Source organism: Saccoglossus kowalevskii, chromosome 19, assembly GCF_978046115.1.
Source record: "Saccoglossus kowalevskii chromosome 19, keSacKowa6.1, whole genome shotgun sequence".
Taxonomy (NCBI): domain Eukaryota; kingdom Metazoa; phylum Hemichordata; class Enteropneusta; family Harrimaniidae; genus Saccoglossus; species Saccoglossus kowalevskii.
In genome coordinates this window covers 6,284,610-6,428,788 of record NC_140659.1, presented here as the reverse complement: position 1 = coordinate 6,428,788, position 144,179 = coordinate 6,284,610, and the positions used below count along the sequence as shown (strand labels likewise).

The 144,179-nt window shown below is 35.5% G+C and overlaps 3 protein-coding genes and 1 long non-coding RNA gene across 5 annotated transcripts in view; 2 read left to right on the top strand and 2 right to left on the bottom strand.

Annotated features, from left to right (window-relative positions):
* Window positions 1-15,423, bottom strand: part of LOC102804433 (prolactin-releasing peptide receptor-like) — a 17,154-nt gene extending 1,731 nt beyond the window's left edge. The window contains exons 1-2 of the mRNA XM_006813466.1: window positions 14,962-15,423; window positions 12,287-12,691 (exon numbers count right to left, since the gene is read on the bottom strand). Coding sequence (XP_006813529.1) covers window positions 12,287-12,691; window positions 14,962-15,423 — 867 coding nt within the window. The remainder of the gene's footprint in view (window positions 1-12,286; window positions 12,692-14,961) is intronic.
* Window positions 15,424-53,313: 37,890 nt separating this feature from the next.
* Window positions 53,314-70,936, top strand: LOC100368461 (UBX domain-containing protein 8-like). Of its 2 annotated transcripts, none has more exons than XM_002732301.4 (9): window positions 53,314-53,472; window positions 54,846-54,992; window positions 55,560-55,633; window positions 57,847-57,966; window positions 58,352-58,480; window positions 66,286-66,384; window positions 66,608-66,649; window positions 66,989-67,063; window positions 67,937-68,895. In XM_002732301.4, the coding sequence occupies exons 1-9, from the start codon at window positions 53,403-53,405 to the stop codon at window positions 68,105-68,107; spliced, it is 927 nt and encodes a 308-aa protein (XP_002732347.1). In that variant the 5' UTR covers window positions 53,314-53,402; the 3' UTR covers window positions 68,108-68,895. The 2 variants fall into 2 exon arrangements, with proteins under 2 accessions (XP_002732347.1, XP_077863319.1); XM_078007193.2 differs by lacking the exon at window positions 53,314-53,472 and adding an exon at window positions 53,622-53,725 and having other exon boundaries at window positions 67,937-70,936.
* Window positions 70,937-76,657: 5,721 nt separating this feature from the next.
* On the bottom strand, window positions 76,658-126,711 carry LOC102804541 (synaptotagmin-15-like). Its single transcript, XM_078007192.2, has 7 exons — window positions 126,477-126,711; window positions 106,514-106,697; window positions 104,859-105,068; window positions 92,235-92,499; window positions 91,556-91,717; window positions 87,701-87,818; window positions 76,658-78,318 (listed from the first exon to the last, which is right to left on the bottom strand). The coding sequence occupies exons 1-7, from the start codon at window positions 126,607-126,609 to the stop codon at window positions 77,987-77,989; spliced, it is 1,404 nt and encodes a 467-aa protein (XP_077863318.1). The 5' UTR covers window positions 126,610-126,711; the 3' UTR covers window positions 76,658-77,986.
* Window positions 99,923-101,000, top strand: LOC146730247 (uncharacterized). Its single transcript, XR_014927406.1, has 2 exons — window positions 99,923-100,002; window positions 100,969-101,000. It is a non-coding gene; the product is annotated as an uncharacterized LOC146730247 (long non-coding RNA).
* Window positions 126,712-144,179: the final 17,468 nt, after the last annotated feature.

The window sequence follows — 144,179 nt, the reverse complement described above, 5'->3', positions numbered from 1 at the left end:
GCTACTAAAAGGCGACATAAGGACATAACAAAATTATTGCAACGTGGCTATCATTTTATGATTTCATATAATAAATTATAATATAAGAAATGATATTTAGATTTGATTTTTGGAATATATAAGTTGTGATATGTTAAATCGTGTATTGAAAGAAGCCACCAGAGAGTGATACGGTCACTTAAAAAGTCAGTTAAAAAGAATATTCTTCTTAGAACAGGAAACCATATTGTATGTATGTGTACATGTATGTACGACAACCAATTAATTTTTAATAATTTTTTTATTATTACTTTTACTTTTGATTCTCATGAAGCTTGTAGATAAATTCACACAGTCCGATTACACGGTTTCGTCTCCATTCACCCCTCTCTTCACGATAATATGTGGAAAACGTACGCTATTATACCTTGAAAATCTCAGATGGTGATTGCATATCAATTGCTTGTCAAGTTGATGTGTTTAGTCTAGATTTCTCCATTACACTTTACAGTGTACCAACTTGTAAGCGCCTCCAAAGAGCCAGCATGTTTGAATATACATTCAAAGTTGAACTAGTATACTACTTATAGCAGAATAAAACCACTGAACGGAAAAACACGAAAAGCTTCTTCTATACAACGATTGGAAACGGTTCGATTTACAATTGTTGATGGATGTGGGCAGGGAATAAACCGTCGATTGAAAAAAACCTCTGATGGTATAGTAGAATTTTTTTTTTCATTTGTGATTGATCACCGGCTGTAATAGAATTGAGCAACAAATATTTATGCAACGGAAAAATGTTTTTCCGTCACCTAGGCATACATGTTATTCGGTCTAGCAGTATAATTATGACATCCATGACTGCGATCGACACACCAGCGTTGCTCGAAAATAATACAGTTGGTTGCTGATTTTGATGTACTAACAGTCTAAGCATGAACACTCCGGGAAACTATTGATATTGAGCAATGAAATGTATTCGAGCTGAATATAACCATGTACACGGTACCGCGACTTACCCCTATGCCAGTTTAATAATAAAAACAGCAAAAATAATAATGTGTTATTTTTGTATGTATTAGTATATATTCAAAAAATCTTAATGTATAATTCCACAATAAATTTTCTGCTACGGGAATATAAAAGATGGCGTACTTTACTCACAACTTGTTTTTCATTCTAACCTTGCGCATTCACGCGGAACTGTAACGTTACTGACACCTCCCACGCGCGCGTTGGCGTAAATACGCGCTATTTATACTGAAAAAAATCTTGATGTCACAAATGTGTGCACCAAGAGACAAACAGCTTCAACTGACAATTTTTTTTTTAATTCAGTTGATATTTTTAATTTGGCAATATACTGTTTTGCAGACCAAATATCCTGATTGCAAATTGTCATATGAGAATCAAATATCTGATGTAGATAAATTAATTATAATGTTTTCCTGAAATTGTTGGATTTAGCGTTAGTTCAGTTTTATCAGATAGCGTTAGTCGCCATTTGCTGGCACATGACACAGTGTTTCATATGTGAATTGTTCATATCTGTATTTTCGAAAAACAAATATAATTTTGTGTCATCTGCGTACATGAGTTACTCTATGTTGTTATTATTGATGATGTCTCTAAACGATGGTGTATATATTAGGAAAAGAATAGGTTTTAGGACCTTTTAGTCTCCTTTTGGGTATCATAGAAAGATTTAAAGAACAGTCAATCATTACTGGAATACTGTTTTGGTCATGTTACTGCGGCTTTGGTATGTCCAGTATTTAGACGATTGAATTGCAGATTATGGCCAACACTAATTGGTCTATATTCCCGAATGGGCGACTGAAATCGCAGTGTAATCTTCCACTTTCGAAAAACATATATCATTCATTTCTTCTAATTTGCCAATTGTAAACACAATTTAGATATAATTGATAAAATTTAATTAATACGCTATTTCAATTTATTCCCTATATTGTTAACTATGTACAATTTGCTTTCCTTGAACAATGGTAATTTACTGACCAGAACAATTTAAATTAACCGATTACGAAATAAATAATTTACAGTGCTGTGTGTTTAAATACTTATCCATTTTGCTCTAAACTCTAAATTTAAATTTAATACTTTTACTTGGCTTTAGATCTTATTCGCGTAAAGTTTACATAAAGAAGAGGTAGCAAAATAAATAAATAAACTAGTTGATATGCTTGCAAATGTTTAGTTAATCTGAACAAAATGTGTCGAGATTAGAAAAACCATTATCGGGAACATAAGTGAGATTAAAGAAAATAAATATGACATATAGACAATATATTTACCCTATGAAAAGCGTTTCTCTAACAGAAAAAAATATGTTTTGTTGAACACATCTCGACCAGTTGCGTGTAAGAACACGGGTTACATTCTTGATTGCTATTCTATGTGATGTCTTTGAAATCCGAATTAACTCACACCTCAAGAACGGTTAATACGTCTACCCATCTGTGTCTAATAGTGTCTACATTGCACAAATCAACATATTCATTTCGCCATGCATGACTGCCACGCGGATATCAATGTATGTAATTTTATTCAAACGTCAGTGCTAGTCGTGCCGCGCATACTCGATATGTGGCTACACATCGCGTGCATTGGCGGCGGCAGTCGCCCCCTCAAAACAATGTTGGGGGGCGTCTTTGTGTAAGCAAAATTTGTCACTCACAATGCAGGGATTGGCGTTTCACAGGGTCTAGATTTTAAAATGTTTTAGAGGGAACACGCTGCAGACCTCCTTCGGCGCAAAGTTGGTCAGCAGATGTCGCCCCCTCATGCAAAAAGTAGTGCCGCCGCCTCTGGCGTGTAACATACGTTGTCTGTTCAGACGAATTTCGAACACGCGCTGCCACAAATTCTTTTCAGCCTTTTCCTGTACCAATATTTGAATAAACTTTGATTTTTGGCATGATAAGGTTTGCAATTTGGGGTTTAATCCATAGACAACAGGGACAAATTGCGTGAAAACAATCTCCCGGTGATGATTTGATTGTGTTGTAAAATAGCTAGTTCAAGTCCAATGTGTGTTCATACATGATACATGGTTGTGAAGTAGTTACGTATTGGGTACAGATATTGGTAATGGTTAACATAGGATAGTATGTAGATATTCTATGGCCAGACATGTTAGTTAAAAGTTGTGAAAAATTGTTTTGTGAATTTTAATTTTCTGTTGTTAACGTTTCATTTTCATCCATACTTCGTTTTATTTAAAGTTTTGTTTTTGATATATTTTTTGTGATTTTTAGGGGCTGATTTTGAATAGAACATGTCTTGACATTGCTATATATGAGAAAAGTAATATATTTTCTATCAGTCACGTGGTTTGGCCGCCATCTTGAAATTTATGCAAAATTGACCAAAAGTTTGAGCATTTGTTTCTCAAAGGTGCATCCACAGATCAACTAAATAAATATGTATATGACATGGGCGGTCATAGCATCATATGAAAAAAATAATGACATTTCGAACGTTCACTTGGTTTGGCCGCAATCTTTGATTTTGTGAAAACAGGGAATGAGAAATTACATGTGTTGTTTTGGCCCGATTGGTGTGCACATTTGTATGTGCTTGCTACTCCTGAGATACATTATTGCATCTGAACGGCACATGGCTAGGTCCTGTAACTGAGCGCCCATGGGGTGGGGTTTCTCTCCTCATTAATATGCATAACCTTTATATCTCAAACACTGCTGCAATTAGGAAGATGAAAACTACATTATTAAGATGATGCTAAACAAGAGCTCACACTAAAATACCATATATGGTCATGTGAACTCATTAATATGCATTAATGTCATATCTGAAACACTGTTGCAGAACGGGACAGACAACCAGTGCCATAATGAAGTAATCAAACAAAAGACTAATATAAAAGAATACCATATATGGCATTGTAACCTCATGGCTCCTTATATATTCTAAAAACCATATCTCATTACCAAACCAAGTAAATAGAAGGAACCCGTCAACCTCATTGTACAAATCATTCAAAGTACCTTAATAGCAATTCAGTGACCACTTAAATTACGGATTTCATCTGATAGCTTGGGCCCCTATGACGCTGCTTGCAGCTTTAATTTGTTTCCTTTGTTTCAACTTCATTTTTCTTATTGTTGTTCATAACTATTAAGAACGTTTCTTTTCTTTTTCTTTTTCATTTTTATTTTGGTCTTGCTATAAATGAGCATTAAATGTACTTAAAATTGTGATATACAAATGTTGGTTTTGTTCACATAACAAGTAGTGTTGAAACCTGTAATACAAATGTTTGTCAGTTTTCGGCTATAAATAGCATAGAAATCCGAACTCTATGTTTATTTTCCGCCGGGTTTCTGGACTAATTAACTGAATCACGGTATGCACGAAGTCATACACACATAAACATACATATATCTTATGCCCAAAACTGTAGGGCGTGTATTAAAACACAGTGACCATCTCGTAATAACATATATACATGTATATACATGCTAATTTGAAACACTACAAATGCATCCCATTTAATTACATGGCTGTATGTGTACGTACCATACTTTTAAACCTTTCTAGACATAAATATAAGATATAAATAAAGTTCTTAACAGTAATGCTACGGGTGCAAAAGTATAAGTAATTGCACAAGTTAGATTGTGGTCTTTATTATTCTGAAAAGTTGAAGTTAGTTGAACATGTGAATGCGGGTCTTCAAAATTTTCAACATAATTGAATAATTACTTGAAAACGTCGCATATAAATTCATTTATTTAACTTAAACAAGATAATGAGAGTATACAACATTATTTATTCCATCATAAATAAAATATTAAAACCTAATTAGGAAATATACTTCCACGGCCGCTCGAAAAACCAGTGTCATTTATCTAAATATCGATTAAAAACTATTATTACAACTGTTCTAATAACTTATGTTCTTATAGGGTAGTGGGTTTCTTTACCGTCTAGTCAACTGTATTTATGTATATAGAGTTCAATCTGGAAATGCGCAGGTATTTTGACATATTTCGTCTGCTGGAATTTGCAACCTGGATTGTTTATTTTTTCGCCACGGAAAACCAGACAAACATATGTTGATAACAAGCAGTTTGGTGAATGTGTTTTGATGTGAAACAACTGGTCTTAGTTCAGTGGTTGTTAATACACAATCAGAACAAGTAATAAAGGGGATGTCATTAATTAACATGGACGACGGAAAACGAAAGTTGTTCGATTTGGATGGAAGGTTGAACGTCAATTTCGCAGTACATTAGAATATCAAAAATATGCAAAAAGTGATTTAGTTCGGACGTAAAGTTAACTTAAAACATTTGACATATGATACCAAAACTAGTAACTACGAACGCCTTCGTTTCTTATGTACCAGTTTTAACGATCGACGGCCTCTAAGGAAAGGAATCTTTCTTTATTGTAGTTTTTGTAAGCCATGTCTTGAAGTTTCTTGATGAACATTGGTATTTTATTTCCCTATATATTACATTTATTTTCTAGTTGTAACCAGCATTATAATGTTATATAATGTATTTATCTTTTTATTTTTCTATTTTGCTTTTTGTTTAAACATTCTTTTATTCTTGACTTTTTTATGTATCACTTTGCTACTAATTTTTTTCAGTATTACTAATTACAACAGTGATTTAATATTTTGTTAGTATCTTTCATTCATATCATTTCGTATCTAATATGTTATCATTTATGATGTCATTCTATTACATGCATTGTTCAGACAGATCTTCTCAAGTATTGGCCGAAATCGGTTAAAAATTAAGGGGATTCGAAAAATTTATGAGAAAAAAATCTAACTAATCACACCAGAAATTTTGATATAACTGACAGATTTTCTACAAAATTGTTGTGTACATGTTTTATAACACCCTTTTGCATTATATCATACCTAGCAACCGTAACCATGTCAAAGGCAACCGTGCTTAAAGTGCCCTTTCCTGATGAAGCTAAGAATAGTATGGCACAAAATAACATATATGTGAGATCCAGATCGTACTGTTCCCTTGTACATACTCTGGATATGGTATGGTGGTCAACATATCTTATTGATATATGGATAAAAGTACACTAACCAAATATATTAAATATTGGTTATGGATTACCAAGCTTCTCTTGTTCTGCTATACAATAACTTGAGGAATATTATATATTTCCAAATATATTTTTTGTATGTTCGAATAGCTCATAAATCTGAAAACTTATAATTATGCAAATTTATTCATACACCAACCCACAATAAAGGAGTGCAAATGTTGTCAGTCAGTTACCTAGAACATGAGAAAATTCCTATAATGCGTCCAACGTTAAAGGTACAAACTGGGCTATGTGTTCATTTCGTTGTGACCATGAAAACATTAACTTCTAATTAGTGTTCACAATTTATAATGATATTGCAAACAATTTTGAACAATAGAAATGTAGCTGTCCCAAGGTCAAGTTAAATTTCACTATATTCTTAAAAGTTCTGCTAATAAAACATTTCATATTCTATACGTATAACTAATTAAAATTTGGTTTTCTAAAATTGGTTTATCAATAGAAATGTAGCTGTCCCAAGGTCAAGTGAAATGTCACTATATTCTTAAAAGTTCTGCTAATAAAACATATCATATTCTATACGTATAACTAATTAAAATTTGGTTTTCTAAAATTGGTTTATCAATAGAAATGTAGCTCTCCCAAGGTCAAGTGAAATGTACGTCACTATATTCTTAAAAGTTCTGCTAATAAAACATTTCATGTTCTATACGTATAACTAATTAAAATTTGGTTTTCTAAAATTGGTTTATCAATAGAAATGTAGCTGTGCCAAGGTCAAGTGAAATGTCACTATATTCTTAAAAGTTCTGCTAATAAAACATTTCATGTTCTATACGTATAACTAATTAAAATTTGGTTTTCTAAAATTAGTTTATCAATAGAAATGTAGCTGTCCCAAGGTCAAGTGAAATGTACGTCACTATATTCTTAAAAGTTCTGCTAATAAAACATTTCATATTCTATACGTATAACTAATTAAAATTTGGTTTTCTAAAATTGGTTTATCAATAGAAATGTAGCTCTCCCAAGGTCAAGTGAAATGTCACTATATTCTTAAAAGTTCTGCTAATAAAACATTTCATGTTCTATACGTATAACTAATTAAAATTTGGTTTTCTAAAATTGGTTTATCAATAGAAATGTAGCTGTCCCAAGGTCAAGTGAAATGTCACTATATTCTTAAACGTTCTGCTAATAAAACATTTCATGTTCTATACGTATAACCAATTAAATTTGGTTTTCTAAAATTGGTTTATCAATAGAAATGTTGCTGTCCCAAGGTCAAGTGAAATGTCACTATATTTTTAGAAGTTCTGCTAATAAAACATTTCATGTTCTATACGTATAACTAATTAAAATTTGGTTTTCTAAAATTAGTTTATCAATAGAAATGTAGCTATCCCAAGATCAAGTGAAATGTCACTATATTCTTAAAAGTTCTGCTAATAAAACATTTCATGTTCTATACTTATAACTAATTAAAATTTGGTTTTCTAAAATTGGTTTATCAATAGAAATGTAGCTCTCCCAAGGTCAAGTGAAATGTCACTATATTCTTAAAAGTTCTGCTAATAAAACATTTCATGTTCTATACGTATAACTAATTAAAATTTGGTTTTCTAAAATTGGTTTATCAATAGAAATGTAGCTGTCCCAAGGTCAAGTGAAATGTCACTATATTCTTAAACGTTCTGCTAATAAAACATTTCATGTTCTATACTTATAACTAATTAAAATTTGGTTTTCTAAAATTAGTTTATCAATAGAAATGTAGCTGTCCCAAGGTCAAGTGAAATGTACGTCACTATATTCTTAAAAGTTCTGCTAATAAAACATTTCTTGTTCTATTCGTATAACTAATTAAAATTTGGTTTTCTAAAATTGGTTTATCAATAGAAATGTAGCTATCCCAAGATTACATTTAAACGGTCTGCTGATCGATTTCTTCAGACGTGTCCAGCAAGTTAAAATGAATGAACAGATCAGAACACAATTAAAAAAAACAATGGATAGCCGCGCTAAGATTAATAGATTAAGTACAATAAAAAAAGTTTACCTTAAAATGTTTACCTTAAAATCTGAAAAAGTGGCTTAAATATTGCAATGTACGTTACATCAGTAACAGTCACATGAATCGGTAAGCGATACTTGTGATCGAGTCGCGGCATATATATTTTTGTTTGAAACAAGAGCAATAGATCTTTTCGGGTCGCTAAAACTGTATGTCCACCTCTGTTGGGGAGAACATTTGTGTAATGTTACCCTCTATGCTATGTAAATCAGTTTGCACCAATTGATGAAAGCCTCATGATAATGATAAACTCTTGCTTATTATGTGAGCATAGCAAATGCTTACTAATGTATAACTGAATGATGGGCTTGTTATTCACAACAAATGATGGGAACAAATTACGAAATGAAATGGGATACCTTCGTATACTCGTAATGCCTTGGGTACAAGATAAACACATTCTGTTTTTATCATTAATACATTGACATATATGAAACACGGAATAGCTACTGACATTATAAATAATGAGTAATGGCTTTCAGCGCTTGATGTAAACTAATTTACATAGCATGGAGTGTAACATTACACAAATGTTCACCCCGATGAGTTGGACATACAGTGTCAGTAACCGGAAGAGCTTTTTTCAACCGAGGCGTTCAGGTCAACCTCCTAGAACTGAATGCATGTGTGCATATATATCACAAGTTGAGAGAGTTCAATAGCAATAATTGAATTTTATCGAGTTGTATCATGGTGTATATACCTAATTTCATGGTCATGAGGTAAAACAATAGATAATGCCACAGATGGTACACTACGTACACTACGAAATATAGGAGAGTGATCATAACCTCACTGAATGTGTCGCGTTTCATTTGCAATTCGACAGGAACTTAATTTCATATTAGTAGCAGATTTAGACCTGATGCATAGACCTTAGACGGAAATGGGCGGCGAGATCTCATTGAGAGCATGAGAATTGGTTTTGTCTCCAAATAGTGTTATATTTTCCCGTCATCACTACCGCTGTTATAAATATAATTGGTACATAGAATAGAGCAACACTAGACTGTAAAAAATTAACACTATTTTTGTAGCAAAATAAGTCACGTGACGTTCTCGCTGTCGACGAGATATCGGCGGCCATGTTGAATATTAAATGAACAGGCACAATAGTAACTTTGAACTGAGTTGCTAATGCGAAATTGTTTTAATAATATTACAATTCAATATTAAAGAACAAAGTAAAGCAGTGTCATCGTCAAAAAGAGCTAATATTCTATGTCAATCTTCGTCAGAAAATAAAACACAAATCAACGTACCGTTCCGTATAAAATACAACTATGGGCAATGAGAGTCACTGGGAATGTACAGGGAACGGCATATTACATGTGCATGTCTAGTGTGCTTGCTTCAAACAAAATTATGTATGCCGATTATAAGTATCGCTTAACAAATGTCTATCCATTACTTGAAGTATTTGTATTTCTACCCAAAGAATCATCTAAGTGTGTGTATATTTCACTAGAAGATTTTGGCATTTACAATCACATAAAATCCGGGTAGCTAAATATTTGCAGACATGAAATGGATACTGCTCAAGCAGAAAGTGTAAACATTGTGTGATTCAGTTGTTTTCATCATTAGTCTGCTATGGCAGTAAAATATGGTGTTTGTGATCAATTATTTGTGCAATGTGCGATGCATCATATCTAATGGCGCATAATGACATTACGTATCAATTTCTCTGAACTATGACTTACGTTCATGGAGGTAACATATATCATCCTTATGACGTCGATACGGTAATATTGTGCCATGTGATAGGAGTTGATGGATTATGATAGTTTTGTTATTGTTATTATAACTTATCAGTGCGACATATTCAGGCATTCGCAAATATAAATTGATATCGGTCATTTCGAGCACTGTTTCCTTAGGAATTGTATAACTGATTATACCATTAATAACTGTGTCGTTGCCAACATTTGGAATTTAAGGCAAACCATATCAACTGACTCATTTAATTACATGATTGTACCAAATATCCCAGCATTAGTTTATTTAATAAGACAATTATCTTTCCAACTAGTATCTATATCATGACTTCAGTCGTCAATGCATTTAGGCAACACGGGAGTCTTCTATCCTTCTATCGTTCAGAACATAAAACCTAATACTCTCAGAGAAACAATTTCTGTATTTTGTGATTTTGTTCCTCTGGATATGTTGTATAACGCGATGAATTGGATTTCAGTAAACATTGGCGAGATGAGGGGGTGTACAATATACAATTGTCAGTGTGAACTATCGCCAAGTAACGCCTTAGACATAACGGCGCTTGACAAAAGAACCCCCTGCATTGTCCTTGTGTGTACCCTGTCCCACAAACAGTGCCAATGTATCAGTGATGACGCTTAGATGTTTTGTTTTTGTCCATACATAGTGTCATACCCAACGATACAGCAATGGAAGTCACTTCTCTTATTAGTGTTTGCATTTAAGCCTATGTATAAATATAATATAAGCGGGTCTTGTTTGGACATCGTCGGTAACAGTCAATTATAGTGAATCGATTACAGTTGTTCGGATTCACCATCAAAAATAATTCGGAAATTAAAGGACTTGCAACTGAAAAAAACCTACAAATGAAGCACTTTAATATTGCGTTTCTTATTGATATTAAAGGCACTCCAGGAGCGCAAACATTCGTCAGAAGTGCAAATTAAATGTCCTTACTAATACCCGTGCCCTATTAAGTATGCAATGGTGACGAATCTAATCGCTTGGGTGCTGATTAAATAACAAACCTTTATATTTTCGTTTACATGGCAACGAATTCCTACCTATTACCGATTGCAACAGCTAAAGAGAAAATCCATCTATAACTTTTGTAGGCATAAATAGTTAATCAGTCCGAAAATGTTGTCTTGCCAACCAGATCCAAATTTCTAGCACAATATAATCGATAGTTTCCAAAGAACCCCTATTCTGAAGGTTTACTGAAAATCAAATAATTATTTGTTGATTTATGATTATTAAAAAAAATACTGAAATTGCAGTTTCTGTGGTAAAAAAATAAACTTAACATTTAATGAATTGTAGTTTTCTTGGGCAAATGTTATAAAAACACGTTCAAAACTGTTTCAGTTATGAATGGAAGATACTTCCTGAAATTGTTTCTATGGCAACCATATCTGACTCTCTAATAAAGAGATCAATGGCAACAACTCGATAAACGATAATTTGTGGGAATCCATTCTTAAGTTTTTGAGTTATAGATTTACAAATTTTTTACATCATCTGTGCCAAAATCTAATTGTTTTTTTTTTCTCTCAAGTACACTCGCTCCTAGGAATTGTATAACTCGTTATAACTGTATGGATCATCTTCACTAAGCAACACTAAGAAAAAAAACGTTCTTTCTAGAGTGAATAAAAGTATGCTTGGCACGTTATCACTTCAATGATCTCAAGCGTGTGTTAGAATGTTTCTTGTATACAAGTCTCAAAATGAAGCCACGTAAGTCGAATGTAAAATGTAATTCTACACACAGTGAATAGTGTTTAAGATAGCAACAGGAAAAAAACTAGTTAAATTTTCAACTGTGATTCAGAACTAAGAATGCTACTATAACACTCAAGATAGATTTGTTGGTGCAATGGTCTGCTATGGGTAACCATTCAACTTTCTTCAATTTAACAATATACTTATGCTTAATAAGGATTATTTTATTCCGAAGAATTTATTCCTGGCATTGTTATTTTACTTGATATGTCCTATAATTTGTCTGGACATTATCTGCATTCCCACTACGTTCCTCAACAATTACAATGATGAGAGATACAGTCAAGAAACTGCCATAAGGTCACGGGGCACGATTGAATTTACTATCTACAAAAGTATGAATTTACAGAGATCACGCGATAATAGGTTGAGGTCAACGGCCGTTTTATTGAGGCGTGTACTTTATTCCTAGAAGAGCCCGAGTACAGCAGTTTTATTCGCCTTGAAACCTGCCTCTACAATCCACCTGGAGAATATATAAAGAATTTGTTTCTACCTGGTAATGAATTAGCGAGTTTAATTATTTTATTATGTTTCGTGGATGTTCTATTTTCGATAGTGTACTGAATTTTTTTTATAGACTATTATTTTTTATTAAGTTTTTAAGGTTTTAAAAGTTTTTAAATATATGATTAAAAAAGTGAACAGACTCACCTTAATTTTTGCCCGTGAGTGTAATGCATCACGTTTCCCATTTGCGTTACCAGGTAACTTTCGTTTCCATAATACATACGCCACTCGTTGATAACTATACCAGAGTACCCCGAGCGGCATGACATACGTTATGCCTAGAATACATATTTCATATACAGTCTCGTGAAGAGAAGAATTCCACCATTCGTCACACTCCCACATTATAGTGTTGTTTGAATTATCGGTTTTCTTGACGCGTGCAAGAACTAATTGCACAGTGGATAAAGATGCCGATATTGCCCATATCATTAGTAGAATGACGTTTGTGTGGGGCCTGGAAACGTGTCTTCCCATGGGTCTCACGACAGCCAGGTATCGTTCTATCCCAATAGCAGTCAACGTGAATATACTGACAAATGGGGAAAGCTGAAAGATAAAAATACAATATAATAAAGTAGTTCTGCTTCTCGTTAGTATATTTGTTTCTGATTACAAAATATGAGAATATCTCTGAAATAGAAGTGTTTGCTAGCAGTGCGTACAAACCCGGGATAATTTAAATACAAACACGTGTTTCAATTCACATGACAATTTCCATTAACCATGGTAAACTATTTTTAAACCAATACTTGGCTACTGTAGCCTCTAACCATTTGTAAATGTGAATCCATTTTGAAGCGAACAATCGTATCAACGTATTTAGGCAGTTTCTTAATTATTAATGAAACGAAAAAAAATACTAATTAAATATAGAACATTGCAGTGTCAGTTTGAGTCATGTAATTGCAACCGGTAATTGTCAAACAAAGAGGTATATTATCTTCGCTAATTGTCCGTTAATCAATCCGCTAAATTTACACATTTTACCATGATGAACAAATGCAAATGAGTGATAAAAATGCAATAAAAAGTTATAATTAAAATCATCTAAATAACCTGATATCAAAACATTCTCATTATAATATTCAGGTATATTATTGGACCACGTTATGTATGCGGGAAAAAGATCGGGTCGTTGAGTAGAGAAGAAACTAAAACGAGACGAGCAATTAAATACTGTTACAGTTAATATCTGTACAAGTAGAATTAGAAAGATAACATGTAACTTTTTATTATGTCACTATACTTATATCGCAAAAATCTACGTGTAGGATAGAAACCAGACGTAAAATAAACATGAAGCCTGATAACCGAATATATTTTTTTTTCTATTATATATTTAAGTTAGAAGAGAGTGGGTCTTATATTTAGGTAAGCAGTTGCAAAATTGAAAGGTTACATCATGTCTTATTACAGACGAGAACAAATGCGATTTTTCTGTTACACAATTCATAGTAGTAAAACATTAACAGTGGATTTACAACAAATCCAATGTGATATTAAAAAACACAAGAACAAAATTGGAAATATGAAAAGAAGGATGAAAATATTAAATTAAATTAAAATGATAATTTACAAGTACAAAATAAAAGTAATTGTAATGAAATATATAAAGAATATTTTAAAATCAAAATGGGCAAATGGCAATATAAATAGATAAATGAAAATATATGATTATGGGTGGAAATAAACCCTAAATTGCCTACTTTAGCGGTTCATACATCAAGGTTTATTCAGATATTATGACAGGAAAGGGCTCTATACATGGTCAGGTTTTTCCGACACTGCATTGACCATAGTTCGACTCCGTATTTTCAGTGATGAATCCGAACGTTGTACAGCAGGAACAAACATGGATAAGAACCATATTAAAAGGGTTTCTTTCATGTGACGATGAAATATGTAATTGGATGCTACGCCATATTTTTATTGCCTGGGCGTTTGTGTAAGTGTTTCCTTTTTGAAGCTTTATTCATTCAGTGGTCGGTATCACTCTGACTTTATGCACAAAGACAGCGTTGTTTGTTCGCCATTAAATCTTGTTATCGTTTTCTATTATATTATTGTCTAATTTATTGAGACTGTGGCTCGTCGGGCACTTGTTGTAAATCACGGTATTGATGGTATCTAACTCAATAACTCAACTTAATCTTTATCTCTCTCATTTTGTTTCCTCAATGTATATAAAACTAATCTTCAGTTGAACCCGTTTGGACGACCAATTATATTATAAATATTTCGTGGTATGAGAATTATTAGTGTGTAAAAATTATTGTTCAGTATACAAACAAGCACCCAATTAATACTTGTAAAACAACTAAATAATAAATTTGAAAAAAATGAGAACTCATTCTGTCAAATGGATCTGTGAGTGTAACTTGTTTATTTCAATGGGCCACATCTTATTATTTGTGGATTCAGCTCTAATATACTCTCAATTTCCAATTTTCCTGGCCGCTCTAGGCAAGACAAAGTTACAACATCAACATATTGTCTCTATTCAGGGGGAATTTCAAGATGAAATGAGACGACACATTTCATTCATATCACCAAAACTAAACTGGTGAATCCATGATAAAAGCAAAACATTATAGGGACAGCAGCATTATGTTGCCCATTATGGAAATGAAAAACCATGTGACTTTGCACGCTCAAATACACCATCAAGTGTCATATTGAATAATAGGTCATAAATATTTACGTATAATGCTCTCACAGACATATGAGAAATATATATATAACTGAGCGAACCTTCGTGCACGGTTAGCCGTGAAAACATGCTAGATGTCACACTGGCACTTGACGCAAATACTTACATGCTGTGTGAAAAATATAAGGGGACACAACACTTCTCCAAATATCCAACGTCTTAACAGGGCGTATACGAAGGTAAAAGGCATACAGAACACTGCCATCATGATATCGGAAATGGCCAGATTGATCAGGAACTTATTCATCTCTAATTTGGCTCTAGATCCAGCGGCTAGAACGCGAATAGTAACAATGTTGCCAACTAAGGCTAATGTAATTGTCAAAGTATACACGGCAATCAGAGCAGTTCTTCCAGTGGTGGTGATATCATTTTGGTCGCAGAAAGAACGGTCAAAATCTTCATATAGATAGGATGAGAATAGATGTTCCTCACTAGTAACATTAAGATGTATGTAATCGGGAATATCAACAGCACACGTCTGTGGATAGCAAATACATTCATAGTAATCCTTATAGTCGATGTAGAATATATCAAATTCTCGTGCTCCTTCAGTAGTTTGCTCCATATTCACTAAGATAAGGAAAGTGTCACGTAAGCCAATATACTTGGTTGGTGCAGCAATTGTTTTTTGTGCCACAATGTTGAACCAATTAAAGTACAATTTTAACTGTTCATATGTAGGTAATCAATACTTCGAAACCTTGCATGTTATCCCGAAGCAATAGAAACGCCCACGACGATATTTGAAATGTACTCTCTCAAACAACGGTGAAGGAACTGATCAGCGTACGATGACAACGAGGCTGTAAGATTCGTAGTCCCGGATGTATATTTCAATTTGCGTACCTAACGGCGTAAAGCTGGAGATACGAGACAAAATGCATTTTATAATCCTGGATCTTTGTCGGCAGCTAACGTTTTGAGAAATGTCTTCATTTCATGTGTTAAAATGTGATACATAATGTATATTCACGAGGCAGAGTGAATTAAAACAATAAATCTACCCCATATTATGCTTAAATTCACATATGAAATCGATATCCAATAACTCAACGTCTATATCATTTGTAAATGCAATTTCTTTTTTAAACTCAATATTTCATTTCAGAAATATATTCAATATAACTTTTCGTAAAATGTTGTTAGTAGCTTCGTATAATATTATAGTACACGCAATACTGTTTTGAAAATTGTATATTCTATTTTTATATTTTATATTCTGTATATTAATATTATTATTCATATTTTGTAATAATAATTAGACTATAATTCTACTTTGTATATTAAACGTTTCATTTACATTTTGAAAGTGTTTCAACTTTCATTATTATGACCTGACGTTTTTTGAACTTTTATTATCATGTCTTGAAATTTGTTGACCTTTCATTGTTATTTCTTGAAATGTTTTGAACTTTCATTTTATGTCTTACCATTTTTTGAACTTTGATTATTAAGTTTGTCATTTTTTGAACTTTTATTATTATGTTTTGACATTTTCTGAACTTTATAATTATTATGTTCTGGCGTTTTCTCTTTGAACTTTCATTATTATGTCTTGACATTTTTTGAATTTTCATTATTATATCTTGTGTTGCATTATCATAACTTATGCGGAATCAAATAGCCTAGCCCATGTATTATGATACCTGCATCACGCAAAGCCAGACAAGCTTCCGTCATAGCACGATCAGATCACATTTTGATGAAGCCGGACCCCATGAGACAGTTTCATCACATATAGTAATTGTGATTTTAACAACTATAATTTTGTCACATGCTCAGGAACACAATATAAAAAATGTCATAACAATGCCAAACTAATGCAAAGACAATATAAAAATATCAAGATAATGACAAGCTAATGCAAAGACAATATAAAAATATCGAGACAATGCCAACCTCATGCAAAGACAATATAAAAAAAGTAAAGACAATGCGAATCTAATGCAAAGACAATGTATAAATGTCAACACAATGCCTACCTAATGCAAAGACAATATAAAAATGTCAACACAATGCCAATCTAATGCAAAGACAATATAAGAATCTAATGCAAAGACACTATTAAAAATATCAAGACAATGCCAACCTCATACAAAGACAATATAAAAATATAAAGACAATGCGAATCTAATGCAAAGACAATATAAAAATGTCAACACAATGCCAACCTAATGCTAAGACAATATTAAAATCTAATGCAAAGACACTATAAAAATATCAAGACAATGCCAAGCTAATGCAAGGACAATATAAAAATATAGACAATGCTAACCCCATGCAAAAACAATATAAAAATATAAGGACAATGCGACTCTAATGCAAAGACAATATAAAAATGTCAAGACAATGCCAAGCTAATTCAATGACAATATAAAAATATAAGGACAATGCGAACATAATGCAAAGACAATATCAAAATGTCAACACAATGCCAAGCTAATGCAAAGACAATATAAAAATGTCAAGTCAATGCCAACCTAATGCAAACACAATATATAAATGTCAAGACCATGCCTACCTAATGCAAAAACAATATAAAAATGTCAACACAATGCCAACCTAGTGGAAAGACAATATAAGAATCTAATGCAAAGACACTATTAAAAATATAAAGACAGTGTCAACCTCATGCAAAGACAATATAAAAATATAAAGACAATGCCAACCTCGTGCAAAGACAATATAACAATATAAGAACAATGCGAATCTAATGCAAAGACAATATAAAAATATCAAGACAATGCCAAGCTAATGCAAAGACAATATAAAAATATAAAGACAATGCCAACCTCGTGCAAAGACAATATAACAATATAAGAACAATGCGAATCTAATGCAAAGACAATATAAAAATGTCAACACAATGCCAACCTAATGCAAAGACAATATTAAAATCTATTGCAAAGACACTATAAAAATATCAAGACAATGCCAAGCTAATGCAACGACAATATAAAAATATAGACAATGCCAACCTCATGCAAAGACAATATAAAAATATAAGGACAATGCGAATCTAATGCAAAGACAATATAAAAATGTCAAGACAATGCCAAGCTAATTCAATGACAATATAAAAATATAAGGACAATGCGAACATAATGCAAAGACAATATCAAAATGTCAACACAATGCCAAGCTAATGCAAAGACAATATAAAAATGTCAAGTCAATGCCAACCTAATGCAAACACAATATATCAATGTCAAGACCATGCCTACCTAATGCAAAAACAATATAAAAATGTCAACACAATGCCAACCTAGTGGAAAGACAATATAAGAATCTAATGCAAAGACACTATTAAAAATATAAAGACAGTGTCAACCTCATGCAAAGACAATATAAAAATATAAAGACAATGCCAACCTCGTGCAAAGATAATATAACAATATAAGAACAATGCGAATCTAATGCAAAGACAATATAAAAATATCAAGACAATGCCAAGCTAATGCAAAGACAATATAAAAATGTCAAGTCAATGCCAACCTAATGCAAACACAATATATAAATGTCAAGGCCATGCCTACCTAATGCAAAAACAATATAAAAATGTCAACACAATGCCAACCTATTGGAAAGACAATATAAGAATCTAATGCAAAGACACTATTAAAAATATAAAGACAGTGTCAACCTCATGCAAAGACAATATGAAAATATAAAGACAATGCCAACCTCATGCAAAGACAATATAACAATATAAGAACAATGCGAATCTAATGCAAAGACAATATAAAAATGTCAACACAATGCCAACCTAATGCAAAGACAATATTAAAATCTATTGCAAAGACACTATAAAAATATCAAGACAATGCCAAGCTAATGCAACGACAATATAAAAATATAGACAATGCCAACCTCATGCAAAGACAATATAAAAATATAAGGACAATGCGAATCTAATGAAAAGACAATATAAAAATATCAAGACAATGCCAAGCTAATGCAACGACAATATAAAAATGTTAAGACAATGCCAACCTAATGCAAAGAAAATATAAAAATGTCAATAAAAAGCCAATCTAATGCAAAGACAATATATAAATGTCAAGACAATGCCAACCTAATGCAAAGACATTATAAAAATGTCAAGACAATGCCAACCTAATGCAAAGACAATATAAAAATGTCAAGTCAATGCCAACCTAATGCAAACACAAAATATAAAGGTCAAGACAATGCCAACATAATGCAAAGACAATATAAAGATGTCAACACAATGCCAAGCTAATGCAAAGACAATTTAAAAATGTCACGCCAATGCTAACCTAATGCAAAGGAAATATATAAATGTCAACACAATACCTACCTAATGCAAAGACAATATAAAAATGTCAACGCAATGCCAGCCTAATGCAAAGACAATATAAAAATCTAATGTAAAGACAATATAAAAATATAAAAACAATGCCAACCTCATGCAAAGACAATATAAAAATGTCACGACAATGCCAACCTAATGCAAGGACAATATACAAATGTAAAGACAATGCAAAGACAATATAAAAATGTCATGCCAATGCCAACCTAATGCAAGGACAATATAAAAATATAAAGACAATGCCAACCTCATGCAAAGACAATATAAACATGTCACGACAATGCCAACCTAATGCAAGGACAATATACAAATGTAAAGACAATGCAAAGACAATATAAAAATGTCATGCCAATGCCAACCTAATGCAGGGACAATATAAAAATATAAAGACAATGCCAACCTCATGCAAAGACAATATAAAAATGTCAACACAATGCCAAGCTAATGCAAAGACAATTTAAAAATGTCAACACAGTGCCAAGCTAATGCAAAGACAATACAAAAATGTCACGCCAATGCCAACCTAGTGCAAGGACAATATAAAAATGTCAAGACAATGCCAAACTAATGCAAAGACAATATAAAAATGTCATGCCAATGCCAACCTAATGCAAGGATAATATAAAAATGTCAACAGAATGCCAAGCTAATGCAAAGACACTATTAAAATGTCAAGACAAAGCGAATCTAATGCAAAAACAATATAAAATTATCAAGACAAAGCCAAGCTCATGTAACGACAATATAAAAATATAAATACAATGCCAACTTCATGCAAAGACAATATAAAAATGTCAAGACAATGCGAATCTAATGCAAAGACAATATAAAATAATCAAGACAATGCCAAGCTAATGCAACGACAATATAAAAATATAAAGACAATGCCAACCTCATGCAAAGACAATATAAAAATTTCAAGACAAGGCGAATCTAATGCAAAGACAATATAAAATAATCAAGACAATGCCAAGCTAATGCAAAGACAATATAAAAATATAAAGACAATGCGAATCTAATGCACAGACAATATATAAATGTCAACACAATGCCAACCTAATGCAAAGACAATATAAAAATGTCAAGACAATGCCAAGCTAATGTAACAACAATATAAAAATACAAAGACAATGCCAACCTCATACAAAGATAATATAAAAATATAATGACAATGCGAATCTAGTGCAAAGACAATTTAAAAATGTCACGCCAATGCCAGCCTAATGCAAGGACAATATATAAATGTAAAGACAATGCAAAGACAATATAAAAATGACATGCCAATGCCAACCTAATGCAAGGACAATATAAAAATGTCAACACAATGACAAGCTAATGCAAAGACACTATAAAAATGTCAAGACAATGCGAATCTAATGCAAAAACAATATAAAAATATCAAGACAAAGCCAAGCAAATGAAAAGACACTATAAAAATGTTAAGACAATGCAAATCTAATGCAAAGACAATATAAAATAATCAAGACAATGCCAAGCTAATGCAACGACAATATAAAAATATAAAGACAATGCCAACCTCATGCAAAGACAATATAAAAATCTCAAGACAATGCGAATCTAATGCAAAGACAATATAAAATAATCAAGACAATGCCAAGCTAATTCAACGACAATATAAAAATATAAAGACAATGCGAATATAGTGCACAGACAATATATAAATGTCAACACAATGCCTAGCTAATGTAAAGACAATATAAAAATGCCAAGACAATGCCAATCTAATGCAACAACAATATAAAAATACAAAGACAATGCCAACCTCATACAAAGATAGTATAAAAATATAATGGCAATGCGAATTTAATGCAAAGACAATATAAAATAATCAAGACAATGCCAAGCTAATGCAAAGACTATATAAAAATATAAAGACAATGCCAACCTAATGCCAAGACAATATAAAAATGTCAAGACAATGCTAACATAATGCAAAGAAAATATATAAATGTCAACACAATACCTACCTAATGCAAAGACAATATAAAAATGTCAACACAATGCCAACCTAATGCAAAGACAATTAATATAAAAATGTCACGACAATGCCAAGCTAATACAACAACAAGATAAATATGCAAAGACAATGCCAACCTCATACAAAGATAGTATAAAAATATAATGACAATGCGAATTTAATGCAATGACAATATAAAAATATCAAGACAATGCGAATCTAATGCTGCGACAATATAAAAGTGTCACGCCAATGCCAACCTAATGCAAGGACAATATACAAATGTAAAGACAATGCAAAGACAATATAAAAATGTCATGCCAATGCCAACCTAATGCAAGACAATATAAAAATGTCAACACAATGCCAACCTAAGGCAAAGACAATATAAAAATGTCAATACAATGCCAAGCTAATGCAAATACAATATAAAAATGTCAACACAATGCGAATCTAATTCAAAACCGATATAAAAATATCAAGACAATGCCAAGCTAATGCAACGACAATATAAAAATATAAATACAATGCCAACTTCATGCAAAGACAATATAAAAATGTCAAGACAATGCGAATCTGATGCAAAGACAATATACAAATGTCAAGACAATGCGAATCTAATGCAAAGACAATATAAAAATATCAAGACAATGCCAAGCTAATGCAACGACTATATACAAATATATAGACAATGCCAACCTCATGCAAAGACAATATAAAAATGTCAAGACAATGCGAATCTAATGCAAAGACAATATAAATATGTCAAGACAATGCGAATATAATGCAAAGACAATATAAAAATGTCAACACAATGCCAAGCTAATGCAAAGACAATTTAAAAATGTAACGCCAATGCCAACCTAATGCAAGGACAATATAAAAATGTCAAGACAATGCCAACCTAATGCAAAGAAAATACAAAATAGTCATGACAATGCCAACCTAATGCAAACACAATACATAAATATCAAGACAATGCCAACATAATGCAAAGAAAATTTAAAAATGTCACGCCAATGCCAACCTAATGCAAGGACAATATACAAATGTAAAGACAATGCAAAGACAATATAAAAATGTCATGCCAATGCCAACCTAATGCAAGGACAATATAAAATACTCAAGACAATGCCAAAGTAATGCAAACACAATATATCAATGTCAAGACAATGCCAACCTAATGCAAAGACATTATATAAATGTCAACACAATGCCAACCTAATGCAAAAACAATATAAAAATGTCACGTCAATGCCAACCTAAACCAAAGAAAATACAAAATAGTCATGACAATGCCAACCTAATGCAAACACAATATATAAATGTCAAGACAATGCCAACATAATGCAAGGACATTATAAAGATGTCAAGACAATGCCAACCTAATGCAAACACAATATATAAATGTCAAGACAATGCCAACCTAATGCAAAGAAAATATATAAATGTCAAAACAATGCCAACCTAATGCAAACACAATATATAAATGTCAAGACAATGCCAACCTAATGCAAAGACATTATAAAAATGTCAAGACAATGCCAACCTAATGCAAAGACAATATAAAAATGTCAAGCCAATGTCAACCTAATGCAAACACAATATATAAATGTCAAGACAATGCCAACATAATGCAAAGACAATATAAAGATGTCAACACAATGCCAAGCTAATGCAAAGACAATTTAAAAATTCACGCCAATGCTAACCTAATGCAAAGAAAATATATAAATGTCAACACAATACCTACCTAATGCAAAGACAATATAAAAATGTCAACACAATGCCAGCCTAATGCAAAGACAATATAAAAATCTAATGTAAAGACAATATAAAATAATAAAGACAATGCCAACTTCATGCAACGACAATATAAAAATGTCACGACAATGCCAAGCTAATGTAAAGACAATATAAAAATATAAAGACAATGCCAACCTCATGCAAAGACAATATAAAAATGTCATGCCAATGCCAAGCTAATGTAAAGACAATATAAAAATATAAAGACAATGCCAACCTAATGCAAGGACAGTATAAAATAGTCAAGACAATGCCAAAGTAATGCAAACACAATATATAAATGTCAAGACAATGCCAACATAATGCAAAGACATTATAAAGAAGTCAAGACGATGCCAAGCTAATGCAAAGACAATATAAAAATGTCAATAAAAAACCAATCTAATGCAAATACAATATAAAAATGTCAAGACCATGCCAACCTAATGCAAAGACAATATATAAATGTCAAGACAATGCCAACCTAATGCAAAGACATTATAACAATGTCAACACAATGCCAACCTAGTGGAAAGACAATATAAGAATCTAATGCAAAGACAATATAAAAATGTCAACACGATGCCAATCTAATGCAAAGACAATATAAGAATCTAATGCAAAGACACTGTTAAAAATATAAAGACAATGTCAACCGCATGCAAAGACACTGTTAAAAATATAAAGACAATGCGAATCTAATGCAAAGACAATATAAAAATGTCAACACAATGCCAACCTAATGCAAAGACAATATTAAAATCTATTGCAAAGACACTATAAAAATATCAAGACAATGCCAAGCTAATGCAACGACAATATAAAAATATAGACAATGCCAACCTCATGCAAAGACAATATAAAAATATAAGGACAATGCGAATCTAATGCAAAGACAATATAAAAATGTCAAGACAATGCCAAGCTAATTCAATGACAATATAAAAATATAAGGACAATGCGAACATAATGCAAAGACAATATCAAAATGTCAACACAATGCCAAGCTAATGCAAAGACAATATAAAAATGTCAAGTCAATGCCAACCTAATGCAAACACAATATATAAATGTCAAGACCATGCCTACCTAATGCAAAAACAATATAAAAATGTCAACACAATGCCAACCTAGTGGAAAGACAATATAAGAATCTAATGCAAAGACACTATTAAAAATATAAAGACAGTGTCAACCTCATGCAAAGACAATATAAAAATATAAAGACAATGCCAACCTCGTGCAAAGACAATATAACAATATAAGAACAATGCGAATCTAATGCAAAGACAATATAAAAATGTCAACACAATGCCAACCTAATGCAAAGACAATATTAAAATCTATTGCAAAGACACTATAAAAATATCAAGACAATGCGAATCTAATGCAAAGACAATATAAAAATATCAAGACAATGCCAAGCTAATGCAAAGACAATATAAAAATGTCAAGTCAATGCCAACCTAATGCAAACACAATATATAAATGTCAAGACCATGCCTACCTAATGCAAAAACAATATAAAAATGTCAACACGATGCCAACCTAGTGAAAAGACAATATAAGAATCTAATGCAAAGACACTATTAAAAATATAAAGACAGTGTCAACCTCATGCAAAGACAATATGAAAATATAAAGACAATGCCAACCTCATGCAAAGACAATATAACAATATAAGAGCAATGCGAATCTAATGCAAAGACAATATAAAAATGTCAACACAATGCCAACCTAATGCAAAGACAATATTAAAATCTATTGCAAAGACACTATAAAAATATCAAGACAATGCCAAGCTAATGCAATGACAATATAAAAATATAGACAATGCCAACCTCATGCAAAGACAATATAAAAATATAAGGACAATGCGAATCTAATGAAAAGACAATATAAAAATATCAAGACAATGCCAAGCTAATGCAACGACAATATAAAAATGTCAACACAATGCCAAGCTAATGCAAAGACAATTTAAAAATGTCAACACTATGCCAAGCTAATGCAAAGACAATACAAAATTGTCTCGTCAATGCCAACCTAGCGCAAAGACATATAAAAATGTCAAGACAATGCCAAGCTAATGCAAAGACAATATAAAAATGTTAAGACAATGCCAACCTAATGCAAAGAAAATATAAAAATGTCAATAAAAAGCCAATCTAATGCAAATACAATATAAAAATGTCAAGACCATGCCAACCTAATGCAAAGACAATATATAAATGTCAAGACAATGCCAACCTAATGCAAAGACATTATAAAAATGTCAAGACAATGCCAACCTAATGCAAAGACAATATAAAAATGTCAAGTCAATGCCAACCTAATGCAAACACAAAATATAAATGTCAAGACAATGCCAACATAATGCAAAGACAATATAAAGATGTCAACACAATGCCAAGCTAATGCAAAGACAATTTAAAAATGTCACGCCAATGCTAACCTAATGCAAAGGAAATATATAAATGTCAACACAATACCTACCTAATGCAAAGAAAATATAAAAATGTCAACGCAATGCCAGCCTAATGCAAAGACAATATAAAAATCTAATGTAAAGACAATATAAAAATATAAAGACAATGCCAACCTCATGCAAAGACAATATAAAAATGTCACGACAATGCCAAGCTAATGTAAAGACAATATAAAAATATAAAGACAATGCCAACCTCATGCAAAGACAATATAAACATGTCACGACAATGCCAACCTAATGCAAGGACAATATACAAATGTAAAGACAATGCAAAGACAATATGAAAATGTCATGCCAATGCCAACCTAATGCAAGGACAATATAAAAATATAAAGACAATACCAACCTCATGCAAAGACAATATAAAAATGTCAACACAATGCCAAGCTAATGCAAAGACAATTTAAAAATGTCAACACAGTGCCAAGCTAATGCAAAGACAATACAAAAATGTCACGCCAATGCCAACCTAGTGCAAGGACAATATAAAAATGTCAAGACAATGCCAAACTAATGCAAAGACAATATAAAAATGTCATGCCAATGTGAACCTAATGCAAGGATAACATAAAAATGTCAACAGAATGCCAAGCTAATGCAAAGACAATATAAAAATGTCACGACAATGCCAAGCTAATGTAAAGACAATATAAAAATATAAAGACAATGCCAACCTTATGCAAAGACAATATAAACATGTCACGACAATGCCAACCTAATGCAAGGACAATATACAAATGTAAAGACAATGCAAAGACAATATAAAAATGTCATGCCAATGCCAACCTAATGCAAGGACAATATAAAAATATAAAGACAATGCCAACCTCATGCAAAGACAATATAAAAATGTCAACACAATGCCAAGCTAATGCAAAGACAATTTAAAAATGTCAACACAGTGCCAAGCTAATGCAAAGACAATACAAAAATGTCACGCCAATGCCAACCTAGTGCAAGGACAATATAAAAATGTCAAGACAATGCCAAACTAATGCAAAGACAATATAAAAATGTCATGCCAATGCCAACCTAATGCAAGGATAATATAAAAATGTCAACAGAATGCCAAGCTAATGCAAAGACACTATTAAAATGTCAAGACAAAGCGAATCTAATGCAAAAACAATATAAAATTATCAAGACAAAGCCAAGCTCATGTAACGACAATATAAAAATATAAATACAATGCCAACTTCATGCAAAGACAATATAAAAATGTCAAGACAATGCGAATCTAATGCAAAGACAATATAAAATAATCAAGACAATGCCAAGCTAATGCAACGACAATATAAAAATATAAAGACAATGCCAACCTCATGCAAAGACAATATATAAATTTCAAGACAATGCGAATCTAATGCAAAGACAATATAAAATAATCAAGACAATGCCAAGCTAATGCAAAGACAATATAAAAATATAAAGACAATGCGAATCTAATGCACAGACAATATATAAATGTCAACACAATGCCAACCTAATGCAAAGACAATATAAAAATGTCAAGACAATGCCAAGCTAATGTAACAACAATATAAAAATACAAAGACAATGCCAACCTCATACAAAGATAATATAAAAATATAATGACAATGCGAATCTAATGCAAAGACAATTTAAAAATGTCACGCCAATGCCAGCCTAATGCAAGGACAATATATAAATGTAAAGACAATGCAAAGACAATATAAAAATGACATGCCAATGCCAACCTAATGCAAGGACAATATAAAAATGTCAACACAATGACAAGCTAATGCAAAGACACTATAAAAATGTCAAGACAATGCGAATCTAATGCAAAAACAATATAAAAATATCAAGACAAAGCCAAGCAAATGAAAAGACACTATAAAAATGTCAAGACAATGCGAATCTAATGCAAAGACAATATAAAATAATCAAGACAATGCCAAGCTAATGCAACGACAATATAAAAATATAAAGACAATGCCAACCTCATGCAAAGACAATATAAAAATCTCAAGACAATGCGAATCTAATGCAAAGACAATATAAAATAATCAAGACAATGCCAAGCTAATTCAACGACAATATAAAAATATAAAGACAATGCGAATATAGTGCACAGACAATATATAAATGTCAACACAATGCCTAGCTAATGCAAAGACAATATAAAAATGTCAACACAATGCCAATCTAATGCAACAACAATATAAAAATACAAAGACAATGCCAACCTCATACAAAGATAGTATAAAAATATAATGGCAATGCGAATTTAATGCAATGACAATATAAAAATATAAAGACAATGCCAACCTCATGCAAAGACAATATAAAAATTTCAAGACAATGCGAATCTAATGCAAAGACAATATAAAATAATCAAGACAATGCCAAGCTAATGCAAAGACTATATAAAAATATAAAGACAATGCCAACCTAATGCCAAGACAATATAAAAATGCCAAGACAATGCTAACATAATGCAAAGAAAATATATAAATGTCAACACAATACCTACCTAATGCAAAGACAATATAAAAATGTCAACACAATGCCAACCTAATGCAAAGACAATATAAAAATGTCACGACAAAGCCAAGCTAATACAACAACAAGATAAATATGCAAAGACAATGCCAACCTCATACAAAGATAGTATAAAAATATAATGACAATGCGAATTTAATGCAATGACAATATAAAAATATCAAGACAATGCGAATCTAATGCTGCGACAATATAAAAGTGTCACGCCAATGCCAACCTAATGCAAGGACAATATACAAGTGTAAAGACAATGCAAAGACAATATAAAAATGTCATGCCAATGCCAACCTAATGCAAGACAATATAAAAATGTCAACACAATGCCAACCTAAGGCAAAGACAATATAAAAATGTCAATACAATGCCAAGCTAATGCAAATACAATATAAAAATGTCAACACAATGCGAATCTAATTCAAAACCGATATAAAAATATCAAGACAATGCCAAGCTAATGCAACGACAATATAAAAATATAAATACAATGCCAACTTCATGCAAAGACAATATAAAAATGTCAAGACAATGCGAATCTGATGCAAAGACAATAAACAAATGTCAAGACAATGCGAATCTAATGCAAAGACAATATAAAAATATCAAGACAATGCCAAGCTAATGCAACGACTATATACAAATATATAGACAATGCCAACCTCATGCAAAGACAATATAAAAATGTCAAGACAATGCGAATCTAATGCAAAGACAATATAAATATGTCAAGACAATGCGAATATAATGCAAAGACAATATAAAAATGTCAACACAATGCCAAGCTAATGCAAAGACAATTTAAAAATGTCACGCCAATGCCAACCTAATGCAAGGACAATATAAAAATGTCAAGACAATGCCAACCTAATGCAAAGAAAATACAAAATAGTCATGACAATGCCAACCTAATGCAAATACAATACATAAATATCAAGACAATGCCAACATAATGCAAAGAAAATTTAAAAATGTCACGCCAATGCCAACCTAATGCAAGGACAATATACAAATGTAAAGACAATGCAAAGACAATATAAAAATGTCATGCCAATGCCAACCTAATGCAAGGACAATATAAAATACTCAAGACAATGCCAAAGTAATGCAAACACAATATATCAATGTCAAGACAATGCCAACCTAATGCAAAGACATTATATAAATGTCAACACAATGCCAACCTAATGCAAAAACAATATAAAAATGTCACGTCAATGCCACCCTAAACCAAAGAAAATACAAAATAGTCATGACAATGCCAACCTAATGCAAACACAATATATAAATGTCAAGACAATGCCAACATAATGCAAGGACATTATAAAGATGTCAAGACAATGCCAACCTAATGCAAAGACAATATACAAATGTCAAGTCAATGCCAACCTAATGCAAAGAAAATATATAAATGTCAAAACAATGCCAACCTAATGCAAACACAATATATAAATGTCAAGACAATGCCAACCTAATGCAAAGAAAATATATAAATGTCAAAACAATGCCAACCTAATGCAAACACAATATATAAATGTCAAGACAATGCCAACCTAATGCAAAGACATTATAAAAATGTCAAGACAATGCCAACCTAATGCAAAGACAATATAAAAATGTCAAGACAATGCCAACCTAATGCAAAGACATTATAAAAATGTTAACACAATGCCAACCTAATGCAAAGACAATATTAAAATCTATTGCAAAGACACTATAAAAATATCAAGACAATGCCAAGCTAATGCAACGACAATATAAAAATATAGACAATGCCAACCTCATGCAAAGACAATATAAAAATATAAGGACAATGCGAATCTAATGCAAAGACAATATAAAAATGTCAAGACAATGCCAAGCTAATTCAATGACAATATAAAAATATAAGGACAATGCGAACATAATGCAAAGACAATATCAAAATGTCAACACAATGCCAAGCTAATGCAAAGACAATATAAAAATGTCAAGTCAATGCCAACCTAATGCAAACACAATATATAAATGTCAAGACCATGCCTACCTAATGCAAAAACAATATAAAAATGTCAACACAATGCCAACCTAGTGGAAAGACAATATAAGAATCTAATGCAAAGACACTATTAAAAATATAAAGACAGTGTCAACCTCATGCAAAGACAATATAAAAATATAAAGACAATGCCAACCTCGTGCAAAGACAATATAACAATATAAGAACAATGCGAATCTAATGCAAAGACAATATAAAAATATCAAGACAATGCCAAGCTAATGCAAAGACAATGTAAAAATGTCAAGTCAATGCCAACCGAATGCAAACACAATATATAAATGTCAAGACCATGCCTACCTAATGCAAAAACAATATAAAAATGTCAACACAATGCCAACCTATTGGAAAGACAATACAAAATTGTCTCGTCAATGCCAACCTAGCGCAAAGACATATAAAAATGTCAAGACAATGCCAAGCTAATGCAAAGACAATATAAAAATGTTAAGACAATGCCAACCTAATGCAAAGAAAATATAAAAATGTCAATAAAAAGCCAATCTAATGCAAATACAATATAAAAATGTCAAGACCATGCCAACCTAATGCAAAGACAATATATAAATGTCAAGACAATGCCAACCTAATGCAAAGACATTATAAAAATGTCAAGACAATGCCAACCTAATGCAAAAACAATATAAAAATGTCAAGTCAATGCCAACCTAATGCAAACACAAAATATAAATGTCAAGACAATGCCAACATAATGCAAAGACAATATAAAGATGTCAACACAATGCCAAGCTAATGCAAAGACAATTTAAAAATGTCACGCCAATGCTAACCTAATGCAAAGGAAATATATAAATGTCAACACAATACCTACCTAATGCAAAGACAATATAAAAATCTAATGTAAAGACAATATAAAAATATAAAGACAATGCCAACCTCATGCAAAGACAATATAAACATGTCACGACAATGCCAACCTAATGCAAGGACAATATACAAATGTAAAGACAATGCAAAGACAATATAAAAATGTCATGCCAATGCCAACCTAATGCAAGGACAATATAAAAATATAAAGACAATGCCAACCTCATGCAAAGACAATATAAAAATGTCAACACAATGCCAAGCTAATGCAAAGACAATTTAAAAATGTCAACACAGTGCCAAGCTAATGCAAAGACAATACAAAAATGTCACGCCAATGCCAACCTAGTGCAAGGACAATATAAAAATGTCAAGACAATGCCAAACTAATGCAAAGACAATATAAAAATGTCATGCCAATGCCAACCTAATGCAAGGATAATATAAAAATGTCAACAGAATGCCAAGCTAATGCAAAGACACTATTAAAATGTCAAGACAAAGCGAATCTAATGCAAAAACAATATAAAATTATCAAGACAAAGCCAAGCTCATGTAACGACAATATAAAAATATAAATACAATGCCAACTTCATGCAAAGACAATATAAAAATGTCAAGACAATGCGAATCTAATGCAAAGACAATATAAAATAATCAAGACAATGCCAAGCTAATGCAACGACAATATAAAAATATAAAGACAATGCCAACCTCATGCAAAGACAATATAAAAATTTCAAGACAATGCGAATCTAATGCAAAGACAATATAAAATAATCAAGACAATGCCAAGCTAATGCAAAGACAATATAAAAATATAAAGACAATGCGAATCTAATGCACAGACAATATATAAATGTCAACACAATGCCAACCTAATGCAAAGACAATATAAAAATGTCAAGACAATGCCAAGCTAATGTAACAACAATATAAAAATACAAAGACAATGCCAACCTCATACAAAGATAATATAAAAATATAATGACAATGCGAATCTAATGCAAAGACAATTTAAAAATGTCACGCCAATGCCAGCCTAATGCAAGGACAATATATAAATGTAAAGACAATGCAAAGACAATATAAAAATGACATGCCAATGCCAACCTAATGCAAGGACAATATAAAAATGTCAACACAATGACAAGCTAATGCAAAGACACTATAAAAATGTCAAGACAATGCGAATCTAATGCAAAAACAATATAAAAATATCAAGACAAAGCCAAGCAAATGAAAAGACAATATAAAAATATAAAGACAATGCCAACCTCATGCAAAGACAATATAAAAATGTCACGACAATGCCAAGCTAATGCAAAGACAATATAAAGATGTCAACACAATGCCAAGCTTATGCAAAGACAATTTAAAAATGTCACGCCAATGCCAACCTAATGCAAGGACAATATAAAAATGTCAAGACAATGCCAACCTAATGCAAAGAAAATACAAAATAGTCATGACAATGCCAACCTAATGCAAACACAATACATAAATGTCAAGACAATGCCAACATAATGCAAAGAAAATTGAAAAATGTTACGCCAATGCCAACCTAATGCAAGGACAATATACAAATGTAAAGACAATGCAAAGACAATATAAAAATGTCATGCCAATGCCAACCTAATGCAAGGACAATATAAAATACTCAAGACAATGCCAAAGTAATGCAAACACAATATATCAATGTCAAGACAATGCCAACCTAATGCAAAGACATTATATAAATGTCAACACAATGCCAACCTAATGCAAAGACAATATAAAAATGTCACGTCAATGCCAACCTAATGCAAAGAAAATACAAAATAGTCATGACAATGCCAACCTAATGCAAACACAATATATAAATGTCAAGACAATGCCAACATAATGCAAGGACATTATAAAGATGTCAAGACAATGCCAACCTAATGCAAAGACAATATAAAAATGTCAAGTCAATGCCAAACTAATGCAAAGAAAATATATAAATGTCAAAACACTGCCAACCTAATGCAAACACAATATATAAATGTCAAGACAATGCCAACCTAATGCAAAGAAAATATATAAATGTCAAAACAATGCCAACCTAATGCAAACACTATATATAAATATCAAGACAATGCCAACCTAATGCAAAGACATTATAAAAATGTCAAGACAATGCCAACCTAATGTAAAGACAATATAAAAATATAAAGACAATGCCAACCTCATGCAAAGACAATATAAAAATGTCATGCCAATGCCAACCTAATGCAAGGACAATATACAAATGTAAAGACAATGCAAAGACAATATAAAAATGTCATGCCAATGCCAACCTAATGCAAGGACAGTATAAAATAGTCAAGACAATGCCAAAGTAATGCAAACACAATATATAAATGTCAAGACAATGCCAACCTAATGCAAACACAATATATAAATGTCAAGACAATGCCAACATAATGCAAAGACATTATAAAGAAGTCAAGAAAATGCCAACCTAATGCAAAGACAATATAAAAATGTCAATTCAATGCTAACCTAATGCAAAGAAAATATATAAATGTCAACACAATACCTACCTAATGCAAAGACAATATAAAAATCTAATGTAAAGACAATATAAAAATATAAAGACAATGCCAACCTCATGCAAAGACAATATAAAAATGTCACGACAATGCCAAGCTAATGCAACGACAATATAAAAATATAAAGACAATGCCAACCTCATGCAATGACAATATAAAAATATCAAGACAATGCGAATCTAATGCTGCGACAATATAAAAGTGTCACGCCAATGCCAACCTAATGCAAGGACAATATACAAATGTAAAGACAATGCAAAGACAATATAAAAATGTCATGCCAATGCCAACCTAATGCAAGACAATATAAAAATGTCAACACAATGCCAACCTAATGCAAAGACAATATAAAAATGTCAATACAATGCCAAGCTAATGCAAATACAATATAAAAATGTCAACACAATGCGAATCTAATTCAAAACCGATATAAAAATATCAAGACAATGCCAAGCTAATGCAACGACAATATAAAAATATAAATACAATGCCAACTTCATGCAAAGACAATATAAAAATGTCAAGACAATGCGAATCTGATGCAAAGACAATATACAAATGTCAAGACAATGCGAATCTAATGCAAAGACAATATAAAAATATCAAGACAATGCCAAGCTAATGCAACGACTATATACAAATATATAGACAATGCCAACTTCATGCAAAGACAATATAAAAATGTCAAGACAATGCGAATCTGATGCAAAGACAATATAAAAATGTCAAGACAATGCGAATCTAATGCAAAGACAATATAAAAATATCAAGACAATGCCAAGCTAATGCAACGACTATATACAAATATATAGACAATGCCAACCTCATGCAAAGACAATATAAATATGTCAAGACAATGCGAATCTAATGCAAAGACAATATAAAAATGTCAATACAATGCCAAGCTAATGCAAAGACAATTTAAAAATGTCACGCGAATGCCAAGCTAATGCAAAGACAATATAAAAATGTCATGCCAATGCCAACCTAATGCAAGGACAATATAAAAATTTCACGCCAATGCCAAGCTAATGCAAAGGCAATATAAAAATGTCACGCCAATGCCAACCTAATGCAAGGACAATATAAAAATGTCACGTCAATGCCAAGCTAATGCAAAGACAATATAACAATGTCACGCCAATGCCAACCTAATGCAAGGACAATATAAAATTGTCACGCGAATGCCAAGCTAATGCAAAGACAATATAAAAATTTCGAGACAATACCATGCTAATGCAAAGATAATATGAAAATGTCAACTTAATGATAATATACAAAAAAATTAAGTAAAGCAATTTGTCAAAAATCGAAAACAACTTAGACGTATTTGTGGTGGCGCTCTCTGGGATAATATTCTTTTGATTTCAGTTCGTTATTAGAATGGTGATTGATCGAAAAATGCACTAGTCATGTTTAACTCCCGCGCTACTTGCCTTGTGTAGTACACACAATTCTCATACAACCCCTGCTCCCCGGGGACAGAGACACAAGTACATGGATGTCACAGTGGGGGCATAGCTACATCGTGATTTGCATAAGAAAAGCTCCATCCTATTTCTCGCTGCATAACTTCAGCTATAATGATTGACAGTGTAACCCCCAGAAAAACACTTGGGTAATGAACTGCAAAGATGTAGTACTATTGAACGAAGGAGCGCATACGAATAGCGCTGCTACAATGGACTGATGTTTAATGTGGTTGCCCGGTTAGTAAGACTAGAATTGTGTCATACTTTGCCCAAAAAAATTTTTCACAATTCGATATCGGCCACTCGCACGAGCTAGCATTGCTTTCGTATTGAAATCCTTCATTGTTTATTGAAATTGTTTGATTGAGCGAAAAAATGTGATCCTACTTGTCTCATGACGACGTTGCTGGTATCAGCCATACCAAAGACAGATGTAATTTGGGAGTACTGTACATTATAGTGACGTTTGATAGTTGATCACATGTTTTTTTAGACTAGCTTGCAGTCTGTTGCGATTCCGATGAAAAATTCTTCAAAAATAAATATTCGGGCTTGTAATAATTGACACGTCTAATATGTTTCAACCAACCAGAAGACCACGGAAACCATACGCACTTTCTTGGATAAACTTAGATCACGAAAACATTATCTATCTTCTCATATCCGAATCACATATGCCATTTTCTTTTGGATTGAATTTCACAAAAACATGCAATGTTATCAGGAGATGTCCGGTTTATTGTTATGATCCGTGGTTCGGTTACTCCACATACTGTATGACGTATATGCAAATTTACAAGCCCTAATCTGGCCGGTAATGTGAGGGTGCTTACACTGATGGCAAGTGTGTTGGGATTTCGCGGTCACATGACTTTCGCGTTCGACCCTACGTTTGCGCAATTTATAATTATTTTTCAAAAATTAGTCATCGGAATCGCAACAGACTGCAAGCAGTCTAATGTTTTTCTTATAATTCAAAAGTTAATCATTAAAAATGAATCCTAGTAATAATAAGTAAAAATGTGCGAACAGGAGTAAAGAGAGCGATGGGAAAATGTTGCCGGCATCTGGTAACTTCTAATGCTTGAATGGAGACTAAATATAGAAAACTGTTGCTATGTGATGCCATGTTAAAAGTCGATTATATTACGCATGTTTTAAGTCACTCGTGCTTTTCGCGTGAATTCAGTCGTTTTATTGGTTAACATGGGCTTCTCGCGTCGTGTCAGAAGCGTCCCATCACGATGTTTAATAACATTCTGTATAATGTTGCGAGATTACTAGGAAAGCTATTTTTAAAACAGATTGATTTATAGTCTTGTTCAAGAAATATGTCTGGGTTTCTATCAATATATTTTTACATACAAATCAACATTTCGATCGCCTGACCGAAAACTACTGAGCCGTGTATTTGCTAGTATTTCGCTCCTAATATTAATTGTTAAATCAACGAAAAGAGTAAACAAAATATTAAAATGGTTATTTTAACATTATTGAATATCAAAACAGTTCTGACTATTAAAAAGTGACCGATAACTAGCACAGCAAGTGTACAGGCAAGGTTGGGATTAGAATTAGGGAGCCCTAAGTAAGTCTTACCGTACGTCGGTTATGTGAACTATCCCCGCAATATCCCAGCAAAGGCGCTACGTATGCTATAAATTACAGACACATCACGGACACATACACACGACCACTGTTCCGATCACCATGGTTACGTAGATCGTGATTCGCCGAGATGAGATAAAACATTGTGAGGCAAATACAAGTGTTGTGTTTTTCTCGCTTTCAACAAAATGTCGGCGGCCATTCTTATCTAAGGTCTATTGTATACGGATAATAGTAAACGTAATTATTTGCTCAGCTCCATGTGGCCAGTGAATACGTTTACCCCTGTCAATGCATGTAATCGTGAGTCTATCACTCACGGGATCCAGGTACTACCTGTTGGTAACCGTTAATCTGTAAATTGCAAATGTCGAAATCACATAATAAACCATTTTCCGTTCACTGCGAGAATCACGCGTTATGCGTGAAATCGAACGTAAAAACGGGACAAACAAAGGTCATAGCGTCGTAGTCGCGTCAAACATCGCGTGGGATTCGACAAACGCGAAAGTATTTCGGGGACATTTCCATGCTTAATAATGTGCTGTCCACATTTGATGATAGGCAATTTCGATTAAGTAAGGGTATTCGGAAGCAATATTCCTCTGTCGAAGATCGGCCGGTCAATGTAATCTACGAAATAAAGAAATTCTAGTTCAAAATCAAATCGTTCGATTTTTGCGGCAGACGTTCGACGCGCGTCTTTCATGCATCTCGCGAGATCTCGCAATTGTACGGAAAATCATCTATTTGCTGGCATTTTAATGGATCCTCATATAGTTATGTAATCCAATGGAAAGTTAATAAGCAGGAATATAGTTTAGATTCAAACTTAACCTTGAAAGCCATGACATCATCAGGATATGCATATTAGTATGATTTCCGCTTTCCATAGTAAAAGGTCACCAAATATTAATCTGATACATAAGGTTTTCAGGATATGACGAGTTTAAACTTTCGCCCTAATTTGTCTATTCATAAGTTAAATACCAGTGGTTCGTGGTGTACACTTCTGATATCTACATTTTCGTGGCCTTGGTTTACAACTAAAAGCCAGCCTTTTGCCAAGCACACTATGAATGCATATTAATTAACACGTAAGAATGTAATTAACTCGAGTAAATCCTATTGAGTTGTGTCTTGTTTCTTTTTTTCTCATTAAAGGGAGTTTTTGACGCTTAGACTACGTGATTTAATATCACAACTATATAAGATAGTGCCTGCCCCTTTTGTAAATTTCTGTGATTTCGCCACTTACTTGACGGGAAGTCCGCATCATTCATGCGACAATCAACAAACATGTTTTGCCAACATTCTATGTACGAATGATCAGAAAATTAAAGTTAATTGTTTATTATTATTCGTCGCATGTTGGTAAGACATCCCGCATTGAGTATCAATAGCTGCGTGATTACACCGACTTTCTTTACTTATGACGAAATGTGCAAGGTGTGAATGTCAACCATTCCCACACATACAACCTTATGTATTACATTTTGTGAAAATGCTGCTTCAATAGCTGTCGAGTATGGCTGTTATATTACAATCATTGTGAACATAAATGATTCCATGGTCGTTAAGACAGGGGGTTTGTATGTGGGCGTGGCGTGGTTTGACAACGTGCTCGATATTGATAAAAAAACACGTATTGTTATTCCAGACTTACATTTAAAGAACCAATTTGTAGTTTGAATATTTTGTGATCGTAATACAAAAAGACATTATTCCGCATTTGCCAAATATCGTGAGTTTAATTTATTGTAGAATAAATTGATGTGTGTGTTTACTTTGTGTGTTTTTTATTGAAAGATTTACTATTTCTCCACATTTTCTATGGGTCTGCCTCCAAAATACAGTTATTGGAAGACGATTGTGAAAATGCGGATTTGTCGAGTCTCGTATCAGGACTCAGAGTGGTGGATTTAATGTAATTTGCATCCTAACAGTGCTTCCGCAAATGACAGCGAACTGTAATTGAAAAATGACATTTGGTATTTATAATGTTTTGTCACATATACAGTATTCATTTCCGGCATAGACCGACCACAGGATAATATTTGTTGATATATAGTCACTAATGGGATAATGGGTATATCATGGTTTGTACAGGTTCAATCAAAGATGTAACAGGTCAGTTAGATGTAACTCTCATTAGAATAGACCCGTTGTGAATGCCTTGAATCGTGATTATGAAAAGGTCATTATAAGGTTAGTATAATCCATTCTGGTATTCATCGACGCCATTATATGGCTGTGATTTGTGTAGAATTATCAACACACTGTATTCTGCCGTTCCTGAAAATAGTTCTGGGTGATATGGAGTTACTCAGTCACCAGGACAGCAAATTAACAGCATCAACTTACGTCGTTTGCCAGTGGATATTTCGATAGAATCGGATGAATGATATTCAGAAAAAATCAGAAAATCATTGGGGGTGGCTTTCGTAACAGAATAAATCTATTTTTACCTAAAATAGTGAGCACTATCGACTGTAGTGAGTGCAATAATTCAATAATTGCGCATGCGCAGAATTCTCTTGCTCAAATCAATCGACCGAAGCCACAAATGCACTTAAAATTGTACACTAAGACCGGACACTAAGACCGGACAGTCATGATTTAATCAAATACCAATGATATTAGAAAGTTGTACATTTCCTGATAAATTGATACATTAGAAGTTTTTAAAAAACAATCTTTGTTTTAATACTTTATTGATTAAGACTGGACTATTTAATATAGACTAAACTGACTTTGGAAACAACCAAATAACCAACGAACATCATACGAAGATCACGTTTTGATGATGCTTACCACATTTAATACATGTATATTGGTATAATGGTCGATACGCATACGTCGAGCTGTTATAGCATGTTAAAAGCAGAAACGCATTGGTAGTTTTGGTCCATTAAAACTCGCATTATCGTTTGATGGTGTGTTGCCGACTCTCTCGTCATAAACTATCACCGATATTACGACCAGTAGTACCGTCTTATTTCGTCTAGTGACGTAGACAAATTGTAAGCATTTTCACTTGTTTATTCAAGTACCATTTAACAGATTGTGATGACACTTGGTATATAGATGCCCTGAAATAATGCGTAGACCTTATTGAAACCTTGCATATTATTAACCTAATTTTCATTTTAAGCCTTCTCAAACAGATGTCAATGAAGTACTCTGGAATAATGTGCAAACCTGATTAGATTCTGCTTGCAATCTGCATATTAATTACCTATAAATGTATATTTATTATCCAATGATTAGCTTTTTCATCAATAACTCAACCACTCATCAGATTTCAATGAATTTCGGTACACAGGTGCTCTGTGGTAAGTCATATACACGATTAGTTTAAAGTACAATTTTGTGCTTACTAATTAGCTAATTTGCGTAAATTGACCTATTTATATGTGTTCCACAGATATCTTTGGTACCATTTATCAAATTTCATTAAAACTTGATATAAAGGTGGTTATTGATAATTTACAGATCTGATCAAATATATTATATATCTAACTTGTATTAAAGGGACTTTGTTAATATCTCTAAGTGTATTAACCCAATACAAGCATTGTTGTAGATAAGGACATGCAACCAATAATATAATGAAGACACGAGGCAAGAGATATAACTAATGTATAAGATGACTATATATGGTCACGTGATCTCAATAATATGTCATAGTCATATAGTACTTTTGGATGATGTTGAAATATAGTGGCAACCACAAGTTCAGTAATTGTGAGTGAACATCCTAGTTCAACGTTATTCGGATGTGTCTTCGCCACCTGCAAACTTCATGAAGACTGTTTTGATAAAAGAGCAGCAAGTGAAATCAAAGTTTTGTTAACGTGTATTTGATTGGATCAAATCATTTGTATCCCTTTATACTCATGGTTTGGACGAATCAGATACCTTCCTTTATAACAGTCTGAAATCATCTGTGATGTAGCATGGTAGCTTTTAGATACGTTGTCGGAAAAATGCAAATTTTGTGATGACTTTCTAAAGATTGGCCTGATGATCACTTAGTCAATTCTTGTGCTGATTTTCACTGAACAAAATGTGACATTAGTATTGATCGACATTATTTTTAATTTTTTTAACATTTTATGTGGAAAAGAACAATAAATATAAATTAGATAGAACTATTTTGTAGATTGTGCCGATGTTGTCTTTGGCGCCTTGGCGTCACAAAAGACATATACAAGCTTTTATCCACAATTTGCAAGTGACATTTTAATAATCTTCTCTGTTAACCGCCATGTTTGGCGATGAATTACGCAATTGTCTGAGACTATTTTTTTATGAAAAGCATATCATTGTTTTCGTGTTATTCAATATTAATTTATAGGTACAATACTATTTGGTACGAGTCATAGTAAGGTACTAAGGTCACAGGATTCCCGCAGCTTTATCAAATATAAATATATATTGAATTTAAAATGATAAACTTATTAGTAATTGAAAATTATCTCTTTGTATGAGATAAAAAAAAATATTGAATTATAGTCACAACCTGGATATCAGTCAAACTATTAATACTTTGAGGTTATTACGAGGACACCACAAAGTATGCACTAAGGCAGTACAGCTTGTGTATCGACCGACGCGCGGTGTCAAAAGGTTTAGAACAGATTTATCGAACTTGGGGGCTGCCATGTTTGTTTTTCTTATTAGAAGACGCTTACGCGCGTAATCGTTCCATATTTGGAATTCGCATTTCCTAATAGGGTAGGATGCAAATACCCAGCGCAATACCACTTGCATGGTGTTACGGTGACAGATGTATACTAATGTGTAACACACACACATATATATATATATGGCATTACGGTGCCCATGCAGACGTTTTATATCAAACTAGCTAGTTGATTTCCATTCCAAGTTGACAAATATGTGAGTAAATACATCATATGCAGGAGAAGGAAGGTTATTACTACACAAATGGAAAAATTGATGATGATGATGATGATGATGATGATGATGATGAAGATGTCAGTTTGCGAATCAAATTTTGATTAATGTTGTTCATTACTTTGCAATAGCGTACAATTGTGTAACCCCACGTGACATCAAATTGACCAATCACGTTATAAAGATGGTTTCTACTTGCTGTAATAACATCACTCAGAGTCTATTCTTCGTTAATCGCTTATAGATCACAGGCATTGGCGACGAAGTGAGCGTGACCTATAATTCAAAATCCTAACTCGGAACATAGCAGATCCCTCAGCGACGACCCTTTGTTCGACCTGTTGGTGACTGAGATGTACATTGTCTGTAAATGAATAATTAATTGCTGTACACGAATCGAAGTGGACTTTGAATGTACTGTTAAAATGGACGTTCTACGTTGTCAAGGCTTAGAATGTGATGTACTCATCGACAGATTACCTAAAACATACTTTGACGAGTCCGGTGAGCTGACGTTGTGTATTGTAGTATTTAGCATACACATGTGACATTCGACATACACGCTCTTTGTACGTTTGCGATTATAGACAGTTTAATTGTGTGTCAACACACTGGTTAGAGAAACATTGAACATCAATTAATTTTCATTGATTTACTTGCCACTGTGATATTCCCAGATTTCTAATAACGCGCAAGTAATATATATATATATATAATTGTATAGGTTATAAACCCACATAGGAATTTGATTCTGACGTTGTCCATGTGTAAATGCCATATGGTATGCAGATTAGTTTGGGAGTGTTACCTGAATGTGATGCAAGTGCTTGTAGCCGCTTTGAACTAGTGAATGAATTATTTACATGTGGATGGGGGTACTATTTATTACAAGTGCATTGAAGATCAACATGACATAGTAATGTCAACATAGTGAAGTAACTAAAATTACTAAAAACTAGTCTGTTATTTACAAAACAAAATGGTTGGGTATGGTGAGTTACTGAATTAATGTCAGCGCTTAGGAACTAGGATACGCATGCGCCGATTGGTACTAAGCTACCCATAATTTGATGCTGTGTTATACGTATAAGAAACAACAAACAAACAAACACATTTCTAAAATAAATTTTAAAGTAGCGTTATCTAACTCATAGTTAGACATACATATTGACGTAGTTTCGTATTCAGTTTCTATAAAAAGCCGGTGAATGTAATTATCAAAATATTTGAGTTACGAGTGCATACGATCACTTCAAATATTTCCACTCCTAATCTATTGTTATATGTTTTAACACACAGGTAAAATCATGATTTGGCAGATGTTCGATGTATTCGGTGAAACGTTCGAATATGTGACGTCATCACAATATAAGTTTTGTCGTCTGAATTATATATTAGAAAATCATTATTCCTTTCAAAGATCCGAAGTGTGTCATATTTTTCCTCAATTCTATGCCTTACTATCACCGACTTCATCGTGTATCATACATATTGCACTGACTCATGTCGGGAAGACTTCATACATTCTGACCAATTCCCTACGTGATGTCCGAAACGATGCTCTACTTGCAACGAGGACGATGCATTTTGTGAATGTGGGCAAAGAGACGCGAAGGCCGACAGACCTACCAGGCTGGTTTAGGAATAGATATAATCAACAACTCAAAGGTGTCACCAGACCCGATATGATGATGCCATTCGTTAACACGCCTGAAGAGTCATGTAGATATGTAATCAAAGTCTCGGTATCTGATATTGACATTTATAACCATACCACGCACCAAGCATACTGGAGGTTTTGCCACCAATGCGCAGTTAAAGCGTGTTGCGATCAGGTGTATTCCCTTCTCATTGGAGATTTAAACAACTATACACTGAAAACGATGAACGTACTCTTCATTAAAGAAACAATCTGTGGCGACATTTTAACTGTGAAAACGTGGAATGATATGGCACAACCTGAAAAACTGAATTTTATTGTAAGCAAAGATGATCGGGAGAGTGCCCATCTAACCATGGAATATCACGTGCCTTTCGAAAGCAAGTTGTGATTAGTTATCATCGATGAAGTATTATAATAAGTCTAATATGTATATAGGCATTGTTTGTGGCGTTTCAAGTGATTTTTATGGCAATCTGGTTATTATTATAATCCATGTGAAAGACTAATTTGCTATAAAGAGCATTCCCCTTACCAAAACTAAAATTATTAACAGTTAAGAATACAGAAATTTTGTTTGTAAATTTAATAAATTCAAACATTGCATTACATTCAAGTATTACAGTCAAACGCATTGTTATACACCACTTGAGGTCATTAAATGAACCAGACACGTATTATATGTCTGAATACTATAACACTTTAGGATATTCAACTGATGGGGCAAACAACATGTGTTATATTCTGCCTCAATTCCCACTCACTTTATTTGGATTCAAGTACATGAGTCAACACTTTACTTAGAGTGACTTGGTCTTTCCTATTAAACATAAAATTGACGGGTAGTAAGGCAACTAAAACTATGTGTTTCTTAACTGATTTTGCATATTTTAGTATATACAATTCTGTCTGTCTGTATTAATGGTACGCCTAATACTGTGTATTTCGAATGTGTTACTTCTTTATTAGACATGACAATGTGTACACAATGAATGTGACCCGTTCACTTGGCCAAAGTGGGTAGTATTACGCATTTGTAATTATCTCCATGTCCCAATCTGCAACTGTGTGCTTTATATAATAACTGTTTGTGTAATCATCATAGATATAGTCATCAGTTTCATTTCAACCCAATTCAGTTTTATCGTTGAAGTAAATAAAAATTGGTCGGAACCACGGCTTGAAATACTGGTAGTGGGTCATGTTCCCTGATTAATAATGAGCTGAGTTGCAGTTCAATGTATTCGAGAAACAATGCATGTGATCATTTATTTATAATCTTGGAACTCAATTTTGGAGATTTAACGTTTTAGTCTTCGGCTATCATAAGACCGTGAAATAATAAATCAATAACTCGTCATTCAGTTTGGGTAGATATGTTATTAATTGCTTAAACGGAATTGATGAGGATTCGATAAATGTTAAATACAGAATGATTAATTACATTGTGATTACTAAATGCGTCAAGTTATATCCGGTCGACGGATCATAGATGACTTGGTACTTGGTAGGCAAATATACTTCAGGAATATGAATTTACTGGATGAGCGTGTGCAACAGTATTTGACAATACTACTACATTCATCCTGCAGTTGCTAATATAGATGTGTGCGTGTGATATATAAGTTAAAACAAAAAAAACAAATTGGCTGTCGCATACAACTTATTTACCACTTCCGTGTCACTGAGAATGTTCTAGAACCGTAATGTGTCTGGGTGTAATATTCTATATTTTTTAGAAAATGGTTGAATAGGTAATAGAACACTGTAGGAGGCAATAGAAGGTAATGGACCATTCTAGAAATTGGTAGTAAGTTCAAGACTCATTATGTATGCTGATGTAATGGTCTATTTATAGACAATGCGGGTATATATAGGGGAGTTGTTCAGCACTGAGATCAGATCTCGTTGAATTGTACTGGAGTTTAAGTATCTAGTCATTGGAGTAGTGGAGTTTTACCGCGTTATTGTACTTGATGTTTGCAGAGTATAATAATACCAGTACCAGTTGAAACCTCATCTTTTGGCTTCGTGTTCGTATTTTATCATCGCCGCCAGGGAAGTCTTTCTGTTACTGTTGCCATTTTGGTATTTGAACCATCACACCTGTACTATACCAATTACGGTAATATTATGTTGCGTGTGACATTGGCAAAAAATGTCCTTTCAAAAAATGTCCTTTGAATAGCTACGAGACAGTAACACAATTGCTATAGGTTACTTTAAAATCTAATATTTGTCAACGTAATGGCGTTGTAATCAGAGATGACAGTATCAAAATATACTTTCTTGTTACTTGCGTTGAATCACAAAAAATACTTCCTAAATGACCCATTATCTGAATTATCTGATACCTTAATAGTGATTAATGAAGATCACATCTAATGACTCTCATATCTGGATTTGGTTGGTTTCATTTTAGATCCGTGTTTTTGTCGGTCAAAATACATGTTTAACGAATTTCGCAGTACCTATTCTATTATATACATACACTATTATATATAATAGTATTTTAATAGTATGATATATATATATATATGTTCTAATGTCTTGGTAATATATGATGGCAATACAATCTACAATTAATTGTAGTGACACGCCTTCAAAAGCACGGCTGCATTGAAGGTTGTGCGATACAAAGATAGTATGTTAAATATGCGTGCAATTTTATACACAATAACTGTGAGGGAACTCTAGATTGGCTGGCAGCAACATTATACAAACAGTATAGCCGTCACAGCGCTATCATTCAGACCCGAATACTGTCAAGCAGAATTCAAAAGAACTCTTGGTAAAATTTGTTCATGTGGTGATATTGATTAAACGCGTGGTCATCTCGATAATGATGAAGATCGGGTTATGCGTAGAAGATTTGTTTATTCCTGTGTATAGTACAGCGGTTATTAGTTTGACAGGAGAACTTCCCGTGGTATGAAAACTGTTATAGTGTAATCAATATGACCCGCAATAAAACGTCTTTTATCGCAAACTGTTACTAATGTCTTGTGAAGAATATAACTGCTGCAGATATCGTACAGAAAATCAATTCAGTACTTTGAAGACATCCTGGTGAAAATGCCTTAACCTGGAGTGAATAGTATTTCCAAACCAATACCTAATGGTAACCTGGTCTTATTTTCGAAATACCACTGGCACATATACTAACATATCCATTTCTACATATCTAATATTGATAATATCAAACGATATATGACATATTACTGCACTTGCGTTATGTGAGCTACAAATGTATAATTATGTATGCTTACCGCTTCGCATGGCGTGTGATAAAAGTAAAACTGCAATGTTAACGTGTTTGACTATGTTTAGGAATATAAGTGTGAACATAGAACATTACATTTCTTTTGTTTTATTATCACTGAAACCAGATTCGATACCGATATGTGTCCTATGTAACGATGCGTATCCATTGCGAGTATTTTAATTCAGCGATTAATCTTAGTCGCTTCAACATAAGGTTTCAATGAAGTACTACAAAAGCCAAGCCGAGATTACCCAGATTCTCCCTCATGCCGCCAATTCTATTAACCTTTCATCGCTCTCGGCAATGCATGGCATACAAGACAGAATGGTTAATCTTAATGGCACCAGGTGGCGAGTAATGCAAAGCAGGGGAAACTTCGTTAAATTATCATCTCAGTCGACGAGATGGCGTTGTAATCGGAGATGATAGTGTCATGCTATCATGATATCTCTTGTTAATGTCGGTAAATTACACAAATGCTTTCTCAATGATCCTTCATCTGAAATAATCAGTGTCTAACCAATACTGTAACAATGATCCTCATATTACGGTGGGTAGGACTGTGCCGCTCTCAGTGTTGCTTATACGTACATAGCCTTCATGAGTGGGGTCAACATCTTCCGCTAGTATCTATGCTGTATATCTTTATATATATACTATTATTATAACTATCAGTAAATGTCTGTATTATTGATATTTTTGTTATTATATTATGAAAGTACTCTCTTCCATAAATTGGTGAGACACGTTTTCAAAATTATGATATTATGTGCTGCGTAATACAAAATACCATGTCAGCGTATCCCGTTATATGAAGGATGGATAACGACGACGTAACAGGTCGGGAATGGTCTCTGTTTGGGTTGATATTGTCACTAAAGTTGTATTTCCACTTTGTATTATGTACAGAAAACTTCCTCACTGATCCCCGTTTATAGGCGTGATAAGGGATTTGAGTTCTTGTTATTAAATCTACTTTAAATTATATACCTTAGCTTTTTTTATCAAAATACATCCGAAGACATTGTAATGAGATGTTACAACAATAAACATTGTTTTTGACCTTGTTAGTAGACATGATACCTTGAGGGTTTTAAGATTTGTGGCAATATTAACTGATGTGTCAGTGGAACGTGTTCTGCATCTAATGGAAATTGAGAAGGCAACCTAAATTTGATATATTGGCCAGGACATGTTGTCCAAATGGTAGTTCAATTATTGATGAAGTAGCAACACGTGTATCGTATACGATGCACTACCCTTTCATATAAATTATTGGGGCTAAGGCCAAGATTATTATCATTTCGGTTACATTCCGTGTTAGAAAGATTCTAAAATTAACACAACAATAGTATCAAATCCGAGCTTTCGATTTTATATATTTCGATTAATATTTATCAGAATTAATGATCTGCAAAATGTTGTTAACATAATGAGATTAATTTAATTAAGGATAAATACATTATACAATTTTCCTAATCGCCATCATAAAAAATAGTCGAGAAGTTTTTTAAAGGAAAATATTAGGGAGGATATCAAAACGAAAGGTGAATCACGTTATTGTGATCAACAAATGAAATATCATTAATAATTCATTTAACCTCAATTTTGAAAGGCGCATTACTCAGTTCACCCTTGGCGGATTACATGTGATATTCGTAAAATTATGTTTCGGTCAAAATAAATACAATTCATGATATATTATCTACTAGAGTGGTTTCGACATCGTTGTAACAATTGAAAAAAAAACGCTTTAAAATCAAGAAACTGTTATTGTAAATATTGTTTGAATTAAAATTTTAGGAGAAAATTCTACTCGTATGAAAATTGATTACAACAATAATTATCACAACAATACATTTTATAAATGTATATTATAAAATTATAAAAATACATAAACAATTTGTTTTGAATCAGTTATAATTAAATATAACATACATACATTTATGACATTCAAACAAACCAATTTGCGCTTCACATAAATTATTTTTAAGCAACTTCAAAGCTGTTATCAGTATGTAATATCAAATCCGGACAACATTGTATCATTATAAATTCTTGACATAATTAATGTCTAATACATTCTCCAATATTGAAAAAAATAGGCAAGGCATGAAGGTGAAATATATTATATACTATGGGGAACCGTACTGATGACTAGGTAATAATTAAAATTCATTGCGGTAATAATTATTATTGAAATAAAAAAAACGAACGCAGTTCGAACAACAATAATAAACATAAAAAGCCGTAACACAGCAACATTCTCTTTTTTTATTTGCACACAGAAATAACATAATAGTTTACAGCAACAAAAGCGTACACAAACTGAAAAAAACTGAAAAGTCAGCAGCAGCGTTGACTGCTACCAGTGATACAGCTATATACACTATTACTGATATCCAGTGTCCAATATTTAGCAATCACGTGCAAGGAACACATGAAAAAGGCAACAACGGCTTTTGAAGAACGTGCCTAGATGGATACAGTACTTCGTAAGCTCATTTAATTAAAGACCCACATCACACCGCGACAGTATTATGAATTTGTAACCATGTTTAATGTTTAGCTTTTTTAATGACATCTCAAGAACTAATCGTGACATTTCAATGAAACATGGTACATAGATGCATGTGTTCAATGCGCAGACATGATTAGTTTTGAATTCCCTCATTATTGTAGATAACAGTATCATTACAATCACCTTTGCAGATAGGGACATGCAATCAATGAAATAATGATGACATCGGACACGAGATGTGACTAATGTATCAACCATGTTGTATTATCGTGTTAACAAAGCAATGCCCAACAACACATTCCATTCAGCTCGTAGACAGTTCTGCTATAATCAGTACTTTTTCTAAATAAATAACTCACAACTTATTAAAACTAGTATTGGGCGAAATTACAAAAGAGAAGATACTTTACTTGTACAATGCACTGTGACCACAGATTTAATTCTGCAACATGTATAGGGGACCTGGAGATTGAAAGTGGATGAAAGCATGTAATTACATTTTCATTGTGAGACACACATAAGAATGGATATATCAAGAAATGGCAACTCTCAATGGATCGACTATTTCGGCAAATCGGCAACAGATACATAATGGCAAAAACATCACATGTGAAGATCAAACTCGATGTTTTCCATGCATTACAAAGTGTTTGAATACTGGACAAGAAAAACAAAATAATATTATACTCCAGAGACTCTATCAAGAATTCCATCTCTGAACATTAAATATACGTGGATAAGCAGCCCTCAATGTTAAAGCAATTAAGCAAATTAATAACCAAAAAATACATAATGAGGTTGCTTATCTAAAATTCCGGTTAGTGCTTGAACAAATAGAAACGAAAAATTACATAGGAAGCTGGATAAAATTGTTAGATGGCGCATATTAGGTATACATGTAGTTTATTTGCTACTTTTCTCACTTTCTTATCGTCGTAATAGAAACATTCAAGACAAGATGACCGGCAGCATAAGTCGATTTTTTGAAAACATCACACAGAAATCGTTCCAACACATGATATATTTGGCATTAATTGGTGTTTCTCGGGGTTACATGAATGAACAATAATATGATGATAGTCATTTGCAAATTAGCGAACTATAGTATTAAGCACGTAGATGAATTGCAGATTCATTTACATGCCGAGATGAAAAATGATACTTGAAGTACAATACGGAGTGCTCCCTGACTATGGATTTACTCCTACTTCAATACGAATACAGAGCGTGTAGATATCCTCTATAAAGCATCGTCGTTATTGAAAGTAGTATTACTATTGAGAAGAGATTCTCAAAAGAGAACATACTCCACTTTCACTACGTGTCATTTATGAATTCAAAAAACGCAATTCAGCTCTCGTAAATGTTTGAAAAATCTACTGCGCTTGTCAGTAGATTGGGAAGCATGGCAAATGCATGGGACATGAAAATCAAACCCATTAATGGGGATTGTAACTGTCTATCCTTTAATGACGATTTCGCTTTCAAAAAGTCCGGTGTTCTAAGCTCTTCGTGAAATTAGGTGTTCGTATGCAAGAGATTTTCCACACAAACACGACAAATTTATTTATTTAGCGGTTGTCTTAATGTTGCCCGTTTGGCTATGAAAGTTTGGTATTTTTTCCTGATTTGTCACCGTAACGCCATAAGTTACAGCGTGCGGTAATTTTGTGGTATTTTACAGGGTATTTTCATCCTACCATATAAGAAAATGCGAATTCCAAATATGGAATGATTACGCGTGTAAGCGTCCTCTAGTAATAAAAACAAACATGGCTGCCACCAGGGTTTGATCGGAATCCACACAAAGAAGTTCGCTGATTCTGTTCTAAACTTTTTGGATTTCGGCATTCTCATGATGTATCCTTGGAAGGAAAGGATGTTTAATAATAAGATTATTACTAGGATACCTCAAAGTATACACTCAGACAGTACGCCGTCGCATCTACCTCTGCTGCGCGTCGGTCGATAATTCCGCTGTACTGTCTTCAAGCATACTTTGAGGTATCCTCGTAATGACCTCATAGTATCGACCATATCGTGAGTTGACTATGCCGGGTGATGTGGGCACGCATCTGATTGGATTTGAATTGCAATTCTAATATTTGATCGCGTGGGAGCTTGGCAAAGTCTTACAATTGAAAGGCTGTTGTTGTCATTTATATCAACTTCTATTAAATCATGTTTTGTTCATATAAACTTGCATCACTTGTACGCAGACTTTATCTAAAGCGAAATTTAACATTAAATTGTTATTTTCCATGTAATTTTGTCTTTTATTCAAAAAACTTGTAAATAACTAAAGAGACAACTAAACAAATCAATTGCTCTAGATTTAGAATATCATAATTACATGGCTTATAGAAATAGAAAAAAAGACCAATCACAACGACGCATTCTAAGCACCAATGTACTGGTGTATCATATATACGCTATATGTCAATGTCAATCACGTTAAAATCGAGATAATGTCGGTTCACCCCTATCTTGTCGACCTTTCCCGAACGTCGACCTTTCAGCGTATTTTCACGAATATTTGTTTGTATATCGGACTCAGGATATCAATGGAAATGAGTTTTAATTTTTAAAAAATAGAGGTGAATTCAAATATTTTAGAATAAAAATGTGTCGGTAGCGAAGATATTCTGAAAAAGATTGCAATTGAACGTACGAATAACCTCGTGGCTCGTAGAGAGGGCCGAAGCTGATTGTAGTTTATATTTAGTTTATTGATCTGTACAAATATATCTTTCTCAAGTGACTGGAATCGAAATTATTGTTAATACCGTCTATAATTGTGACAACGGTTGGATTCCAGGCTAAGTATTAAATACAATGTAGCTTGAAGCTAGAAAACAATTTCGTGAATAAACTATACATCCTTGGGGGAATAATAAAAATACCATATACAATCTTTTCAGATTATCCATTCATTTGGTTATATTTACTGTAAAGCTTTGCAAAAGTGAATTTAAATTCAAACACGAGGCTATAGTTTGTGATTGGGATGGTTCTCTAGAACATACATGCATTATACATTAAAACAATTCCGCATTCGTCTAAGATATTGTGGGCGCTTTTGAAGTGCAATAGAATATCCACCAGTTCTAGTCGGGGTAGTCTTTGTAAGTTTATAAATGCTTTCAGAAAAATGAAAATTAACTGTAATCCAAATCCATGGGTAATCTGAAACTATTATACAAGCATAGATTACGTCAATGATGTAAATAGTGATATTATAAATTTGAAAGGGTAGGAAAGAAAACATGCTCGGATGAATAAAACCAAACATAAAGAAATTATAGTTTCTTTCATTGTACATATAAAAAAAATTCAGAATGACGTAATCATGCACAAAAGACCCCTTAAGATTTGTTCATTTGTAGATTCATCGGTTTGCTATATTTATTAATATTTCATTTAATATGTAGAATTAATATACGTAGAGGAGAATGGTCGTACATATAGCATCAGACTATGTCAGTCAAATTATATTCCGTTTTCTTGACTTATCTCTCTAATAATCGGCCAATTCACCTTTTTTTCAACTGGTGGAGGGTCTTCCATGGTAAATGTTGTAAAGAATTCCATTAAAACAGGTCACACATTTCAGGCGTATGTATATGATTATTTATGAATAAATAAAATCGTGACAAAAATACAAGATTTTATATTATACCAAGATACAATTTCAGTTTAGTATTATTTAGATTAGAGCTATAATGGAGTTTCAGCTTTTCCATGCGTTCGTGATACAATTTTATTCCATATCTTGAAGGGTGGTGGCCACGGTCGTTGCGCCGAGCATGTGCGACCCATGTGTTAATTAACATTGATTTTTCCATAGTCCAGTACGCTCTTCGAGTGAAGATGTGCACTAATTTTCATTACCCCCGGGGACTCCTCCGATACCTTCCAATCACCAAAGAAATTACCTAATAAAGCTTGGTAACGTCTCGGTTTATGCTCGTTGGTCTGCGCAACAGTCAAAGTCGCCATCTTTGTCCATATGAGACCCATATCCCGCGCATGCGTGGTGCGACGACCACCGCTCTTTAACCAAAGAAAAAAAAACTTCGCAATGAGAATTTATTTCATACTGTATAAATATAGCTTTGCCTCGGATGAATGAAAACCACAATCCAGTGGCGGCGGCACGGGGCAGGGCGGGGAAATACTAGTAGAGTTAAAGAGGGTCTAGATTTCAAGCAAGCCCCTGGACCCCCTAGTAAGGTCGCGCATTTGGCGCGAAATTGGTGAGCAGATCTCGCCCCCCGCAAATTTTGCGGGGGGTGCCGTCGCCTATGCAATCCATCAATTAAACTGTGTATCAAGCACTATTGGTTAATCGCGCACTTTTAAATAAAATATTTCGTGATTGTATACTATTGAAAATACTCGTACATCAACCGGTTTGCTGCATACATCTACAATCCATTCAAAGAGCGCCACCTAGAGATGGTTTAGAGTTAGGACACGTCGATTTATTGGGTCAAAGTTGAAAGGTGAAAAAACAGTTACTGCGTGAGTGCAAATCCAGGTTAAGATGGGTACAGATTGGGTCTTATTCATGGTGTTTTCGTTATGCCTTGGATCACTAACGTTCTATCAGATAGGTAAGAATTTAGCAATCACTGTGTTGACGTTCGGCATAAAACAACATGATTGCCTTTGCCTTAAATTCGAATGATAACGTTGTGTAGTGAGTTGTGGTGTTTGGCCTTCTAGTTCTAGGGTAGGATTGTCTAGGTCGGTTAAAGTACACATTGGGTAGTGTTAGGTTATAGAAATTTACATATCAACGAATCCCCCATGACGCGAAGACCGGGAATTGTGAGCTACAGAACTGCAGCTAGGGTTTGTAGTAAGGTAGTCTCACGATACAAATTCAAAACAATATTTAAGATACAGAGCTTTTCGGAAATAAGGTACGGGTTGGGTATAGGCATGGTGTAGGTAAAAGGTCTATATGGTCAAATGTTTCAACATGCTTTGGAGTTTGAATCCTACTCAAAATAGTAATTATATACTAAAATTTTGTATCCAAAATGGCTGCATACGTAACACGAATGATGATAAATATCTAATACCAGAGGTACATTACTTGGGGTTTGCAACTACGGTGACATGATACCAAGATCCCGTTTCAATCTCGCTCTCGCATAAGTGTTCCAACTCAGAAAAAAGCGAATGCGCATGCCCGAGGTAACTAGGATACTGAGATGTCCAGGTGGATCAAAATAGCTGCTCATGTTATGACGGATTACAATAACTATATTGTTTTATTACAAACCGCCTATGTCAGGTCAGAAGGTCGTAGCATCAGTCTCACTATCTTCTACGAGATGAGACTTGAATGGGATCTTGGCATGATGTCACCATACAGTACTATGCACGTTGCAAACCCCAAGTAATGTACCTCTGCTAATAGTTATTGCAGAATTTATGATCTACGTTTCGTCCTGGAATATTTGAATCATAGTTCATTGACTTGTGAATTACCCTAATTTTGTAATGACTAAAATGAAGACTGATTCAACTTATAATCACTTTAAAAAGTTTTTAGCTTAGGAGTTAAGTTACACTTGAACTGTGATAGTGTACTAGAGAAAATTCAGTAATATGTCATATTTTCTGAAATTTGTGAAGATAAAATTTGTCTTGTAATTGGTTCTAGCATTCTGAATAATGAAATCTATATAACTTCGGATGCCATAATTTCATTTCCCCAGAAACTGAAATTAACCTAAAAAAAACATTGATGTCAACACAAGTAAATTGAGGCATGTATTGAATCTAGTGTGCCATTCTTGTTGGCATTCAGTCGTCTATATCTGTGATGTGAAAATGATTGAATTGAGTTAATCATCTTTTGTGCAAGTGGCCGAATGCCATAGCGTGTCAGTGTTTACAAACAAGCCTTAATTTCTGCGTATGCATGGTGACAATCGCCGCCTGCTTTAAAAACTTGTATATTGTGTATTTTTAGATCTGCAAGGACTACTTGGCATATTTGTTATTTCTTTGCTATGTCTGGGATTGATGACAATGCTAATATTTCTCCTTGGTAACCATGTGGAGTACCTACTACAGAATTTTCACAGTAGAAGGAGAAAAAAGGTTGTCATACAACAAGGTAAGTACAGTTAGTCTTATTTTCACTTTTGTAAATTATAGCATTTAGCACAGTTTGATCACTGCATGGAATGAGCTTGGGCTATACTTAAATTCAGAAAGTTAGGTGGCCTTAATTTTTAATGCAATTTGTGCATTCTAAATTATGTCTATATTAGGGAAGCCAATTTTTTTTTTATGAAAATACTATTTTTATTTATTTTTTGGAAATAATGGTACAGTTTGAATTCATACCTGCCAAGTTATGGTTTTCGCCTATTAACTGGAACATAATTTTTCAGGGTTTTTTTGAAGCAACAAGTATTTGAGTTATGTGACTTTATAAATGTAATAGTAACTGTAATATTAGTTTATGGTTTCAATTAATTTAAAAAAAACTATCACCAATAAACTAATACCGAGTATGAAAAGTTCTCAATCAAAACATGTTTTCCTAAAGTCTGTCTTGTACTGTACATATTGTGGCAAATAAAGTTGAAAGGTTTAAACTGACACAAGATAAGTGTGGGGCTGGGCTTATTGTTCTCATAGGTCTAATTATTTATTAATTTATATTTGATGATATCAGGTCTTAGTGAAGATGAGTTGAATACCAAAAAAGAAGCATCAAGGCAGAAACTACAAGGGGAGCATACAGTGAAGGTATTATTTTTTATTTATTTTGCATCTCTACACTATTTGCTTTGGATGTTCTAACTCGCGGTCATGAGATTTGGCTTGTTAATTAGCATTCAACACATGTACGATTAATAGTGTAAAGTAGCCTGTACAGACCTGTAGCCTTAGAACATGTATATGCATGCTACGTAGTGAGACATGTGTCAATCAATCACTTTATGAAACCTCGGTAACATAGTAGCAGCAAGGGTGCTAATACAGCCAAGCAAAAATTACTCTATATACATAAAGCTGCAACAGAATACATCATGAAATGAATTAGACAGGAAATAGGTAGAAGCTCATCATTCACGCTGGACAAAGTTGATACATGTAATTGCAACATATTTTAAAATAGATTTGATGCCGCATCCACAGTCAGCTGGCGCACACGTGATAACAAAATAAATGCGATATTTACTATATTTGGGCTGCCATCTTGAATGCGGCATAAAACTAAGTAAGAGACGAGTTGTGAAACGTGTTTTTCAGATTCCTACAAATCAGGACAAAAATGCCAATCTTTCACAGAAATATAACAAAATTCGATTGAATTCGTTGTTTTTGTGTGAAAAAATCCCTTAAATACGAACACCTAATTACACGAAGAACATAGAACACTTTCCCTGGGGTATTTGAAACCGAAATTGTCATCTAACTGTAAGGCTGTCGCTGATTGGCTGCTGAGCTGGAATGACAATTTTTGGTTTCAAATACTCCAGGAAAGTGTTCTATGTATAATATAATAATATATAATATAATATTTTTATTCACCATAGATTGTAAGTATTACAGGGAAATCAATAAAAAAATAACTAAAGTAAATAAATACAAGAAAATTATGAAAATATGTAAGATAATAATAATAATAATTAAAGCTGCAAGCAGCGTCACTGGGGCCCAAGCTATCAGACGAATTTCGTAATTAAATTGGTCACTGAATTGCCATTAAGGTACTTTGAATGATGTGTACAATAAGATTGACGTGCCGATGGTTCCTGCTATATTTACCTGGTTTGGTTATCGAGATATGATTTTTAGAATATACAAGGAGCCATGTGCTTATGCATATTAATGAGGTTACATAATCATAAATGGTATTCTCTTATGTCAGTTACATTTTTTGTTTGATGCCTTCATTATGGCACTGGTTGTATGTCTCGTACTGCAACAGTGTTTCAGATATGACAATTATGCATATTAATGAGTTCACATGACCATATATGGTCATCTGTTATTTTAGTCTAATCTCTTGTTTAACATCATTGTAATAACACAGGTTTCATCTTCCTACCTGCAACAGTGCTTGAGATATAACAGTTATGTATATTAATGAGTTCACCTGACCATATACATGTATGGTCATCTGTTATTTTATTCCAATCTCTTGTTTAACGTCATCATAATTCAACAGGTTTCATCTTCCTAACTACAACAGTGCTTAAGATATAGCAGTTATGCATATTAATGAGGTTAGAAGCCCCCACCCCATGGGCGCATAGCTAAGGGACCTAGCCATGTGACATTCATGGGAAACATTGCGACTCTGGAGGAGAATTTACATACACAATTTTAGCCAAATCGGACCAATACAACACATGTAATTGCACAAGTTCGATTTTGACAAAATCCAAGATGGCGGCCAAACCATATGACACATCAAATTTATATTATTTCTCTCATATGAAGCTATGGCCAGGCACGTTATATATAAAAACATCCAGTAGATCGTTTGAAGAACCTTTGAGAAACAAATGCCTAAACTTTTGATCATTTTTACATATAATCCAAGATGGCAGTCAAACCATGTGACTGATCGAAAATATATTATTTTTCACATATGCAGCTATGATCAGAGATGTCACACACATATTTATTTAGTTGATCTGTGGATGCACCTTAGAGAAACAAATGCCATAATTACTGTCTTTGGTTTGAATAAACATTTATAAAAAATTCACATCCATCGATAATCTGAAATGATTGTAAGATGTATTTATATTATGAACTCAAAACAAACTTGGACTCAATAAAATTTGTTTCATTGTTGCATATTGTGTCATACATACTGCAATAAGTAAGTAACGTTTAATTTACTGGCAGTGCATAGCATAATAAATTATAAACTGATTTTGTCATTTCGCCGTGAAGTTCAATGCAATGTACATGTAAACAAATCATCACTGGTGAATTTGTAGGCAACTGACTTTAATGACCGAATACTGAAGCCACGGCGCGAAGCAAAGGAAAAAGAAAAAGAAGAAAAGTTTTATAGATTTGCTGGACCAGCCTGGAAAGGGAAAGGAGAGGCACTTGGGGTAAGAATACGTCATAGGTTCCAGACATCTATTTTTCATCTAAATGATATAGGTATGTCAGCAACTATTATAGGGGCTTGCCAATTGGATAATGTTGAAGTCATTATATTAATTAGAACTAATGAGAATGTCACAATACCATTTCTGGATTGGTCAATTGGAATTCTAACATCCTTTTTGATTTTTAAAACTTTACAACAATGAAGTTTAAGTAATCTGGCATTATTTGTTTATTTATATTGTTTTTCTTTTGTTTTGGTTTGAAAGTAGATGATGGTTATTCATTATTTGTCTAGCTTTAGTTAGTAAAAAAAATAATGAAAACTTTCTTAGAAATACAAAAAGATAGTTACATGTACTCAATGTTCCTTTTTTTATATTTCAGAATGCCAGTGAAGAAAAATGCACAGCAGGAAGCCATGTTGCGGGTACAAGTCGTGATGCTGCTTCTGTACGTGTACTCCCAGAATCTGTCACAAATCCAACCCCACCTGTGGATAAGGAAGCCAAACATGTTAGTCTACAATTACTTATAGAGAAATGGTGTTTCTGTCATTTAAGTTTATTTTTGTATGTTATTTTTTTTTGAGCATTGTCACAGGGTGCTAGTTGGGTTGAGCTAAGGTTTCAAATTGTCCCAAACAAATGACACCCATAACACCCCTGTGAACTGGGTCCTTTAATAATTCGAAACTTAGGACAGTTATATAATTTATATGCGACATAAACAACAAGTACACGCTACACGAGTAAGGTTTAAACAACGTACTTTATTCCACACACCTAAAAGATGGGCAGGAAATGCCTGACCCGTTACAAGGGGTAGTGGGGTACACGTTGTTTTGTTACACAAAAAATATAACACTAGAAATATAATTCAGTAATAATATTGTAATATTTCCACACGGGAAAAGGGTAGTGGATTACGTTATACTATTACGAGGAAATGCCTAAATCGATAATGTAAATAATTGTCTAACATAGAATCTTGCATGCATGCATAAAACTAAGAGACAAACATACATAACAAACAACGGACGCAAATAATATACTGGCGATCGGACACAGCCCTACCTACATACAGTTTCTTCAAACTAGATGAAAACGCGTCTTTGCGTGATAACGGTGTATTTTCCAGCGAGTCTCTGCTAATGGTGGCGACGATGGTAATTACAAAACGCAGTCAGAAGCACTGTAGTCGTAGAATACACGCTGCACACTCAGTCGAGCACGATACCAATCAATTACAGAGTTTATCTGTCCAATATTCGTAACTTGTAGAAGGAGAGTGGTCCGGGTGGATTCCCTTGCACCGCAGTACACCTCCGTAGCCAGTAACATAAATTAGAAGGCACATCCAGTTCAGAACCAAAATCGGGAATGTCATTCACTGGCGAGTTTCCCCACTCGTTAACTGCAGTAGGCCGGAATTGGCCAATAGAATTATCTTTATGATGCACATTCCGTAGATCACAATACATTAATTTGTATGACAATACACAGTGTATTGTTCTAACGTTACTTGCAAACGCGTGATTAGTAGACACGTAAAAAATGGTATACTGCCAACAACGGCGAACCGACGTCCTCCAGAATAGATCACAAACTCCCATGATGCAATATTATTCAATGGCTTACTGTGGTACCTACAAGATCGGACATCCACATTTGATCACATGAACGTTCAGATCGGGTTCTATCAAAGTCCGCTTCCCTAGTGCTGACTAAAAGAAACATCTTGCCACTCTATATTTAACAATTATCTATCGCCAAAAACAACATTGCCTATCTATCGCCGTAAGACAAACACAAAACGCCACCATCACGACATACAACATAAACATGATTTAATGTTTGACATTCGTGACACAACTCCCCCTTTAAGATGAAACGTAGTCTTCATCTAAGAAGTCAGGATTGTCAATCATTATATCATTAGTTATCGGTCTCTGCACCAGTGCTGCGACTTAAATAATCAGCACCAATATTATGAGACCCTTTTATAGCTACTATTCTATAATTATAAGGTTGTAGGGAAAGAGCCCAGCGCATTAATCTGCCATTCAAAACTTTGGCACGGTTCAAATATATTAACGGTTGGTGATCTGTTTCCATCACAAATTCCCGTCCATGCAAGTATCTCTGAAATTTATGTATTCCCCACACAAGTGCAAGGCATTCCTTTTCAATGACTGAATAAGAGGTTTCCCTATCCAATAATTTTCTACTTGCATAGGCAATAGGAAATGCATGGTCACCTTTATTTTGCAATAAAACTGCTCCTAGTCCGCAGTTAGACGCGTCTGTGCGTATTATGAATGGTTCCGCAAAATTTGGTAAACTCAGCACAGGTTGTCTACTCAACATTTCCTTCAAATCATCAAAAGATTTTTGCTGTGGCTCACCCCAATTCACCTTTTTAGGCTGTCCCTTTCTTGTTAGATCACTCAGGGGGGCTGCTATAGTGGAAAAATTAGGTACGAATTTTTGGTAATACCCAGCCATACCCAGAAATGATCGGACTTGTTTTATTGTACATGGGCGTTTTGCCTGCAAGAGTGCTTCAACCTTTTCAGGTATCATTCGTAACAGCCCATGACCCACCTGATGACCTACAAACTCTAAGCTATTATATCCTATGAAACATTTACTTGGCTTTGCCGTCAACCCTGCGTTTTTTAAACGAGTTAGAACCTCTGCAAAAATAGTCATGTGCTCTACCCAAGTTTCTGTATAAATCAAGATATCATCAACCATGTTCACCACCTTTCCATCTAAGCCCTTGAGAACCACACGCATAATGCGACTAAACGAGGACGGACTATTTACAAGTCCAAAGGGCATGTAAATAAATTGGAAAAGGCCCAAAGGAGTCTGGAATGCGGTCTTTTCCTTGGCCTTTGGTGCCAGTGGTATTTGCCAGAACCCCTTTGCTAGGTCTAATTTGGTAAAATACTTGCCTTTAGCCAATTGGGCAAACATTTCCTCGGGATTTGGCATTGGTTCTGCATCGAAAATGGTAATCTTGTTCAACTTCCGAAAATCGATACAGAACCTAATTGCGTCATCCTTTTTCTTAATGAGTACGATTGGGGAGCAATATGGGGAGTTTGATTGTTCAATGACCCCCATTTTCAACATAGTTTGGATTTCATCCCTTACTGTCTTCTCCAAGGCATATGGCAGGGGATATGGACGTGATCTGATTGGCACATCGGAGGTCAAATGAATATTATGTTGCCCTACTCTACATTTACCAGGAATATCCGACAAAGTGTCAGCAAATTTCACAAGTAGCATGCTAACTACCTTCGCTTGTTCGTCGTCTAACCCTTCCCAGATGTGCACATCTTTAATGCTTTCCTTACCTGCAATAGTGATGGTTTCTACTAAGTCGGCAGTCTCTCGACTTGGATCGTCTGCCCACGAATCGTCCAACTCGTGACCATCGATTAATCCAACACCAACACACTCCAATACGCCCATATGTTTATTCACAGGCTCTTCCGATCTCAACTCGTATTTTTTTAACAGGTTAGCATGATAAAGCTTAATCTTACCTTTCCTTTCAATCCGATAGTCCATCTGACCCACTCTCTCCTTCACAATGTAAGGCCCTTGCCACTGCATTCTTAACTTGTCGTGTGCTGTAGGGAGCAGTAGTAGAACATGATCACCTACCTCAAATTGACGCTGTTTGGCCTTTTTGTCATAATGAAATTTGTATCGTGACTGGGCTTTAGATAACTCCATTCTAGCGAGTTTACACGTTTCTTCTAATCTGTCACGCAGATCCAACACATACTGGTAGGTTGACTTCACCTCTCCAGAAGTAGACTCACCTGTCCACAATTCTCTCAGAATTGACATGGGACCTCTGACCGTTCTTCCATACAAGAGTTCGAATGGTGAAAAGCCAAGGCTCTCATTTCGTGCTTCCCTATAGGCAAATAATAATGGATCTACATACCGATCCCAGTCCTTTGGTCTTTCATCACACATTTTACGGAGCATTGTTTTCAAAGTTCCATTGAACCTTTCCACAAGTCCATTGCACGCTGGATGGTAAGGAGTGGTAGTAATCCGCCTAATTGACAAAAGACGACTTACCTCCTTCATCAGGTCACCCACAAATTGGGTTCCAAGATCAGTCAATATCTGTTCAGGTACACCCAACCGACTGTAAATTCCAACTAAAGCTTCAGAGACAACCTCTGTTGTGATTCGTTTCAAAGGCACCGCCTCGGGATATCTTGTGGCGTAATCCATAAACGTCAAAATATATCTATTACCCTTATCTGTTACGGGATCAATAGGCCCGACCAAATCAATCGCAACCCGTTTGAAAGGTACGTCTATAAGAGGCGTTATCCCCAAGGGTACTTTACCAACCTTCCCTTTAGGAAACGTACGCTGACATACATCACAAGACTGACAATATCTTTGGATGTCGCCATGCATTGCAGGCCAATAGAATTGTGTTAAGATCTTGTCAACTGTTTTCTGGGTCCCAAGATGACCAGGTAATAAACAATCATGCCCCAATCTCATTTCTTCGTTGCGAAATTTTGTAGGCACTACAAGTTGTTTAACACGACTTCCCTGACCTAACTTAGGTGATTGATACAACCTGTAGATGAGACCTTTGCTCACCACAAATTTGGACTTGTTGCCTCTCCCTGAAATTTTCTCTTCGCCCGACTCCACCCACTTACGAACTTGAACTAAACTTGAATCTGTTCGCTGCGCTTCCCTGAGCACCTCAACAGTAACAGGGTGTGACTCAACCCCATCAGTTTCCTTAAACTCTTTTACTATAAGAGGACGGACAGGCTTACTCTGAGCCTTTATCTGTGCTCTAGTTTGTACAGCTTGGACCATTTCATGATCTCTTGTATCATTACTCTCTCGGTCAACTTTCAGACCTATTTCTACATGTGGCCAATCATGATCTGGGTCACCCGGCTCTCTTGCGCCTTCTATATTTCCAATAACCAAATCATAGATTGGCTGCTTCATGCACAGAGCTTCAACCCATCCTTTAAAATAAGGCGTGTTGACATACAACTTTGCCACAGGAGCACTGCGATACGAACCGTCCATTAACAAACAGGTTCGAACCTCTCCTGTAAACTGATTAGATTCTACTAAGCTGGTTCTAACGACCACACCACTACACCCAGAATCTCTTAACACCTTAATTTTATACTTACCAATGGTACCCTCTACCACAGGCATTTTCGAACTTGTAGTTTGTGACTTGGCATTAACACTAGACAAACTAAACAATGGTAAATCATGGCCACATTTCAGAGTTAACTTACCTGCTTTGGGCCTACAACACTTATTACCATCTGCATGAGTGACCACGCAGGTTGCTGAGATCTGCTTGCTCTCACCTTCAACCTCAACAGCTGCTGACTTCATTGCACGACTACGACAATCTGGTGCAATATGACCTACCTTATGGCATTTAAAACATGTCCGGGTCTCTTTTCGCCGTGAACCATTTTTACTATGATTCTGCTTACCTTTACCAGTTTGTTTCTGGCCAGGATCAAAAGAAGCATCAGTGTTGACATTAACATTACGAGGGGTTCTGTGGTTTCTAAACAGACGAGCTTCCCTATAACGATCGGCTAATTCAGCCATTTCATGACAATTCTTTGGCTTCCGCTCATGAAGGAATAAAGCCAAATCGGGACTACATGTGTTTATGAACTGTTCTCTTGTCACCAAATCCAAAATGTTTTCATACGTTTTGTCAAGGCCCGATAATTCCACCCATCTTGCCAAATAATTTCCTAACCTTACCATAAACTGAGCCGCCGTTTCCATGTTCCCAGGTGTTGCTTGCCTAAATTTGTATCTAAATCCCTCCTCATTCAAATCGTATAGTTTTAACAAGGCATCCTTGACTGCTTTATAGTCTGCTAAATCTTCTACAGGAAGACTAACATACACTGCAAGCGCTTTACCAGTCAAAAGTGCACCTAAACCTACGCCCCATACATCTTCTGACCAGTGTTGACTTTTAGCAAATACCTCGAATCGAACCAAAAACGCATCCATATCCTCGCCCTCCTTAAATTCTGACAGTTTAGGAAGTTTAGCACCCATCATATATGAATCCTGGGATTGGCCACCAGTTCCCTCTGCTCTCACGGTTATTTCTGTTTTTATTCTTTCTAATTCAAATTGCCTTTCCCTCTCTTTTTCTTCAAACTTTCTTTTTTCAGACCGTTCCTCTGCCTCTCTTTGTGCCTTTGCCTCCTCTCTTTGTGCCTTTGCCTCTTCCCTCTCTGCCTTTCTTGCCTCCCTAGCATGTTGTTGATTCTCTTTAAATTCAATGATTAATCTACTTCTCTCTTCCTGAATAAATTTTGTTAGGGCAGGCCCCTCATAACCCAATTCTTCCCCAGTTTGCTTTAACTTTCCCACATCAATATCCATGTTATAAATTTAATCTAGTCGATTAATTGTAGCAAGGAATTGTTGATATGTCGCACTCAATCCAACAACAACTGATAGATTTGTTTCGATATAATTAATGGCTTTATAAATGTACTCAATGAATTCATAAATTTAACCAATTGATTTATAAACTTATGAATCCCACCGCTGCCACCAAAATGTCACAGGGTGCTAGTTGGGTTGAGCTAAGGTTTCAAATTGTCCCAAACAAATGACACCCATAACACCCCTGTGAACTGGGTCCTTTAATAATTCGAAACTTAGGACAGTTATATAATTTATATGCGACATAAACAACAAGTACACGCTACACGAGTAAGGTTTAAACAACGTACTTTATTCCACACACCTAAGAGATGGGCAGGAAATGCCTGACCCGTTACAAGGGGTAGTGGGGTACACGTTGTTTTGTTACACAAAAAATATAACACTAGAAATATAATTCAGTAATAATATTGTAATATTTCCACACGGGAAAAGGGTAGTGGATTACGTTATACTATTACGAGGAAATGCCTAAATCGATAATGTAAATAATTGTCTAACATAGAATCTTGCATGCATGCATAAAACTAAGAGACAAACATACATAACAAACAACGGACGCAAATAATATACTGGCGATCGGACACAGCCCTATCTACATACAGTTTCTTCAAACTAGATGAAAACGGGTCTTTGCGTGATAACGGTGTATTTTCCAGCGAGTCTCTGCTAACAGTGGCGACGACGGTAATTACAAAACGCAGTCAGAAGCACTGTAGTCGTAGAATACACGCTGCACACTCAGTCGAGCACGATACCAATCAATTACAGAGTTTATCTGTCCAATATTCGTAACTTGTAGAAGGAGAGTGGTCCGGGTGGATTCCCTTGCACCGCAGTACACCTCCGTAGCCAGTAACATAAATTAGAAGGCACATCCAGTTCAGAACCAAAATCGGGAATGTCATTCACTGGCGAGTTTCCCCACTCGTTAACTGCAGTAGGCCGGAATTGGCCAATAGAATTATCTTTATGATGCACATTCCGTAGATCACAATACATTAATTTGTATGACAATACACAGTGTATTGTTCTAACGTTACTTGCAAACGCGTGATTAGTAGACACGTAAAAAATGGTATACTGCCAACAACGGCGAACCGACGTCCTCCAGAATAGATCACAAACTCCCATGATGCAATATTATTCAATGGCTTACTGTGGTACCTACAAGATCGGACATCCACATTTGATCACATGAACGTTCAGATCGGGTTCTATCAAAGTCCGCTTCCCTAGTGCTGACTAAAAGAAACATCTTGCCACTCTATATTTAACAATTATCTATCGCCAAAAACAACATTGCCTATCTATCGCCGTAAGACAAACACAAAACGCCACCATCACGACATACAACATAAACATGATTTAATGTTTGACATTCGTGACAAGCATGCAATTATATTTCTCATTGGTAACAGTATTAATGTTTATTGAAAATCTCCAGTTCAAAACTTTTGTTGAACAAAATGAATGTTGGTTACTAGAAGCCAAGTATTCATAAGTAATGCATCAAATTTCTATTCATAAAGTCATTAGAATAAGCTCTCAGGGCAGACCACAGTTCTCTTTTTAACAAGATCAAAGATGGCCGCCATCAAATTAGTAAGGGTGACATTCAATCGCTTATGAATATTCAAATATACAGAATAATTTAATTTGATTTGGGTTTCCTTCATCTAAGGAATAATAGGATAATATAATAATCATGTAAATTTGAAGAATCAGTTTTTTGTAGAGTAACATTAGACCATAAGTTGATTAATGGTTTTCAAAATGTTCATTTTGGTGGATTTTCAGGCAGAAGACTTACGACGTGAAGCAAAACGTAAAGAAAAAGAAGAACAGTTTTATAGATTTGCTGGTCCTGCATGGAAAGGAAAAGGACAGGCACTTGGGGTAAGAGATACAACATAGAATCGGGACAACCAATTTTTCATATGTAATGTTATTATTACAACTTCTACTTTGATATGGTTTACAGAAATATAGTGATAGTCAGTTTTAGATGAGAATGACCAAGGGTGGATGAGTGATCTAAAATAGAAGGTTTTACAAAACAGTTTCTAGTTTATTGCAACACTTACCTTATTGTATACACTCCTGTTTTTTTTTTATCCAGACTATTACTCTTCCTGAAGAGCCTGCAGAGGGTTCACCGATGGTGAGTTTTATCTTATATCGGTGAAACAAGTCATTGTCAGTTGCGAATGTTAATATTCTCTCTTTGTTCACTAATGGGCGTCATGTTGATGGACCTTTATCAAGACCTACAGGTGGAGATTTTTGACCGGGTCTGGTTGGTGCTGTTATAGCTCTCTGAGTAGCCATAATGTCATTATTTCATGGATATGACCCCAGCCAATCAAATGCTGGTAGTCCTGAGTAAATTTTTAGCAAAACGAAATACATCCACGATTAAACTTGAACATGCAGTCTCCAGTGTTGTGAATTGTTGTCAGGCACACAAATAATTACATTATATGTAATTGTATCTATGCAGGTAATGACTATAGCATTGAAGACTCCGACAGGAAGGACACACAGACGGCGGTTTCTGTATACTGATAACATTCAGGTATGTATGGGTAGAAAACTCAATTGATGTTCTGAAAAAACGTGTTTCCTGTACTTTCTTTCATAGTAACTTTTGTCAGTTTCTAATAGAGTAAATATGGTATTTTATTATTTTAATTGATGGTATTCATTTAATTTTTTGCTTGATACTTGTATAGTAATATGGCAAGGATGGTTTTAAATTCACTGGTTTATGAAGCAAGCAATACATTTTATTGATTAACTTTGTATACTGTAAAATACTTTATTTTCGCTTGGAATTGATTTTTGCTATTTTCATACCTTTTATCCTATATTTTACATTCAACTTAAAAAAAATTGTGAAAATACATTCCGTACAAAACACCCAAAAAGTCTTTTCAGCAAAAATTAATTCCAGCTAAAATGAAGTATTTTACAGTATTAATATTATTATACATCTGTCACCATATCGTCCTAAGTCATACACAGCGTACCATAATTTTGTGGTATTTTACGAGGTATTTTCATCGAACCATAATAGGAAATGTGAATTCCAAATATGGAATGTTTACGTGCCTAACCATCCTCTAATAATAAAAACAAACATGGCTGCCACCTGAGTTTGACTGGACTCCACACAAAGAAGCTCGCTGATCCTGTTCTAAACTTTTTAGATTTTGGCATTCCCATGATGTATCATTGGGAGGAAAAGATGTATTAATAGTAAGGTTATTACAAAGATACCGAGAAGTATGCATGAAGTGCATGAAGACAACGGGAGTATCGACCGACGCACAGGGGAGGTCGATGCGACGGCGAATGTCCGAGTGCATACTTTGCGGTATCCACAAAACAACTGATCCAGTGATGAGAAAAAACTTATCGGTATAATCTATTGCCTCTTTTTGCACAGATATTAATTGATTACATGACAAAGCTTGGTTACCACCCCACAATGTACAGCATATCAAGTACCTACCCAAGACACTGCTTAACAAGTGACTTAGAGAAAACCTTTGAAGATCTAGGTCTCACTAAAGATGTGGCATTAGTTATCGAAGAAAAAGAGGATATTGATGAGTAGTAAAACTTTCATACAAACCTCGTTGTTTTTTGAATGCAGAAAAAAAATGAATAATAACGGCTAAAATATAAAATAAAGCAGTGTTCGTGAAATAGATTAGTGGTAGCGATTTGCATATCACATGGCCTGATACATGTAGGTAGACATTGTGTATACAATTACTGATACAAGTTATAGGGGTCCACAATGAATCAGACAGCCTATTTGTTGCTAATAGCCACAGGGTCTTAGGTTGCCTAATGTTTCCGCTTGAATTTTATTTAGTCTTCCAGGTAAATCACGCAAAGTTGGACTATTAAAATGCAAATCAAAAAAAATTATTGACAAGGTGAATGATAGCTTTCTTCCAGTCAAATATCATCAGCATATTATGCTTAATAGTTTCTGATTGATTCAGGTTATTCCAAAAATGAATACAAGTTGCATCACCAATCAAAGCTCCCGCTGATGGCAATGAGAACACATGCAAGGAACAAGTATTTTGCTTTTTTCGCAATTCTTCCATTATTTCCCATTTTTGCCCTTTTCAGTGACGTATCAGCAAGTCTAATGAGTATTTACAAATATGACCACCTATGTTATATGTTACTTAGGTATGTCTTAGGTATAACACTACTGATTAATTAACTGAACTTTGACAAGTCAAAACCAGTTACAATTTATGGTTGTGTATTAAAGGTACCACCTCTTAATTATAGTGGCAAATACTTCTTTAATTTTTCTCTAAGTTCTCTGATTTTTACATCTTTGTATAAAATCTGCATTCAATAAACATATTTCCAGGTTTATGTCTTTTATTGTGATGAAATAAACTCATAATCTCAACCGCCAATGAAATACCATGACTTGCATAAAAACAAAAGAAGCTATACTTCAACCACCAGAGGGAAAACTATATCCTGGCAATATTTCCCACCAGTCACCACTGCTTGTTTTGTTCCACATCATATCTTGCTAGACTGTTCAGGTGATTTATGCCTTTAACCTTTTCACCACCAGACTTTTTGCACAAATTTGTCTGCACTTTTTTTCATAAATTCTCAAATATTTCTAGAAATGAACCCTAATTTTGAAGCCAATGGACAGAATTTTAGTAAATTTTCAGTTTCTTCACCAAAAGTTTGGCTATTTTTGTACCAATCATATGAAGGAAAGTGCAGACTAAAAACTGCACTATAAATTCCCAAATATTTCTAGAAATGAACCCTAATTTTGAAGCCAGTGGACAGAATTTTAGTAAATTTTCAGTTTCTACACCAAAAGTTTGGCTATTTTTGTACCAATCATCTGAAGGAAAGTGCAGACTAAAAACTGCACTATAAATTCTCAAATATTTCTAGAAATGAACCCTAATTTTGAAGCCAGTGGACAGAATTTTAGTAAATTTTCAGTTTCTACACCAAAAGTTTGGCTATATTTGTACCAATCATCTGAATGAAAGTGCAGACTAAAAACTGCACAATAAATTCTCAAATATTTCTAGAAATGAACCCTAATTTTGAAGCCAGTGGACAGAATTTTAGTAAATTTTCAGTTTCTACACCAAAAGTTTGGCTATTTTTGTACCAATCATCTGAAGGAAAGTGCAGACTATAAACTGCACTATTTTGTGAATTTGCGATGAATAGAGGAAACTGGCGATAACAGGGTTAACTTGCTGATCAGGGCTATTATATTTACTGTAATATTTCTCTGATTATGGCAACAACAACAAAAATTATAGTTGCTGTTATGTAGGAATGCAAGTTTCTTATCAAGCAAATGATGGTAAAAATTCATATAACATCCTTTGGAGAGTATTGTGAGTGTACTATTCTGTGAAGGTAATAGAACAAAGACACAAAAGTACCTGTCAGCTGCTGCCATTGCCCACTTTCACATTCTTGTCAGTGGGGAATCATGGGTAATTTGCTGATAAAGCAAAATATTTATAGTATTCATCACAATTATAAAAATTCTACTTTGACTAATGCCAGTACAAGGTTATATATTTGTTTGCTAACATGTATCCGTCATTTAATAGCAATTGTTTTTTTGAGACCTTGTTATGAAATTACAAGTATTTGCTCTATACTTTTACTATATATTTTTGTAAATCATGAATCAAATTCTTATTTGTTTTTCATTTTTAACTGATATAAAATCAAAAAGAATACTTGTACATGCGAGAAGAAATATTCACAGGTAATTTTTAAAAAGCATTGGTGCATGTATAGTTGTCTTGCCACAGGAACACTTTTTTTTTATCCGAAAAAAATGATTGTGATAATTTGAATTTAGGAATGAGAGATATGGAGAGATATGTGTATTGAATGAATTCTGGTTACTTTTCCCTTGGGATTGAAAAGCTGTTAAACAATTATTTATCTGTGTTATTTAATCATATTCTACATCAGTGTCATTTATTGCATTAAAGATTTATTAAAAGCTAATCTTTAATGCTTTTTAAAAAAGATATGATGGTGCTGTGGGTTGTTTTCATTATTGAGTTATGTCAAATCTCTCAAAGCATTTTTCCATTTTCTAAAATTTTCAAATTCCGTCTCTGTAGGACTTTTCACTAAGCAATATAATCATGTCATTCAAAATTTGTTTTATTATGTCATAAAAGAATGTCTATTTCAGGAGAGTGGTATAGAATATGTACAAAATATGTCTATTTTAATCATTTTACCAGGAAGAACAAATCTAATTCTATATTGTATTTTATCAGATTTACGCAAATTCTGTAATTTATTGAGTACAATTAACTTTAGCTTGATGCATACATTATATTGTACACAACCATTTTACAACAATAAATAAAATATGAAATGTACACCCAAATAACTGTTACTCTTTAATTTATTTATTTTATTCATTCACCAGATTAAAAATAAATTAAACTAGATTTTATACAATATAAAAGTAATGTAGTAAATGCGAAAATATAATAGTAAATAATCATGTGCCGTGTTCGAAAAATGGATTTTGAGTATAGGTAATCATAATTTTGTGGAACTACGCCCTCTCTGTTAGGTGTTCTACGTTTTTTGTGGCCATGCATTGTGTGGATGGATTATAATCATAATTATTTGCTGAATGTAAATGACAAATAACATTTAAAAATCGATATAATGAATCAGTACCATAAAATACAAATAATACCCTCATAATGTTGGCCCCTCCACTCCTTTCCCAGTATTTTTTTTTTAAAGAGGAGGGCCGTCACCTGCGCACACACGGGAATTGAGTCATAAGTGACGATAACAATCACTCTCCCCACGAAAGGTGTTCGCTTCTAAAATGCTTCACGCACAGGCTTGTATCAAACACCCTCTATATTGACAGTAGATAACAATATACTGTACCTAAAAACGCTAACGCAGGTAAGCAACGATGCGCTATGTACGTCTGCGGCGTGCACGGGTGACTACTGTATCGGTACACGGCGCACACCAAACTGTAACCCATATGCAACCAACTTACAATTAATGCTAGTATCAGTGAACGTGGTGTTGACATCTCAAAACGAGAAGATATATTGTAAGAAAAAGGTTTCAGCAATAATGACGGGATTTCATTCGTCATTATCTAAATCACCGGAGTCGTGGTCTTTTTTTCAAATTTCTTTCTGATGGTGACAGGAAAGCTATATCAATCATGAAGAGCGCCCTCTGGGAAAGAAATAGATACATTTTTTCGGCATAGTTATGTTTCTGGTCGTGCATCATATCCCTAAAACAGATTCCAGTAAAAGGATTTTGACTACCTCTAGTTTCAAGCCCCTAATCGCAGGAAAGGCGCTGTAAATGTTGTTAAATACAGTTTCAAGAAAGTCTGTAAAATCTTCATAGAATCGATTTTTGTAAAATCGAGACAATGAACCGACTATGGGACTATATTTAAAAAAAATAAAAAAGGGTTACGGACCTTTTTTAAGAAGAAGTTTTAGTAATTTGCTCTAAGCTTTGGCAATAGAACAAGTAATTTATTTTACACACGTTGTATACGTCGCATGGGACCCATATCAAACACGTGGCGGCGCTTTAATGCATAAAGACGATATCCACATCCAACACGGTAGGCACCTGAGGGTAGGCCGTGAAACTTTGCGCTGGCCATCACTGCGGTTGCCATGTCGACATGTCTTGTATTCCATAACCTCCTATTTGCCGACCCTTAGTTTTACTGCAGATGCACCTGCCGTATCGACACTAAAGTTCGAAGTTAGTTTCGTAAGTTATCGTCTATACGGTGTTCGCCAGTGTTTTCGAGATATGGTGGTTTTAGGTTTAAAAGAGCTGATCACCATCTCATTTCAGTCACCTAAGCAATTGCTACTGGGGTCGATGAATATAAGTCACGATCACTCAAAACTGTTCGTATAAATATGACATAAAAAGTGTTAGTTCTTAATCATAATTGTCATTGTAATTATGACGTATGTACTGCAGATACTTTGTTGCACCCTAAAATATATACTCTCATTTTTTCCGCTGTCCATATATGGAAAGATTTCGTCTGTTTATTTTCTGTTTGTGTACTTCTTAACAAATATTATAGACCATTGCAAAATACAAAATTGTGGATGTTTGGGCTCGATAGATGCGTATTAATATTATAATTTAAATATTAAAGGGCGGCAGTCGTGGTGTCGCGTCCTGTTCGATATGGGACTCATAGCGACGTACACAACGCGTGTAAAATACATTATTTTCTTTACATGAAATTCGAACACGCGCTGCACGAAGACTACCGCGCTTTAAGCTCGCCATGTCTCATGCTATTGCGGTCAGGGTCGACTATAGTGTTTTGTTTTTATTTTGAAAAGCCCTTAAATTGTGTTCTGTTTGCTACATTTACCGTTCCGCATTTTCGTCACTAACACAGTGATATACGTGCGTCTGCAAATTATTTGCATATAAATAGAACGTCATGCTGGGGTAACAACCACGTGCACTCTACGAAAATTGTTGCTGTTGTTATTGCAATGTTTCAGGGAATATGTGTAAGGGGCTAACCATTTGAAATCCCGGAGGTGGGCATGAACATTTTGGAAAAAAACAAATTTACAAACATATAAAAACGAAAATAGGAAAAGTTAATAAAACAGTTTGCGTTATCGAAAAAAACTGCAAATTTTATTCACCGAAATGCCAAAAAGATTCCCTCTTGACGCAAGGTCAAACAAAAATTTAATTGTTTTTGAAAGTTTTCATTCTCACTCCATAATTTAAGGTAATACATAAAATTAGTTATAAATCAGTACTATATTTACGTAACCAGTGCGTATAATAAAATATTCCGTCCTCCTGGGGATAATGCCTTGCCTGGCACGTCTCGTATGGCAGATCTCCAAACAACTGAGGTCACATGAATGCCCTCAAACAATAGACAAAATATAGGTAAACTATATGAGTACAATGTGTATATGTGTGACTTGGCAATACATTTTCAACTGTATGAGTTATTTGCAATACTTTCCCAATTCAAAATATTAGTTGTATAACTCATTTGTCTTTCAAGAGGAAAGTGGTGAACTTTGAAGGAAGTATGTAACTTCTGAAAAAAAACGTATCTTTGATATTTTCCTTGGCTCATACATCACATGTATGGTGGTCATCACTGAATGGTGTGTATCTTGCAACATAAATTTTGAATAAAAAAAAGCTGGTGTACTTTATAGAAAAATTATGTAGCTAGAGGCGAAAAATTGCAAAGCAATAATGAGGTGAAAACATTGCATGTTCACCCCAAGAATGATATGTTCGATTCCTAATAATAACAGATCCCAGGGCCTTGTCATGAAATTTGTTGTGTATAGAAGTTATTTTTACGAGTGATGCGGTGTTCATCATGCTAAATGTTTTACTCGTGTCGCCCGTGAAAATACTGCCACAGGTTAAACTCATCCCTCGTGGAAATAACTTAAATAATGCCAATTTCTGTCACAGTATTCAACTATAAACATTCTGATACTACCATACTTCTGGAAACTAGATACAGCTGGGCAATTGATGAATTAGTTAAAGTGGTTATTTGCGTATTAGCTAGATAGAACAGACCTACAACAACCGTGCGTTATGACCGAGTCGACTGCCACACTTCTTAACTACCACTATTTTATGTCATAGGACATTTTGATGACAGACACTTAACCTGACTTTCTCTTTTAAAAATCAATCACACCATCCCAACCCATCGTACGAAAGACGCGAATATTTAAAATAAACACTACATCTGTGCAAACTCATCGCTATTCCGAAGTTCCACTTCACTTTTAACGAGTTATCCTGCATGATGTACGACGACAATATATCAACGGATTTGATTACTGGTTTGATTATAAGAATACCTGGGGGCAATACAACAACTGTATTTGAATTTTAATCGATTGTTATTCATAGTCCAATTATGTACCCATATTAAGCCTATTGCTATAATAAATAAATGCTGCTGAAAATATTTAAAGTATTAATCGTAGTTCTTAGCAACTACTAAATATAACAAGAAGTTTCGGGCATTTCGCTTTTTTCATTGGCAATCATTTTGTACTACAGTCATCGACTAGCACTTATTATATGTAAATGTGTTAACCAAAGTATGTTGGATTATTTTTTAACAATAAACTGTACAATATATAGTCGTTCTTTCTTTGAAAAAAAGAATTACTGAAATTGTGCACAGGATTTTCCTTAAATTCTGCGTATCTTAATCCACGTTTGTAGTTTAGTCTTACTTAAGTTGATTTTCAGAGTTCACTTGAGCTTCAAGTTGAACGCTAAAAATCATAAAAATTATGACAATTTATAACAAAATTCACTTCAAATTTGAACCGAATTTAAGGGTGTGAGAGGCACAAACTTTTTTTACAAAAATATTTCCTTAAATTGGGCTGAGCTGTGCCTGTATATTTAAAACTAGTTTTGAATCGTGAATTACTGCAGTACGACCAAATTTCAAATAAACAAAATGGCCGCCATATTAAGGTTCACGGCTGTGCGGGAAACACAAAGTCATTGTTTCCATATGTTCGGTTACCCCTTCCACTTCCTTTTTTAGTCTTTGTAATTTATTAATGAAACCTATGCTTTCAAAAATATAAAGAATTTAAATTGTCGACATTTTTTTAACTAGTTTTGTCTCATCCATCCATCATTAATTTAGTCGATTATATAAATTCTGTCTTCATCCTGTGCACACCACCGTGACATCAGATTGTGTTCATAGTGTCATGCAATCGCATTCCCAGACCCTTAATATTGATTTGGTTTGATTGTGTTTAAACAATCGCCACGAGGTAACTTATAATTAGGAGCAGAGTTGAGGTGAATATATTTGAATATTGCTAAAAGGAATCCATTGATCAATATACGGTCGGAGTCGGTAGCTGCAGTCAAGCAGATCCGAACGAAACTTGACAAGTAGCTTTAGGTACATGGTAGTAAAACACCCTAGAGTCGGAGTCTGTACTGTTTGGAGGATATTATTAAAGCGGATTGTTAACAACATGAGATTGTTAATGAGTTCAGTTTCTAAATACATATCATATCCATGGTTTTTATTCATTGCACTTGCTGTCATGCAAGACGTTGATGCAGTAGGCATAGAAGAACGGGCAATATTCTTAGAACTGCAGGTAAACTTATTTACGTATCTGAGTGAGTGGCTGGATCCGCTGTTGTCTTGGAAACGATCAGGTCTCATATAGTATAAATGTGCAATTTCTTGAGCTGCGAAACAGTAAACTGAAAAACGATTGCCACTCTTTTTAATAGATCGTTTCTTCATCGCTTTTATTACTGTGAATCTATTAACTAATTAACTCAACAAATAGTATCTAGTCCAAACACAAAACACGATTTTTACTGCACTGTTTGCCAAAATCTATCAATGAGGGAAGGTTACATCTCTATAAACAAATCACGACGACCCTTTATCTATTTTAAACTACATCACTGAAGTACTGTTACACCAGTATAGTACTAAGACTGTTGTTAAAGCCTTAACTCTGACTCGTTAAAGGGAAACGTACACTGAAGTTATCAAAGTTGCATGCCCACTTAGAATTATGTGCAAAACACCCGTGAGAAATTCTAAAAAACGGTTGCTTTGACAACAAATCTTAAAATATTGGAATATTGGATTACTCTAATCAATAAATCGAAATAATTTGTTATCGTTGTAATCTCTCAGTACCACTTTATATTCAAAATTCTTTTATTTTCAGGATTATGTTAGCTAAAATTGTTCATGCACTGCAACAAACCCACAGCATTAGTAATGCTTACAGGGATCCGTGAGAGGTTTTCAATCAAGAGCGCAATGCAACCTAAATCACTAGCAGATTGGTAGTTTTGAACTTTGAACACCACGACTAGTATATAAACTCACTTAAGTTACTTACCACAAATGTAACAGTTTTTATTTTATACACAAAGCGTTTACTCTGCATTATGATTGCACGTGAAAGATTATATTTGTAACAAGATCGAAAGGGTGGGCAGCGTCACTCTTCGTGAATAAACAAACATATACACATACAGCTTACACAATAAATACTCTAGGTTGACGAATCTAAATTTGTTTTATTTACTTATACATTGTAATACGCTATTCCACAACAGAATGAATACAACATATAAATATATACGCAGTGAATACAGTAAAGCTCTATAATAAATACAATACATATACAGGAATACATTAGAATGACTCTGCTACATCTCGTATGTTGTTATTATTCTACTGTGACGTAAGAGGGTATCAATGTAAATATGTACCTCATTTGTAAATATTATGTAATACATATATATATAATATTATGTAATACATGTAATATAGTAAGTCAAAATAATTCGTATTACAATCTGCTAAATTAGCAATTATCATTTTAATATACAGGATATTAAACTAGTAAATTAAAATTGTTACATGTTATAAGTAGTGTTTAGGTAATATTACTGAAAAAATTAATATACTAATAATTTTACTTCTACCCGTTTTCATAACCGTGTGAGCATTTGTCACACTGAACTATTCCTCGCATATCATAGTTATTTATGACGTAGGCTACGCATAAGCCAGTCATGACGTTTTAATAAATTTATTCAAATCGGGTGATATTTACATGTCAAGCGATCCACCAATCAGGAGCAAGAAAGTGCAGACCAGATGGAATACAGTGCTACAACTAGAAACAATACCACGTGACAATCTTGAACATGGGGTACAATAAAGGAGAATATTTATGATACAACACTAACCGTTATAGGATCGGCAACTCCCCTATCGTTACACACACACATGTAAGTTGTCTGCATGGAATGGTATAGCATGTATTGGCATTAAGAGTAATGTTTTTCATGGAATGCCATTCAGACAAGATATGTATGTTCCATTATACAAGTACGATGGTCTATATTTATGTGAAGTGATAACATATACATTGCATTTTATTTTATGATGTTGTTTAAATATTTTGTTTTGTATATTATAAAAACAACCCGCAATATGATTTGTGCTTGCGTAAATTCCAATCCGCGAATTTTTTTACTTGCCCTCTTTCTGTATCTTTAAATTATTCACCATATCATAAACCAATATATGACTAAAGGGTTGAACTAAACATAATATGAGAGAAGGCTAACACGTAACTAAATTACGTAGGTCTAACATCCTAACCTATTTTAGAAGGCACACTCATAATATCTTTTTCTATTGAAGTAACCGCCGTTCTCCTGAATATCAATTCCATAGTATGTTCATCTATATGTGTTTATTTATGAATATATACCTAGATATGTATAGTATGTACAATGTGCATTATATAAGACGTAATTGATGCATGTTTGTATGTGGTTTTTTTAACAGAATAACAAATTAAATTTAGATCGACTACATAAAAGAATTGGGTGAGCTTAGAGCATGCCATTTTGTCACTCGGGTCTTAGGCTTAGTCAGCATTTCCTGCCAGTGAAGTAAGGCATCCCCCCTGGCAAACATGAACGGACCTACTAACACTCTCCCATATTCTACGTCATGTGATAATCGGTTCGGCCCCGTCGACATCACTGTAATCAGTACGCTGGAACGTTCCATTTCTTTAGCGCTAGTACCGAATGAAAATGACTCGTTGTACGCCGGTGTACTGGTTCTTTTCTGCGTAGATGTCTTCTTGGATTTCACGGGTTTTCTGCCATGCATAAGTTGAACTTTGACATACGCACCTGGCAAATGTACAAAACAATCATGTGAAAAATGCATAAGATGTTTACAAACGTGTGGAGCACGTGGCGAATGTTATATGTTTAGAATGCGGCCCGTTGTTAATCTATGGAATGACTGTAAAACACCTCCTGTGCGATACTTTCATATTTTCTCAATATATATTTGGTAGTGTTGCTATACGTCACAACAATATTTATCGCGTCTTCCAGCGAGGGGGCGCTTCCGATGACGTAAATTGGTGACGCAAAGGCCGTTCAAATCGTCAGTATCGTTTTGATCACTAATATCATTTTGATGACACGGTAGCACCCCGGCACTATTTATATAAAACAGTTTGAACTTTGTTCTATTCCCTGAACGAAACTGCACGATTACAAAAGTCTTACGAGACATAAATTTGATAAAAATGAGATAAGACATCTTGATATCTAACAATTTTGAAAGTATACTCATTGACGAAGTAACATACGTTGTATATAGATGTGATGTAATGCGTTAACTGAGATAAGCATCGTCTGTTACTGTCTCACTGCCTTTATTTACAACGTCCCAGTCTCACTGCCAATATACAACGTCCCTATCTCACTGCCAATTTACAACGTCCCTATCTCACTGACAATATGTACAACATCCCTGTCTCACTGACATTATGCACAACGTCCCTGTCTCACTGACATTATGTACAACGTTCCTGTCTCACTGACATTATGCACAACGTCCCTGTCTCACTGACATTATGTACAACATCCCTGTCTCACTGACATTATGCACAACGTCCCTGTCTCACTGACATTATGTACAACGTTCCTGTCTCACTGACATTATGCACAACGTCCCTGTCTCACTGACATTATGTACAACATCCCTGTCTCACTGACATTATGCACAACTTCCCTGTCTCACTGACATTATGCACAACGTCCCTGTCTCACTGACATTATGTACAACATCCCTGTCTCACTGACATTATGCACAACGTCCCTGTCTCACTGACATTATGCACAACGTCCCTGTCTCACTGCCATTATGTACAACATCCCTGTCTCACTGACATTATGTACAACATCCCTGTCTCACTGCCATTATGTACAACATCCCTGTCTCACTGACATTATGCACAACATCCCTGTCTCACTGACATTATGTACAACATCCCTGTCTCACTGACATTATGCACAACATCCCTGTCTCACTGACATTATGTACAACATCCCTGTCTCACTGACATTATGCACAACGTCCCTGTCTCACTGACATTATGCACAACGTCCCTGTCTCACTGACATTATGCACAACATCCCTGTCTCACTGACATTATGCACTACGTCCCTGTCTCACTGACATTATGCACAACATCCCTGTCTCACTGACATTATGTACAACATCCCTGTCTCACTGACATTATGCACAACGTCCCTGTCTCACTGACATTATGCACAACGTCCCTGTCTCACTGACATTATGTACAATGTCCCTGTCTCACTGACATTATGCACAACATCCCTGTCTCACTACCATTATGCACAACGTCCCTGTCTCACTGACATTATGCACAACGTCCCTGTCTCACTGACATTATGTACAATGTCCCTGTCTCACTGACATTATGCACAACGTCCCTGTCTCACTGACATTATGCACAACATCCCTGTATCACTGACATTATGCACAACGTCCCTGTCTCACTGACATTATGCACAACGTCCCTGTCTCACTGACATTATGTACAACGTCCCTATCTCACTGACATTATGCACAACGTCCCTGTCTCACTGCCATTATGTACAACATCCCTGTCTCACTGCCATTATGTACAACATCCCTGTCTCACTGACATTATGTACAACATCCCTGTCTCACTGACATTATGCACAACGTCTCTGTCTCACTGACATTATGCACAACGTCCCTGTCTCACTGACATTATGCACAACATCCCTGTCTCACTGACATTATGCACTACGTCCCTGTTTCACTGACATTATGCACAACATCCCTGTCTCACTGACATTATGTACAACATCCCTGTCTCACTGACATTATGCACAACGTCCCTGTCTCACTGACATTATGCACAACGTCCCTGTCTCACTGACATTATGCACAACATCCCTGTCTCACTGACATTATGCACTACGTCCCTGTTTCACTGACATTATGCACAACATCCCTGTCTCACTGACATTATGTACAACATCCCTGTCTCACTGACATTATGCACAACGTCCCTGTCTCACTGACATTATGCACAACGTCCATGTCTCACTGACATTATGTACAATGTCCCTGTCTCACTGACATTATGCACAACATCCCTGTCTCACTGACATTATGCACAACGTCCCTGTCTCACTGACATTATGCACAACGTCCCTGTCTCACTGACATTATGTACAATGTCCCTGTCTCACTGACATTATGCACAACGTCCCTGTCTCACTGACATTATGCACAACATCCCTGTCTCACTGACATTATGCACAACGTCCCTGTCTCACTGACATTATGTACAACGTTCCTGTCTCACTGACATTATTTACAACGTCCCTGTCTCACTGACATTATGCACAACATCCCTGTCTCACTGCCATTATTTACAACGTCCCTATCTCACGGCCAATTTACAACGTCCCTGTCTCACTGCCAATTTACAACGTCCCTGTCTCACTGCCAAAATGTACAACATCCCTGTCTCACTGACATTATGCACAACGTCCCTGTCTCACTGACATTATGCACAACGTCCCTGTCTCACTGACATTATGCACAACATCCCTGTCTCACTGACATTATGCACTACGTCCCTGTTTCACTGACATTATGCACAACATCCCTGTCTCACTGACATTATGTACAACATCCCTGTCTCACTGACATTATGCACAACGTCTCTGTCTCACTGACATTATGCACAACGTCCCTGTCTCACTGACATTATGCACAACATCCCTGTCTCACTGACATTATGCACTACGTCCCTGTTTCACTGACATTATGCACAACATCCCTGTCTCACTGACATTATGTACAACATCCCTGTCTCACTGACATTATGCACAACGTCCCTGTCTCACTGACATTATGCACAACGTCCCTGTCTCACTGACATTATGCACAACATCCCTGTCTCACTGACATTATGCACTACGTCCCTGTTTCACTGACATTATGCACAACATCCCTGTCTCACTGACATTATGTACAACATCCCTGTCTCACTGACATTATGCACAACGTCCCTGTCTCACTGACATTATGCACAACGTCCATGTCTCACTGACATTATGTACAATGTCCCTGTCTCACTGACATTATGCACAACATCCCTGTCTCACTGACATTATGCACAACGTCCCTGTCTCACTGACATTATGCACAACGTCCCTGTCTCACTGACATTATGGACAATGTCCCTGTCTCACTGACATTATGCACAACGTCCCTGTCTCACTGACATTATGCACAACATCCCTGTCTCACTGACATTATGCACAACGTCCCTGTCTCACTGACATTATGTACAACGTTCCTGTCTCACTGACATTATTTACAACGTCCCTGTCTCACTGACATTATGCACAACATCCCTGTCTCACTGCCATTATTTACAACGTCCCTATCTCACGGCCAATTTACAACGTCCCTGTCTCACTGCCAATTTACAACGTCCCTGTCTCACTGCCAAAATGCACAACGTCCCTGTCTCACTGACATTATGTACAACGTTCCTGTCTCACTGACATTATTTACAACGTCCCTGTCTCACTGACATTATGCACAACATCCCTGTCTCACTGACATTATGTACAACGTCCCTGTTTCACTGACATTATGTACAACATCCCTGTCTATTGTTGTATATTGGCAGTGAGATACAACGTCCCTATCTCACTGCAAATGTACATTGTCCCTGTCTCACTAGCAATATACAACGTCCCTATCTCAATGCAAATATACAACGTCCCTATCTCACTGCAAATGTGCACACGTCCCTATCTCACCCCCAGTGTACAACGTCCCTATCTCACTGGCAATGTAGAACGTCCCTACATTACTGCCAATATACAACGTCCCTATCTCACTGCCAATGTACAACGTCCCTATCTCACTGCCAATGTAAAACGTCCCTATCTCACTGCCAATGTACAACGTCCTTGTCTCACTGCCAATATAGAACGTCCCTATCTCACTTCAAATGTACAACGTCCCTATCTCACTGCCAATATAGAACGTCCCTATCTCACTGCAAATGTACAACGTCCGTATCTCACTGCCAATATACAGCGTCCCTATCTCACTGCAAATGTACAACGTCCCTATCCTACTGCCACTATACAACGTTCCTATTTCACTGCAAATGTACAACGTCCCTATCTCACTGGCAATATACAACGTCCCTATCTCACTGCCAATTAAAAAAGTCCCTATCCCACTGCAAATGAACAAAGTCCCTATCTCACTGCCAATATGCAACGTCCCTGTCTCACTGCCAATGTACAACGTCCCTGTCCCACTGCCAATATACAACGTCCCTATCTCACTGCCGATTAAAAAAGTCCCTATCCCACTGCAAATGTACAACGTCCCTATCCCACTGCAAATGTACAACATCCCTACCTCATTGCCAATATACAACGTCCCTATCTCACTGCCAATATACAACGTCCCTATCTCACTGCCAATTAAAAAAGTCCCTATCCCACTGCAAATGTACAACGTCCCTATCTCACTGGCAATATACATCGTCCCTATCTCACTGTAAATGTACAACGTCCCTATCCTACTGCCAATATACAAACTTCCTATTTCACTGCAAATGTACAACGTCTCTATCTCACTGCCAATGTACAACGTCCCTATCTCACTGCCAATGTACAACGTCCTTCTCTCACTGCAAATGTACAACGTCCTGGTCTCTCTGTCAATCTACAACGTCCATATCTCATTGCCAATAAACAACGTCTCAATCTCACTGCAAATGTACAACGTCCCTATCTCACTGCCAATATACAACGTCCCTGTCTCACTGCCAATGTACAACGTCCCTGTCCCACTGCCAATATACAACGTCCCTATCTCACTGCCGATTAAAAAAGTCCCTATCCCACTGCAAATGTACAACGTCCCTATCCCACTGCAAATGTACAACGTCCCTATCTCATTGCCAATATACAACGTCCCTATCTCACTGCCAATATACAACGTCCCTATCTCACTGCCAATTAAAAAAGTCCCTATCCCACTGCAAATGTACAACGTCCCTATCTCACTGCCAATATACAACGTCCCTGTCTCACTGCCAATATACAACGTCCCTATCTCACTGCCAATATACAACGTCCCTATCTCACTGCCAATTAAAAAAGTTCCTATCCCACTGCAAATGTACAACGTCCCTATCCCACTGCAAATGTACAACGTCCCTATCTCATTGCCAATATACAACGTCCCTATCTCACTGCCAATATACAACGTCCCTATCTCACTGCCAATTAAAAAAGTCCCTATCCCACTGCAAATGTACAACGTCCCTGTCTCACTGCCAATATACAACGTCCCTGTCTCACTGCCAATGTACAACGTCCCTATCTCACTGCCAATATACAACGTCCCTATCTCACTGCCAATTAACAACGTCCCTATCCCACTGCAAATGTACAACGTCCCTATCTCACTGCCAATATACAACGTCCTTATCTCACTGCCAATTAACAACGTCCCTATCCCACTGCCAATGTACAACGTCCCTATCTCACTGCCAATATACAACGTCCTTATCTCACTGCCAATTAACAACGTCCCTATCCCACTGCAAATGTACAACGTCCCTATCTCACTGCCAATATACATCGTCCCTATCCCACTGCCAATGTACAACGTCCCTATCCTACTGCCAATATACAACGTTCGTATTTCACTGCAAATGTACAACGTCCCTATCTCACTGGCAATATACATCGTTCCTACCTCACTGTAAATGTACAACGTCCCTATCTCACTGCCAATATACAAAGTTCCTATTTCACTGCAAATGTACAACGTCCCTGTCTCACTACCAGTGAACAACGTCCCTATCTCACTGCCAATGTACCACGTCCCTATCCTACTGCCAATATACAACGTTCGTATTTCACTGCAAATGTACAACGTCCCTATCTCACTGGCAATATACATCGTCCCTATCTCACTGTAAATGTACAACGTCCCTATCCTACTGCCAATATACAAAGTTCCTATTTCACTGCAAATGTACAATGTCCCAATCTCACTGCCAATGTACAACGTCCCAATCTCACTGCCAATATACAACGTCCTTGTCTCACTGCAAATATACAACGTCCTTGTCTCACTGCAAATATACAACGTCCCTATCTCTCTGCAAATGTACAACGTCCTTATATCGCTGCCAATATACAACGTCCCTCATCTCACTGCAAGTGTACAACGCCCTATCTCACTGCCAATATACAACGTCCTTGTCTCACTGCAAATGTACAACGTCCCTGTCTCACTGCCAATATACAACGTCCCTATCTCAATGCAAATATAAAACGTCCCTGTCTCACTGCAATTGTACAACGTCCCTATATCACTGCCAATGTACAACGCCCCTATCTCACTGCCAATATACAACGTCCTTGTCTCACTGCAAATATTCAACGTCCCTATCTCACTGCAAATGTAGAACGTCCTTATATCACTGCCAATATACAACGTCCCTATCTCACTGCCAATGTACTACGTCCCTATCTCACTGCCAATATACAACGTCCTTGTCTCACTGCAAATGTACAACGTCCCTATCTCACTGCAAATGTGCACACGTCCCTATCTCATCCCAGTGTACAACGTCCCTATCTCACTGCAAAGGTACATCGTCCCTATCTAACTGCAAATGTACAACGTCCCTATCTCACTGCCAATGTACAACGTCCCTATCACACTGCCAATATACAACGTTCCTATCTCATTGCCAATGTACAACGTCTCTATCTCACTGCCAATGTACAACGTCCCTATCTCATTGCCAATTTACAACGTCCCTATCTTACTGCCAATATACAAAGTTCCTTTTTCACTGCAAATGTACAACGTCCCTATCTCATTGCCAAAATACAACGTCCCAGTCTCACTGCCAATATAGAACGTCCCTATCTCACTGCAAATGTAAAACGTCCTTATATCACTGCCAATATACAACGTCCCTATCTCACTGCAAATGTACAACGTCCCTATCTCACTGCCAATATACAAAGTTACTTTTTCACTGCCAATATACAAAGTTCCTTTTTCACTGCAAATGTACAACGTCCCTATCTCATTGCCAAAATACAACGTCCCTGTCTCACTGCCAATATAGAACGTCCCTATCTCACTGCAAATGTAAAACGTCCTTATATCACTGCCAATACACAACGTCCCTATCTCACTGCAAATGTACAACGTCCCTATCTCACTGCCAATATCCAAAGTTCCTTTTTCACTGCAAATGTTCAACGTCCCTATCTCATTGCCAAAATACAATGTCCCTGTCTGACTGCCAATATACAACGTCCCTATCTCACTGCCAATATACACCGTCCCTATCTCACTGCCATTATGTACAACGTCCTTGTCTCATTGCAAATATACAACGTTCCTATCTCATTGCCTATGTACAACGTCCCTATCTCATTGCCAATTTACAACGTCCCTATCTTACTGCCAATATACAACGTCCCTATCTCAATGCAAATATACAACGTCCCTGTCTCACTGCCAATATACAACGTCCCTATCTCACTGCAAATGTACAACATCAATATATCACTGCCAATATACAACGTCCCTATCTCACTGGCAATATACAACGTCCCTATCTCACTGCAAATGTACAACGTCCCTATCTCAGTGCCAATGTACAACGTCCCTATCTCACTGCCAATATACAACGTCCTTGTCTCACTGCAAATGTACAACGTCCCTGTCTCTCTGTCAATCTACAACGTCCATATCTCTCTGCAAATGTACAACGTCCCTATCTCATTGCCAATATACAACGTCCCTATCTCACTGCAAATGTACAACGTCCCTATCTCACTGGCAATATACGACGTCCCTATCTCACTGCAAATTTACAACGTCCCTATCTTACTGCCAATATACAAAGTTCCTATTTCACTGCAAATGTACAACGTCCCAATCTCACTGCAAATGTACAACGTCCCTATCTTACTGCCAATATACAAAGTTTCTATTTCACTGCCAATGTACAACGTCTCTATCTTACTGCCAATATACAAATTTCCTATTTCACTGCAGATGTACAACGTCCCTGTCTCATTGCCAATGTACAAAGTCCCTGTCTCACTGCCAATGTACAACGTCCCCGTCTCACTGCCAATATACAACGTTCCTATTTCACTGCAAATGTGTATATGTAGAACGTTCATGTGTAATGTGAATGGTAACATATATATTAATATCACTTTTTGATAATTTAAATAGAATGCCAGGAGGTCGTAGAGTATTTAAACGATGTTACGAGATTGTATCTCTGGTCAAATGAAAATTCGTATTACGCAATAATTATTTATGTAGCTACCCAGAGACATGAACAATTCCCCGGGCAGGTCTTGTATCTTGTAACTCAGTACGCAACTGTTTTACTCTAGATCTTCTACGAACATTTACATGTTTCAATAGCAACTACACGTTTGTTGTATGGTCGACATACGCATAATTAGACTCTGACTGAGACTCTGAAGAAATGTTTTTATAATAGGTAGCTATATTCAAATCTAGCACTGTACGATGTAGAATGGCACGGTGTGATATTTTTTTGCTAACACCAGTGATAGGGTCAGTGGGTGGTATAGCATTGGCACCACACAACGCAAACCATTACACGTAGTCGTGATAAAAAGGGTTGAAGTGTGTGTTAATCAATCACCCACAAGATGTTCTCGTGTAGTTTTAATTCGATCACGCATGGACTCCTGGTCGAGAATCCAACAAATGACGTGACTGTATTAAATAAGTGAAAACTTAAAGCGTGTGTCAAATTAGTCGTTATATACACGTATAGCTTTACTGGACTCGGTTAACTTTATCACCAAGTAGATTTACGTTATTCGCTGTTTATTGCACAGCTAGATTATAATACGAGCATTAAAGGTTTACCAATACTATACACGGAATGCAAACCGATGATTTATTTGGGTTTGGAATAATCTGATCTCACTCACGGTTCTGATAACGAACCGGTGTACAGTAACGATGTGATCAATCGGGAATCGACGCAACTGTCATATTTAATCACTGGTTGAATGTATTTTTTCTTCATCTTTTTTTTATTTCGATTGCTTAGTTATTATGTAATTCTTATAATTAGGTACTCACCACACTCCTCAAAATCCATTTCCTTAATGTTCCTGAGACTGTGTATGACTACCCGCAGTCTATCAAGATTGGACTGATATGTCAATGTGAAATTAATCTCTCCTAGAACTGCCGTTGCCTGAAATCAAATGTAATATATGAATATAAGATTGTTATATGAACCAATATCGCATTAGTATGTATAGTAGATTTTTGCAAACTTAGAGCTTCTCCCAGTAATATAGAAACGTATTCAGTAATTTAATTGCCGTTTTAAGGTCAGATTTCGTTTGGCAAAATAAACTTTCATTTTGTTTTATAAAGGAGCGCAAAAATATATTGATTACATTCGTGTTCCCTGTAGACACGCATATCATACTAATATAGACTATCGCGGTCTGTGTCAGCCAGATACACTAAGGATAATACGATGCCATCTTGCCTATTGATTGCCGCGATTATCATGGATACTATCGAGGCACTGTTAACATCGTGACGTTGCTATTGTTACTCGCATTGTCATTAGCGTCACTGTCATCAAATCAACAGCCTTGCGATATTTTAAACAAATTTAAATACGGAATTAAAAACTCAGCCTCTCCGAGAAGGTCTATATTTCAATAATGTACATGACACGAACATTAGTACAATGTTGAGTACAATATATAACTCGATGTGTCCACCATTTTCACTTTATAACACGATGAATACCTCCTCCCTTGGAATCATAGGGCGGCATAATAAAGTCCGTATTTATTCAGCAGTTACAATTATTCCAATATCTGTAAGGGAGGTTTTCAGCAATTATGCGCAATGAGATTAGAACAAATTTGCGCCAATTACACTATCGCCGGTGGTATGGCATATTAATCACACACGGTCGATTTACTTAATCAAATGATTGGTGACTCGAGATACTCGTTTTAGTAATTTGCCGCTGGATCTTAGCTTGGAAATGTCATATGGTGCATGGAGCTCATAACTTGACTAAAATTTCAATTGAAGACCACAATAAAAGCAACCTAACACTTAATTTCAGTTAATTTAATAATATTTAATCGTTATGTAATACACTGTTTTTTTACTGTAAGTCTTGTGATAACACCCCCTTGCGACAACATTTCTCTTACGTCACAGTGACGTAGTGGGTGCAAGAATTGTCATTTAAATATACAACTCTCTTTACACACCCGTTCGTTATATTGAATACAATTCATTGTCAATGACATAGTCCCCGTCATGTTTTTGTAACTTTGTCAAACAATGAAAAGCGGCATAGTCCGATTTAGTTTAAATATTGGGATAGTATTAACACAATGCTTGATCAATAATCAACATGCACACTGGTGCCATCAAGTTATTTTCACTGATTGGTTAATTAGGATTCATAGAACACAACATAATGCTTGATCAATAATCAACATGCACACTGTGGCGCCTTCGGGCGTGCCTAAAAATAGTTAATGACATGTTCAAATTTTGCAATTTAATTTGTTTTTCATAAAAAAGGCCGCCATTACACTAAATTTCATTGCAATCCAAAAATAATTGAAAACAGCAACATTTAACCCATTATACATGTATCTTGCCTTTGTGCAACATTTAAACCTAATCTGTAAAATCGTCTCACTCTCTGTAAATGGACAGAACACTAATAAATAACAAAATGGCCACCACTCGGCTATTTTGACAAACAATGACGTGCACCAGTAACCCACTATGACTGATGTAAATGCCAAGTTTGAACGAAATCGGTAAAGGCATATTCAAGAAACGGTTGATGATATGTTTGAATTTTGTGATTTCATTCATTTTTTTACGAAAATGGCAGCCATTCGGCTAAATTTCGATGAAAAACAAAAAATAACTGAAAACAACATTTGACCCATTATATCTTGCCGTTGTACAAAATTTAACCTAAATCTGTACAGTCATCTCTGTAATATGAGCAGATCACTCGTAAAAAACAAAATGGCCACCAGTCCGCCATTTTGAATCGAATCACGAAAGAAAATGACGTGCATCAGTAACCTGCCATAGCTGATGTCAATGCGACGTTTGAATGAAATCGGTCAAGGCATGTCCGAGAAACGGTCCAAATGTTGATTTTTGGTGTTTTTGGAACAAATATGGCCAACCATAGGTTGGCCAAATGTCAACCAAATCAAGAATAAATTGGTGTGCACATGTCTCCTGCTATGACTTGTTTTTGTACCAGATTTGAAAAAAAAAATACCTGTCCAGGTGTCTCTGAGAAATGATGACGGACGCACGGACGGACAGACACACGGACGAATGGAACCCAAAACATAAGTCCCCGTTTCGGAATACGTCCTACGGATACTAAAAAGCAAATCTCCAGCAGTATTTCATCGACGGGTGGTTACAGCTCAAAACTGTGACATAACCGCGATGTGAACCATATAGGTTAGGGCGCGACTTATAAGAGCGTTGTATTCCAAATATTTGTTCAGTGTTACATACGAAGCAAACTCATTGCAAATTAACCGTTTCTCCTGATCTCATTGAAATACTTTAAAACCGTCGTCGTTCATGACGTAGGTATGACGTAAGCGCCTCGGATCGGATTTCGCGCTTTCCTCGTGTGTCGCACTTAATGGAATCTCCCGTATACCCGGAACTCCCAAGTGGAGGAAAGGGGTTCTCTGAAGCAAGCTGAAGTAAAAAAAACGCGTAAAAGGAATGTTTTTTAGTTATTTGGCGCGTATACGCGTGTACCGTGTTTAGGGTCGAATATTTTAAAACATATTAATAATGTGTGAATGAGGAATATCAAGAATTCATGTTACCTCAACTTGGAAACAGTATGATTTTAGTATGTATATAGGGTATCTATTTCTACTTCTGCTTTTGAAAGAGAGTATAATTCCACAAAAATAAGTACGTGTTTAAGGGTTTATTTGACTTGTAGGACTCCCCCCCCCCCTTAGGACCGAACTTAGTTCACCGCGTAAATATTGACACTTGTTCATCGCACTTAGTGTGTATTTACAGAGCGTTTGGTTATTACAGTATTATAGCAGTAGAATAGTTGTTTTATATTGACGAGAAGAAACATTTTGATTTTAGAGTAGACCGGGCATGAAAATGATTGTTCTGCGGGATCCCGATGCACTTACATTGAGAGCACACTTTACGAGTTGTAACGATGTTGTGGTAGGTTGTACTAGAACACGTGGTCTGGTTTATTTATGATTGATTATAGTCAAGGCGAATTACAGTATTTTTTATTTATTTTCAGTCAATAAAAATAGTTATAAAGCGCTAGTATATGTAACACCATAGAAGGTAGTTTCCATGGTAACACAAATGCGCTACATGAGTAAAGTCCGCACGAAATGCGTTTGAGAATACATATTTCATAACACAGATCATTCATTTATTCAATCTTGCGTCTTTGATGAATATCAAGTGATATGAAAGCTGAATATAATTCTCTTCAAGTTATGTCTTAATTTTACCGAAGATAAATGCATGTTTTCCTGAGCCTTGCGGGAAATAAACTTTACACGTCCTGTCCCGACATTTGAAGCACAACTGAAACGCAATCGTATTTAGATGTAACATGCCGCATTTATAAAATAATTCAGCGAGAATACACCTCATAAGTTTCGATTTTCACGCAAAATTGGCAAACATGCCTTTATAAATAATAATGAAGTTTATAAACCGCGTGATATGCTGTATAAATATATAACCTTTCAGCAAATCTGCACAGCTGTATCGGGCAAACAACACAACATATATTACTATCGCAATTCGCTTTGTGCTTGTCGGAGTTGAGTTCAATTCCGTCAAAACTATCCCACAATTCACTATGATTTGGAATTGCGATATATGGTCCATATCCATTACCTGAGCCTCAAGTTCTAAATCTCTGCATATAATCTCATCTTTGTCCAGTTGTACGTCATCAAAATTAAGTAGCACGTGACCAAGCGCGTGACGTACACGTCTTCTGTCGATATCATACACAGATAATCGAAGAGTCCTCTTATGTATATCTTTCGAGCCAACCTGTAAGACAAATTTAATACTATAAACACGTGATGTCTGACCTCGTTCCAGGATTTTATATTTATTTGGCCTTTTAAAAGTGTGGAAATAATGACATACACAATGTAGGACATGTTGTTCACATACAACTTTGTTTGGTTGTGTAATTGTTTGTTATATAACAAATCTCTGAAAATCAATGTTTGTTATAAATGGGCGTCGACTCATCTAATCATTCAACTTGATGAATGGCATTCTTTAGTTTGTACCCAATTACGTCACAGGAGATTTTGAGGGCGTAAAGTGAATCTACATGCCAAAGTTTATTAATCTGAAAGAGTAATACCGAGCAGTATGTATTATTTTGTTATAGCCGTCAACTATTAATATATCTTTAAGGAATTCTGCAGCCAATTGCTAACGGTGTTATATATTCATACAGACCTCCATATCCACCGGGTTGTTTTCGATACACGCAATTCAATACCATTGGCACATTGCTTGATACCCTAGTACTGACCGTCCTATCATAGCCTACCTGGAATATAAACGTTTCATTCCATACAGGCACATGAGTTCTTCGACGCACTTTGGATTGTTGACAATTTCTCTCATCAGGCAATAGGTATAATTTAACGAAGGGGTCCCGAGGTGTGTTGTTACGTCCCCGTCCTGGTATGTGCTTGGCTTTCACCAACCGCACTGAAAGTTGTTCTACGACAGCGTCATATACAAGCGAGAACCACAGTCTCCCGTGTGGACTTGGAGGTAGAATATCATCCTGGTCGTAATCGTCTGTACATCTGTGAAATGGAACAATTCATACAATATTGAAACTTATACGATGTTTTGTCACGTGACTTATTGCATGGGTATATGCTTAGGCTGCATGAGTGATAAAATGCAAATTAGTCCTCGTGCCAACTCTTTTTATCATTCCCCGTTTATTCAGAATTAACACGTTTGACGATTCGCCGATGCAGAACATATTTTTTATAGAAACTGAACAATCAACATTTAGTGAGAAGTAACCCGTATTTCAATCGGTTCTTTCTATATTTACTACGTCGTAAATACTGGGTAATGTACTATACAAATAGTGCGTAGATACTAGCAGAAGAATAAACAGTAAAAGACGGCGTAAACTCTTTTGATCGTGTATCTTTGTAATAGGAAACCCGTGCATATATAGACTTTAGGTCACATGACCCAGGGTGATATTGAAAGTCAATGGTCGTATGCAAATATACAATACATAATAGCACAGCGGTAAAAGACATATATAGCTTCCGTTGCACTGCCAGAAAAAGTAAAATTTTAACGCCGAAAATCTTAATTATGAGCCACGTGACTATGTCGTCTACGTCATTCCCTTGCCGGAGAGAAAGGAACGTATGATGAGTTTGCTTTGCATCGTTTGATAGGTTTGTCGTTTGCCAGTGTACGATTAGCGTTTGTGGCAATTTGTATCTCTACTACACGTGCGCTTCCGGGAACGATTCCCAGATTGTATCGTTACTTCACAATGAATCGCTGGGATTTTCTAGTCATTACCATCCCTTTAACCTTAATGTATATCTATCTAGAATACACACTCACTTCCCATATGTCTGGGTGTAAATGTTAAAAAATGGATTCTCATTCGGATACGTAATATTGGCATACATAGACGTGAGAGTATCTCCTTGCTCCATTCTACGTCCTGGAGTCTACATCACCCCACAATTATTATGATAAACAAAACCATACCAAATGTATTCAAATCGTAGACAGATCGGTGTGATTAAGAGATCATTAAATGTGGTATATATTTGGTATATATAAAAGAGCTATAGTCGTCACGCAGCGCGTGTTCGAATGTCATGTTAACAAACAATGAGTTCCATATCGAACACGAAGCGATGCGACGACTGTGGCGATTTAATCATGTGGTAGGCGAGACGTGGCTGGCATGGCGGGGACAAATGGGTGATGCATTCGTTAATGCCAGTGTTACCCTTCAAATCAGATGATCCGTCTTCGTCCCTCAGTCAAATTCCTTCAAAATCTTAACGAACAAAGCTTCCTGTTGAGTTGATTATAACAAACTACTCGTTAAGTGTGCATTTTTACATTACATTCAGACATATATGCAGGACTCCCCATAGTTTCCATTACCTGTTAACGTTGGTTTGTTTGACCTGAGCTGACGTAGATTTGGTTTATGGCGTCTTGTGACCTATGTGAGTCAGAGAGAAAGGTTCTTGCTATTTTCTTTTTTCTTAAGGGTAATTACAAGGCTGTATGTTGGCTTACTGAATATCTTCCCTGAAACGCGTAAAACGTGTGGACGAAAATAGAAATAATAATAAAAAGAAGAATCGGAGTTTGAAAAGAAATCAGTCACCTTTCCGCACTTAATATATAATAGCCTGTTTAGTCTGTTACATGACAGCAGACATGAACAGCAACAATTTAATGCCCAATTATTGTACAAACTAGCGTCTGATGTTAGTTCACTGATATAATCTATTTACATGAACACTGCAATTATTACATTCTGTCTTCACGCTATTATACCTTGCAGTAGTGGTGAGTTGTGGTGATTACCATGGATGACACCGATAACCTAAAAACACGATTGAAACTAGACATCACAATAACACAGTGCATTCAAACGTGAATAGGAGAGTGGCTTTCATGCGTTTTAATTACTAATTACTGTTTCTTATAATGTAAAATTTGTATTTTTCTGCGAGTTCAAGTTGTTTTTGACCTTTTTCTTACTTTCGTTTTTTGTTTGTATCTTCGTGATTTAGTAAATATCGGTGTGAAATACACTGATGTCATCGTACTGGGGGATTACACTAATATACTTTGTTGGTAAAATGATGATATTCCCATGCTTTAATTTACTGTTATTAATATTAATTCATTTTGAAAAATGTTTTTACTGACTGTATTTGGTGATCCGCGGAGTTTTGTTTAATTAACTGTTCCAAAAACGTTTGGAAATATAAATATATTTTAAATATCTTATTTTCCGGGGTATTTTAGTTCTAAACTTTGCACATTCTATATTGTGAAGTTGAAAATCCAATTTACTATGGAATAGAATTTCTTTCTCGTGTTTCAATGAAAATTCGCTAATCAGATGGTCATCTGTGGTCTTTATTTCCCCACGTATTATGGGTGTAATAGTGTGCATAGACAGTTTTAGGGGTGACTGAAAGTTAACTAATAAAGTGTTTTATTTCCTATAAAAAGTCATTTGTTCTCACACTTTATGCGGTATTTCCAAGTATAAATTATTCTTCAGCGTTATACTTCCGTATGTAAATCGTTTCATTAGCAGTAGATATGTTTATTAGTATAAGGCTTTGTAAATGGTAAATTCTAGTACTGAATGCTTCTTTTAGTGAATAAACTTTATTAGTCATTCAGTACCGAATATGAAGAAAGTAGTCGCATGGACTGTACTATTGTGAAACTATGCAGTCAAGAAAAAGAGGGAAATTTTAGCAACACGTGATATGTCACGTGGCCTCATCCTCATTAATTCGTGCATAACTAGGAAACATATTTGACATAGAAACGTCAAAACAACCAATTAAGCACCCACTTAGGAGTCGAGATGAAAACAAGACAATACACCAGATGTGAAACCACCCGGGACCAATTGAACCAAATCCGGGCAATCTAACCATAAGCGACTAGCTAGTTAGTCCCTAATTAAACTCGTTGTCCCGCGTCATGTTGTTTGTAGAAAAGATTCCGGTAACTGCTCATAACAGTCCCCCAGTGTTGACCCGTGCCTGCAGGCCATACGGAAACGATGTGTATGCCACGGAAACAATATCCTGCAGGCCATACGAAAACGATCTGTATGCCACGGAAACAATATCCTGGCCCCTGCCAAGCTTAGGCTTGTAAAGAACTTCTTTTATAAACAGTGTTTTATGCTTAACAACTAAAATGTTATATTATATATTATTAATTTATGCAAAGCAGGGGTAAAACTGTCGGTTCCGTGTATTGTTTCTTTCTCAGTGTACGGAGAAGATGCAGTTGTTGCTAAGAGTAGCGGTTTTCGCGATGACTGACGCATTGCACTTATTACATGTGTAAGTTTGTGTTGCGGTGTCCCTATTTTTCCAGTAAGATACGTCTTCAATTCGATAATGTCCTAGATTACATGAATAAACCAATTAGGCATGAAGATGGTTTGTTTGTTTGTTTAAATAAATAAATAAATAAATAAATAAATAAATAAATAAATAAATAAATAAATAAATAAATAAATAAATAAATAAATAAATAAATAAATAAATAAATAAATAAATAAATAAATAAATAAATAAATAAATAAATAAATAAATAAATAAATCTTTTGGACACAAACTGGACTCTCATTTGACATCCGTGCGACCAAGCTGCGTGTTTTGTCATGTTTGCATTTCAGTGGTCGAAATAAAAACTGTTTTTCGTTGTGTATAAATAAAGGGCGATGAACTGCCCCGTAATGAGGACAATGCAATGACGGGATGTGCGCAATACTGAGATGTAGTCGATTTCCTTGTTTAAGCGAACCATTTCCGAACCATGGTCTAATGAATTATTATGCTATTCCCCGAAATCACGAAAAAAAAATGAATAATTGGTGTGGTACGTTTAAACAGCTCGCGAAAATGCAAACACCATGCAAAATACGTTCAGACCTGATTTGTTTTATCATTTGAAAGAGTAGTATCGCGTTTGTTGATTAAACGATCCGTACACATATAGGCAAGTATTACACAATATTGACCTCCAACATTGTCCGCGTACACTGGGTTTCATAAAGGCGTGAATTCGTTTTAAATAAACAAAATTATAAATGTTTATAAATTATAAATGGCTACTGAAAACAAATTGACCAATCACAAGTCTCAGTGGATGAATGCCGCACGTGTAAGACTTTACTGCATTCTTTTAAATTAATTTCAGCGATCGAATCAATGTAATTTCAAGCGTTTTAAACACATTTGATGGGAACAATCTTTTTGCGTTCATGGTCGTAAAACAGACTCATTCCTCCATAAAACTCGGTATATAGTCTTATAAAGCCAGAGTATGTTTCTGTCCAGTGCCCGCGTCAGTTTTAACGGTGTGTGTCACAGCCTTTTTTTTTGAGTTGTGCTAAAACATTGTAAAAATGAAACACAAAACGGTGAACACAATAATTAGCAATGCACGGTATTAGAATTGTAAATAACTGGGCTACAGATAACAACTGTTTGCTCAGCGTATCAATCTTAGTGATCACTGAGAGACAGTTAATGGTCTTGTGACTCATGTCTGTATACCATGTCGTGTATGGCTAGATCATGGCGGCTAAGAATAGCTGTAATGCTTTGTGTAATGTACATTACACCACAGTCCCTTGTGGAGGGACTGTGATTACACGATACTGGCAGTACGTATCTTTAAATTGGGGGAATCTCTACTCGACTCGGGTGAAGAGCGTATAAATATTGCATATTATAAGTCTTATAAGTCTTAGGATATATCCTTGCTTCGATGATAATTTACTGCTATTCATCCATTTACGGATAGAAGGACACTACATTATTTCAAAGACAACATTTATTTATTTATCTATTCTTTTATTTTATTTTTTATTTATTGGTGTTTTTCTTTTTCAATTTTGGCCCTAATGGCACACCATACAACGTTCATTGGCAAAATATATACATACAGTACGCTAATGCTGTCTTTTAAATGTTGCGACTCAGAATAAAGACTGGCAGATTATTAGTTATGTAATTGCTCTAGCAGCCATATACATTGACTACATTCATCTTGTTAATGGGGGTAAATTGAAGCATATCAAAAATCGGTACACTTCCAAAGTTGTATTATTTACAATAATTTATCATTCGTACATCAGTTGGCGAGTCAATTTCAGGACGCGTCACCGCTGTATTACCAACCTTCGCAAGTGATTTAACATGTGCACCATGTGTGAGAGCGACGAAGAATTATTTCAATTTTTGTTGCGAGAGTGAACAGGTAACGTTATTTGTCCAGCATGATTGTGAGAATCACGCGTCTTGTGATAATAAAGTGTTTAATACAGTTTGTATTACACTGAAATGCGTACTGATTGAAGAATAAATGTTCGTCTAAGATGGAAAAACGTGTCTATATTGTGTTTGAAATCTTGTTACAGATCTTATATAGAGTCGACAGAAATCATATACCTTGCTTTTTTTTCAAATTCCTTTCCAATAAAATAAATTTGCAAGCTGGAAAGTTGATTATTGGTATGTTAACAATATATAAAGGTTTCTTCTGATTTTTATCTTTTATTTACAAGCCAGACTGTGAAGGCGGTGACTGCACGCTCATTATGCACGCGCGTCAAGGGAGCGAATCACGTGACTGTTTCTTTTATTTTATGTGTAGACTTTGAAACGCGCGTCGCTCATACGTCGTTGTTTGCTTTGCGTTGTAAATCTTACGTAATAGAAAAGCGCTGGCACCGAAATGAGATTGAGGTAAATATAAAAAAATATAGTTACGTAAATACATTACAGGCTATAACGTGTGTATTACACACACGCGACACATCGCTCATGATTGCAATCAAGATGTCTATGCAAAGAACATGCTATGCTTAGGTTGTACTCCCCTGGAGAATCAAACTAATTGCCATCAATTGCTAGAAATTAAACTTACGATCTTGGATAGTCAAGTGGGATATGTTTAAAACAATCGTGCATATGTATATCTTTACCCGCATATTAAAACTAGAAATCCAAGGCACTAAGCGAAAAGTCCTTGCGTTCCAATGTAATAACAGTTTATTGCAAACGCATAAAGTCAACAGGTCCATAGAAAAGATGAAATATAATGAACAAATTATTACAGATAGAGGAAAACTTATATTCTTCTTTTAATCGCAAATAATATTATGTAAATAGCCAATTGTAAATAAACTGTATTTCTAGATTCAGATTGATATGGAACCGCTATGGAAGTCCATTATAGTACTAAGGACATCTACCTAAGACATTAATGGTATACAATATTTTCAAAAGATGCTGCTGAACATACACATTTCCATGACGTTCTTTTAAAAATACATAGATTCTGAGCAAAACAACGAAACCTTGATAGTGCTACGTATTGTACTGTAACCTCGTCGAACGCGCATTATGCTTCAGATAATATAGTTGTTGTTTACACAAGTGTTCTTAACAAAATAATACTTTAGTGAATATCTTGCTGGTTACCGAATAAAGCGCCCGCAGTTTTTATGCAGTGGCTTGATAATCAGTTGAAATAATTACTGTAATATTGAATATTGAAAAAAAAAAACTTTAGGATTGGAGGAATTGTACTCTATTATACAACTATTCTGAACAGTCCATTATTACAAAAAAACTCGTTTGCCGATATTTATATAATTTTGTGCTTTTTTAACTCACAAATCGCAGTGTATATTGTATGAGTTCCAGGTTATCAATTGTTACACTATCAAATGTTTATATATTTCTAAATCTCAATATAGGACATTGGTTTACATCTAATGTTATAGAGTCATATGTTTGTTTGATACTATAAACAGATTTTCTTTTCTTTTAAATATAGTTTTGAGAAATTAAAATATTCTCGCTGTTTATCCAGAAGTTTACATTCGTAGCATCTGTGCATCAATCACTCTGGTTGCACGCGCTCTGGGCGAATGGATTTTTTTTATTTGATGCTGTGTATATCAAATTGTTGTATAGCTTGATTTATATTTTCTCCTGCGATATACTAAATATGTGATGCTTTTTGTGAACATATATGGGCCTCCACATGGGTAAAAAACGAAGTGCGAAGTGCCCGTTTTAAAAGGTGTAAAAATCGAAGTGATGCTTTTTAAAAACTGTAAAAAAAACGAAGTGAAAATCTTATAAAAATTGTAAAAGTGATCTGTTTGAGTTATAGAAAGTGAATATCGATATGATTATTTTATAAAATTAGGAAGCTGAAGTGAATTTCTTATAAATTTGGAAGCGATTCAAATATCATACATGGCATACATTGCCGAACATCGCCGGCTTCGCTGGTTTTTGCACAACAAAATCTTGCTTGGTAATAAAAGGGATTAAAAGCGTATTATGTTACCCGTATCTTTATTCGCTTGTCAAATGACGGTCAAGTACCCTACACCAATCAGAATGCATGTAATGAAGAAGCTCTGTCGTCTATCGCGATTGCGGAACAATTTTGCAGACGAACTGGTGCTCGGAACGACTGACGAGCACTGACAGTACTGCATGACTACGCATAAAAAGGTTAGTTTACTGATTTCGTTTACCCTTTTTGCTGTTTATTTCCTCAGCCATGTGTTTGAGTTGGTCTGTAAAACTGGACAGGGCCTGTGATTTGGCAAATCGGGTGAGAGAAAAATCGATCGCCTGACCAAAAAAATAAACACTGCTTTAACGGTCTTTAAAAACAAATATGCCGAACGTTTATGGTACAAATGATTACAGTTGTTCCCCCCACTGTTTAGTAGAGCTCACTGGCGACGACATCCATTATCATAGGCAACATGACTGCCCCACATGGCCGATGCATGAATGATGGAGAGGTGAAAAGCAAAACTGCCTGCTATCCGTGTTGTACAAATCGCCCAAAATCGGGTTTTCATTTTATTTTAATTTTAATTTGTTTTTCATTGCACTCTTTGGTGATTAATACAATAATCGTAATAATGTATAATCATGGTTGAACTTCAAATCCAAGTTGGTTTTAATGATAGATTTTTACAAAATGACAAAGTCAATAGACAGTAGGCAGTAAATGGGCAGTACAATTAATTAAAATTAATCACAGCTCTGTCGGAATGAGCATAGCTAATTTGCATAAAATAAAAAAACTGCTAATTTGCCTAAAATAAGTGTTTGGATTTCCTCGAAAATATGGTTAGGTAGGTTTAACGAAAACAAGCAATTTTTGTTCTTGTTGCCTTGTGCATTACATATGATTGGGGGAAAGTTAGGGGTCTTTTGAGGCAAACATTGAGGTGAAAATGATGTTTTGTTTCGTATTTGGATATGCATGTACTAACTAAGACAACTTGTTTACACACTCGGGTGATGTTTTGGTGATGATCTGTGCACTTTTAGGTGGTATTTTTCAGCCACCAAATATTTATTTCAGTCAACAAGAGCGTGCATAAGGAGTGAATTAAAAGTTTCCCAATATTGGACAGGGGACTGTAACATTATATTAATACATAAAATGTGTAATTTCAGGCTAAGTATGGATGAAGAAAATAACCAAAGAAGTAGGAGGGGAAAAAAGAAAAACACCACCACCATAGAAGTCACAAGCACAGCCAGCACAGTTCAAGGTGCCCTCTTGCAAGCCATAAAATGCAGCTGTAGAAACAGAAACATTGTGTCCCTATTGTGCTATATATTGTCTGTCTAATAACCAGTTATTTACTTTTTGTGACCATTTGTAGATTATATTTTGAATAGGTGGTTCCAAAGTTTTAAGGTAGCGAGAAGGGAACTACAAGTTATAGTTTAATTGAGATTAGGACTTTCCTCGCCAGTTACTAAGCATGTACATGTAGTTATGGCAATGTATATGTTTTTAGAAAGCTGCGATATAGCAGAATACGATCATGTATGTTTCGTGATCATGTATGTTTCGTATTGATATTTGCTCAGGGGATTATGTTACAATTGTTCCCGTGAACCTCCTAAATATAGAGTTTTTTGTGGGATTGGCCGTTTCTCGGTGTTCCTTTTTTCTATGTTTCTCACTGTTGCTTTATAAGATAATGATCTTTGAAAATTCGTCTCGGAATTTTTATGTGCCTCATAGTTCTGGAGATAAAATCTCCTTGAACTTTATAGACTAAATTTTCATGTTCTCAAGGCCGTAACTCAACGTCAAGGGCTCACATAAACATCCATGAGACATCATATTTGAGCCCATTTTGTGGCGAATAGATTGTGGAATTTGTACATCGTTCGCTCAGAGAAAAGTGTTAAAAGATGACATCTTCAATAGTTATGATAGTCAAAAATTAGTTTCCATAAATGTTTCTTCGAATTTGGCCACTTATAAACAGCTAATTAATTACCAAATGCTTACCATTCCCATCATACTTTATAAATATACAAGTATCAGATCTGCGAGGACAGTTATATCGTGAAAACATGGTTGGTTGTTTCTTAAAAAGTGTGTGCTAACTTGAACAAAATGGCGTACCGCGCAATTATTTTGTCAAGCCCCCTTTGTTATGTTGAACAGCGTCAACAGTACAATCGGTTCTCTAAACACAGGGCGGGCCATCATGAAAGCATATATTTACTTACGGGATATACATGCCTTTAAGTACAGATATGTTTGCATATCTTTCTGCCTATGGAGAGTGTACCCTTATCGGATTTGTTATAATCAATTATTTCCAAGTCAGCACTGTTTTTTCCTCCCGATGAAAAACGAAATGTAGCGTTGGCCATGCTCACAGAGAACCACGAGCGGGATGGTATTGAAGAGTGGTTCCAGACAGAGGAAGCGGTAATTCTATGTAACTACTAAATTTACGCATTGCGCGACGACCCTTTCCAATGCCATGAGCTGCGATTACCAACTTACGGTTTACATCAAAAGAAATCCACTCCTTTTTGACGCCGGAAAAATGTCAGTCGTGGAGTTGCATTTTGGATTCATGCACTTATAGTAAAAATGGCTCCCCCAGCCATGGCGGATGTTCGTGTTTGCAGCCAAAACGACATTTCCCTTTTTACAATAATGACACATCAATATTTCACACTGCCAGTTCTACCATTAACCAGTGTCTGTATCTAGGATTTCCATCTCGATGCCGTCGTTGTCTGAACTGTCGGTGTCACCATGACAATCACTCAGAACTTTTGTTGTAACTATCGACAGGCTCTTCTTCAAACCACTCTGCGGGTTGACTATAATATGAGCCCAGGTCACTTTCATTTATGTTTACTACCAACTACATTTTTTGGGAATAAAATTAAATTACGCACCAAATGCATTGCGCACAGTAAATTTGGACCAAAGATAAAGAAAGTACACAATATAATGTTTCATAATCCAAATTTTTTTGAAATATGTTTTTTTTTCTAGTTTCTCCCCTCGTGCTACCTTAAGTACTCCTTGGTGAGCCCAATTACACAACAAGTTTTTATGATATGTTTTTTTGTTTTAATTTGGACTTTGAAACATATATTTTTGGTGTTTTTTTGTCATTTTTGGTCAAAATTAATATTTTGGACCTTTGTGAGCTTGATTACATGAAAGGTTTTGATGCAGTGTATTTGAGAGTAATATATCTTATAAAGTCACGTGAGATTCAGTGCTGATTAAAATTTTGGCTTTGAAATATGTATTTTTGGTGCGTTTTTTGTCAGTTTTTGTCAAAATTGATATTTAGGACTTGTGTGAGCTTAATTACAGTAAAAGATTTGAGAGTGATAGCTCTTATTGAGCATCTGATTATAAATTGGGCTTTCAAACATGTATATTTGGGGAATATATTGTCAAACACAATTTTGGTCAACCTCAGATACATGTAGACTACAAATGTAATTCCCTGGGGACACAAAATTATAAAACAATATCAAGTGTTGAAACTTGCAATTGAGTAGGTCACTTTCAAGTTTCTTCTTCTGTAACATGACTCCAGGAGATTTCTACCGATTTAAGCTTGTCATGTCACTTAATTAGTTTATTGCACTATCATATTCTTGTTTTGAAATTTATTATAAGTATTAATGGTTATTGATAATATTACTTGCCAACTCAGAATATAAATCAACTACGGCATGGCTATAATAGTGTCTCTATGTTTACAACATTTCATCCTGCTTTAAAACAGAAAGTAACATGAAAAATGTTGTTTATGTAACAATTATGAATGTTCAAGAAATTTAAATAAATGATTGCATCATGATAAATGTCTATTGTATGCATTTGTTTCCGAACTTCAAAGATGATATTACTAGTCTATTTGCAGGGAAAGAGTTTATAATATGCTTCTCATTTACCAGCAGTCACACAAATAAAATACATGTAGTCACATATCTTTGGTCCAATCATGAACTCCTGCACATGCATCATGTCCTCAATATGAGATGTATGTGCTTAAGATGACAAAAAACAATATATAGCTGAGTTGTGACTGGATGCACAGAAGGTATATTGTATATGCCGGTTTTTTGACTACTGATAATTGAAATCGGGGACTAACAGAAACAGCAGTACTATCTATAGTGCTTTATTAGTATGAAAATTGTTCACCCTGATAACATCTGTAATGAAATAAATCATTGTATCTGAAATGCAAAGTTTCTAGTTACTGAGTAATATTAATTAGTACAATAATTGAATGCTTATATAAAGTGAAGTGAAGAATATTTATGTTATAAAAAATGAAGTGAATTAATTTTTTTTTATAAAATGTGAAGAGTGAAACTGCAGAAACCCATAAAAAGTGAAGTGGGAAGAAGCCATATTATGTTTTACCCATGTGGAGGCCCATATATAACGCATCGATCAAGTGATTGACAACCCCGGGCCCAGTAGCTACCGCGTTGTCCTGGTGATTCCTGCATTAACGAGAAACAAACCATGATGTTACTGACCATAATTCTCCGCTGCAAACTTACAGTAGCTTATCAGAAAGCATTGTATTGTTACGATGGTGAAGATATTTCACGCAATAAAGTCGTAAAGCAAGATCCTGGCTTCTGGGTGTTCAGTGTCAACAGATAGTGAAAATTAGAGAATAATTTGTTAACAGGGAAATTATGTTGACCTTGGTTAGTGTAGTGAGTAGTTAATACTAACGGGAAATCGGGAAGTTCTCTCGAACTACGCCCTCACAATACCCCTCTGTCTTATACTGTTTCCTGTACTTACTCCTGACAAAAATAAATCATTTCGAGAAGTTTAAGTACGTGTTATTAGATAACCGATACAACTGTGTACATTTCCGTAATAAATGCTGTGTGTAAAGACGCATGAAACAGTCAATGGACTGTGTTGATAACCTGTCTTTAGGCGCCGCTGGTTCCATGATTCCATATGTAATTCAACACATTTTATAGAACCGATCTGAAAGTTTATATTTCCCAGAAACGTTCGTACTTACTTGTATAAACTTGGATCTAGCTCCCCAATTAAATCATGATGAAAGCGAAAAGCTGTCATCGAATGTCTTCTCACTTCACTGTGTTGTATGGGCTGACTCGTACCTTCCTCTGCGTCGGCTGCCGAGGCGGTGGACTGCAGAGAATCAGACGTCAATGATCGTGGAACCTCCTCAGCCCGATATGTTGTTTGTAATAATGAGGCATCGTTACTATGTGAAAAAAACAAGAAATATTAGTTTTTGAAACGATTATCGTGTTCACAATGAGGTACGTAATAACATTGCACAAACAATCAACTTTGATGTGCGATATGTGGATGAGTATAAAGACGTATATACGAATATTTAGCGTGAATATTACTTCTACAACTGTTAGTTTATTTTTGAGGTGAATATAAAAATGACAACCATTTAATGAAGTGAATATAAGAAAGAAAGTAACTGTAATTGACTGATTTTATGGGGTGTATTACTAATAATTGTATGAGGCGTATAAGAAATAATAAGAAATATAAAAACTGAACTACCGGTAATGATTACACTGGGTGTCTTAACACAAATTGTTTGATTACATGAGATGACCATATCAGCTGTATCTAACTCTGTGTGGCAGATATCGGGGTGTTCACACGTGTATCAAAACGAGGGTTTCGAACAAGAGGTCAGTTTATAATATACTGTTGAAAAGACACGCGAGCAAAGATCCTATATAACCAGGGCAAGTTTAGCCCAGTTTAGCGCGCTGATCAGGAATATTTACGAAGTGATCTAGCCTTCCGATTGTCAACACGTTTGAACAAGCATTAATGGCACTCGCTAATGATTACACGGTATACAAGAATAAGCATTGTGAGTCGTCACATGACCTAGATATACGAACTGTCAGAGATTATGTGAATTGAACATAGAACTCGTAATGATTACATGATGCGAGTTATGGGGACTTAACATCACTACATGGACAGGATATAATCACTACAAACGTAGACCTGAGTTGAATATAATAACTTGCAATGACGATATGGGACGCTCGTTAGAACCTCTCATGATCGTATAATGTGAAATATTGACAACGATCTAGGATTTTCTACATAATTGCATATATCTCTCATTCGCTGCCATTCGTAGAATTCATTCCACGTCGCACCTATTTAAAACTTTCCAATCATGTGTAGTGATATTAAAAACCGTATTATAGGGGAATTTCTCATATCAAGCTTTTATTCGGTGCTGGGTTTGTATATTTTGTCGGTGTAATACATTGAGCATTTGTGGTTTAATGCATTCTGATTAAACTATGTATCCTACGTTTTCTATCTATTCAACAATATCTCACTTACTTCTACTTACTTCCATGCATGCCTGATTATTTCGTTGTAATTCTATCGTATTTCTTTTGTAAATCTAAATTAAATATGTTTATTGCAATATCATTGAGAAGATAGAGATAATCAATTAGTAATTTAAGTCAAACTAATTAGTATTTCAATAAATTAAATCAAATATTTGCATATTTGCGAGATGATTCAAATATATGTAAACCTGAATTGATGAGACAGTTTGCTGGATATCAGTGAAATGAGACACCACGTGATCATCATTGCCGTGGGGAGTGTGCATTAGTGGTGATATTCCAGCGTATTTTATATATTTACTTGGTGTTATCTGTTCTAACGGGTGGATTTGTACATTTCAATATTTGCGTTTCTTCGTTCAATCCCGTCGTCTGCATTGACTTGAGTCGTGTTATAAGTTTCCATCGCCATATGGCGCACATTGCCAGGAGACATATCACGATCACACCACACGAGATACTGGCCAGCAACGCCACGGAAGCAGCTGAAATATACAATACACAGAATAATATAAGTACGAAATAAATTGTGTTGTTATTGGTTTTTACGGAATCTCGTTGATTTTGAAAACGGGAATTAATTATACTGTTATATCCACGTTGTATTATATAAGCAAATCAAAACTTTATAACTGTTTTGTTTGCAATGATGAATACTGTGTACAGTGAATTTCATAAAGGCACACATGTTTGGTTTTTATAAAATATTCATAAATATCAAATGACGGCTGGAAACAATTTGACCAATCACAAACGGATGCATGACCATAAATCGGCCAATGACTGAAGAAACACTAGAACAAACCGCACGGGTCATCTAGGGTAACTGTTTTATTAACAATTAAATAATTCCTATAATAACATTTATGCCTTGATAAAATTCATTGTATTAACTTGTTGAGTTGCACGCAGTAGTTCAAACGGTGGTTGGTGTTCCAGTGTCATAAATACAATTTGCGTACAACTCAGGGTGTACGCGGTTTGAACGAAACTAGAATACGCTGCGTCTTAGCCCGCCTTTTTATAGACTATTGAATACACGCACGACCAAAAACACGAACGCTCGCTTTATCTGGTCGTTAGATGAGTAAGTGTTGCTATGCGATGAGAACATTACAGTTGTCATTAGTGTGTTCCTTCGATTGCCCCTTACACATCAGGTGAGAAGCCAAACGAGAAAGATTGTCATAATCAAATTTTGTGTTATATGCCCGTCTCTATTCTGATTCCCGGACGTCAGTTCCATTGTGTTTTACAAACGAAGTTACAGCATGTCGTTGGAAGACTGCTGACCGCATACAATTCATCCAACCATCAAATGTGAAAGTTCAGCATCCGCGATATCATCGCCTTTAATTTATTTTTCGTGTCAGCTTTGTCCTCATTAGCGAAAGCGCATTCAATAAAGCGAGCTATACTAGAAGTGACACACTGACGGCTGCTTCAAATCGTGAGTAAGAAAAGGAGTGACATTTATACGACTGCTTCAAACTAATAGAACACTAAATAATTGGAGAAAAGATTGGCATTGAGATGACAAAGACTATCACACAACTAATTATCAATCTAGAAACATATTGAAAGGAGCAATTATGCTATCCGTGATTTACATTAAAGTCTCCTGTATTTCAAACCTAATAATTTGCGACAGCAATCCTTCTATATTAACATTTATAAAACTGTATTGAAATTATTCCTCATGAATTAGCTGAACTAGAAATCACAGCCCGTTTTGTCACAGATCGTAAATTCCAATTTATTTTAAGAGCTATTCCAACGCCTTAGCAATCATGTTTCTTAACAGTCATTCGCCGTGAATTGTAATTGCGAATCGATCACTGTACAAGGTAATGCGATCTCAAACGCTCACCAACGCTGAATTCTATCGGGAACAACACGATTACGAATAAACAAAAACACCTATGCTATTAGTAATTTCAATTCATAGAATTTTCCCCAAAGTGTCATTATTTTAAATATACAGTTTTTTTAAGTCAACCTCGCGCCAATCGACAGTAATTGTTCTACATACTGTGACCACGTTTTACATTGGTTGCTGCTGACCAAGTACGGAAAATTCACTTTTCTAATGCCAAGAGCAAACATACTCAATTCATCCCGCTACTGTGACCTGACTTGAAGACATTAAAATCTGTAAGGAGAGTACTCAACCCCCGGCAGTGTTTTCTGCGTGTGTTTGACGTCAGACATGACGTACATTGTATTTTCCGATGTAATTATTTTATTAGCTTATTCATTCGGGGGCATTGTTGACGTTTCTTACTTGACATCTATACGAAGCAGGTTCGTAATGTGGACAGAAATGACATATCCATTTCATGTGATTGTTTGATGCGTGTACCTCATACGATGCCTATTGGTAACTGGGTCATTAGAACCACGTTCTGACGAACAAACACCTTATTTTATGGTTATCTCTATGTATTTCTCACTTAAAAGTCAAATGTCACATGGAAATTTTGTAATACCATTCATTCGACATTTGAACAGTGAACATAAATCCATAAAAAGCGTCCTAACTGATGGAAAGAATAACTGCGAGAGAATAATATAAATATTAATTGTTGTTTTATTATTTTAGTAATTATATTGAAATGTAATATTTAATTATCATTTTTTCCAATGCGAATTTGTATTATTTTGCTGTGAGAAATGTACCATCAAATAAATCATAAAGAGCAAAACCTATACTTGTTTCCATAGAAACAATTACTTGTGATTTGGATGATTGTTTTAGTGGTTTGCAGTTGTACACACTTTTGTACGGGCATTGTACACGCCACTTGGTCGTAAAGATCCAAGTGATTTGTTTCCGAAATTAATTAATTAATTTTTAAAAGTTCCTAATATCAGGTTTTATATTACCCATTCAGTAAATGTAAATGTTGTGTTTAACGCACAATTCAATTCAATTACAATGGGTTTGTAACAATCACAAGCGTTTAAGGGTCAAGAGCGGGAGAGCCATTTTTCGCTCTCAAATGATATTTCATTTTATTCCGTCCTCACGTTGTCTGTTCCCGAACTTATGTAACAATGATAGTTGGAACCGTGGACGTAAATGCGGCGGTGCATCTCGTATTTGTTGAACACCAAACGTGACAACCACAGATATTAAGAGGTCACGTGATCGGCGCCACAATACTGGGGATTATGACCAATTGATTTTGCAACAGTGTGTAATTCAGTAATAAGTGCTCGCGAATTACGTACAAATTGCGCAGTGTACGTTACGCAGACGCGCGGACGACGTTAAAATTCAATACACTGCGCATCCTGATAAGACGTGAAACGAACTGTATGTGTTGAATTATAGGCTAGTTATCTTTTATGTATTTTCCAGAAAACTATATGTGCCATCAGAGAACACTAAAAATAACTGTTAAAGAAACCTTTAACACATATGTTGTATTTTATTATAAAACTCTGTAAACTTCATTACTCCTACTTGATAACGTTATTGAGTGAATGTTTGACACTTGTATGACCAGCCTATAATAAATCTTACGTCTGTACTCTTTAATTAATATAGGCTGATGAGCTGTTTCTAATGTTTGAAGCCGTGGGGAGATTTGTTGTAATTGATATAACGTTTTCGCCGTTACTGTAACATTGTTTTTGAGTAATGAGCTCACCCATCATTTCACATACCAATCTGACTCGTGCCTAGGGCAAATAGACTTGGTTCAAACATGGGTGAAGATTTCGTGTTAGTGCACAGATACTTTCTATCGTCGTCGTAGTAGTAGTAATAAACTATAGGCTATAACTTCAAGTGACCGCGATTCTTCAAAAGGATGTGACGGACAAAGTCGTCATATGGATGAATGTTGCCAAGATCACCAGGCACTCAAAGAAATCGTTATAATTTCACAGCCGGTTAGATGAAGAAGGTTTTTTTGTCGTTGCTGTGGTAATGATATTGTGACAGCCTATATGTACTTCTGCTTTAGCCTATAGGATTCGAGCTAATGTTTGAACAAACATGCAGCGATGTTTTTACTCGCTACCATAACTGACGTGATATAGGCAACTACTATTTTTCAATCATATGTTTCAATAACGGGAAATGGTGAAATAGATATTATAATTTTAACATTCATTCATTTCGTCTCATTTGCATGTAATCAACATTGAAGTTATATATTTGCTCAAATAACAAATATATTAAACGATGGATGACGTCACATTTGAAGCAACATTTATGGAAATGCATAATTGCAATAACATATTAACCACTTAGCCAAATACAAAAACGGCACCAAAACGATAATGTGATGTGTGTTTCTGGATATTAAAGTATAAAAATCAGTGTTTTATCGATATAATCGCATTTCATTATAAATGTTAATATAGTTGCGATAACACTACGTAATATGACTTGAGGCAATGCAAATTACATCCATACATTCAATGATAGATGTATTGCTGTATAACATTTTTAAAAACACGACGACGCTGGATTTATTGGTACCAATAGCAGTCATTAAAATACATGTTATGCAAAATTGATTACCTAATTGTATGCAAATTACTAGTTGTACAATGAAAACATTGTAAAGACACAATCACTCGCCTATAGCCTCTTCAATTTGAATTATTGTCTCACACGGTCTGCACCAAATAATATAAACTTTGCTTGGTTAACGGTAAACTGTTATTATTATGTAAGGGCAAATGGCTCATATTCATGCCTGTGTGTTGATCCATGTTTAAATAAAAATATATTTAAAGCATAGTTTGTGTGTTTCCATGAAAACTGCGCTGTCAAATTACCGTGGTTAAAAGTAGAACTTTCAACTGTGACACAGTACTAATAGAATAGAATAGAATAGAATAGAATAGAATAGAATAGAATAGAATAGAATAGAATAGAATAGAATAGAATAGAATAGAATAGAATAGAATAGAATATGTGCAGTACGAGTGTAGTTGAATATAATTGTGGCATTCAAGGATGTACACTGTTAATTTGTGACAAAAGTGCGGAATTGAAAATCACTACAAATTCTTGATAGTTCGATGTGTGGAAAAAGGCAATTGATAACCAGCGGTGCCACAATCTTTTTTCTATGGTAATGTTTATGCGATTTCTCTATAGAGACCAACTCTGCTGTGGCGGCCATTTTGGATTAAATACAGGGAAAATGTTTGCAAACAAGGTTCGTAATTAAAACAACTATTTTTTTTTCACAAAAATGACTGTCGGCGAGTGTAACCTCGTTGTAAGATTCAAACAAATCTGATGATTTGTTTGAACAAGATTAGGAGTAACGACATTTTTTTCATTTTATTTTATCAACTTTATTTATTATTTATATGTTGACAGTTTGTCGATAGCCCTCAAGCCCTCAAGCACTCAAGCCCGCGACCCATTTCGCGATTACCAAAACTTAAAAAAAAAAACGAGCAAATAAATAAACTGAAAAAATGAAATATTTATAAAAACATAATTACATATTTTAATCAGTTTGAGATGTGGTATGAAATGATACCAAAACACGTTTCTAACCCAGAGTAAAAGAATCAATAATTTCAACGCTAGCGCTTAAATCCAAAAATATCAACTCATTGTCCGTTCATTTGAGTGTAGAATATTGTTATTTACCTTCAGGTTGAGTGGGGCCGTTTCCATATTATGATATTTGTTATATACAGATTGAATGCATCTTTGGCTCATCGTAGAAAAAAGACACCACATTCAGGAGAAGAATTGAAAATGCACAAAATACTGCTCATGATTCGCGTCAAAATTCTCGTTGAAATCAGATATAGAACATATGATTTGATTGTCGATTTATTAACGAGTTTCTAAAATGTCATTATGAGACAGACATTTAAAAAATAAACCGCAGACTGTCGTCAATTCGACTAGAATCACTGACAGGATTATAATCGTATCAATATTCTCTCTAAAAGCAACTCCATTTTCTTCCCCCCCCCAAAAAAAAAATGCGATGTTCAGATTAGGGTATCCCCGCCTTCCGATGCAACACGTTCGTGAAAATAAACCCTTTTTATCACATTTGTTCCTAATAAGCAATATTAATACAATATGCTCAATTTCAAACTTCCTCACTAAGCAGTGTAATTCATTTTGTTTCAATCTGAAAGTACCATAGTGGTATTGTGCTCTAGTGTGGCGCACCGTGACTGACGTACACGTAATGGCCCTATCACACCATAACGTTTTGGTCAGCGTTCTCTGAACGTTCCAATCGTCCAATTTCCGAGCGTTCTGGAACGAGGTAGACACGTCCAGCGTTCGATTAACGAGTGCCTAAACGTATGACTAGCGTGTTCCTAACGCACGAGGAGCGTGTAATGAGCGACCAAGTAAGATACCCCTGGAAATCATTTAATATGTGCTAACGTGTCACTAGCGCGCGACGAACGACTTTTAAACGTTAAGTGAGCGTGTTGAGCGTGTATCTAACGTCAGGTCGTTAATTTGACGTTAGTCGCACGCTTTAGTGCGCTAGGGGTACGTTCAGCGGTCGTTGACATGTCGCTAGTGAGTTGTTCACTGCAAAGCGAGCGATTGGTAACAACTAAGTAACGCTTGAGCAACGACTGACTAACGATTGTCGAACGCGTCGAACGTTAGCAAAACGATCGAAGAACGTTATTTAACGTTTAACAGCGTTTAAAAATAAACGTTGAAGAACGCTGGTCTCAAATGAGAACTTATGTGCATGTGTTTTTTTGTTTTGTTTTTGGATCACCGTTCTCCGCCGATTCCCGACGATCAGCAACGATTACCGACGTTCACTAGCGTTCTCACGGCGCTCTTCTGGCGCTGTCCCAGCGACTTTGGGCGACTACCAACGTTTCCTCAAACGCCAGAGAACGCTAGCCAGGAAGTCATGGTATGACTGAGTCTTAATGAAACCTGTTCAATTATGTCAGGAGAAAGTCTGTCAATAACTAAGCTAAGACCAGAGGGCGTGTAATCTGTATTCATATCAGTTGATATATGCAGTGTAAAAGAACATCGTACCTAAGCAAATTAACATAAATTATCTCAAACTTTATGAAATTCACTCAAGGTTTAGCTAATGGTGGCTTACTCACATACTTACAAAACTTACGAGCATGGAAAGAATTTGTCTATAGTAATAGAGTTTGGTTAGAAGTACGAGTTATTATCAGATGCAAAGTGTGATCCAACCTCTGAGACGTTGTCGTCATTCATATCATAAAATAAATTACGGAATTTAATACCATCACGATTTCACTATCGACATGTATGTTAAAATCATCTACAGTTGAAGGTCGGACAGATAGTACAGCCAAAGATTCTAAATGCATGGGAAGCTTATTTCAGAATGTATTAAAATCAACCCTATGTACATCCGCGTATGGGATACGATAAATCACCAGCAATGACAGAGAGTGGGTTACGTGGCATAAACATTTCAACAACTTTATAGGACTGTGTGTCACACAAATAATACAAATATTTATATCTTCACTGTGTATATAATTAACTATTGAATCTATATTATACCTCACAGACTGCGCATACATGGTGTTTCCTGACATTTAGAGTTCTCAAGATTAAAAACATTTCAATGGCTACAGCGCGGATAGTGTTTTATGTCGGACATAAGTCTTTCTGCTTTAATAACACTAATGGCTGAAACATTTTTCTAATGCGGATAAAAATAAGCTGACATTCCTTGTGTCCGGTTTTCCGGCTTACCGTGTTTGCAACTGTTCTGATTCACTCAAAATGAAATACGAACGCGACCTTTTACAAACGGGGGCTCCACTAATCTCATTATGAGATGGATGACAATGACAAAGAACATTTTTTGACGCAGCGTGACCCACCAGTAGAAACCTTAGGTACATTTAAATAAAATATTTGACTTTCGACCTTTTAGCGATATTCAATCAGATGTAACAATGCATTAGTATATAACGGACACTGATATTACCCTGGGTAAATTAATTCTATGCGTGTGTTATGCGTATGCGTATGTTAATAGCAATGTACGGGAAAAAAACTTAAATGTCAAAAGTATTATGCAACAGGACCCGGGTGTCAAAATAATACAGATGAACGTTTATATCGCTGAAAACTATCTTACCGCATATTTATTAATTTGGAAAGCCTGTTCTCGAGTTGCACAATGAGTAGTCGACTGAGATGCTAATGAGGACTAAATGCATAATCGTTCGAAACAATTTTGAATGGAATCCATGTCAAAGCAAAACAGAATCATAGTGGCAAATACCTCTTAGAAGCCGGTACGACGGTTGGCAATACGTTTGGAGACGTAAACAACCGTATTGTTGGTCGTTTTCATGACAATAGGACAGAATGGTTTGTCAAATCTTTCCACCTAACTAGAGTTTAGGCATAACAAGCTTATTAAGTTTGAACAAAGTCGATCCAGGCAAAAACAAATCACAAACAAGCAGCCAGTCGACTGAGATAGCTCCGCTGTTAGCAATGCGTATTTCAATAAAAGAACAGAAGATATCATTAGCAAATGAACAATATATATAGTATCAAAGCAATGGGACTTGCTGTTTTCAACAAGAATTCAAGAATATCACTTTTCACCAAAAATGACAAAAAAAATCATCAAAATTAGATAATTGAAGATATCACCACGAAATTGACAAATCTGAAAGAGGTCCACATGTAGTACCTATATATGTAACATAAAAACAATCGGACTTGCGGTTTTCAACAAAGAAGTCGAAAGTATCACTTTTTACCAAAAATGACAAAAATATTAAGCAAAATTAGAGAATTAAAGATATCATCATGAAATGAACAAATCTGTAAGTGGTCTACATGTAGAACCTATATATGTAATATCAAAGCAATTGGACTTGTGGTTTTTAACAAGAAGTCGAAAATATCGCTTTTTACCAAAAATGACAGAAATATTCACCAAAATTAGAAAATTAAAGATATCATTACAAAATGAACAAATCTGAGAGAGTTTCACATGTAGTACGTATATATGTAATATCAAAGTAATTGGACTTACGGTTTTTAACAAGAAGTCGAAAATATCACTTTTTACCAAAAATGACAAAAATATTCACCAAAATTAGAGAATTGAAGATATCACCATGAAATGAGCAAATCGGAAAGAGGGCTAAGCAAGGCACATATACACCAAGTATCAAAGCATTCAGGCTTGTAGTTTTCAAGAATAAGTCGAAAAAGTAAAACATTGACACGGACGACGGACGACGGACGACGACGGACAATCACTCATATGATAAGCTCCGCTCGACAAAGTCGACAGCGGAGCTAAAAAGTTAATGCAAACAAGCCGGTAGGATACAGACAAGGCGGTAGGCTGGAAGGGTCTCTACTGAGCCTGACAAAACTTACATTGAACCGATTTTAGACAATTACTTGATGAGCTTGCTTGTTAGACTTGAACATTTGTTGCACTTGTGCATTCAATGAAGTCCAGGATTCAGTACAGTTGAATGACTTAAACATTTGAACGATTAATGAACTAAGTGTTGAAAATTTGTTGTTAAAGAAACTGTGCTTGTCACGTTTGTACACAATCAGTCAGCCAACAATAAAAAATCGCGGAAAAGATAAGACGCTATTTCTGACAAAAAACGTCACCCCAAATTCTGGGTCAAATTTATTGGCGACAAAGAATTATTTCAAAAAAACAAAATACCAGCTTCAAGAACACACTCAAGCAGAGTTGAGTGTGACATGCTCGCGATTTTAACTTCAAGATGTGAAGAAGGAAATGCATTTAGCGCGAAAAGTAAAAAAAAAATAGTTTTTCGACTGTTGCCATGACAACATCAGAGCAGGCATTTTTTCCAGATGTAGACACGCAGACAGAAAAGTGAACAGACCTAGTGATTAAACGGGCAATCTAGCTGGCAGCGGATTGCCAATAATTAATGGTAATATGTCGGTTGGCAGAAGTACAAAGCATCTTAGCACCAACAAATACTTTCACTAAATCAGAGTAATGTGTTTTTAGTTAATTACTAATGTGCACTACCGGTGCCGATGTGTATAATGTTTATGATTACTCATATCACATCTACACAAGATGTAGGATAAATATATATACTATCAATGTACAGTGAATCACTACTAAAGAAATCAGGAAAGCCGCCGCCTAATGTGTAGGCTAAATCAACTCGCCATAAACAGTATTATTATTAACAATATATTGAATCAACGCTTACTGCTACATTACCTCGGGACATGTATTTTGTCACTAACTACAAAGATAAATTGAAAGTGTCATTTACCCTGACCTCCATTGAATACATTATTCAATATTTGCTTTATAATCGGGATGTTCGGTATATCATACATATAACGCTGTCACATGTTGACATAAATTTGATATTTTGAGTTTCTGAACAAGAGAATAGTGAAATGCTGCAAATATGTTTGATATCTTAACTACAGAGTCTCAAGTCTCAAAGAAGCAGTGAATATATAACACGTCTGGTCAAAAGTGTGGTTAAAATCGAAATTGCTAATGGTGATGAGCGAGTGTATTTTTTTCAAAGTAAGATAAAGATCATGATATCATGTCAAGCTCTCGTTCGTGAAAGTGTGCCGTGACGCTAACCAATCTTGATAACGATTTCTTTTACTTTTATCAATGATGAATTTGACGATTCACCAAGACATTGGCTTTCATTAAATTGATTGCAATTATAGATTATGTTATTTGCGTTCACATGGCAGTATGAGTCTTCATATATTTACGTCGTTTAAGTAAACTTAGTTAGAGGTCTTCCATTGGGAGTTTTTACCTGCATCAGACAATATATCATAGGCTGCCCCAGGCCCATCTGAATCCCTCGCATTATAGAATGGAGGCCAATACAGGGGTTTTGTTTGAGTATTTGAGAAATTTGTAAATACTTCGGTCCAGGAATTTGACTTCTCCCTGGCAGTTTAAATACTAACTGGTACGAAATGAAGCATAATGTGATTGGGGAACTCAATTCTCGGTCGTCACCTGCGCACGCGCGGGAATTGAGTCTCAACCGACGATAACAACACACGCTAAAAACGCAAAGGCTCATGGGTAGACGCTTGTTTGTAAACAATGACACGCTATGGCCATCTGACGCATGCGTAGGTGACGACTCCCCCGCTTTAAGAGTGCACAGACAGAAACTTCTTATTACAATTTGTTATATATTTATATGGTCTTTATTTACAAATTTAAGTCCATCGGCCCATGAAAGTATTTACACGTACAAGAAGAATATTCGAAAAATAAAAAATACTTTGCAGAATATTTAAATAAAATCACATATCTCGTTCCTAAGTTTCAATGCATGAAAGATGTATGCAGCCAGTGGTTGTAAAATGATGAGGTATTATAAAATGTATTGGATAAGTATGATGTTCGCAATTCATGGTAATATGGGCAAACAAGGAGAAAGTGAAACTCATTTTCAATTTCATCTATGTCACAAAGAGGGCAAATACGTTCGTCTCTCCCAATTAGTGACACTACGATCTCTTTCAATGCGAAGGCAGTGAGAAGAACATCGAAACCATGCAAGAGCTACTCTATGGGAATACATTCCAACAGATTTTAAGTACTTTTCCGGCTGCAATGTAACCTTAAATTCCCGATATGTAACCAGTTTGTCTAAGGAACAAATATCAGTAAGCCACTCAAAATGTAGGCATTTCTTAAAACGACATGAAAATACGCTTACAATATCTTGAATATTGCCAACTTTCTGCGAATACCAAACATGTTCTAATTTACACAAAAACAATAGTTTCCTTATGTCTGCCACCCAGGTAATTTTCGCCCTCACCTCCGATTTGTCTATGTTATATAACATGTTGTAGCATTTACGTGGGTATTTTTTACTTGGCATATTGATGATTTTAGCCCAATATTTGATGCATCGTTTTTGCGGTGTAAAAGAAAATAGGATATCTTCCACACTCGCCCAGTACACAATTGTTAGGTGATCGTGTGGAAACACCAAGGAAATATCTGCAAGCAAGGTATTGAATACGTTCCATACATTCATATTTTGCAAATCCCCATCCCTCCGAACCATATGTTAAAATAGGTAAAATCGTGGAATCAAATATTTTAAAGAATGAATCATAATTTAAAGGTCAATTTTTCTAGTACTGTTCATAATAGCCATAAATGCTTTTTTAGCTTGTTGTGCTAAAGACTTCGTTGCAGGTGTCCACTGTAACCAACATGATAACAACATTCCCAAATATTTGTAATGTGAGACTACCCCCAGCTGTGTGTTTTTAAAATACCACTTTTCAGATTTGGCTAGGTGACCCCCCGCTTTGAAAACGATTACTTCAATGACGTCAGGGGAAAGTTGAATACCATGGTGAGGGGACTGTTGTAGTCCAATGTCTAGTTCATTAATGAAGAAGGAAAATAGGAAGGGACTTAACATACAACCTTGGCGGACACCAATTGAACAGTCAAAATATTCCGTATACTGATTTGATGTTCTAATACACGATCTAACATTGGAGTAAATACTAGCAAGTATACGGTACATTTTTCCTGTCACCCCACCCTTTATCAAAATATACCATAGTCGCTGTCTCTCTACCATGTCAAAGGCCTTGGAAAAATCTACAAAAACACAATAGAATTTCCCTCTTTTACGTGTGATGTATTTTTGTACTAAAGATTGTAGAATAAAGATATTACTCAATATCAAAAGTTGAGTACCCGTGCCTAAAACCTGCCTGTGCTTCATTTATTTTGCCAAGAGCGTCCGACCAATAGTAGAGTCGACAGTTCAAAATAGAGGTGAAAAGTTTACCCAAAATACTGAGTAAAGAAATTGCCCTATAATTCCCTGGGTCATCAATCGGGCCTTTTTTTTGTAAACTGGGACAATAATCGCTTTTGACCAGATACTTGGGAAAGCTCCGGTATCAACAATTGAATTAAAAAGAATATTTAGATAGGGGATCACAAATAGTTCTGCATTTTTGAAAAATTCGCCAATCAGACCGTCTGGACCTGCTGATTTACCGTTTTTTCATGTATCTCGTCATCTGAGATAGGACCATTCACAATGTCCCAATCGATTTCCATATCACCTGGAAGAAAATAGTCTAATTTACTAATTACATTTGCCAGGTCGTTTGCCAAAGCAAAATCACTATTGGATTCATTTTGTGAAAAAATAGGGTACTGAAATATTCAAACCATTTTTGAGGATTTATAGATGACCCTGGTGACCCAGTAACATGACTTTTAGTGTAATTTATCTGTCTAAGCGTTGACCAAAATGACTTATCTTGGGTACGAGTTAGACGTAAACTTAATTGTGTTTTGTAATGGTGTGATTTATCACGGCACATATTTTTAAACCTGTTACGGATTGTATGGTAGTTATGAAAATCTTGCATATTAGATGAGTTGCGAAACAAACGTAACAACCTGCCTGTATTTTTCTGCTGTTTTTTTTACACTCCAAATCAAACCATGGCGGTTGTTTTCTAGACTGACTGTATACCTTACGAAACATGCCGCTTTTATCAGCAGCAGAACGTAATAAATTCATAAATACATCAACAAAAACATCAATATTAAAACTTCTTATTTCATGACTAATGCAGTATGAATCACATTTTTTTAAACGGTAAAACGGTTGCAGTATGTCCTAGGGTAATTGTAATCATCTGTCCTAGCGACATGTTTCTGTCTCTCTGTGTTAATCAAACCACATCAAGCTTTCAGGCAATGTTTTCATAATAATCACATACAATCCCAGCCGGCGGATCTGCTATGACAACTTTAGCACGCTGTATCCACAATAATCAACGTCACACATAACCAATACCGATATATTTGTTGACATGATGTAATTCTCCTTGCAGGACGATTATGAAACTCACTCACGCATTTTAACCGACAATTGAATTGTGTTTGCAATTCGTACATAGTTAAAAAAAGAACTCACTTAAAATTACACAAACTCACCCATTTGTCGCCGGTTGCTTTCTAATCAGAAACAAAATATATGATTTGAATATGTAAATGATTCAAATAACACTAAATGTTATGTTTCATGCGTACGCGTTGATCTAAAATACAGCTTATAGTTTAATTACTCGTAGTAGTTCCAAGAACTACTACGTCTGCTTTACACGTACTCGTATCGAACAAAAACACGTCTGCAGTTCACAGATTTATTACTTGTATTGGTTCAAGAAACCACGTCTGCATTTCACATATTAAATTGTCAGACTCATTTTAAATATTTAATTTGAACGAAAGAGATGTAATTCATAAATTCAGAATTCGCTGTGATTCAATGAACCATGCTGTATCTCTTATATTCTGCATTCGCTTTCAACTATGGAACTATACTTTGCAATATTCGTTTTGATCAAAAGAATCTTGCCTGCAGATTTCCAGCATACAAAGTAATGAGAATCTTCACAGCAATGCTACATGGCAATTAATAAAAGTTCTGTTGCCCAACCGCATTATTGCGACACTGGTTGGCTTGGTACTCCTACGCCACTGAGCATTTCGTTCAGTGTCATATACGCAAATAAAAAGCAATTCATAATTATAGTAAAAGGCCCGGGCACTATGTACAAATTACCTACTGAGAACGCGTTGATGAATTTTATATTTGGTATATTACGTAATACAATAAACAATATCGTAAACCAACATAATATATATATATATATATAACGTCATGCTGACACCTACGATACAGACTTTCCGTTTCCGACATTGTGAAATTTTCCGTTGTTATGCAAAACAATACAGTATTTTTACCGAGTAAAATCATATTTTATTTAAGTTATTGTTCATACATGAGTTGTTGAACACACTACATCGTTTGTTATTTCATTCAGATACTTTCAGTCATAATTCAAGACAAATAAAAAACAAAAATATAGGGAATATAGCAAATTATCTTTTTCCTGTAATAATCTTATGTAATCGGTAATTATGAAAATTATTAAAGGGTGCATAGGAAATATATTTCGTTATGAATTATTCTTAATATATTTCTCAATTAGGTGTTTTCAGTCTGTTTTCCCCATAAAAAAAGAAATAATGTCAATGTCGAAAACGGAAAAATTATCTTAGTGTTAATTTTGTTTTTGATATAATCCCCGTGCATACACATGATTTTAAAAAATTGAACTTTGGTATAAGTATCTGTATAGATTTTGTAGCACCCATTGTTTTGAAGACACAACCAATAACTGCCAAAGGTGGTGCGTGTACACGGCGCTGTATGTAAGGATGATTGTCATGCAATGAATGTGGTGAACTACTAAGTGTTGAGTGGTGTTGCATATGAACCTCACGCGACGTACACAACGCGTGTAAAACACATTGTATAACGAGAGTTGGGCAATAACTGCATGTGGCGCTTTGGACTAAACGGTACCTTATAAACCGCAAATCAATAATGCCAATTAGAAGTATCATAGTAATAACGGGTAAGTTACGTAAAATAAATAGATGACTAACGAACGCAGAGAAGGTGACATTCGCAAGCCAAATTGTAGTTAGACCAGTTGTTAATTTGATATATTGTTTACAAGCGACTCGCCACTCAGAGTCATGGTATCACAGGGGCGATAGATTGTAATCGGGTCCATAATTCTTACAAATGCGAAGAATCAAAAAGCACTGGAATGAGACATGGCTGTAAATAATTAAACACAATAATAATAACGTGTCCAATACACGCGTCCCCAGACTCGCTGTGTACATTGAACGCACGCGCTATTCTGTCCACTGTTGTACCGATGGAGATTTGTGCAAACATGGAAGACAACTTTTAAAAGTAAAAGGATGTACATTCATTTTATTATTATAGAAGTGTCATTAACAAAGATTTGACAAGTTCTCATTTGAACGCCCTTAATTAACCAATAATAAATCAAAGAACAATTTAAATACTGTTCAGAAATCGGTAAATTGTGAGAGATGTATCTTACCAATAAAGAGGATTATTTCTTATCACTGGCCTCTCATAATACCCTATACCCTCTCCAATACAAGCCCGAGATTAAATATCTCTCATTCTATGTTTTATCTGTTTCCATTCTAGTATAGTCTCCTAACAGATTGAATACATTTGGCTGGAAGGCTTGACATTTTATCACCCCTGGTTAATCAGCTTCGTGGCTTATCACGTGATTAGTTGTGGAAACCACTAACCTAAAAGGCTGACATAGGTAGAACTAGGCAACCAATCAATTTCCGATGTGCGTTATGCTCAACGTTTTTTTTTTTCTCCTGGAAGTCTCATATATTTTTCTTGGGAAGAGACGAATTCATGTCGAAATAAACTACTGTAGAATACTTTATTTTCGCTTGAAATTAATTTTTCGCTGAAGTAATGATTCAGTGAAAATAAAATTCAGTGAACATACCCTTTTTCCTATATTTCACATTCAACTTGTCAAAAATCAGTGAAAATAAATTCCATAAAAAGCACCAAAATGTCTTTTCGGTGAAAAATTAATTCCAGTTAAAATAAAGTATTTTACAGTATTTATTAGCTTGAATGATATTTTGTCAATAACGGGTTACAAGTAAGAGACTCCATATTGGCTCCAAAAAACTAAAGTAACTGAGTTTATACGGTCACCTATGGGGATTATATTATCGGTAGTGTGCCAGTCTGACTATACGTCACTTCCGCATCCTCTGGTTCATTCACTTTGCATACAAAGTGCGTGTGCAAAAAAAAAAAAAAACTGAACGGTGATTTTGCAAATAGTGTTGCCCTATGTGTGTAAGTCATTACGTAACCAGTAACCAAATGTAAGACGCTTCTCTGTATATTGTAGAATTAAATCTTCATTCGCTTCACCGCATATCATATAGTATTATCAAACCGTGTTTCTGGCGACCACAGAAAAGGATGTGACGTCATGTGTGATTTCGCAATGCATCATGAGTAACATGCTAATATGCTAAGAGTTTGATCGTGTAGTAAAGTATAAATTTCTGTTTTAACGTTCAAAAAATTAAACTTATAAATCACTTCCAAATACTGAATAGCCTTATTACGTCATTTGGTGAATTGTGACTTATAATGTCCAACAAACATCTTTATACTGATACGTAAGTAGACTTGTCTGCAAGCGATTCTATCAAATCAGTCACCCTGGGGCTTTCCCACATTACGTTCTCGTCCCAAGTGGTTGTTTCTTTCACACTTTGTGTTTGCTAAAGCGACTATAATTGCATACAGACAATTTGCGAGGCTTTGCGACGATTATCCATGTTACAATGCTAGCACTATGCATGCTGTACATTTAAATCAAGTGTTTCTATGCGGCACTGCATAACGACTATGCAGAATTTGTTATGAAAAGTAACATTAGTGCGATGATAAAAAAAACACCCGACTCAATGATGTGTCCATTACTAAATGAAGTAAATATTTCTACTGGTAATCAATACGACGCTACACAGATGTGTGTAACTTCAGTGGCCGTGGGGGGGGGGGGGGGGCGGTCGCACTCTCGAAAAAAATGTTGCTACTCCAAAATCAAGCTGAAACCCTTTGTGTCAGTAATTTGTGTCGAAATTGTTAAGGGGGAACATGCCCGGACCCCCTAGTAAGGTCGCGCCTTCGGTGCAAGGTTGTGAGCAGATCCCCCCCCCCCATGCAAAATATCGTGCCGCCGCCTCTGAACTTTGCTTAACTGAACTTTAAATATACAGTAAGATAGCTAGGGGAATATGGCATGCAATGTGAGCACGATCTATGTTTGCACGCGCAGGTCAGTGTTATACACCGCTAAGTGATTCGCTTTTGCTTTGAGTGTCGAAACTAGTTGATTTCTCAGTGATAGACTTGCAGAAAACATCACGAATCTCTTCACCAGTTTCTATCATAGACACAGACGAATATTTCACTCAAGATTATGATGGCCGACTGTTGACGTTTTTATCCAACTCATAGCTAATTATGATTTCAAATAATATCAGTGGTTTATCAAACGTTTTACAATGACGTGCAGTTTATATAATCGATTAGTATGTTTGTTTTCGACACCTTCATTAGCATATTTGTCTATTAGTAACTGCACTCAATCATTTTTCAGTTTCTCAATCCAGGCACAAACTGATATATTACTCATCTCACCCCCCCAACCTCCCCGATTTTACACACGCTCAAGGAATTAAGATTTCAAATTTGATAAAATGAAACCAATCAGCGTTAACGCTATATATCACATGTACATCCCAAGGGTCAGCTATAGAACGACAATAACAGAATAAATCTCACAAACCCTTAAAGCAATTCAATAATGTAAAACACTAACATTTCAAAACGAATGAAATGTTTGTCCAGAGTTATATAAAACACAATGTAGTGTGTACACTTGTCAATGCGGGGTTAAAGTGAACCATATGATTAAAACAATCATTTTGTCGATCATATTTTTTTCGAACATGTATTTATAGCTTGTTACTCACTAGTGTTCAGTCACATGGAATAAGTTACTCACTAGTGTTCAGTGACAAAGATGATTTACTCACTAGTGTTCAGTGACAAAGATGATTTACTCACTAGTGTTCAGTGACAAAGATGATTTACTCACTAGTGTTCAGTCACATGGATCATGTTACTCACTAGTGTTTAGTGACAAAGATCATGTTACTCACTAGTGTTTAGTCACATGGATCACTTTAGTCACTAGTGTTCAATTACATGGGCCGTGTTACTCACTAGTGTTCAGTCAGATGGATCATGTTACTCACTAGTGTTCAGTCACATGGATCATACTACTCACTAGTGTTCAGTCACATAGATCATTTACTCACTAGTGTTTAGTCACATGGATCATGTTACTCACTAGTGTTCAGTCACATGGATCGTGTTAATCGGGTGTGTTCAGTGACATGGATCATGCTACTCAGGAGTGTTCAGTCACATGGATCATGCTACTCACTGTTGTTCAGTCACATGGATCATACTACTCACTAGTGTTCAGTCACATAGATCATGTTACACACTAGTGTTCAGTCACATGGATCATACTACTCACTAGTGTTCAGTCACATAAGTCATGTTACTCACAAGTGTTCAGTCACATCGATCAAGTTACTCACTAGTGTTCAATCACATGGATCATGTTACTCACTAGTGTTCAGTCACATAGATCATGTTACTCACTAGTGTTCAGTCACATGGATCATACTACTCACTAGTGTTCAGTCACATAGATCATGTTACTCACTAGTGTTCAGTCACATGGATCATATTACTTACTAATGTTCAGTCACATGGATCATGTTACTCACTAGTGTTCAGTCACATAGATCATGTTACTTTGCAGTGTTCACATGAATCATGATCATTTACTAGTGCTTTATCATATAGTTGTCTAAATAACTGACCCGATCTGGTTGCTAATGATGCATTTCGTTTGAAACGTTGTAATGTGTTACGTTGTCTTGTAATGTGTTTCGTTGTAATTTGTTGTAATGGGTTACGTCGTGTTGCGTTGTAACGTGTTACGTTGTGTTGTGTTGTAATATGTTACGTTGTGATTCGTTGTACTATGTTAAGTTGTGTTGTGTTGTAGTGTGTCACATTGTGTTGCGCTGTAACGTGTTACGTTGTGCTGTAATGTGTTACGTTGTGTTTTGCTGTAATGTGTTACGTTGTGTTGCTTTGTATTATATTAAGTTTTGTTGTGTTGTAATGTGTTACGTTGTGTTGCGTTGTAATATGTTAAGTAGTGTTGTGTTGTAATGTGTTACGTTGTGTTGCGTTGTTATATGTTAAGTTGTGTTGCGTTGTAATGTGTTACGTTATGTTGCGTTGTAATATGTTAAGCTGTGTTGCGTTGTAATGTGTTACGTTGTGTTGCGTTGTAATATATTAAGTTTTGATGTGTTGTAATGTGTTACGTTGTGTTGCGTTGTAATATGTTAAGCTGTGTTGCGTTGTAATGTGTTACGTTGTGTTGCGTTGTAATACATTAAGTTGTGATGTGTTGTAATGTGTTACGTTATGTTGCGTTGTAATATGTTAAGTTGCGTTGTAGTGTGTTACGCGGTGTTCCGCTGCAACGTGTTACGTTGTAATGTGTTACATTGTCATGTGTTGTGAAACGTTCCGTTACGTTATAATATACCATGTTACGTTTGAAATAAACATTCATAATTACCAAACAACTAGATAGTTTAGAATACTACTGCCGATGAACAATACAACGCTGTAAAATTGAACATTATACTTACTTGAATGTATCATCTGATACGTTGTGATATTTGGCGTAAGAGTCACCACTTCCACGGGTAATGTTCTGTTGACAACTAAGTCACTTTCCAGTGTTGTTTCAGCAGAGTTATTTTCCGGAATAAATGGGCTCATGACGCGAAGAACTCACCACAAGTACGCATGTGTCAGCATCTGCTGGGCTCAGCAAAAATCCGCCAAATAAACACTCCACCCTTTCCTGGTGCTCAGCATGAAAGAACGTCAAGCTAGTTTCTGCAGCGAACTGATTAACGCCTCGCTTTCAGAGAATGAATCGTAGAGATGCAGATATACGACACACACCGCGCGGTGGTCTGATTTGACAAGTGAATATCCCCCTAATTAGTTATGTATACGTAGGAAATTCATATACGAACGATGGGGGCGACATGACGTACATTGCTCACAGCATGGGTTTTCATTTTGCATATATGGTACACACTGACGAAGAGTATAAACAAATGGTAGATATTCTCATCAGTTTCCATGTTTTTGTAATAGAAGGAAGGACATTTTGAGATATATGCCGTAGGAAACAATTATAGTAAAATGTTCTAAAACAGACAAAACATGAGATTGTCATTCTATACTGTATATAGACTTTCTTTGAACTTGAGTACGCTGACCTCATATTTTATTTTATTCATCCTTCTGAAAAAAAAATTAGTAGCATTTATAACTTTAAACGGGTGATCAGATTTCAGTGATTTTTAAAAATATGGTCTTATTCCATGTTGATGTTCAAAAAACAGATAAAAATACATTGTCAGGGCGGAAATCTTTTTCACAGAAAATGTGGGTCAAACATCTATGAAATTGGTAATTTTTGAGTCACTTACAATTCGTTGCTATGGTAGAAACGTTTAGTAGTATCTCAAAATTTCGTTAAGTTGCATATGGTAGAAAAACACACATATAAGATGAGTTATTAAGGTTGTCGCAAATTATCAGGAAATGCTTAATTATGCAATTGTTGTTATGAAATGAATCTGTATCATGTACATTTTTGGATTTTTAGAAAAATGGATGGCTTACATAATCGATAATTATGTTACACTATATAGATCATAACAATATAATTGCTTCAACCCTATTTATAAGGTTTCTGACGTCACGGTCACAGTCACAGTCGTAATTAATTTGTTACAAAACTATCTTCATGTTTTAACGGGGTAAAACTCTGAAACTACATAGCATGGTGACCCGTCACTAGCAAAATCGACTACTGGCATATTTTTGTCGCTTTAGTTAAAGTTATCGCATTAACTTATAAAATAATTTTCGTTAGTTGTAAATCTCACCAACAGAGGGCGCTCTCAAGTCAACGATGTAGTTTTTGTGATATTTCTCTTGAAGTTCATACTTCGAAAATCTAAGAATAGTGAAATGAACATGTAACTAAATCCTAAGGGATTCAGTCGGTCTTGATAATATATGTATATAATCAACTGGTCCGCCTGGAAAAGCCCATGGAATTATCAAATTAAAGCGCCCTCTAACATCTTGACACTATTTGAGCAGAGTAGAATTCTGGCAAGTCAAATACACATCTGCGGTGATACGTGTAGTTCACAGTCAGCTGGCTCACGCGTGATAATAAAATAAATGCGATATTTACTATGTGGGCGCTATCTTGAATGCCGCATAAAACTAAATAAAAGACAAGTTGTGAAACGCGTTTTTCAGATTTCTACAAATCAGGACAAAAATGCCAAACTTTCACAGAAATACGATCCGTTGGGGTATTATAAAGCCAACCGATAACAAAATTCGGCCTAATTCGTCGTTTTTTGTGGAAAAATCCCTTGCATAGGAACACCTAATTACACGAAGTACATAGAACACTTCCCCGGGGTATTTGAAACCGAAATTGGCAGTTAACAGAACTTCGAGTTGCGGGCAACGTGCATCTTGTTTCTTGTTATATGCTTGTGTTTGCAAATCCACGTAGAATGTCTATGAAGCAATTTGTAATTATACTTTATTTTAAATTGTAATAGTCAATGCTGATGCCCGGAAGACATGTATTATTAAATAACAATCATAGGTAACAATAGAAATTGTTTTATCCAATAAAACACAGATGCTAATGTATGTGCTCAATTGAGCTAGGTTCATGAGAGAACAATGAAACGGAGTATTTCGGTGATAACTGTTCAATGCATACCCTAAGGAGAATGTTTGTTTCCGGGTTTTAGCCAGGTAACCAGGCACAAATCATCGTCTGTCTGAGTGACTGAATCACCACCCAAACTGATCCGTTTGACTGGACTATCTAAAATTATTCAAACGCTATTCAAACAGCGAATCCAGCTTGACGCGGCATGACTTAAAATGTATTATTCGATTGGACATTATTTATGAACAACTGTATAGAAATAATATAGAGAATACAACTCCTTGTTTACGGTCAGCGATGATGATATACAATTGATGTTTCCCCATGTATGTTCATGTGTATCGATTTTATATATATTTACATAATACTATATATTTACATTCATTTATGCAGGTATATTTGATCAGTTACTACCCACTTAACGAACTTCATTCTATAAACTGTATAATTCATTTTTGTTTTCAAAAATTTAACAGAGGACACATTCCTAATATCAACATTAAGGCAATTAAACCAATTTTACAGCTCCAGTAATGAAACATTCTGCAACCACTGTTGACGAAAGTTGTGGCGAATAGATATGTTAACTGTTTGTTTGTTTTTTAAATCTAGAATACATGACACAATAAGCGATCGCGTGAAATAAATAGACAGCCATTTGATAATGTAATTTTACAATTTTCACAATCTGATTGCTGGTGTGGCTTACAAAAGATTTTTATTGTACCAAAATTGTATTCTTTTTTTGTAATTCAGATGACGAAAACATATTTGAAACTTTTGTACATTTGAATTTGTCAGTTCATCAAAATTAGGAAATTCATTACGATTCCATTCAAACAATGTGTCCCCTGCGAAAAGTGCTTTGATAACGCCACTATCGTGATATAGTCGCGACATTACTGCAAGTTCATTTATTGTATGAGTTATTTATTCTGGGAAATGCAAAATTTAAAACCCTTGAGTAAACTGAAACAACTGTCAATTTCTAACGCCACTGCCACTACATGTTGCCTTTCTTTGTAGCTACAAAGATCCCCCGAAAATATGACCTGTCAATCCATACCCAATATTATTCTAAGCGACAACGATACGTAAAGGTGATGTAACTTTACGTGACATTTCATGTTACAAAAATTTAGAAAATGAAATACGGGGTCACTGTACTCGTTTCTAAGACAGCCAATGTATAAAATAGGGGGGAAGCATGTTTTATAGGCTTTAGGCAATTTTACAATTGTTTTCCAAAGCAAGGTTATACAAAAAGTGAAAGGTGACATGTTATATATACATATACGGTCTTACAATGTACATGTATAGATGTATTTCAAACTGACATTATTTTTAGTGGGTCTTTTATGACAGTGTGTTCGCCAAAAAATACTAAAAGAATTAATTTGAGACAGAGTTTGACAAATTATTGTTACTAATACAAACATATATAATATACGCACGTGTAGAATTCAAATCAACTTCATAGCAGTGTTGAATGAACTGTTAGTGTAAGCTATCACTTTGTCGCTTTACTCGAAATTGCGTTGAGTGTATGTGTATCAGTGGAATAATTTTATCTGTAAATTGTGCTAGTGAACATTCATTTGAGAGTATTATGTTGAACATGGTCGGTGTTCGTCATCCGGGAATCTTTGCTGTCAATCTCTCCACTGGCTGATCACACACACAAACTAACAAATTAAGTATCTTTGATGACAAAATATTGATTTTGGTACGTCTGCTGATATGCCAGGAGGTAAAAACATTACGATAAAGACTTTCCGTTTTCGACATTGTGAAATTCTTTCGTTTTTAGGGAGAAAAAAAATGGAAAAAAAAATGATTTTGACAAGATAATTCAGAAATTTATATTAAAAATAATCCATAACGAAAAGCATTCCAGATGTACCCGTAAATAATTGTCATAATTACCGATTACACAAGAATATTACAGAAAAAAAAATAATTTGCTATATTCTCTATATTTTTGCTTTTATTTGTCTTGAATCTTATGGCTGAAAGAAGCAGAACGAAATTACAAACTATGTAGTGTGTTAAACAAGTCATATATAACAATAACAATAACTTTAATAAATATGATTTTACTTGGTAAAAATACTGTATTTGTATGCATAAAAACAAAAGAATTTCACAATGTCGAACGGAAAGTCTTAATCGCACTGTTCAAGGGAATGTCAATGCAAATGTCACATTTACAGTCAACAATGTTTGTTCTTCAGTCTTAAAAAGGGACGAGCAAAACTAACACTTGTTGTACTCCCTGTCAATGTTTGACCAGGAAGCTATTCCTGGTCCAATGTGTCACTCATTTATGGAGTTCACCACTGCATTGATTGATCTTTATTAATATCCCAAAATTCAGATCACTATTGGATACAATACAGCGTGCAATTGAATTTCCTGTAAACCAACAATTGTATGTTATGCCCGTCACTGTACATAGCCCGTTTAGACACTCTGGGCAACTTCCAACAGAAAGCCCAAATTAATAATATTTATTATCTTTTCCAGTCTAAATTTTGAAGAGTGCGACTTTTGTGGATCGCAGCATGGCGATGTTTGACAAGAATTCCCTGTCATACGCTGCCACCTGGATGAGGTATTCCATGATGCACTCTATTTTTATCTTCTACCATGTCAAATTATCTCTCGACACTTAGTATATCACAAACATGGTTCAATGTTGCTCAGAGTGTATTCTTCGTATGGGACGCAATTAATGACCCATATTTTGCGTATTTTCAAGATAACTCAAAATGGAAATTATTTCGTCAGCGGAGATACTCCATTCTGTATGGCGCTCCCGTATTTGCCATCAGTTTTCTGTTGCCATGGCTCCCATGGAAAAATTGCAAACCAAATGATTGGTTGACTGAAGTGCATTTTATAATTCTCCTCTGTTCGTGTGACACGATGATCACATGTGTAATACTCGCACACAGTTCTCTTTACACGGAAATGCCCAGTCATCATGACGACCCATTACGTCTAACTCGTTATAACGTAATAGCTACTCTCATTGGATCGTCGTCAGTATTTTACGTGCGAAATATTCTCGGATAGTCGAAAACAATTCAGGAATTTTCAATATTTCTGCGTGTGTGTTGCTTTTCTGAGTTGTTGGCGATGCGATATACAGGGTTACATGCGAGCTGGGCGATTGTACTCAAAACGATAGTCAAAACTCTGACTTCAACAAGACTAAAACCTCAATGTTTATTGGATACTGGCAGATTATCTGCCAGAAAAATGTATTACTTCTTATTGCAGTGAACTTTTGCACCAATTTCCATGTTGTGTATGTCAGCTCTGTTCTGAATATCTTCGGCGATAATTTGCTGCCGAGCCGCGCCCTCCGCGGTGCTCCAAACCCAACAGGTCTGATGCCGTTCGGCCGGCGAGGGCGCTTTTACGCCTACATGTCAAGCTATTTGCTGCCCAATGATAGCTTTCCAGACTTCGCCAGGAAAATGTTGTACGAATCAGTTTTTGTTGTACCTTAGGTTAGTCTGGTTAGTCAATATTCTCCCCAATTCGTTTATTCAAACAATCCATTTCATACATCTTTTTTATAAAACTGTGGTTAACCTAGAAATGTGTTAGTCATTGCAAGGCACTATTTAGTAAAGTATGTGTAACATATTAGTGCGGGATATTCATTTCTATATGGCATAATCAGTTGCCCAATTTCCGGAAGTTTGAAGATAGACGTTACTAATAAAACAAGTATGTGATTCATCATTTGAAGCTTGGCAGCAGGCAGAGTACTTACTATAGTCCAGCAACACTCATATAGGCTTACTTTTTAAATCAAAATGTTCATGGGTGTTTAAATGTGAAAATGGGAGTAAATATAAAGCGATATATGTTTATTACAATAGTGCATAATCACTTGGCTCTTTGCGCAAGTTTAAAAAATACACATTGAAGCAGTGAGCGCTCGTAGTTCAAGTTAACAAACAATATTTTTCACCCGCGATTGAAAACAGTATTATACACATTGATAATCAAAATTAACAGCAGGGCCGTAGTTAGCTTTTTTCACTAGGGGGCAGTTGAAATGTGATGATTAGTACTTGAGATATCAGTGTAAAAGCCAAAAATTGACTACTGTAAAATGATTAATTTTCCCTGGGTTTATATTTGCCTGATTTAGCATTTCAAGCATATTCATTGGGTTTTAAATTCACGGTTTTATCATTTAGATAATGTGTTCTAAGCTCAATTTTACATATTCACTGGGTTTTAATTTGGCTCATTTTCCAGTCAGCGAAATAAGGAAAAAATTAAAATCCAGTGAATAGTTAACCCTTTTACAGTTATTATTATGCAAATTAGGTAATTAATATGCGCATTAGTGTAGAGCATCTATGTGCAAGTTTCATCAAAATCCAATGAGTGGTTCTGTAGATATCAGAGGCCCGGGAAAGTCAAGGAACAGCTAAAAATTAGCAAATTATCATGTAAATTAGGTAATTAATATGCATGCATTTTTACTAAAACCTAATCAAGTCTGCACATTAGCCCAGTGAGTCTATGCACTAAGTTTCATCATAAACCAACATCTGGTTCTTGAGATATCAGTGGAACAGTCGGATACACACACACACACAGACGCACAAACTGCAAAGGCTCCAATTGTGTGCTTTGCACACAGGAGTCAAAAATATTAACTCTTGTGTAGAATTTGACAAATTTTACATTTTCTGATGACATATAATGACATATCATAATATATTAAATGTTTTATGTACGTGCTGTTAGTGGTTATGTTGTAAAACATAGTGAAATTATTACTGTCACTGCCGCCATATTGTTCTGAACACCGAAACAGCAACATTGCCAGCCATGTTGCTGACTAGTTGACAAAGCGCGCTTGGAGATCGTTATGCGATTATAACAAGTTGGTTTAATCAACCTTAACAGGAGACATCAAACTAATTGTGGGGGACTCAGACATATCAGAATAGAAATAAAAGATCTGGATGCGATTGCTTTTCAATATAATGTGACATAAATTGTAAGTTAAAAGTACAGAGCCCTGGCTGTGTGAATGAAAAGCGCACATGTTTGGATACTTTGCAACAACCCATTGCACATGTTTATTTTTAAGACTGCTGATACAGTCACTGGATTGTGTTGTCAGCAGAATTTGAGATACATACATCCTGTCTCTCCCTGTGGCATAATGGTATGGCTCAGACAGTGACATGGTGATTGTGAAATACCTTGGAATGTGCTGAACCCAGTGTTGTTGGCAATGAAAATAGATATGACATCATTGACCCGAGTCTCCTACTTTAAATTGGTAGAGCTTGGATTAAGAGTGGTTTATTCCACTACCAAAATTGGCATCCTCTGTACACTGATTTGTCGGCTATTTCGAGATAACCAATCATTTCGTTATATACATTTTATTATTTGCATGGCCATAAATTAGCTAGGGTATTTAAGTTGAGACATAAGGGAAAATCTTTAGTCAGGAAGGTGACCTGACTTGATCCTGTAACATCTTGTGATGCTGATTCCTGACTCCAGTGAGCTGTACCCTATACAGGGGTACATATGCAGACGTGCTGTGCAGTAATCCCTGCTGATCAACAGGAACCACTGAAGCTCACTACCTGAACTACTCCCGTTGTACCAGTGCTACCAGTAGCAGCAGATATCAGTGCAGTTGCTGATACTCCCTGGACACAGAGCACGAGTTTAAATTGTAGTGCAGCTGCTTCGCCAGTGTGCCAGATACGAAGGAACGCAACATTGCACATTGCTGTCCAATGGAGAGTGGAGTGTTCCCTGCAGCATCGATCAAGTCTCTAATTTATTTTATTTTACAGTGTATCCCCCTCCATGCTGGTTCCAGTGACCAGCATCCCTGTTATTTGTTTATTAAAGTACAGGAAACCGTATATATTGTGTTGTGTTGATTTGTTATAATCGTTACTGGTATATTTCTCTCTCTGCACAGTCTCAGTTGTGGTGATATACATTCACCAAACGATCCCCACCCCGTGACAGCGGACGAGCTGAGAGGGAGGAGACTTATTAGATAAGCACGCTACCAAAGACAAAGACCGGTATTAAAGACAAGCTCCCCGATCCTGAATACGGTGTAGCCCCATAAAGCCCCCCCCCCCCCCCGCATTTAACGTCACAATATTTTACTTAATCTTATATATTGCTATATAATAAATAGCAAAAATTATGTATTTATAAATTATGAAATGTATGGACACAGGCAATGGTGTGTCTGGTACGTGTGCGTCATTTTAGCCGAACGGCTTGTGAAAGTGGTCTGAACTAACCAGTTCTAATCACGTAACGACCTTGAGGCGCGCATAAAAAACTTAGCTGGCAATGTTAATGTTTGGAACATTATGGAGGTGACAGTCACTGTATAATAGAGTGTATGAACACAGTGTATGGAGAAATTGCTCTAGAAAAACAATTTTAACTGGAATCTAAAACTCTTTATTTCTCCCAAATTTGGTTCAGATGTCACTTAATGTATAATAAAAACTCAACAGTATTAGTGAAAGGCAAATGAGTAAAACAAGCAATCTGCTATAATTATTCATAAAATTACTTTCAAAATCACTAATTGTGCACATGATTTTTTGTGGAAGATTAGTGTAGAGCAAGTTTTTAATATTGTATGATGATGACCTTAGACTTGAAATACAGATGTTACTCTAATGAAGCAACACTTTACACTGATGTTTAATATGAAATATGTTCTGTTCTGCATACATATATTTGGTTTTTATTAGATAGATTGTAACGAAGATTATTTGTATCTATGTAATGAATAACATTTACATATAAATGGTGTTTTTTTAATTAAACATAACAGGTGTAATCAAATCCAGACTTATACCGCTGCAATCATTACATCTCGCAGAAGAGAGCGAAAGTGCCAACCTCATTGTAACCAATCCACAAGGGCAAGTAGTTGGCCTCAAAATTTGCATAAACTATCTAATGCTATAACAAACATATAATATTATTTTAATTCTAGACTCAAAAAACAAAAATGATCACACAAAACATTAAACAAGGAATCAAAAACTACTAACAGTAAATCGTTTTTTTTTGTAAGAAATATATTTGAGCAATTTTCACTTGGATTCTACGGAGTCACTATGATTACAAATGGGGTTATACATAGTCACTGTGACTTTTGCTTTGGTTCTCAAGAGTCAATGTGACTTTCACTAGAATCCTAGAGAGTCACCATGACTTTCATTTGAACGACTAAGGAGTCACTGTAACTTTCACTGGGATTCTAGATTCACCATGACTTTCATTTGGGTGACTAAGGAGTCACTGCGACTTTCACTAGGATTCTAGAGTCACCGTGACTTTTATTTGGGTGACTAAGGAGTCACTGTGACTTTTACTGGGATCCTGGAGAGTCACCATGACTTTCATTTGGGTGACTAAGGAGTCACTGTGACTTTCACTAGGATCCTAGAGAGTCACCATGACTTTCATTTGGGTGACTAAGGAGTCACTGTGACTTTCACTGGGATCCTAGAGAGTCACCATGACTTTCATTTGGGTGACTAAGGAGTCACTGTGACTTTCACTGGGATCCTAGAGAGTCACCGTGACTTTCATTTGGGTGACTAAGGAGTCACTGTGACTTTCACTAGAATCCTAAAGAGTCACCATGACTTTCATTTGGGTGACTAAGGAGTCACTGTGACTTTCACTGGGATCCTAGAGAGTCACCATGACTTTCATTTGGGTGACTAAGGAGTCACTGTGACTTTCACTGGGATCCTAGAGAATCACCATGACTTTCATTTGGGTGACTAAGGAGTCACTTTGACTTTCACTGGGATCCTAGAGAGTCACCATGACTTTCATTTGGGTGACTAAGGAGTCACTGTGACTTTCACTGGGATCCTAGAGAGTCACCATGACTTTCATTTGGGTGACTAAGGAGTCACTGTGACTTTCACTGGGATCCTAGAGAGTCACCATGACTTTCATTTGGGTGACTAAGGAGTCACTGTGACTTTCACTGGGATCCTAGAGAGTCACCATGACTTTCATTTGGGTGACTAAGGAGTCACTGTGACTTTCACTGGGATCCTAGAGAGTCACTATGACTTTCATTTGGGTGACTAAGAAGTCACTGTGACTTTCACTGGGATCCTAGAGAATCACCATGACTTTCATTTGGGTGACTAAGGAGTCACTGTGACTTTCACTGGGAACCTAGAGAGTCACCATGACTTTCATTTGGGTGACTAAGGAGTCACTGTGACTTTCACTGGGATCCTAGAGAGTCACCATGACTTTCATTTGGGTGACTAAGGAGTCACTGTGACTTTCACTGGGATCCTAGAGAGTTACCATGACTTTCATTTGGGTAACTAAGAAGTCACTGTGACTTTCACTGGGATCCTAGAGAGTCACCATGACTTTCATTTGGGTGACTAAGAAGACATTGTGGCTTTCTCTAGGGCCCTAGGGAGTCACTGTAACCTTCACTGAGGTTCTGGGTAGTCACTGTGATTTTCTCAAAATGTTGACCATTACTAGAATTAGAAGAAAAACATTTAAAGTGTATGATACACGCAATTAGTGGCAAGCACATGACTCTACCACCATGTCTGGAAAATTAAAAGTTGTGAACATATCGGGTCTTTCCAGTATTATCACAGTGATGGGAGACATTTGGTCTGGTATGCAGCATGGGTTTGGAATCTCTTCACCATCGGTGCGAACTCCCAGCTGGTTGAGGTGAGCTTGGAGTGTGGCATGGACTGTCTTGTGTAAGTAGCCATCTAATGGATGTTTACATAAACCCATACACATATGTGTGTCAAAACCTGCAATGGTAAACACATCAATAGATTTAGAAATAAAACAATAATTGTATCTTATTTATTCTACATGTATCAATTATCTATTTTAGTTTATAACACATCACTCGTTAATACTCTACTGTAATTGGTCAAAACAGGATCACGGTTATCGGCTAAATTACCATAGTAGCGCCCGGGAAATTACTAGTTCCCTAGGGATACTAGTACATCCACTAGTGCCCAGGGATGACGTCACTCGTCACCTGATCGTGTGATTTCCAATATGTCGTCTGCTAGTTCGGTTGCTGGTATCGATGGTCTGCCTCGAAAGACTGGACGATTTAGCTTCAGTTGACGATTTAGCTTCAGTTCAGAAGAAGAACTTGACACACTAATACTAAGAAAATAAAGATGCACCAAAGACGAAGGACGCAATCAGGTTTTCTAGAAGCGTCTTTACATCGTTTTGTGAAGAAATCGGGACAACGCTAGTAGACGTCTAGAAAAAGATGGCAGACAATCTATGCACGTTCCTAGTATGAACGTGTAATGTGTTATATGTGCTTATTATTCTACTCAATTCTATTCAATTATTTATTCTAGTCTAGTCTATTCCATACTTCTATTCTAATCTATTCTATTCTATTCCATACTTCTATTCTATTCTAGTCTAGTCCATACTTCTATTCTTTTTAATTCTATTCCATTTCATTTCATTTCATTCTAGTCTAGTCTACTCTAGTCTAGTCTAGTCTAGTCTAGTCTAGTCTAGTCTAGTCTAGTCTAGTCTAGTCTAGTCTAGTCTAGTCTAGTCTCTTCTATTCTATTCTATTATATTTTATTCCATACTTCTATTCTGGTCTATTCTAGTCTAGTCCATACTTCTATTCTATTCTTTTTAATTCCATTCCATTTCATTTCATTCCAGTCTAGTCTAGTCTAGTCTATACTCTTCTATACTCTTCTATTCTATTCTATTCTATTCCATACTTCTATTCTATTCTGGTCTATTCTAGTCTAGTCCATACTTCTATTATATTCTTTTTAATTCTATTCCATTTCATTCCATTCCAGTCTAGTCCAGTCCAGTCTAGTCTAGTCTAGTCCATACTTCTATTCTATTCTTTTTAATTCTATTCTATTCTTTTTAATTCTATTCCATTTCATTCCATTCTAGTCTAGTCTAGTCTAGTCTAGTCTAGTCTAGTCCATACTTCTATTCTATTCTTTTTAATTCTATTCTATTCGTTTTAATTCTATTCCATTTCATTTCATTCTAGTCTAGTCTAGTCTAGTCTAGTCTAGTCTAGTCTAGTCTAGTCTAGTCTAGTCTAGTCTAGTCCAGTCCATACTTCTATTCTTTTTAATTCTATTCCATTTCATTCCATTCCAGTCTAGTCTATTCTAGTCTATACTCTTCTATTCTATTATATTCTATTATATTCCATACTTCTATTCTATTCTTTTTTTAATTCCATTTCATTTCATTTAATTCTAGTCTAGTCTAGTCTAGTCTAGTCTATACTCTTCTATACTCTTCTATTCTATTCTATTCCATACTTCTATTCTGTTCTGGTCTATTCTAGTCTAGTCCATACTTCTATTCTATTCTTTTTAATTCTATTCTATTCTTTTTAATTCTATTCCATTTCATTCCATTCCAGTCCAGTCTAGTCTAGTCTATACTCTTCTATTATATTCTATTCTATTCTATTCTAAACTAGATATTAATCATTTAATGGCATAGTCCCAGTTATCACGCAAATGTACATGTCATTATGTATAGTATGTGACCAATATCTAATACACGTAATCATAATGACCATCGCCATGAACATCCATTTTACTTGCACAGAGAAAGAGAAAACAAATAATTAATAATTTGGGATTGAGAAAACAAACTTTTCTCACAGAACCAATATTCAAATGACTTACCTACTGGTGATATTATCCAATCATATCCAATTCCTTGAAAATCAATGCGTAGTGCGTGTTTCTTACACACATGATGTTCGCTGATACGATGTGTCACAGAACGTGGAAAGCGTGAATCATCTCTAGAAGGCTTGAGGAATCTTGATAGATCCATTCCAGTTGCATTTACATCTGGGCTCTGCTGTGTGTAGTTTGAGCTGTCTTTATAATTCTCTGTGTGTTGATTGGTATTGTTGTTTGGAAGCTGAGGTATCGCATGCTGCAGTGCTAACTTTGTCAAGGAGCTAGGGGGTTCACTAAACATCATTTCCAGTATCCCATCAACTGATTCAAACGTAGCGCTTGACTGGACGAAGAACATCAAAGTGTCATTGAAGGTTTCGTGTAAGAACTGACGCACTGTGTCTGTGACGGAGAGTTCAAGGCTGCCATCACCATACACAGTGAAGTTGAACAGAGTCTGGTGGAACTGGTTAGTGAGGGAAACCCAATTTCTACTTTGAACATCGTGCTTAAACTGTAAAATCAGTTTAGCTGAAGATAGATCCACACCTACTTTGCTTCTGGCATCAAATGATAGAAGACCACTCTCTGGTCCTGAAATGAAACAAAATATAAATTTCACAGTCGTTTGATAACACAAATAACTGAATAAAAATGATATGTTTGATTGAATTGTAAAAATAAGCCCCCACACGGCCCACTTTAGAAGGTAAAAAACACCTCCCTTTCGCGCTAAATTTGGAATGCACTAGCTAATTATCATACAAATTAGATGATTAATGTGCATGGATTTTTACCAAAAACAAATCAGGTAAAAAACACCTCCCTTTCGTGCTAAGTTTGGAATGCACTAGCTAATTATCATGCAAATTAGATACTTAATGTGCATGGATTTTTACCAAAAACAAATCAAAACTGCGCATAAGTTCAGAGCATCTATGTACCAAGTTTCATCAAAATCAAATGAGTGTTTTTTTAGATATCAGTAGAACAGTCATGGAACAGCTAAAAATTAGCTAATTATCATGCAAATTAGGTAATTAATATTCATGGTTTCTAATAAAACCTGTGCAGTTTGACCCAGCGCATATGGGAGTAAAAAATGCAGCCAGTCGGGTATTGTTGTTTGTAACCTAAGAGGTAAGGTCATCATACAAAGTTTGATCTAAAATTCCCTATTCAACTTGGAACTGAATCAGGCCATATCTCCCTGTTCAGCAGAAACAGTTCCGGACATGTTACAGAATGTGATTTTACGTGTTTTTTTTTGACAAAATGACCACTATTTTGAGAAATTTGATCAAACTCAAGACAAAACATGTTGTTGTGTTACCCTGCACTATATATATATATCTTTCAGGGAAATCAGTACAAAAATGAAAAAACAAAATGACCGTGAGTCAGTTATTTTGGTTCTGATTTCAAAAAAAAAAATATGATGTGCACCTGTAACCCAATATGCATGATTACCATACAAAATTGGATTTAAATCGCCCTCTTTAGCCCTGAGAACAGTTCCGGACATGTTACAGAATGATGTTCTTTTGACAAAATGGCCACCATTTCGACAAATTTGATCAAATCTCAAAACAAAAATGGTTTTGTGTTTATCTTCAAGTATAGTACCTATGTACAAATTTTGAACTGAATTAGGACATACCTTATGGAGGAATCAGCACGAAAACAGAAAACAAAATCTTGGACCGAATCTGGAAAAAAGTGACGTGCACTTATATCCCAATATGCATGATCACCATACAAAGTTTGATTGAAATCACCCTGTTGAGCTCTGAGAAACAGTTCCGGACACGTTTAAATGTCAGAATTTAGCAAATTTTAGGACAAAATAGCTGCCAGTCAGCCATATTTAATCAAATCATAACGGAAATTGGTGTGCATGTGTAGGTCATCATACATTGTCGGTATGCCAAGTGTGAACAGGATCAGTCAAAGGGTGTCAGAGAAATGTCTCCGGGCGGACACACCCAAATTAATAGTCCCCGTTTTCGTCCGAAAGGGAACTAAAATTTCAGTTTGAATAAAATCGGCCAAGACGTATCTGAGAAACGGTTGATGACCTGTCCCCAGCCAGTCAAATGCTACTCAAACGAAAAATTAATCAACATGCATATACAGTCGATTATGACTCGACTCGTACAAATTTGAACAAAATCAGCCCATACATGACCGAGAAATTATACCGAACATACGCATGGACGGGCGGACGGAACCCGAAACGTAAGTCCTAGTTTTAGTCTACGCCCGACGGGAACTGAAATGATGAAGTGGCAAAATTAACTTGATCTATGATCCAGACTTAATGCACAGTAGAGGTTGATGCACATTATAGATTGATGCACATAATAATATACATGTACGCATCACCCAAAAGCTTAAATATAGGCAAATACAGAGTGCATGTACCAATGTTTGTCTGACGACCAATTTCGATATTGTGCGTTTTTTTACTATTTCGAGTATTGAAAACAAAGTTTTTTTTACATATTCAGTCACTTGACAGGGTGTTCGTAAATCTGTAGACTAAACGATCGCGTCTCGGTTTCTACCACAAAAAATGTTAAAAGGAAACTTCATTTGTCGAGTACATTATGAAAGAAGTCGCAACGTAGCTGATATTTAAAATACACGTAGACATTAAACGTATAATGACAAATTTACCTGTATTTGAATACACTACAGTTCGAGAAACATCTGTCTCAAGATCTTTACAGACCAAGACTGCCATCGAATCGATCAACGCCTCTGATATTTTCATTCCGTTAGCACGATCTGTCAATTTCTCGTACACTCGTCTTTCGCATGGCGTATATGGTTTAACTTGTTGTACGGAAGCTAAAACACCAAAAGAAAAGCTTGCTAAAGCCAGGACGATTGGAAATTGCAGTAACTCCATCTTACTGACTACACATGGCACTGGGAAAATGACGGGTGCCCAGGAATAGTAACGCTTTATCGCTTTGTATCACGTCATTTCCTGACTTTCAGGTTGTTTTGTAGCAAATAACAAGCCAGAAATTGTAGCGATTTTTAACATTTTGTTTAATTTGTATCGACTGTGAGTTTGAATCAAAGCGCTGACTGCATTGCCTCAATATTTAGTTTGATTGTTATCAGTAATTTTGTGGACGTGTTCGGAGTTCCGTCATCTTCTTTACACCGTGCCAATGATCGATGTTTGGAAGTATATAGCTGAAAATGAAAAAAAACTTTCTGCTGCTAAATTGTCAAATGATATGACAAGTGTTGCCCGACATGGGGTTCGAGTGAGTTACACATAAAACGAGGGAACAGTTGTTCATTTACATGGCTAGCCTGGGTCGGTCATTTTGATTCAAATCGCGAAACATATTAAATGGCCAGCATTAGTAACCAACCATGAGAAAATTTCAATTAAATCGACTAAGATATGCGTGGGAAACTGTTGATGACATTGTCAGCGGTTCAACTGTCCCCAGCCAGTCAAATGCTACTCAAACGAAAAATGAATAAACGAGCGGAAAATTAGTCTACATATGACCGAAAAGTTATGCCGGACATGGACGGGCGAGTGAAACCCGAAACGTAAGCCCTTGCTTAAATATAATAGGAACGTATGACATTTTATTTGTGTTTGTAGACTAGATGCCGTCTGTTACCTTGAGACTTTCAAAAATCTGCCAATAATAGTGAATTGAGTGCGCCGGGAAGGTCACTCTGAATGGCTGGATTGCAGGTCAATAGTATAGCTGTTGCATCTTTTGAGAGGCTGGTGTGAATGAAAAGAGTATAAGAAAATCTTAGGCTACTCGAGAATATGTTTTCGCCCGCCACACAGGCAAGGCAATCTACCCAGGTTCAATCGAGGTAAGATGCTGAAATGTTCGAGTTACAAACATCGAGTTACGGACATCGAGTTACGAAAACAACGAGTTACAGAAATTATGACGCTCATCACGCCCACTTTTGTGAAACCACGCCCAAATACAGAGGCCAGGATCGTGATACTTCTATCAGGGGTAAAATCTTCTCTCTCTGGGTTCTCCACACTTGCCAGGGGGGAAACTCGTCTCGTCTCTATATCTCGTCCCCTTGAGGTACGGGATCGGGAAAGTCACTAAACTTTACAGTCAAATAAGACACACACAACGAAATACGTTTCAGCTCTCGTCTTAGTCGGTCTGTCGAGCACTCTATAAGACACGGCACCCTGGGGAAAAGTTCCCAAGACTATCGCAAGGCTGACCCAAGACTAGCCCAAGACTGGACTGCCTCAAGGCTCGCCCCTGGACTGCCCTCTCGACTGCCCAGGACTGCACTCTCTCTCTAGGACTCTCAGACTCGTCTATTGTAGAGTACTTGCCAAGACCGACTCAAACTCTCTTTATTCATTTTCAAAACTCTAACCAATTACAAAGCAGTAAAAGACTCTAGGGCGTAACCTTCAATCATAAAGCCAATCACACTAAGTACTGAATACGTCATATCTTTTGATTAATCGTTCACTACATTAATAACTATGGATACCAACTGTCAGAATCGCGACGGTTATCTGGTAATTAGTTCCAAATCACTGAGCCAAGTTCCGTCCAAAACTTCAAATAGGCCTAAACGATGACAGACATAACACAGCAATTCAGCTAATAATCAACTAATTACGTCGGTTAACAGATACGCGAAAACAAATTCATGACACTTCCTCATCGGCGTCATTCCATATTTTCATCATCTCCAACTCTCTCTCTCTCTCTTTTATCATATAGCGGTTCATTGTAAATTTAATAAGCTACGAC

Excerpts from the sequence above, each read along its gene's own strand:
- LOC100368461 (XM_002732301.4), top strand. The coding sequence starts at position 53,403 with ATGGGTACAGATTGGGTCTTATTCATGGTGTTTTCGTTATGCCTTGGA. Across the intron at positions 57,967-58,351 it reads GGAAAGGAGAGGCACTTGGG|AATGCCAGTGAAGAAAAATG; the intron begins GTAAGAATACGT and ends TTTATATTTCAG. Across the intron at positions 67,064-67,936 it reads TGTATACTGATAACATTCAG|ATATTAATTGATTACATGAC; the intron begins GTATGTATGGGT and ends CTTTTTGCACAG.
- LOC102804541 (XM_078007192.2), bottom strand. The coding sequence starts at position 126,609 with ATGAGCCCATTTATTCCGGAAAATAACTCTGCTGAAACAACACTGGAA. Across the intron at positions 106,698-126,476 it reads GTATCAGATGATACATTCAA|CTGCTTCCGTGGCGTTGCTG; the intron begins GTAAGTATAATG and ends TGTATATTTCAG. Across the intron at positions 92,500-104,858 it reads CTAGATCCAAGTTTATACAA|ATGTACAGACGATTACGACC; the intron begins GTAAGTACGAAC and ends TCCATTTCACAG.